This window comes from Panthera leo, chromosome B1 (genome assembly GCF_018350215.1).
Source record: "Panthera leo isolate Ple1 chromosome B1, P.leo_Ple1_pat1.1, whole genome shotgun sequence".
NCBI lineage: Eukaryota > Metazoa > Chordata > Mammalia > Carnivora > Felidae > Panthera > Panthera leo.
Window position 1 is genome coordinate 25,392,663 of NC_056682.1, and position 144,179 is coordinate 25,536,841.

Genomic DNA, 144,179 nt, shown 5'->3' on the forward strand with positions numbered 1-144,179 from the left:
AGGTCATAGGTCTGTCCTTTGAAAGTCTAATCAAAAAGGTCTGAAATCAAGAGAACATTCAGATTGTCAGCATCCTCCTAAAGGGGTACTGATTCAAGGAGTGACAGGTTGTTTTACTTTCCTGAGTTTCACTTTCCTCTTGCTTAAAATGCAAGATTTTCCTGGTATTGGAATTCTTTGTTCCGAAGAATTGCTATACACACCATATACATAACTGATTGTCCTTAGGTAACTTTTCCCAGTACCCTTTCTGCTTCAAAAGGCATTTGTTCCTATTTCTATCAGATCAGTCACCCCACAGAATGCCTGGTCCCATGTCTAGGTTGGGATGTTCTCAGAATCCAGGGCTCACCCCTCTTTGCAACAGCCACAAGCTTGGCATAGTTGCTGAGCGACGTTGCCAAAGCCAGAGGCGCATTTCTGTTATCAGCTTCCAGGAGCATTTGACGCAGGAGGATGACTGCCTCTTTCTGTTGCGCTCATCTCCTGTTGGCCCTTCTGTGACACCACACTATCTTGGTTCTCCTCCTTGGTTTCTGGCTACTTTTTTCCAGTCTCCTTTGCAAAGTCCTCTTTATTCTCCAGCTAAACTCTAATGTTTTTTTTTTTTTTAATTGATTAATTTAGAGAGAGAGAGAGAGGGCAAGTATAGCAGGGGAGGGGCACAGAGAGAGGGGGACAGAGGATCCGAAGCCAGCTTTGCACTGAGAGGCTGACAGCAGACTGATTTGGGGCTCGAACTCACGAACCGCAAGATCATGGCCTGAGCTACGGTTGGATGCTCAACCGACCGAGCCACCCGGGTGCCCCAGCTAAGCTCTAATAGCAGGGTTCTTCACTGCTCCTCATTTGCTCTCCTTCCACGATGCTCTCCTTCCATCTATGGCCAAAACTTTAATTCCTGCCTATTTACCCACTCTTTCTAACCAGCTCACGCGTCTCTGTAGAGCTCCAACTTGTATATCCAGCTGCCTTGTGGTGTGTGTATTCTGTTTGTCCTTCCAGACCCACTCTGTACTCTTGGTGACCCTCCTCTCTGCCCTAGCAGTTTGACTTTTGTGAACGACATCAGAAGGCTCTCTGACTTCCAGCTGGGCTTAGCCAATAGAAGTTTCCAGCAGAAGATTGAAAGGTAGGAGGGTGAGGTCAATAAGTCGATTAGCGCAGCTCCCTCTTTGTGGTTCACCTCAGACCGGCTGTGCCTCTCCCCTGAAGGCCGCAGACACTTTCAGCAGGTCCTCTCCATCCACCTCTAGTGCCCCAGCCTCCTCTCCCAACCAGTCACCACCCCTTTCCCTTGCTTCTTCAGGCCCAGGCATGGGAACGCCTCCCCTCTGTCACTAGCTTCAGGGCACCGCACCGCCTCTTTGCTTTTCCTAAACTCTGCCCACACCTTTGTAAAGAGCCTTTTGATGAAGCTCTCTTCCCCTGGCCCTGGTTTCCTGCCAGGACCCTGACACGCACACGCCTACCCCACATCTCCCCTTGGAATTCTCGCGGTCGTCACAAACAGGACCTGTCCACAACGTAGCTTTTGATTTTCCTCCCCATCTCTCCTTCTCCCCACCGTCTGCCTTCTCTGTGAACGTCAGCACCGGCAGGCCAGGCGCGTGGGGCAGACGCCATGGGGGTGGCACGCGGTCCCCGCAGCTCCTCAGCCGCGCTGTTGTCCATCTTAACTGTCACTACTTCTGTGAAATCAGCTCCCCACGGCCGGCTGCTCCTGACTCTTCAGTTCTCAGCCTGGACGTTATCTTCTGAAAAAAATCTTCCTCGGCACAACCGGTTAAGGGTCTCCCATCCCTTTATTGTCTCTCTCTGTGCCGGTTTGTTTGCTTCTTGGGAAATAATATCACTTCCTAATATCCCTCAGGGAGTGATTATGTATTTCATTTGAGAGCTATAGCTCTTTGGTAGACAAGGATGAGCCTGAGATATAAAAGGTAATGACTGTGGCTCTTAAGGTCACCCGATTTGAGGCTGGTGTTTTTTGAGCTTGATCCAACACAGCACAATAAATTTTTTAAGTTCCAGACCTATGTCCCTGTTAACCTCTTTACAGTTCAGTATCCCCTCAAAGCCTCATGGAATACAAACCACTGGCTTTATGCATCTATTCTACATTGGCAGAAATAAACTACATGACGTCCAGGGTTTCATCAGAGCCCAGTTCTACTGGCTCCAAGTCCAAGGACTTATCCTTGACTGTGCATTTGTTTCAAATAAACTCCACATATAAAAACAACTGTCAAGAGATGTAATCTAGATGCCTAAAATGCCAGATTCATGAGTTAGTGACTTGGCTCAGTCAGTGAGCTGCAAATTCAGAAAACAAAACAAACAAACAAAAATCTAAATGAAAGAACGCATTTCTAAAGCAAATTGCCTTCCTCATGTCAAAATCCTCATACACATGGAGTCAGACAGAAAACAGAAATAGGTCTATGTGTTATGTGAACTAAACTAAAGTATTTGCTTTTTTTCCTCCTGGTGGAACATTGCCTGAACGAAACGCCCATCCTATTTGATATATGGATTCAAAGCTGAGGCACCACGATGGTGTTTAGGGTCTCCAGTGTATTGGTTTTATCTGCTTGAAGCCTTGGGGTTGAATCGAGCAAAAGGAATCATGACCCTGGATGCTGCCTCTGGGCAGGGGTTCAGGAAAATAGAGATGGAGAAAGGATAAAATGAGAGGATAACTGGTCCATTCCATGATTATTATTATTATTATTATTATTATTACTGAGAGAGAGCAAGCAAGGGAGGGGCAGAGAGAGAAGGGGAGAGAGAAGGGGAGAGAGAACCCCAAGCAGGCTCCATGCTCAGCACAAAGCCCAACATGGGGCTCAATCCCAGCACCCTGAGATCATGCCCTGAGCCAAAGTCAAGAGTTGGACTTCAACCAACTGAGCCACCCAGGCACTCCTATTCCTTGAACATTACTGAGTGTTATGGACAAGGCACTGCTTTAGGGTTGTGTGTTGACTGTGGTTTGACTCTCATTCCTCCTCATGGACTCTCTTCCAGTGTCCAGTGACACTGGACATTATTTCCTTCCTCGGCTGGTTAAAAGAAAAAAACAACAAAGAGACCAGGAGTCAAGGATGGAACTCGGGCCTATTTTTCTAGAAGCCCCGTAGCCCCCAGTAACTTCAGAAGCATTTCCTTCACCCATGGGTTCTAAATTCTTAAGCAGCCTATTCACTGTTAGAGGAGGAGCCCTTTTCTTCTGGAGAACTGGTGATTTGGACCCCCTAAGCAGCTTGAGTCCTGCCCCTGGGTGTGGTGAGGCCTGAGAAAAACAGGACACCAAGAAGACAGCTCATGGGATTATAGAACTTTGTTCCGTAGCCCCCACCACCTGCGGTTTGCTTTTCACAGTTCCAGTTACGTGCCATCAACCATGAGCCAGAAGCAGTGACCCTCCTGCTGACATGTCGTCAGAAGGTCAGTAGTAGCCCGACATTAGTTACAGCGCCTACGTCATTCACCGCGCTTCCTCTCATCACATAGGTATTTTATCATCTCACATCATCACAAAAAGAAGGGTGAGTGCTGGACAATAGGCTATTCTGAGACAGACACCAGATTCACATAACTTTCATTACAGTGTATTATTATAATTGTTCTATTTTATCGTCTATTAGTTATCATTGTTAATCCTTATTGCACGGAATTTCTAAATTAAATTTTATCATAGGTATGTATGTATAGTATATGTAGGGTTTGGTTCTATCTGTGGTTTCCAGCATCCACTAGGGGGTCTTAGTATCACCTGAGGATAAGGGGGGAACCACCGTATAGGATTTATTCTATTGCTGCCAATACTGGGGGCAGCCACAATGGTGAGGGAAGGTGTTATCATCTCATTTAAAGCTGTTCAATTTGTGTGAAGGGACCAGAGGTCACACCTTGTCTACATTCTCAAGACTTACATTTGTAACCTTGGCCTAGCAGAATTGGAGGAAGGAAGTCCAACCCCTATATCATTCAGCTGAAGAAGTAGTGGCTCAGGAGCAGGTTTTGTCTGGGACTGCATATCAAAGCAGATCATTTCGTTGAGCACTTACTATGTGCAGATGGTTAATTTTATGAGTCATCTTTGCTAAAATTGTGGGGTCCAGTTTGGCCAAATATCAGTCTGTATTTGCCCAGAAAGGTATCTTTTTAGATGTGGTTAACAGTTAAATTAGCAAACTCTGAGTAAAGCAGATATGTGCCACAATGTGGGTGGGCCTCATCGATGGGTTGAGTTGAAGGCCTTAAGAGGCAAGAGTGAGGTCCCCCCGACAGGGAGGGAATTATGCTTCCAGCCTGCAGCATCAGGTCTTGTTGGCCTTTCCAGCCTGCCAGCCTGCCCTACAGATTCTGAACTTGCCACCTCCCCCAAATTGCGTGAGCAGATCCCTAAAAATAAGTCCCTTTCTCTAGATACATCTTGGTTCCATTTGTCTGCAGAACCCTGACTAAATACATACGAAATGGGAAAGGTGGGGGAGGGCCAGGTGATGAACACCTGGCTTCCAGGCACCTGGGCTCTGCTTCGGGGGCCACCTGACCAGACAAGAAACCAGAGTGGGTGTTCAGTTCATGGCCATGTAATCCATGACATTTTGGGGGAACAAGCACTTGTCTTCTTCACACATTCAGCTTCTAGAGTGAATATTTTATTTTATTTTATTTTTGAAAAATGTTTTACTTTTGAGAGAGAAAGAGACAGCATGAGTGGGGGAGGGGCAGAGAGAGAGGGACACAGAGAATCCGAAACAGGCTCCAGGCTGTCCGCAAAGAGCCCAATGCGGGGCTCGAACTCACAAACCGCAAGATCACGACCTGAGCCAAAGTACGGGACGCTTAGCCAACTGAGCCACTCAGGTGTCCCTGGAGTAGCAATCTTAAAGCACCGTAAGGCAAAACCAAAATTAAATCCACCAAGATGCCTGTGAAGGCACAGTGTTCCTCTTACGGAGGAAATGGCCTCACCAAACTCGGGCCGTGTATTGCTGAAGCCATCCGTCTGCTCTCAGCGCGGTGGCAGGGCCCTGTGTTTCTCAAGTACACACGCCGTGTTCCTGCCACATGCTTGAACTCTACATTCTGGGAATTAAGCTGAGGACAATTTCCTCTTCCCTGACAGCAACCGCCAGAGCCTGCTTGCTTTCGTACACGGTATAAACGCAAAGTGGGTGTTTGCAGGAAAGCTGTCTGAATTCTTTGCCCTTTGGCTGTGCAGAGCCAAACAAAAATAAGCAAAATGTGAAATCTCAGCTTTTAACGAACGTTATCAATGCTTACTACCTTCCTTGGGGGCCTTAGGTGGGAGGTGACAAAGCGGGATACATTTTCATCTAAAAATAAATGAGCTGACATTCCACAATGGAAATTACATTAGTTACGACTTCGGCTCCCTTTATTTCTGCTCTCCGTGAGCTTAGTTATACCGAAGAGTAGAACTTGGAGGAAGATATTTGAACGGTTAAGATTTGGAGCACAAAGACAGCTTGCACTGTGCCCCGGAGTTTCTTTCTGGTAGCAGTCTTCTCCCATGCCTGGTGCTGCTACCGGGTCAGCCAGTGGTGATGGAGTCTGTGGTTCAACAGGTTCCCAGAGGATAAAAGGAGACGCTCAAAGCAAGGGGTCGATCGGACTTCGTGAGACAGAAGGAACATTTCAACAAGCTAAGAGGTGGCTCAGAGGCTTGCAGAAACCAAAGATCTGGAAGTAAGGGGAGAAGCTGGGTATAAAGCTGAGAATCTGGGATGGGCAGGGATCAAGTGGCCAGTTACAATGCGCCCCGGTCTTCCTGCCTCACCCTGCAGTGTATAAATTTACCGTAAAGCACGAGGCTGTCGGGAAAACCGGACAGCTCTTCCTCCGCTTTCCTGTCTTCTCTAGGATTTCCTGCTAGTTGGGCTGCCACCCACCCCGACAGCTACCACGTACCCCCATCCTAGTGCGGTCAATAGGCACGCAAGGCAAATTACTCATGCGTCACTTAGAGTGCGTGCCGGTGGCCTAGAACTGGGGTGGGCAGCTGTGAAAGCCTACTGGCTCCCTGTGACTGACTCCCCCTTTCCTTATTAAAATGTGTTGTTCCCCCTCCAGGGTTCCCCAGGGCCCCAAGGGAAGGCTCACTGTGATTCGTGTGACTTTAAAATGGGAAAAATGGTCCTGTGGTGGAAATGCAGGACCCACTCGGTAAAGTTCATATGGGGGTCTATTTTCAGGAGTTCAAAGGCAGAACAACAATGATGAAGACGTGGTCGTCAGGACATGGCAGCCAGGAAACTTATGTATCTCATTCTTTTTTTTTTTTTAATTTCTTTTTAATGTTTATTGTTTTGAGAGACAGAATGAGACTGGGCGAAGGGCAGAGAGCGAGGGAGACACGTAATCTGGAGCAGGCTCCAGGCTCTGAGCTGTCAGCACAGAGACCAACTGGGGTTCGAACTCACGAACTACGAGATCATGACCTGAGCTGAAGTTGGACGCTTACTGACTGAGCCATTCAGGTGTCCCTGTATCTCATTCTTAAGACACTGGTGAGAAGACGCTGCAGAGTTGCTAAATGTGGCATATATATTTGGCTTTAAACACCTCAGAGCCAACCCCAAAGGGACCGTGTCATAAGTTATGTGGTTGCGGGAGGGTGGGCGCCATGGAAGTACTGTTGCTCTCAGAATAGAGATTAGAGAAACCCTCGTGGTCCCACTACACGCATGCCCACCCCACCCCCGCCCCCAGCTGCCTCTGAGGAGTAGAGGGAACCACCTTTTCTAACACCCTTACAATCCAAGTGTCAACAGTCTGTAAAGGCTGGGGTTATGGGGGTATGGTGACAGACAATAGTCCCTGCCCTCCAGAATTTTACGCTTTACTAAGAAGGGGGAATCTGCTCTGATTTAATGGGTAGAGGAGATTGAATGGATGGCCTTGGATGGGCACTTTGAGGGGAGAGACATTTGTCACATTGTAAGTCGACTTTACACTGTATTTACACAGTACTCTGCACCGAGACCTGTGACCTGTCCGGTATGTCCCTTCTGAAAACCATGAAGTGGTTGGAAAAAAGGACACACAGAAGAGGTAAATTATACCTGTTTTGGGGTTACAGTAATTCATACTTACAGGAAAAGGTGAAACTCAGGAAACAAAATCGCGGCTCTCCTGTGCAGCATGGGGGAAGGGGCACTGACCCAGAGGAGCGGGCTCATGGGGAAGAGAAGGGAAAGGTGGAGCTCCAGGAGAGAAGAGACGCCTCCCCTGGACTAATGAGAGGAGCTTCGGCAGAAGAAAACACCGGAAACGTGCCCTGGAGAGGCAGAGGACACATTCCTTCAGTAGGAACAGTGGGGACACCTTTCTAGGGGAAAGGGGAGAGGAAAACAGGGCAAGAACTGATTCTTGCCATCTGGTAGAACTGATTCTACAGAACTCTTTCAAGTGAGTGGCATAGAATTTCCTCCATCGCAAGGTGCTTTTTGCAACAGGACCTACAAGCCCTTCTTTTGAGTTTTGTGAGATTTCTTTGTTTTTATTTTCATTCGTTTGGTTTTGCCCCCAGATAGCTGGCTTAGGTGAATACGGATACGAAAATTGTTAGTGTGCTCTAGTCGTGGATTTAGAATACCCTGAATCAGAAGTGACGGCCGCGGGTGCCTGGGTGACTCGGTTAAGCATCCACTCTTGATTTCCGTTCAGGTCATGATCTCATGGTTCATGGGTTCAAGCCCTGCCTCAGGCTCTGTGCTGACAGTACGGAGTCTCTTGGGATTCTTTCTCTCTCCCTCTTTCTCTGTTCCTCCCCACCTTGTGCTTACTGTCTCTCAAAATAAATAAATAAACAACCACAACAAAAAGAGGTGAGAGCCAGCCTCTGGATGTCGATGTCGGCTGGGTATCACAACCAGGACAACCAAAATTTCATGTTACAGATAAATCCAGTTCCCTCCTTGGCCCCTTCTCCCACCAGCCTCTAGAAGGAACAAGCAGCAACCAGTAACCTCAGCAATCCTGTACCAGTCGCTGCCTTGCTGTTTCCCCCAGAAGGCTGGTGAGGTACCGTCCTCCCCAGAAAGGATAACATGGCACTCCTTTCAAACACAAAGAACCATGCCTTCTTCCCTCTTCCCTGTCCGAGCTTTCCAGGGGAATTCCAGTTTTACCCCAGCGAGTCTACTGGAAACTTCACCCGTCCTCATTTCTTCTCATGATTACCGTTATTCACACCAGAGCACACACTTGACACCCCTCATTTTGGAGCCATCTCACTACAAGCTCGCCTTTGGTCACGTCAGTCTATTTTTAATCATTATAGGGCTCATGTCTCATGCATTCATTTATTTACAAGTTTATTGTCTATCTTAGAATATTGTCTATCTTAGAATTTACAAGTTTATTGTCTATCTCATTGCCATGAGAGCAATGACTTACTTGTCCTGTTGACTACTGTATTTTTCATGTTTAGAATAGTGTTTGACATGTAATAGATATGCCAAATCATTTATTATTGTTAAAAATAGAGGGTAGAATCAATTACAAAGCAAGAACTTGGGGAACAAAAATATTCTAGTATTAATATGAAAATAGTTTTTACCTCACAGACTCAGAGATACCCCCAATCTATTAAGTGCTGCAACAGAATTTGGAGTAGCCAGAGGTCACTGGGGTTGGAGAGCTGAGGAGAGAGGAACACTAAGGGGTGTCTCTGAGACCCTTTCAGAGAGTCTGTAAGGTAAAAACTATTTTCATATTAATATTAAGATGTTGGCTTTTTCACTGTGGTGACCGTTCTGATGATGCAAAAGCAGTAGAGGGCAAAATGGCCGCCTTCTTGGCACATGGCACCAACTGTCACCACATACACGCAGGAAAACAGATTCCAGTTTCATTTAAGAATGTCCTGGAAGGTTAGTATCCAAAATCTGTAAAGAACTTACCAGACTCAACACCCGAAAGACGAATAATCCACTTAAGAAATGGGCAGAAGACATGAATAGACACTTTTCCAAAGACATCCAGATGGCTAACAGACATATGAAAAGATGCTCAACGTGCTCATCATCAGGGAAATACAAATCAAACCATGATGAGACTCCACCTCACACCTGTCAGAATGGCTAAAATTAACAACACAAGAAACAACAAATGTTGGTGAGGATGCGGAGAAAGTGAAGCCCTCTTGCTCTGTTCGTGGGAAGGCAAAGTGGTGCAGCCACTCTGGAGAACAGGATGGAGGTTTTTCAAAAGACTAAAAATAGAACTACCCTACAATCCAGCAATTTCACTGCTAGGTATTCACCCAAAGGATACAAAACTACAGATTCAAAGGGGTACCTGCACCCCAATGTTTATAGCAGCATTATCAATGATAGCCAAACTACAGAAAGAGCCCAAATGTCTATCGACCGATGAGTGGGTAAAGAAGGTGTGGTATACACACACACACACACACACACACACACACACAATGGTATATTACTCAGCCGTCAAAATGAACGAAATCTTGCCGTTTGCAATGACGTGGATGGAGCTAGAATGTATTATGCTAAGCGAAATAAGTCAATCAGAGAAAGACAAATACTGTATGATTTCACGCATATGTGAAATTTAAGAAACAAAACAGATGAACATAGGGGAAGGGGAGGGGGGAGAAGAGAGGGGAACAAACCACAGGAGACTCTTAATGATAGAGAACAAACTGAGTATTGCTGGAGGGAGGTGGGGGGGGATGGGCTAGATGGGCGATGGGCATTAAGGAGGGCACTTGTTGGGATGAGCAGTGGGTGTTATAAAGAACTGATGAATCACTGAATTCTACTCCTGAAACCAATATTGCACTGTAGGTTAACTAAAATTTAAATGAAAAAAGAAAAAAAAATGTCCTTAAGGGGCTCCTCCTGGCTCATTTGGTGGAGCATGTGACTCTTCATCTCATGGTTGTAGGTCTAGCCCCCTATTGGGTGTAGAGATTACTTGAAAATAAAATCTTTTTTTAAAAAAAGAATGTCCTTGGGGTGCCTGGGTGGCTCAGTCGGTTGAGTGTCCGACTTCGGTTCAGGTCATGATCTCATAGTCTGTGAGTTCCAGCCCCGCGTCGGGCTCTGTGCTGACAGCTCGGAGCCTGGAGCCTGTTTCGGATTCTGTGTCTCCCTCTCTGCCCCTCCCCCACTCATGCTCTGTCTCTCTCTCTCTCTCTCTCTCTCTTTCTCTCTGTCAAAAATAAATAAACATTAAAAAAGTTTTAAAAGAACGTCCTTGATAAATCAGTAAAAATTGTTAATTTTGTTAAATCTTGACCTCTGAGTACATGTGCATTTAATAGTCTCTGTGATAAAATGGAAAATACACATAAGGCATTTCTGCTGAATAATGAAGGGTGTTGGTTTTCTTGAGGAAAAACGCTTGGCAATTGAATAGTGAGCCAAACTAGCCTTTCATTCCCCGTGGAACATTATTCTTTGACACTCTAAAGAATGGAAGACAAACTATAGTTATTTAGACTTGGATATCTGACAGGTATTTTCTCAAAATGAACAAAGTGAGCTTGTCCCCTCCAGTAAAACAACTGACAGTGTCAGTTGCCAATGATAAAATTTTAACTTTCAAGAAAGAATTAGAATTACAGAAAGCCCATGTCCATCACAGTGAGCTTGACAGCTTCCTTATAGAAATTATTCTGATGAGATTGGTGGCAGTATATTAATAATGTGATTTTTTTGCATGTGTAATAAACTATGTTGAAATTGGGAAGATCTACGTAACTCAGTGAGTCAGTATTTTCCAAATGTTACAAAAGCATGCGTGCGTAAAAGAACCACTGAGAGTGCAAAATAGATGAATGGACTTCATGGAAGAGCATTTAAAAAGTTCATTGAAAACGTTCCAGATTCCACATTAAAATTAACTTAAAGAAATTAGCCCTTAGTGAGTTTAGGTGTACTACCAAAGAATGTGCACACCTATCTTTAAAAACTGTTAAAATACTCCTCCCTCATACAGAGGCTGATGTTTCTTCATAGGCTTCTACCAAAACAAGACATTACAAGAGACAATGTAGAAGCAGAGTAGATAGGAGAATCCAGCTGTTTTCTCTTAAGCCAGACATTAAGGAGCTTGGAAAATGTAAATGACATCACTCTCATTAAATATTTTCTGTTTTGGAAAATAGTTATTTGTCGTAATTTACATTAATATGTAATACCTCATTATTGTCACTCTTAAATATTTTTAAAATTTCTCCGTGTTACTTTATAATATGGTACATAGTGATAGCCCACCTTTTATTTTTTTTATTTTTTTTATTTAAAAAAAATTTTTTTTAATGTTTATTTATTTTTGAGACAGAGAGAGACAGAGCATGAACGGGGGAGGGTCACAGAGAGAAGGAGACACAGAATCTGAAACACGCTCCAGGCTCTGAGCTGTCAGCACAGAGCCCGACGCGGGGCTCCAACCCACGAACCGTGAGATCATGACCTGAGCCGAAGTCGGACGCTTAACGACTGAGCCACCCAGGCGCCCCCACCTTTTATTTTTTTTAAGAAAAATTCAGAATCCTCAATTTGTAAAGGGGTCAGTAGGCTTTGAGACCAAAATATTCAGAGAGCCACTGGCCTGGTTAAAACTTGAGAGAATTCAGCAGTGGCTCCAAAGAAAATGAGACGTTTTTCTTCTCTTTGCTGAAGGCCAGGTTCACAGTGTAAGTGACGAAGGGAATTTGAAAATTAAACTGAAGGAAAGAGGCTGATATTTACGGAGGCTCCTCTGTGCCACAGGACATCTTCTCTCATGCCCTCCTCAGAACTGTCCTGTGAGGTAACACTGATTCGGTCCCGTGTTGACAGAAGGAGGCTCAGAAGGGTTGGTTAGGGTACAGCTACTATAAGTGGGGGGCGGAGCCACAGACCTGCCAGCACTTCCCATCACACCAATACATCCGACAATCACCGGAGATGTTTAGGTCCAAAATACCTTCGGCTAAAATATCAGCACAACGGAGGTAAAACATGGCTTTGATGCACCTGAATTATCCCAGTGACCGCCTTGGTGTGCCACCTCCCCGGGGTTGGCGAAGACAATGGCATCACAGAATAGTCACCAGATTTCCTGCAAAACGCTGTAAACCAGATGGGCCTCTCTTGAAACTTCTTGGAGTTGTTCTTCTTCCCAAGGAAAAAGGTTGGGAGTATGTTTTTTGTTGTTTTTGGGGATTTTTTTTTTTTTTTTTTTTTTTTTTTTTTTTTTTTGCCTTCGGTTTTTGTTCTGGCATTCTTTTGTGAGCCTGGAACTGATTACTAAATAGGGTCAAACAGCTTGAGTTGGGGCTTCCTGTGTGAATGTGAACAGTGCTGATTTCCAGCTTTTCGTTTGATATGTTATCTGTGTTGGCCGCGGCCGCCGCTGAAGTTTCAGATGGCTTCCTTCAATTTCCTGTATTGTGAGGACGGTGGATGTGTGCACATGTGCATGCAGGGAGGTGGCGGGAGGGCGCTTCTGCGTGGATTTCCTTGGATTTTGTGCAAGGTTTTCAGTGAGCCGTTAAGAGGGCCACGCGTTTTAGTGGCAAGAGTACTGGTTCGCACAAACGCAGGTCTGGTGCCTGTCTGCCATTCATGATCTGTGTGGTTTCCAGCAAGTTCTTTATTTCTCAGGCCCAGTCCTGCTTCCTTACAAGGCTCCTTCCAGCCTTGAAATTTTGTTAACTCTGAGCTCCACTCCAAGCCACACTGCCTGACTCTCCACACTTTGTTGGTGTGGAAGCATTTGTTTTTCTTCTTTCTGAGAGACGTTCCACGTGTTGTCATCTTTCATTTCCCCGTCTTATCCCTGCATTATAGCCTCTTATATTTAAGTTCTTCTAGAAATGGCCCTCCATCACCAGCTCTCATTATTCAGCTCCCATGTTCTCTGAAATACTATTACAATGGTGGGCCTTTTCTTAGAAGATCCAGAATGTGTTTGCTTCCTGTTTCTGTTACTGGGGATGTCTAGAGCGTGGAGATTGCATTCTGTCAGGATCTTCCCTCGGCCTGAAATACAGGCCAGAGATGCTGGGCTGGCAGCCGCTTCTCCAGCTCTGCTCTATTTTTATCAAATCCAATTAGATTTAAGTATGTGGGATAATGGCACATTTAATTCATCTGCTTTCATGTCTGGGTATGAACATTTAAAATGGAACCAGGACGTTAAACTCCTCTCTTCCACCAGCTTCCGCCTCCCGCGCACGCCGTGGCTTCCCCGGAGTGGGTGTAGCGCCATCTAGTGTTGCGATGGGCTAAGGCTTTGCTGCCCGGTTCCTGCAATGCTTGAAGAAAACCTGTTGAGTGAAAGGCACGCAAGCAGGGATTGAAACAAAATACTGGGAACGCTTGCAGCAGATCACTTAGGACGCCGAAAGTTCAGATTTGCTATTCACCATGCAAATGTACATCAAGTTACAAGAATCCCTGGAACAGTGCAAAGCGGGGATTTGGGGGTGTGTTCACTTCAGATAGGAGTCCTGTTCGGTTTTTAACTTCTTAGGGAGGTTTTTGTGCTCTTCGTGTGGGATCCAAATATTGAGTGTTGGTAATTTATGCTCCTGTGAAAAACATGGGCAAATTGCTTCATTTTTTCTCGGCCTCCGTTTCTCTTTTTGTCATCCGTAAAAGAGAATTTCTAAGAACCTTTACAATCCTTTAAAAAATGTCAACCAGCTACAAATACTACGGTTCCGTGACTTACTCTAGTGACTGCACATGCTTAAGATCCATGACTTTTTCCATCTTCCAAGCGTGTGATGTTAACAGGAAGTGTGGAAATAATACCAATAGCTGGCATTTAGTGAGTACTGCTACATCTCTGGCATTGTTTTCAGCACTTGACACACATTCGCTTTTTTATTTGACCATTCCAAAATTCTGGCTGGCAAAATTCTGCAAGATAAATATGATTCTGCTTGCTTTACCGATAAGGCATCTAAGGCTACCACACCCTGCTCTCCATGTTCACAGACTAGTAAAGAAGATGAAAGAGAAGTGAAAAATATGGTACTCTCATTGTAATCCCTCACACCAGTACTCGTGGCATAGAGCACAGTGCAATTTGCTGTGTTCCGACAGTCCCAAATGTACTCAGGCCATGTAAGAGGAGCTATTTCTCTGTCTTTCACATACTCATGAAGCTGCTGTCATAAGACGATTGTTAGAGAAGTAGTTACGATGTATATTCCAAGGATTCAGGAGAAACTCACATTTGTTAAGCTCTAATATGGTGCCCAGACCTCTTCCCTGTGGGGCAAGCAGTGAGGAGAGGTGGAGAATCCGGTCCTCTAAGGATGGCAGGTGGCAGAGGCCCATCAGGACCGATGCAGGGATGCCACCGCGGCGGGGGCGGGGGCAGACATGATGTAATAATAGCATTCTGTTGCTTTCATTGATGCACTTGAGTATTCCCTTTGAAAGCTCAAGAGCCTTTCCCAACGTGTATTGCATAGGGTGCTAATACACTTGATGTGGAAAACAGAGCTTCCGGGTCAAATACGACGGCAACCACTGGCCTAAATAAAGTTAAATGGGTTTTAGGCTCTCGAGGAGGACTTCTTGAAGCGTTTTTGTATGTCCGTGTGTACTTTTTATGTAATTTATACGTTAAATGTATTTTAATATGTACAACCAAATAACCTCCAATGGCTAGGGATTTAAGGCAGATAATAATTCTTGTCTCTATACCAGGAACCCTGTTGCCTAACTGCTGTTAATTTCTGTGTGTGTAAATTTCTGTGTGTGCTACGTGGTAATAGCATCATTTTGCAACCTGGGCTGCAGTCCCACAGAGCAACCGGAAGCCCAGCAGCTGCTGCCCCCTGGAGGTGGGGTTGCGCTGCCCACCTTGCAAGCTCCTCCCAGCATCCTGCCCTTAGGTGTTTCCTCTCAATGGTTTTGATTAATGATCAACTCCACCCTGGTCTGCTATCCCGATGGACTTTACTATGTTATAGAAATAGTCATGAAATATTAGGACATAAATTGTATGTTTAAGAAGTCTGTTAGGGGCCCCTGGGTGGCTCATTTGGTTGAGCATCAAACTCTTGATTTCAGCTCAGGTCATGATCCCGGGGTCATGGGATCCAGCCCCACATCGGGTTCTGCACTGGGCATGGAGCCCGCTTAAGATTTCTTCTCTTTCCCTCTACCTCTTTCCCCTGTTCACACGCTCTCTCTCCCTCAAAAAATATTAATTAATTAATTAAAAATAAAAGTCTGTCAAGGGGGTGCCTGGCTGGCTCGGTCGGTTGGAGCATGCAACTCTTTATCTCAGGGTTGTGGGTTCAAGCCCCACATTGGGTGTGCAGATTGCTAGAAGAAGAAGAAGAAGAAGAAGAAGAAGAGGAAGAGGAAGAGGAAGAGGAAGAGGAAGAGGAAGAGGAAGAGGAAGAAAGAAGAAAGAAGAAGAGGAAGAAGAAGAAGAAGAAGAAGAAGAAGAAGAAGAAGAAGAAGAAGAAGAAGAAGACGACGTCGTCTGGGGACGCCTGGGTAGCTCAGTTGGTTAAGTATCTGACTCTTGATTTCAGCTCAGGTCATGATCTCACGGTTTGTGAGTTTGAGCCCCATGTCGGGCTCTGCACTGGCAGGGTGAAGCTTGCTTGGGAATTCTCTCTCCCTCTATCTCTGCCCCTCCCCCACTAGTGCACACACACTCTCTCTCCCAAAATAAATAAATAAACTTTAAAAAATTAAAAAAAAAAAGAAGTCTGTTAGGAATAACTAGGGTGCTGAACACTTTTTTGGAAATCCTATATCCTGACTCATGAAATCTTACCATTTTAATAATATCTTTTCTGTGTGCTGGGCACTTTACATATGCTAATTTGACTAACCTTTCTAGCAGCCCTATAACAGAAGGTGTATGCAACATGTATGATTTATAGAAGAGGAATTGAACTGAAGATTGGTTAAGCACCTTTTGTCCCCAGACCACAACTTCCAGAATCTCTTAGCACCTCCTTGCTGTCTCCTTGCATTGGTCTCTGACACCCTGCAGGACCTCTGCTTCTGGGAACTTCAGCTGATCATGACACAGCATTGTTGAGCATTTACTGGCCCACGACTTCCCTCTTTCCACCAGCTCTCCCCTCCTGCCCCCTGCTCACTGCTCTGAGCGTGACGCATGAACAAGCTTCTGTGTCAGACTTTGTAAGATGTTTCTGTATCAAGATAACAAGTGGAAGAAACAAAAAGCAGACTTTTATGTACACTCTGACTTCAATGTGGGAAAAGTGCATAGAAAAGAAGTCTCGAAGGAAAGATGGTGATTAAGTTAGAGCTGCAGGGTAATGGAGGACCTTTTCCTTTTGTGTTAGTTTTCTGAAATATGGTTATATGCATTATTAAATGAGAGAATGACCCTTTTCATACATTTATAAGCATCTCCTCAAAAACTGAAAGACATCTATCAGCTCAGATGGTTACCATAGAATATCATGAAATGTGAAATAATCTTTACAGTAGTTACTATTTATGAATTGATTAATAATTGCTATTTACCTTACAAATACAAGGTTGAATTCCCATAAAAACTTATCAACGAATGGGGCACTTGAGTGGCTCAGTCGGTTGAGCATCTGACTCTTGATTTTGGTTCAGATCATGATCCCAGGGGCATGGGAGTCAGCCCCAGGTTAGGCTCTGTGCTGAGTGTGGAGCCTGTTTAAGATTCTCTCCCTCTCTCTCTCTCTCTCTCTCTCTTTCTCCCTCTCCCTCTGCCCCTCTCACCTGTTCACGCATGCATTCTCTCTCTCTAAAAACAAAAAAAACAAAAAAAAAACTCATCAAAGAAGCTATCATTGTGGTTTTTTAAAGTTTATTTCTTTATTTGGGGTGGGTAGGGGCAGAGAGAGAGGGAGAGAGACTCCCAAGCAGGCCCCACACTCAGCGCAGAGCCCGACATGGGGCTCAAACTCATGAACTGTGAGATCATGACCTGAGCCAAAATCAAGAGGAGGATGCTTAACTGACTCAGCCACCCAGGTGCCCCTAGTATTGTGCTTTTTATGAGGTTGAGGAAACCGAGGTATAAAAAAATCCAGTGATTTTTCCAAGCCCACATTGCTGAAAGTAGAATTTACAATTGCCAGGCTCACAAAACTTCAGAGTGCCCTCTCAGATAGACATATGCCTGCAATGTCCGGACTTCTATGGGCTGTTTTCACACACAAACTCTCTTGGTCATTTTGTCAATATACCATCATCATTCATCTGGTTGAAATGGTTATTACCTAAGATTCCTATTTTCATGGTACCCAGAAATTTTGCTACTGTGTAAAGATCGTATGAAGAGTGGCAAAAACAGACCAGGGTCTTCAGCTTCTGACAGTGAGCCTAAGTCCAGCCTCTGACATTACTTCATTAGCAGGTGGGTTGGCCTGTCTCCAAGATGGCCCCCAGTGAGACCTGCCTCCTGGATTCATGCTCTTGTGTAGTCCCCTCCCATGTCATATCAGAGTTGTCCTGTGAGACCAAATGAACACAGCAGAGGCGATGGGCTGTCACTTCTGAGACTGGGTCATAAAAAACATCATGGCTTCCATCTTTCTCGCTCACTCTTGGATCACTTACTGTGGGAGAAGCTAAGTTCTGTGACAATAGGGCATTTAAACAGTCAATGGAGAGGTCTACATGGTGAGAAGCTGAGGCCTCCAGCCAACAACTACGTCACTCAGTGATCTTAGGAGCAGTTCCTCCAGCCTCCTCGAGCCTCCAGATGACTCAGACCCAGCTGATACCTTGACTGAAACCTCATGAAAGAAACTGACTCAGAACCACCCAGCAAAATGATTTCTGAATTGCTGACCCACCAAAACTGAGATGATAAATTTTCATTGCTTTAAACCAATAAGTTTTGGAATAACTTTCTACATAGTGATGAATAACTAATAGATATTTTGAGGTGTTGGGAGAGATGAGAGTGTTTTGCATATGGGAGAAATATGATGGTTCAAATTATGTCCACAAATATTTAATATTCCTTCAAAAAGGTGGAGCCTCATTCCCGTGTACTTGAGTGTGGGCTGGACTTAGTGACTCACTTCTAATAAATAGACTAAGGCAGAAGTGACAGTGTGTGACTTTAAAGGCCAGATCTTTTTTTTTTAATTTAAAAAAAAATTCTTTTAATGTTTATTTCTTTTTGACAGAGAGAGAGACAGAGCTTGAGCGGGGGAGGGGCAGAGAGAGAGGGAAACACAGAATCTGAAGCAGGCTCCAGGCTCTGAGCTGTCAGCACAGAGCCCCATGCGGGGCTCGAACTCACGGACCGCGAGGTTGTGACCTGAGCTGAAGTCGGACGCTCAACCGACTGAGCCACCCAGGTGCCCCATAAAGGCCAGATCTTAAAAGTCACTGTGCTCTTCCTCTTGGATGGCCTACTCTGGAGAAAGTCGTGAGCAGTTTTATAAAGAGGCCCACATGACACCGAGACCTGCCAACAACGATTTGCGTGAACCTTATGGGAAGTGGCCCCTCCAGCCCCAGTCAGACCTTCAGATGACGGCATCCCCAGCCAGCATCCTGACTGCAACCTCTTGAGAGACCCAGAACCACTCAGCTAAGTCACTCTCAGAAACTAATGCTCAGAAACTGAGTAAGAAAATGTTGCCTTAAGTTACCAAGTTTGCGGGTAATTTGTTCACAATAGATAATCAATATATCACTGATAAAAAAAATTACCTGATAATATTTTCATATTTAGATTAAAAAGTTTTGGATAAATCTAACCAAATTTTCTTCATTCTCAGGTCATAGAAACTTGAAATGCTCTGCAATTATTCTTGCTCCTGTCCTTCCAATATACGCTCAAAAATTCCTTTTGTCCCTATTATCTAATTTTTACAGATTTTCTATGTCTTTGGTAGCTCTCACAGAATTAGAGACAGAAAGAGAGACCCGATAAACATTGGAGAGATGGAAGCAATATTACACAAAGGTAGCCCAGCTGGTATGCATATATACTATATTTCATTACATACATATGCAGTTGAGGTCAAGTACAAGTAATCAATCTCTAAGCATATACAGAAGATACAAAATAGTCTTTAACTTTAGGTTCACGTTAAATATTGCATCCTTGAAATTCACCCTGGCTGTCTGGATTTGAAAGTGGCTCCTGTAACGTATTCAATTCCATTGTGCTCAGCTTCTCCAGGGAGAAGGGCATGGGGGAGGGCCGAGTAGGAGCCCAGGAAGCCTGGGCAGGGGACTGTTTCTTTTCCTGATGGTGGAAGACCTCTCCTCTCTGCCCTGTTCTCTCTTCCAACCCCTGGCCCTTCCTTCCCTTCTCTCTTTTTCCCACGCTTCTTGCCTCTGACTCAGATATTCAGCCCATTAGTTCTATTCCTTGATGCTTTGTGTGCGAGTCTATGGTGTGTGTGTGTGTGTGTGTGTGTGTGTGTGTGTGTGCACGTGCACGCACGTGCCCAGGAAAGAGGCAGGCATGGTAGTGGCAAGGGTGATATCTGCTGCCCAAATAAATAATTGCAATCTTCTGTGATGAGTGTGTTGCCTGTCGACTGTCTAAAAGGCCACCAGAAAAACTTGCTGATTCAACAAAGCCAAGTTGGTTAGATCTCCTGCAAGGAGACATCACCCTGATTGCTTTAGTCATGTCTCAAAAAAGGAAATGAGAGAAAGGTGTTCCTATGGCTCCAGGGCGTGGGCTGGGTGACTTTAAGGTGAGTCTTGCAAGGTGGAATCGATTGGGATTGGGCAGAGTCCTGCCTTCATAGCTTTCTCTGGATGGGTGGGCACAGAGAAGTAAGGGGTTTGAGGCCACTCTTCCTGCACAAGCCGTGAGTTTTGTAAGTAAACTGTTCAGTTGGTTCACAGCCTTTTCTTCTGGGAACTTGTATTTTGCGAAGCAAGCAGCGAGGTGGTTTTTGTTTGATCCTAATACTGTGTAATGCAGGTGCAAGGAATTATTGGTTTCAGCTCTTGGGTGCTACAAAAGTGGTAGCGTGAGGGAGGGAGGGATTCCTTCCTTCCGGGAGAGGGCTGGGCGCAAAGAGGGCGAGGTTGGGAAAGTCTTGGTGGAAGAGGCGCTCCCTGAGCTAAGAATCTAGGGATCCAAGCGTGAGTGTGGATTCCCCAGGGGTGCAAGGAAAGAATCTAGAGTGTTTTGAAAACTTGAACGTTTGTACAAGTCAGCTGGGATCTTGCTGAAACATGCATTCTGCTTCTGTGGCTCTGGGTTCCCAGGTGAGGCTGACGCTGTCCATCTGCGGACACACTTTGAGGAGTTCGGTCCTAGACCCACAGAAGGACGTACAGAACCCTGAGGGCATGAAATGCTGAGGTGCCTTCAGGGAACACCAGCGCCGGGGCATTGGCGTGGGTGTGGGGAGAGTGTAGTGAGGGCTGAGGTGGGAGAGAGCACCCCACAGGGGGCTTTGTGTGCTGGAAAAGGAGTCGGGGGCTTTATAAGCCAGGCTTCCCAACCCCCCTGCACACGAGCCGGGCCCGTGTTAGTGGTTCTGGGTGGGTCTTGTTCACTAGCGTGTTCATTGTTCACTAGTGTGTTCAAAAAGCTGCACAGATGTTTCTCACCTGCAACCAGTCTGGGAAACACTTGTGTAAGCAAAGGAGCACCCCGGGAAGGTCTTTTTTTTTTTTTTTTTTTTTTTTTTGAAAGAGAGAGAGAGAGACAGAGCTTGAGCAGGGGAGGGGCAGAGAGAGGGGGAGACACAGAATCTGAATCAGGCTCCAGGCTCAGAGCTGTCAGCACAGAGCCCGACGCAGGGCTCGAACCCACGAACTTTGAGATCATGACCTGAGCCTGAGTCAGAGGCTTAACCAACTGAGCCACCCGGGCGCCCCGGGAAGGTCCTTGGATCTAAGGACCGGTTTGCATCTAAGCCGGTTTGCATCTAAGGTGACTGATAGCTGTGTGGAGCTGCAGCCGGTGAAACAGCCCAGGAGACCTGAGTTCAACCACAGGGGGGCTTTGGGGATCCCCACGGACTGTTGAGTCCACGTGGACTGAGAGGCTGTGCCTGGGGAAGCGAGATTGCCTGGTTTGGTGAGGTGAGGGGCCAGTTCTGGAAATTTGCCACTGTGGGCTTGACATGTCTCCCAGGAAGTTGGTCTACAGCCCGGTCCCAGTCTCCAGGCTTGTAGGAACACACAGGACGCAGAGGAACTACGGTGGGCACGGCGTGGGGGCGGGGGTGAGGGGAGCATGATGAAAATCGGTGGAGACAGTTTCCAGGTTTACCTAAGCCTGGCCCTGACCTGGCCCTGACCATCTGGCAGTTAGTTCCTCGTTGGATGTGTTAGCAGAAAAATGCCTTTGTACAAATTAGAAATTTGGAACTTGACCTGTTGGTGGTATAAGTGCCTGCTTCCTATCTGTTTCTTTCAACCTTAAGTTTTTTTCCTAACCAATAGAGGACTATGTGTTTCATTTTACAGTTAGAAAGAGAAAGGACAAATGTAATTTCATTACTTGACAGTTAGTCTTGTGGTCCTGTTTGTCCCTCAAAACAATTTCTGTGTCACACATTTGGTCAACGTATTACATTTTGCCCTGTGTAAGTGGCCTTCTTTGATAGCTGTTTCCTTTCCTGACACTTTGAAACTCAGACTCCGTTTATGTCTTATTTGATTTTCCAGGACTGTTATCGTTAACCTGATTTTACAGCTGAAGAAACTGTACAGATGAGATAATGGATGCTCAGGAGGGGTCAAGCAACTTGATCAAGTCAGTCAGCCTTTTTTTTTTTTAATGTTTATTTTTGAGAGAGAGAGAGATGGAGCGTGAGTGGGGGAGGGGCAGAGAGAGAGAGAGAGAGACACGGAATCTGAAGCAGGCTCCAGGCTCCGAGCTGTCAGCACTAGCCCGACACAGGCCTCGAACGCACAAACCATGAGATCGTGACCTGAGCCGAAGTCAGATGCTTGACTGACTGAGCCACCCAGGCCAGTCAGTCTTAACAGCAGCAAGAGAGCCCCCAGGAGAGGGGAGTAACACCAAAGAAAGGAAGCCATTTGCTTCCATTATCTCTTCCTGGTCCAGGCTCACCATGCTGTCTATAGGGGCTCACTTGGTCCCTAAGGACTTTCTCTCCAGGCAGAACGCCATGGGGAACCACACTCACCTTTGGAGAAAGAGGTCCCTTCAAAACCTAAAATCCAAGGTGGTCAGGTCTTGGTTTTTCAACTCCAAAAACTCCTGTCTAGGTAAAAGGCCAAGTTTTTTTTCTCATCCCCACGCTAGACTCCCCAGTCTGGGAGGAAAGGCATAGGTCATTAAAGGCTGCAGAGATCCCCCTGGGCCTCGCACCGCCCCCCCCACCGCCCAGTCACCTCAAGGCTGACCACATTGTCCCTGTGCGGGAGACACTGGATACTGCGAATCCAAGAACCAACAGTAACCCATCACGTATTTATTGAGTGTTTGCCTTATGCCCAGCACTGTTCTTGGTGTGAGAGACAGAGCAGTGGAGAAAAATGACAGACAAAATGCCTGTTCTCTTGGAGCTCTACATCCTGGGGATAAGGGGAGCCGATAACCTATACAAGTAAAATGTCATATTTAAAGATGATAAGGGCCATGGAGAAAAATGAAACATGCAAGGGGAACAGAGTATGTGGGGGGTGGGGGTTTGTGGGGGAGGAACGCGGTGTGCAATTTCCGATAGGTTCATCAAAGGAGACCACTTTGATAACATGACATCTGAGCCAAGGCTGGGAGAAAGTGAGGGAACATTGTTTATACTTCAGGGAAGAGCACTTGCAGTAGAAGGAACAGTAAGTGCACAGTATCTGAGGTACCTGAATCCTGAAATGTTGGACGACAGGACAGAAGGATTAAATCTAGAGCTGAGGGAACAAGGGAAGCTAAGTAAGGGAGAAGATGAGAAGGTAATGGGGCCAGTGCTGTAGGTCCTGGAGGGCCATTATCAATTTTATTTTTTAATTTTATTTATTTTGAGAGAGAGAGAGAGGGAGGGAGAAAATGAGTGGGGGAGGGGCAGAGAGAGAGGGAGAGAGAGAATCCCAAACAGTCTCCGAACTGTCAGTGTGGAGCCTGATGTGGGGCTCAAGCTCACAAACCTTGAGCATGTGGACAGCCACATTTAATGGCCCAGGCCAGGCATATGCCATGGGTGGATGTGGAGTTTGGGGGGGCACTGGGTGGGGAGGTAGACACCTCGCTGCGTCGTGGGGCATAGGCTGCGAGAAAAGCCCTGGAGCCCTCCCGCTGAGTGAGTCCCACCCATTCAGTCCTGTTTTCTTCTCCTGGGGTTGGTCATCTTTGCCAAATTCCACATGTAACAGTTTTCGGTTGTCTGAACCCTGCGCATCTGAACAGTTGATAGTCTGAAGTATTCCAGGGTAGCTTCAGCAGCTGAAGAGCCATCATGAGTTCAGTCCTTTAATTCTAAACATATTTAGTATTCCCCGAAGAATTCTGCCTTCTCTTTTCCAACACAAATAAATATTATCTACTTTCAGGCAAGTACAATTCTCTTCTGTTGTCCCTAAACTGCTTCTAAGTCTGGGATAGTATGTGTTGGAAGATGTAACAGTTGGCTTTGACAGCCTTTTGTTTCCGCACAGGCCGATTTGTCGGGGTCCACTCTCCGGTTCACAGCGTGTTAGTTAGCAGGTGTTTGTTTGAAAGACCCGCTAGTGTCCACTGGGCGGCCTCAGCGGGTTCTGCTGACGGCACAGTTCGGCAGCCGGCTTCCTTCTCCAGAAGAGGGCGCCCGAGAACCACACTCTGACTGCGGAGGCCTCCGAAGCCGTCCTCCGCCGGCCTGGCGGGTTCTGTTTAACCAGGAGGAAACCTAGGAGCCATTTTTTCCTTACTTTCAAGCAGCTGTCTAATCAGATTCTAGTTCATTCTACCTTAGGTCTGCATATCTTCTTCTCATTTCTAAACCTGCTGTCCCAGCTCCTCGCTGTGTCTCCGCTCCCTGCTACAGCTATCAGGCCCCCCTCCCCACCCACACCTCCGCCGGTTTCCAGAGTAATCTTTCCGGAGCGCCTGCTCACAAATCTGGAAAGGCTCTGTAGCATTATAGGTTAAAGTTTAAAACCCTTTTTAAGGGCATTCAGGCCCTTAAAGGGTCTGCAACCTGCTTCTCCAGGCTTCTCTGCCCTTTACCTCCTCTCACAAAAGCCACCTTCCCATGTAGGGAGTATACCAAGGAGGTTTGCACTGACAATCCGAGCTGAGAGCCTTTGGCCCCCAGCTCTGTGACTGACAGGAGCCAGACCTCTTTAGGCCCTAGTTTCGACATCTGTAAAGGGGCTTGGTAATTCCTTCCCCTCATGCTGTTGTTAGGCACTGTAGGCTTCTGCCCTGAGAGGGGCAGACCACATCCTGGCCCTTGTGATATGTGTACTCTGGTAGACAAAGGAAATGCTAAGGAAATAAGTAGGTATGATGAATTCAAAAGAAAGACTACACAAGGCTCTGAGACCATAACTTCTATCTGGTCTGGGTTAGGGCAGGGGCACCAAAGGCCCACTTGAGCAATATACATTTCAGCTGAGGTGGAACCATGATTAAATCGGACCAAATGGAGAGTGGAAGAATATTCCAGAAAGAGAGAACTGTGCACATTGGTCCTGCTTATTTTTAATTTCACAGGACCAGGAACTGTATCTTATTCTCATAAGATCTCTAACAGTATCTAGAATTCCCCTTGCCCAGAGAAATTGTTCAGAAGTTGTTTAACACAAACTACAGAGAAATGAAGAGATTTTGAATCACTATCTTTATTTTTTTAATTAATTAATTAATTAAGAGAGAATCTTAAGCAGACTCCAGGCCCAGAGTGGAGCCTGACACAGGGCTTGATCTGAGCTAAAATCAAGAGTCAAACACTTAACTGGCTGAGTCACCCAGGTGGCCCTAAATCACCATTTTTTAAATGATGGAAAAACAAGAGCTTTCTGTTCCCACGTTTTTAGTACCTTTCTTGGGTGAACAAAGTAGTGAAAAAAGACAAGTTATCCATATATCACCCGGTTTTGAGGACTGAGGCCTCCCAAGATGGCTTGGGTGAGTTTCTTTGGGATGGCTGTGTATCACCATCCCCCCCCACCCCACCCCACAGGAGCCAGAGCTCTGCAGGTGTGGGAATGTGCAAGTCACTTCAGCTCCCCACCCCTCCCCCCGTAATAAAACAGAGGAGTGTGGGATTCGATTAGGACGCCCTAACAATCAGCTTCACACGGAGTCTTCTTATTTCGTCGAAATTTGGGGATCCAACTTCATTTCTTTTGATGAGAATCTTTCAGTTGCCTCTGATGCTGATGACCACCTGCAGCTCACCACCCTCCCTGCGCCCAGGATGGGCACACCGGTCTCACATACCTACGTAGCAGGCCTACGGAAGAGGCCTGGGCATAGGAATCTTTGCCAAGGTTCCCAAATGTGGGGCTAGTGCTCTGGGTTGTGGTACACAGGGGGCCATCCCCTATCATGTCGGGGTAGTGTCGGGGGCCCAGCTCACTGCCCCATCTGGCTCCCTGGGAGTGGGGCCGCTCCAGCCTCCTCTCAATACAGCATCCCCATTGATAAACCCTTGGGGGCTCCGCCCTCTCAAAGGCATGGATGGGCTTGACTTCACGGTCTTGTTCTCCTCCGGCGAGAGCGAACTCTGAACACAGAAGGGATTTCTCTCTGAACCTCAAAATGTCACGCCCTTCATTGTACACTTAACCAAATCCGCTGGCCCCTTTCTTTTCAAGGGAAAGAAAAAGGTAGTAACTGATGGCTAAATATTGGTCATGGGTGATTTCATTTTAGCCCTTGATCAGTTAACACTGAGGACCAAGCACACATCATCGATTTCACCTGTACTCAGACACAGCCATCCCCTTATCCGAGGTTTGGCTTTCCGCAGCTTCATTACCACGGTCAACCTCGGGCCAGAGCGGGCACTCCTGCTTCCTACTCTCGTGCTATGTCACAAAACTTACGTCAGGAACCTCACTTCATCTCACCGTGTTGGCAGTTTTTCATCTCCTGTCGCCACGGGAAGGGTGAGTGCTGGATTTTGATAAATTTTGGGGAGACCACTTTCACATAACTTTGATAAAAGTATATCGCTGGAGTTCTATTTACTATTAGCTATTGTTAATCTTTTACTGTGTTTAATGTATGAATTAAACTTTATCCTAGGTGCATATGTGTAGGAGAAAGCATAGTATACGGAGGGTTCGGTACTATCCGTGGTTTCAGGCATCCACTGAGCGTCTCAGAAAATATTCCTTGCAGATAAGGGGGGAACGTAGTTACAATCTCTCGAGTAAATGAACACCTATTCTTCACACCTGGGAGTCTTAGAGGACGATGAGAGCAGGGACTTAGACCCACAGGATCTAAAAGGAGAGCTTCTCTTGGTGGAAGACAAAGTGAAGTTGAGACATGGCCCTCCACAGCCAGCTGATCCCAGGAACTGAATTCCGTCAGCCAGAGCCAGACCCAGATCCTTCCTCCCCAGAAGGCAGGCCGGGGGTCAGTGGTGGGTGGGAGAGCTCCTTTATACCCGTTTGCAGCAGGCCCTTTAAAATGGCAAATGCGAGGGGCGCCTGGGTGGCTCAGTGGGTTGGGCGTCTGACTTCGGCTCAGGTCATGTTCTTGTAGTTTGTGGTTCGTGGTTTGAGCTCCGCGTCGGGCTCTGTGCTGACAGCTCGGAGCCTGGGTCCTGCTTCTGATTCTGTGTCTCCCTCTCTCCCCTTCCCCCGCTCAGTCTCACTCTCTCTCTCTCAAAAAACATTTAAAAAAAATGTTTTTAATGGCAAATGCAGGGGGCTCCTGAGTGACTCAGTTGGTTAGGCATCCAGCTCTTGATTTCAGCTCAGGTCAAGAAATCGTGGTCGTGAGATTGAGCCCAACGTTGGGCTCTGTGCTGAGTGTGGATCCTGCTTGGCATTCTCTTGCTCCTTCTGCCCTCCCCCACTCGTTCTCCCTTCCTCCCTCTTTCTCTCTCTCCCTCTGTCCTTCCCCCACTCGTTCTCTCTCACTCTTTCTCTCTCTGTCTCAAAAAATAATGCAAATGCAAGTTTGTTCCTAGAGGTTGGGGCTGGGGCTGACATGGAGAACAAAGATACCAGCCAGAAAAGTGACTGGAGTTGGAAAGGTCTTGGTCAACTCCCCGGGGCCCCACCCCCCCTTTTTTTAATTGGAAAAACATAAGGGAAAAAGTTGTGGGTGATTCAAGACCATTTGGGGGCACCTGGGTGGCTCAGTTGGTTAAGCATCCAACTTCGGCTCAGGTCATGATCTCACGGTTCGTGGGTTCAAGTTCCATGTCGAGCTGTATGTTGACAGCTCAGGGACTGGCACCTGCTTTGGATTCTTTGTCTCCCTCTCTCTCTGCCCCTCCCCTGCTTGTGCTCTGTCTCTCTCAAAAATAAACATTAAGAAAATAAATAAAAAGGTTTTTAATTGCTAAAGGTAAATATGGTATGTAATGCTGTAAAATCCCCTATGTGGAAAGGGCTATAGGATGGTGAGCAAGAAAATCAACACAGAGCAGGGAGTTCAGGCAGTGCTTCTGAAAGATCTATGGGGACGCAGAGGACCACAAGGAATGCAAACAGTGTGGCGTGGTGGGGGACATGCAGGTCTGGGTCCTGGCTTGGGCAAATCCCTCCTTGGAGTCGGTGGCAACTAAGGTCCCTGGTGGTTCAAACATCTGGCAATTTTCCACTGGCTGAGGCTGCTCAGGGGTGCGGCTTCGTAGGGACTGTTCTCCGTGCCCTGTCCCTGGGGACTGAGTAGGGAGTGATGTGTACAGTAAAAGCCAGGTAGTAAACTTTATTTCCTTCAGATCTAACCATGGAAAAAACTAAAATCTGACAAATCTGTTAAGGAGATAGCTCTTCATCTGAATTTATGCTTAAATATTTTTTAAAAATGGAAGATGAGAACAAAGATGGACAAAGTGATGGTTTGTAAGGACAATAACTAGCAATTTTTTTGAGGGGCAGGGGGAAGAGCGAGAGAGGGAGACACAGAATCTGGAGCAGGCTCCAGGCTCTGAGCTGTCAGCACAGAGCCCGACACAGGGCTCGAACTCATGAACCTGTGAGATCATGACCTGAGCTGAAGTCGGACGCTTAACCGACTGAGCCACCCAGGCGCCCCATTAGCAATGTTTTAAAACGGAGATATTTCTGCCAAAGAGTACAAGACACATGCCCGAGGTTTCACGGATTCTTGCCAAAAGTTTGGCACAGAGTGTATTTTGTTCTCAGGACTTTATAGGTTTGCCTCTGAGCAGCCACCATGAGGGGCAAACTGATGCTCAGGGAAATGTAGCTTCTTCCATCCTGTCCCAGAGAATGGGAGGTATGGGAGGTGGTCAGGCTTGCGCCCCCGCCCAGCCAGGGCACCATATGCTGCTAGAACGCACCCCCGCCAAGCTGCGTTAGGGCCACAGCAGTGGCGGGCACAGAGCCCTGTTACTTCACAACTGACTCCGAGAAGGAGCTGACAGCCTGCAGGTGGCGTGGGGCAGTGAAGGTGCCGGCCTTCCGAGAAGGTAAAAAATCAAGTTATTTCGATATTGATACCATGTTTCCACACACGCTTTGGGATAGTCTAACACATTTTTATTCATCTTAAAAGATGGTTTTTTAGTCAATGATATTCTTTTACTGACCCTTTCAAGACCATCTCTTATTAAATGGTTCGTGTCGCTTCCTTTGGACAATAATAGAATTCAAATACGAATCTGCCCGATTCTTTTGAAGTATAAGGAGAGGTGGCTAGCTGAGTTGACGGGGGACAAGGCCTGTCCAGTCACACTCAGAGTGGAGATAAAAGGCAAAATTTTGGTCATCTAGTAACAGTTTTTAAAAGTACCCTTACAAATAATTTAAACTGCCTAATATATGTCATAGGCATACAAATTACACCGTTTTAAATAATGATTTCAAAAAAAATTCTAAACATCATTGGTTAATGCAAATAAAAGATCTTCAGATTATTACAACAGTCAAGATATTTTACATCAGTTTGTGCTTGTAAAACTATTGCTAGCTGCTTCTGGGAAAACCTAAATTTTAACTGTAGGAAAAAAAGTTTTTGCACTTTTGATACAAATAGACATGCCAACATCAGAAGAAGCACAGCCATATTTAACAATTATTTTTCAATTTCCCTGAAACCAAAAAAGTCCATTAATGAAATGCATTTCTATGGTAATTGATAATTTAATGTTTCAACAAGTACGAGGACTACTTTTTCTTGGTCACTATTGACAACTAACACTAAATATGTATACACATACATTTACAGAACACATACTTAGAAGAACATCTAAAGAAAATGGGTCAGTTTTCACATGTGTAGTTTTCTCAGACCTCCACTAGAGTGACGCTAGAGAGCCTTCAGAATGGAGTGAGTCCTTCCCTAATGGAGTCCCTCTACCTACGTTACTAGAAAATCTGATGGAAGTGGTATGGTTAGCTCATTACAGAAATGCTGGTCATTCAACCAAATTCCTTGCAGAGTGAGTGTAAATATAAATGTCACTTCTTCAGTGACCCTGGAGACAGGTTAACCGTGGTAACCCACCGTCTTTTCTATGTGGGGGTAGTCTCCAGAGAAAAGCAGTTTCGCGTGGAGAAAATAGATTGTTTCATACGGATTAACTACGAATTAATTGGGTTGAGGTAAGCTTTATTTTTCCCAGCTGCAGTGGAAGAAGAGACAAAATATGTATTTATTTGCCAAATGAGGGATCCAGTTTGACAATCGGTTCTCACAAGTGACCCATCAGATTGGGCATATGGATGGCATGTTAGCCCTAATCCCACCCAGATAGGCCATCAAGGTGCCTAGTCACCTGAGGAAGACTTGCATCCAGAGGGGGACAGAATATGAAAGGATTGACGTTCCTACTAATGCATCCCATATTGGGGGACCCAATTTTTGGGGAATCAAAAATAGGACAAATCAGTATTTTCTCTTCGATCAGCTCTCTTAGGTTTCTGTGTGTGTGTGTGTGTGTGTGTGTGTGTGTGTGTGTGTGTGTGTGTGTGTTTCCATGCCATGCCTGAGTGCTTTCTATCTGCATTGTAATTTCCGTTCTTGGTTGGTGAGAGGTCTTTTCAAATGTCCCTGCTCCAGTTCTGTGGACAATTGATAGGGAGTGTGTACAGTGAAAAACCGGTAATCATAGTTTTGAGTCAAGGCTGGGAAAAGAGGAGGGGAACATTCTGGTTTGGGGTCTGCGGAAGCCGCTGTAACGCCTTTCTGCTCCCATGGTTTTTCCATCTGCTGGATGGGTGTGTGATAACACTTACCTCATATGCCCTTTGAATCGGTGGAGTGAGGCCCATGCCACGCATTTTTCTTTGGAGAAGGATTACAATGATGGCATGTGAAATCCAAGTTTATATCTAGGGGATGTGTTAATTACTTGTCGTCATATAATTTCTAATAAAGAGGTTGTTTAAAGCAGCAGATTGCAGAACAGAAAAAAGTGGGTGCGACCGCAGGAGATCAGGCTGAAAAATAGTTGGCAGTTTACAAACAGCCTGGATACTATCCGAAGGAGTCTGCATTTTTTTTCTGTCGGACACATTATTTTCTTAAATATGCTTCTCAGAATGCTTGTGTTGGAGGATGTTCATGTGCCAAGGGCAAGCTCCGTTAAGTCCACGATTACTTTAGGGTAGGCCTTACATATGCTGATACGCGTGGTGATTCTTTAAGAGGGGGTTTCATATATTAGTTCAACTAAACAGTACAACGTGGTCGTAGGTATACAACAGACACAAAACTGTTCCAGCCTGGCACTTTCAGGTCACTTAATTTTAATGCCCTGCGTATACTCAACACACCTACCTGACCTGCACTGCCTTATATCCCGTGTATCTGGCACAGAGCAGGGTGCAGTCAACAAATAAAAGGAGCCTCCCTGAATAGCCTCCCTTTTCTGACCTATAAATGGAAAAACAGTAATGCAGTGATTGAAGGGTGGGAAGAGTTGAAGAGACGTGATCACAGAGCATTTTGTGACCAAAGACTTTTTTTTTTAATTAAAATCAAATTGAAACAGACTCACAGATGAAAAAAATAAGTGTAAAGGTGGGGGAACTATGTAAGGGATTGCTGTCAAATTATTGTGTAACTGTGAAATCATTGCTTAACTTTGCTGAAGTTCATTTGTAAAGAGGTTAATCACATTTACCTTGAAAGGCTCTTATAATCTGCCTTGACCATGACTGGGCATATATGGTGTTGTGCTTGCGAGCTCAGGCTGGGAGCCAGCCTACCTGCTTTTGAATCTCAACCCTGCCGCTTACTAGATGTATGATACTAACTACGCATGTGATACTAGGCAATTAATTTCTTTATGCTTCAGTTTTCCTTATCTGCAAGATGGAAACCATAAGTATATTTATCTCAGAGGGCTGTGGTGAGGATTACAGATAAAATAATTGTTAGATTTTAGGAAAAGTTAGCTGCTCTTATAGTTATCATTTCATATTTTCTACACGATAGCAGAGAAAAGCTCAGGCCTGCCCTGATTTGTATTTCCTAGGATGCGTCTGCTTGGCCAGTAGTTAGACCTCCATGCCTCCATCCCTTCCAAACTAAGTGCTCACAGCTCCCGACCAAGTTCAACAACTCAAGTAGTCCCTCTGTCCTCCTCCAAACCCATTTATTTTTATTTTGAAAAAAAAAAATCAGTGCTTATTTTTTTGTGTGGCCATTAATAGGCAATGACATTAATGTTCCTGGATGATTTGCATGTGAATTGTTTTCTCTCTGGATTACCTCCAAGTTTTGCCCATTCAATTGATGGTCAGTTAAAATACAGAGGAATTCTTGACTGACATCTAGAATTTGGAAGAAACAGAAGGGAAAACTAGACATAAGAATCATACACCATCCTGCACAGAACAGTGTGATAAGTAAGGAAGACCAGACCAATAAGATAATCTGAGATAGTCGTCGCATGGTTTGGTAGTTACATGACACTCTAGTGACAATTTAAAAAATAATTTACATAGGTCACACGCATGATTCCCACTATAATGATATTTTGATTGCATTCTTTCCCTCATGTTAATGCAGTTTACCCCAAATCATTTGCCTGTTTGCATGTAATCCTTAAATAGGTCAGCGAGGCATCAGTAAGCCAGCAGAGGTGTTGAAGGAAGAACCTTCCGGTAATCTCCCAGACATTTCCGGTTACCTCAGATAGTGGGACTCTGTAGGGCCGTCAGTGAACAGGAAAGAAACTGATACAGTATTAATAATGGCATCCAAGTTTTCATATTACTTCAGGTAGAGCAGCAAAATTTATAATTAAGCAAGTTAAGGCAGACTGAACACTCATAAGTAAACTGTGTATGCTTACACTTGCTTATGACTTGTATTTCCTTTGGAGGACAATCCTTAATGAAGAGCAAGATTTTTAAATGATTATGATATTTACATTAGCTTGGCTCTTCAACAACATATATGTATATATCTCCAAATGCAGAAGTTAGAGTTAAGAGTGCTTTTCACATGAATATACCAAAGAGAGGTTATCAGCCACAGAGTTCAGTATTTGCATACAAGATAATGTCTGGATGCATAGAATTCTTGTGCTCAGCAGATGAAGAACGAAAGATTGCTATTATTAAGTGGCTTCTTATTTACAGTCCTGTCAAAATTATGTGAAACTCTTTCTCAAGAACCATTCTAGAGAATCCTCTTACGTAAAGAAGGGTGTATGCGTAGGTGGTCGCTCACACAGGTTAGCGCAAAGCTTTTTTGGTGCACTCTGATAAACCGGGTTCTGTATAAGTGGCACACTACCACCAGAAAGAGAGGACTTCAAGCAGATTTCTAGCAGAAGCCTGGGATTAAAGATGCATGTGACAACAAGCTTCAGGGAGAGGAAAAATCCACTCATAATAAAAAGGCCATCAAGCCTTCGTTGTAAGAACTTCTCCAACTCTGAGAAGATTTTCTTTCTACCAAGAAAACCGCTTATACTCATGTTTAATGTCCTAATTTAATGGAAGACACGAAATTAATTTATATCCCACTTCTAGGTCTGTTTTCATTGCCCCTCCAATGCAGACTGTGCACTGAACAATACAAATCCCACGTGTCATTTCTACCAGACAACCTCACCAACCCAAAAGGTGATGATGTGGTCTTATTTTAGAGCCAAAAGAGAGTTCTATACATCAGTCATTTTCAGATAAACATTAAAAATAATCCCTTACGCTTCTTTGAAAGTGGCATCGTATTTCAAGATGGAGCACAATCACTGCAGGAAGAAGAACCCAAGACAGATGAAATGTTATACAAAACAAGAATTGGATTTTTGTCCAGGATTACAGAGGTCCATAAATTAAAAAGGCTTCTGTCAAATGTCGACTCCTGATTATATCTGTCTCCTGATCCCCCATGGACTTAAACAGACCCAAGGTTAAATCTGAACAGGCGTAGTGACCATACAACATCTAATCTGTTTGTCTACAGAGTGTCAGAAACGCAGCCTTTCATTCGTAGGACTTAATTCTGCCTAAATCCCTACTATGGCTAATAAAATGTGGCTTGCAGTAAGATAAATGCCCAGATTTTTAAAAATCCAACAACAGATCCTCTGTCAAGGACAAAAACTTGCCCCTTAACCATCTATTTATATTGAGAGCCAAAATAAAACCGCTTCAACCAGATTCTCATTTCCTAAGTATTCCTTCAGTTCATAAGAAAAGCATCATTCTAGATGAAAGCTCCTTAGTCAATCTTGGTCTTATCCTAAGTAGACATTCCTGCTTCGAATAAGGTCAGAAAGATACCACTGGGGTACTTGCAACAACTTCTGATACCTACACATAGCACTCCCTACCTGCTGACGGTGCCTTTAAAAACCTTCTGAGCAACACTGAAAGCCTTGTCATTTACGTATTTGGAAGCAAGTTTGCTTACCATTTAGAAAAGCCCTCATAACAACTTGTCTCTCTCTACCATCTCTGGCTTTTCTGAAGTATGAGGAAGGCCTTGGCAACAAAATAATTTATCACCTCATTCAATTTACATGCATGCCACGGAAAAGGTTTACCTGTTATCTTGCAGACAGGTCTAAAGTATAACCAGAGAAGCAGAAATTACCCCCCTTCATTATAAAAATGCTGTTCTAAAAAGGTATACTTAAAAAGAGAATCTTGTACAGAATTGTCAAATCACTATGTTGTACACCTGAAACTAGTATGTCGTAAGTTGACTCTACTTCAATAGTAATTAAAAAAAAAAAAAAAAAAAGACAACAACCAGAATTGTCTGTTAGAATCTGCGTGTAATACTGAAAAATGATACACGTGTATCTTTATCATAACTTCGCCTTTCAGGGAAAAGAAAATCCTCACCATATTGAAGTTCATTTTATACTGCTGCTTCTTTTATATTAATAATTTATGAATACCCTTTGTCAAATGCTTTACATGCCAGGCTCTGTGTTCATCCAAATATTTAAAAGATGATCAAGTCATCATCTCTACAAAGCAAAGTAAAAATGCATTAAAAATAATAAAGTTGGATGCAAATTCAGGTAACCATACCAAACCCTGTGAAAAGACCATGGTCCATCTTTTGGAGGAACTGTCCAACATGATCTGGTCAATCGCAGTTGTCCTTTTTCTCGGCAATGATACACCAGTTGCCATGATCGTTCCCGGAGCTCAGAACATGCAGCTCCGACACGTTCTCCTTCAGCAGGCCGTAGAGCTCGCCCTCTCGAAACACATGGTAATAGCGCATCAAGGCTCTGGAATCCAAAACGTCGGGCTGTTGTTCTTCGACAGACATTGTGGCATCTGGGTTGGAATCTGTGGAGTCGACTGCAGAAATCCTTCTCAGTATTTTACTAGAAGGGTCGCCTTCTTCTACATCACCTGCATTCACACGATTCGCATTGGTGTTGGTGCTTTCCAGAAAATTCCCATCTCCGTTTCTCCTAACGTCTCTTTGCTGGCCTCCACGCAGATGTTTCTTTGTGGCTGGTGCTCTCAGCCACTCCAACTGTTTTTGCGAAGTCTCCACAAACACATCTTCATCTGAAGTTTGCTCTCTTGTTGACAATGGCTCTTGGCGATCTAAGTCTAAACTGGAGTGTCTGGAAGGCTGGATGGATATAGTGCTATTGGCCCAAGCCTCGGTAGTTTTCAGGGGCCTCACTCTCTCAACTTGCTTCCTCAGAGTTGATTCATCCAAAGACCTAGAGAAAAACCAGGAACGAAAAGACTTTCCGAATGTGTTATAGAATCCATTTTCTTCCTCTCCTTCCTCAGAGATATTTGCACAACAGGCTCTGGCCATCATTGGTTCATAGTCCATGCTGTGGGACCGTTTGGAATGACCTTGCTCTTTGAAACAAACAGAGCAGCTACAGACAGAACAAGGAGGATGGTAGGGATGGCTTCTTTCCGGATGTCCACACTGCTGTTTTCTCCCAGGCTGGCTGGAGTCTGAGAAGAGCTGGGAGCATAAGGCCCTGTTCCACGGGACAAGCACATCTTGCTTCTCAAAGTGCCGGTTCTTTTGTTCCATGGCCCAAACATAAATCATCAGCTGGCCTCCAGGAACTAAGACCCTGGCCATTTCTTTTATTGCTCTGATTCTTCTCTGTTTTGTAGAAAAATGATGGATGACTGAAAAAGAAGAAACGAGACTTCAGTGTGTATACACATACAGAAACTCTCAAATTTATACGCTACTTTTTACATATAATGCAATTTCATACAATGCAATTTCAACACACAATAAAACCTCTTTATTTCCTACAGGGCAGGGCACATGGTGGGTATAGCAAAGCCTTGTTTAAGGGGAGATAGAATTCTTATCTTTGGCTCCTATACTTACTACACAATCTTAGGTAATTATGTAACGTATATGGATTTCAAGTTTGTTCATCTATAATAAGACACTTAAATAATGTGGGGGCGCCTCTGTGGCTCAGTTGGTTAAGCATCCAACTTCAGCTCAGGTCACGATCTCATGGTTCGCGGGTTCAAGCCCGGCGTCCGACTCTGTGCTGACAGCTCAGAGCCCAGACAGAGCCTACTTCAGATTCTGTGTCTCCCTCTCTCTCTCTGCCCCTCCCCTGCTTGTGCTCTGCTCTTTGTCTCTCTCTCTCAAAAATAAATAAACATTAAAAAAATTTGTCTAAATACATAGATAAATTGTAAGTTCCAAATCCTTCCAGTTCCTGAATCCTATGAATTTGTTAAGTAGAAGGATGACCAATGTGAATTAAGGAAATTTTCATGGGAGCACTGTTAGGTAAGTGTTCCCAGTGGAAGACTATGAGATAATTCTTTAACAAATAATTGGTACTTCTTATGCACCAAAAGATTAACACCACTAATCAATGTTAATAAAATTAATACAGCAAATAGAAGTGGAGAAAAATGCTAAAGATTGTCTTCTTACTTAGATAATGCAAAGATAAGCCAGCCTAGCAAAAGTCCAAATGATTGCTTATTATTTTTTTAAATATTAATATAAAGTGGCTGTGGATGTGTTTTTAAAAATCAACATATAGAGGTCATTGTTTTTCTTCCAATCCCTGCAAAGTTAAAGTGGAATTCAAGTAAGACTGTCTTTATCCAATCTAATGATGAAAATATTAGGCGTGTTTTCATCAAACAGTGTGTGGAAAGTGCCAGTCTATGAGTTCTGAGAGGAGTCCAATCCCAGTACTATGTCAAGAGAAAAAATCAGATTGTTTTTCCACATGGAGGGGTAAGGCCTACCCCGTGTCTCAGGAAGGAAGTTAGTCCCAAGGGAGGTCTGGACACTATGCTCAGGTATGAGTAGTAAGACCAGAGATAGAGGATAGGAGGGTTCCTGAAACCCTCACCATGGTCCAGCGGGCAGTGGTGGTGTTAGGCAAATACATCTCTAGTTTACCTGCCACAGAGAGATGGTAAATATCTGAAATGAGATTCTTATATAGAGAAAGCTGTCAAAGGAAGATCAGTCAACAGGCACACGCGGTCTTGTTACCAATCAGGTTTTCGTCCCCACAGTCTCACACAGCACACATGCCCTGGCGTCCACTGTCCTGCCATGCAGAGGCGTGAGAAGCCAGACGTACGATGACGCGAAAATGGGTTGGACGAACAGGACGCCAGCATATTTTATCCTAGATCTGACAGCAACTCACCTTGTGATCTTTGACCAATCACTTGACTTTGCTAGGCCTCAGACTGTTCCTCACTCCAATTCCCAAAGAGCCGCCACTTTTTTTTACTGTTTGTTTATTATTGACAGAGAGAGAGAGAGAACACGAGTAGGGTAGGGGCAGAGAGAGAGAGCCACAGAATCCAAAGCAGGCTGTAGGTTCTGAGTTGTCAGTACAGAGCCCAACGCAGGGCTTGAACTCAGGAACCGTGAAATCATGACTTGAGTCCAAGTTGGACGCCTGTCTGACTGAGCCACCCAGACGCCCCACCAGAGAGCCCTTTTTAATGGTTAATTTGAAAGCTTACATTTCTAGAGGCAGAGTCTTGGTCACTGAGCTAAAAGGAGGCACAGAGGTGAGGACAGAGGTAGGATGATCCTAATGTTCATATCTATGACTATTCATGGCCGTGAATATCTCCCATGACTTGCACCTAATCCACTCCAGAATGTCTATGGGTGTATTTTCTACATATGGTCATCCCTTGTTATCTGCAAATTCCATATTTGCAAATTTTGCTACTTGACAAAATGTATTTGTAGCCCCCAAAACAGCACTCTCAGTGTTTTCCTGGTCATTTCTTGACATGCGTGTGGTGGCACAGAGCTCCCAATGTGCGTGTTTCCATCTAAGGCTGAACAAGGCGACCTCTACTTGCCTGTTTTGGCTTTCTCCCTGTCAACAAGTGTCCTTTGGTGGCCTGTTTAGTGCCATGGTCTTTGCATTTAGTGCTTTTTGTTGGTGATTTCGCTGTTTAAAATGATCCCTGAGCATAGTGCTTAAATGCTGTGTGGGGTTCCTGAGTGTGAGAAGGCTAGGGTACGTCTTGTTAGATGAGCTTCGTTCGGGCTGTTGCCAGGAGTTCAAAATTGAATAAATTGTCTTTAAACGGAAATACATGTAAAATAAGGTTGTGTACAAATCAGTTGACAAAAAATGCAGCGACGAGAGGCTCACAGGAACTTAGTCCTTTATTTCCCCTGGGAGCAATGGCTCCGTATTCGCTAATTAACTGTTCGAGGAGACTTCATAGAATATAATTACTGTGAATAATGACAGTTGACTGCGTTCCTTTTGGGGGCCAAAAAAGAAAAAAAAATTAAAATAGGACCACTTTAATATAGTAATCTCTTTTTAGCAGATTCCTATGTCTTCAACATTTTAGAATTCTGGGCTTCAAAAGAAGTCTTTTTTTAAAGGAAGAAAGTTTTTATACATAATAGTTCCTTAAACATCTGTTATGTTATGATTAACTTTAATAGCATAATATCACCCAGGAAATACCTGAATCTTTTATATTGTTTTATATTTATATTTAACATGTAATACTAAGTAACTTTTAGGCCAATTTTTTTTTGAAAAACTTTACAAATGAAGATTTCTTCATTATATAAAAAATGTATTATATATGCATCTATATTCTATGTAAAAAGATTATAAATGTAACTGAAATGGGATGTGAAGATGCATTTTTATGAATTATAAATGTCAGGAAACTATATTGAGTTTTTTTTATTTTAATTTTTTTTAAATTTACATCCAAATTAGCATATAGTGCAACAATGATTTCAGGAGCAGATTCCTTAGTGCCCCTACCCATTGAGCCCATCCCCCCTCCCACAACCCCTCCAGTAACCCTCAGTTTGTTCTCTGTATTTAAGAGTCTCTTATGTTTTGTCCCCCTCCCTGTTTTTATATTATTTTTGCTTCCCTTCCCTTATGTTCATCTGTTTTGTCTCTTAAAGTCCTCATATGATTGAAGTCACATGACATTTGTCTTTCTCTGACAAATTTCACTTAGCATAATCCCTCCAGTTCCATCCACGTAGTTGCAAATGGCAAGATTTCATTCTTTTTGATTGCTGAGTAATACTCCATTGTGTGTGTGTGTGTGTGTGTGTGTGTGTGTGTGTGTGTGTGTCTGTGTACACACACACACACACACACACACACACACACACACACATATACACACACACATACACCACATCTTCTTTATCCATTCATCCATTGACGGACATTTGGGCTCTTTCCATACTTTGGTTATTGTTGATAGTGCTGGTATAAACATGGGGGTGCATGTGTCCCTTTGAAACAGCACACCTTTATCCCTTGGATAAATACCTAGTAGTGCAATTGCGGGGTGGTAGGGTGGTTCTATTTTTAGTTTTTTGAGGAACCTCCCTACTGTTTTCCAGAATGGCTGCACCAGCTTGCATTCCCAGAGACTATATTGAGTTTTTAAAGGCTAAAAAAAAGAATCCCCTTTTGTTTAAAAAGCATAATCACAACTTAAAGGCAAAAATAGTATTCAATAGGGGCACCTGGGTGGCTCAGTCGGTTAAGTGTCTGACTCTTGATCTCGGCTCAGGTCATGATCTCACAGTTCGTGAGTTCAGGCTTTGTGCTGTGTGCTGACAGCACAGAGACTGTTTAGGATTCTGTCTCTCCCTCTCTGTGCCCCTTCCCTGCTTGCTCTCTCTCTTCCTCTTTCTCTCTCTCTCTCAAAATAAATAAATAAATAAACAAACAAACAAACAAACTTAAAAAAATACTGGTCAATTTATGTATACTATAGCCACATGTTCCTGCTAAGACCCCAGAAAAATAGGTAGGTTGAATTCAAGTACTGGATTCTAGAATTCGATGGGAAGTTACAGAAGATCATCTTTAAAGTCTTGTTAATTCTTGATATTTTATGATATGCTGTCATTTAACTTTTCCAATGTGCAGGTCTCCTTTAACTGAAAGCGTAAAGCAGAGTTTTGCAACCTCAACACTACTGACATTGTGGGCTAGATAATTCTTTGTTGCAGGGGGCCAGCCACTAGATGACAGGAGGTTGTACACACATCCAGTTGAGCCAGCCAAAAATGTCTCCAGACATTGACAAGTGTCCCCCAAGGGTGAAAGGGGCACCATAACCCCATGCCGAGAATGACTGGCATAAAATAAGTAGTCGATTGGCACTGTTGTAATATATTGCTAAATTTTCATAGAATTGTCAAGCTATTCTCAAACTAAGTGGAAAGAGTGTTTCTTTCTCCAAGCTGTCAGAAAAACATGTGGAATGTATAATTAGATACGGTGCTGACCTCTCAAATTATTATTAGGAGTCATGGAAAAAGCATGTCTCTTTATATGTATATTTCTTCATGCTGAGATTAGCAAAAGTGCCAGCATAAAAATTCTAAATAGGGAAGTAAATATGTACGGACATAAGACAGACTATCAAAATTGTTCATAATATAGTTCTAAATGTGAAACCTCACTGAAAACGACCACGTCACATTAATACAGTTACAGTTCCGAAAAATACATGGGTGTGTTTCCACCTAAGGAAGCATTTTTCTTCAGAAGACGGCAACCAGGTATGTTGCATTTCTTCCGCGGACAAAGCAGGAGACTTAAGCTGGAAGCAGAGAAGCACCTAACCACGTACACATGGAGCATTTGCCAGAAGTCGGACAGCCGGGCACTATCCCCGTGCCCGCCACAGTGGCTCATGGCACAGCCTTGAAACTCATGTAAACGAACATTTAGCCTCTGAAACTAATGTAAAGGAACACAACAAAGAACACACTTCTCTGACCTCTCCCCGATTTCTCATTCTTTAGGTGGAATGTCCAACCCAAAAGCTTTCTTTCCACTAAAGATTCAAAACACTTTAATGAGTTTCTTGGTGTAACAAGACTCCCTCCTCATAATGTTTATGCCCAAAATGGACTTGACCGTTTCAACTGCAACTAAGTAGGGCTGGCCTACCGCAGGTTTCCACGGCAACCACCTCCTGCCAGTCCTGACTAGTTTCAAGGCTGTGGCCTCCAGGCCTGCATCCCCTCACTGTGCAAAGATATAGTCCCCATCTGTTGTTGAATAGATTAAGTCCTCATTTCCTTCAGGAGAGAGCAGTCTCCTCGTGAATTTTTATCTCCCAGTTTTTATCTAGTCAGCTTTATATAGGATCACCTTGCTTTGTGTGTTATCTATAGTCAAATAGATTAATTTTAAGTGTATTGGAGCAAATCCTTTGCTTTGCAAAAGATTTTCCTCTTTGCAAAAGAACTTGGTGCAAGGTTCCCTAGCACGTTTCAATGGGACTAAAAGTCTAAGTTTCAGGATTACATGTATTGAGTAAAATGAGCCATATCTGTGTATATTTCAGGCACAGGTCTTTGTTGTTTCTTTTCATTTGTGGACTGTGTGTTTTTATGGGGCACACTTGTTGGGAAAATATCAGGAACATATTCCCTGGAGTATGAACAATCTCTGGCAGTAAGAGAGCCGAGTGATGTAAAACTAATGTAGTCCGGGACCGGGTGGGGCCATCTTCCCCGGTGCCCTCATGCACCAGTGAGTAGCAGATTGGATGACACATCCTGCCAGGTGACATTCAGTGCATGAGTTTTACAGTGTTCTGCTAATAAAGGACACAGTCATGACCTGAAGTAGGTAATAAGACTTCTAAAGTTCTACTTCGCATTGGGAGAGCCTGGCTCCATTTCAGTATAACAGTATGAGATATTTCGATGACTAAAATTCCTCTAATACTTTCTCACTCATAAGTAAAAGAAATTGGAATGAGTCATCAGAACACAGTACCAGTTTGAAGGTTTAACTAGTGAAAACAATCCTATGTAGCACCTTATGTACATTTGGGATTAGTCAAATGATCCAGTTGAAATATTTTTAAAAATTAGATGAAATGAATCACACTGACGTTTCTACAAAGAATGAATGTTGAGTTGTGAGAATGGCCTCCACCATTCATGTAATGTTATTGTCCTGGTGAAGAGGGAATGTGTGACCAGGCTGCCTTACCTCCTATGGAGATGATGGCATCGAAGCCCTGGTCCCTAAAGGGGAGATGAAGGTTGTCACATACCATGACTTCACATCCTCTACTCCGGGCAATCTCTACCAATGGCCCGCAGTAGTCACAGCCCAGGGTATACACCTGGCTGTTCACTTTAAGATACTTTCCAGTCCCACAACCTGTAAGAAAAAAACCTGTGTTACATACTGTCCTCCCGGAAAGTGGAACATGGTCAGTTTGTCTTCCGACAAGGAATAGAAACAACTTTGTATTAACTAACCGAGACAGACTACAACATGGTTTGAAGATTCACAAAAGCCAAAGAAAGATCTTCAGAGGGCACTTACATATGTTCATCCATAACAGAAGATGGAAAAGGATAGGGAAAAAGAAATAACATTTATTGAACATTTAATGAGGTAACGTCCATAGGGATTGGCCCACTAGCACAACCAAAAACTGTTAGCTGGCTCATGACAGTGGCTGAGTTTCCTAGTACCCTAGGAATGGTGCCCAGGCCTTTACAAAACTACCTTCACATACATATTTCATTATGCAGAAGTCCGTACGTGATGGCATTTATTCTCATGTTATCTCTCCAGACATTCTTAACATTTACTGGCTGCATAAAACAAACTACTGCCAACCGTTTTCATTGGATATAAACAAAACAATCTATACCATAACACACGTTTTTCAAAAATTTGGAATTTGAATTTGAATGAAAAGGTTATTTCGAGAAATTTTTATCCAATCTATTGTCAGTTCTTGGTTTTAAATGATCTCTGTTGACTCAGCATACAAGCTTTAGAGCTATTTTTTTCTTCTTAAACAGACCACTTATGACATTCATTTGGCAGAGACCCAAGTAATTCAATATTTACACAACCCAAAGATCTAGATCAATCAGATCTGATACTACAATGAAGAGGGAAGTAACAGGAGTGAGTAACCATCTTGAAACAAGACCTTCTGGGGTCTGATACCTAGTATTAGATTGTAACACGGACATAGCAGTGAATTCCTTTTTCAGAAATATTTAAAGATATCATGGGAGCTGATATCCCTGAAAAAATATCTACCACTCTTCAAGCATGATTAGTTTGCTGCTTCCAAAATGGCAGGCCATTCAAAATTATGTGAGACACCAAAAGTATAATTAAAGTTCATCGATGATGCCATCTGAGACGGTGGCAAGTACGTGAATAAAAACAAGACTTCCAATGTCTCATTTTAATGTGATTGGGGTCTTAGAAATATTTTAGATGTCATAGCCACTGTTCCTAAGAATACTTATGAGGAAAAGTAACCAATATTTGAGGGGAGTTATGAGGAAAATAGGATTCACAAAGTACTTTAAAATTGCAATCCTGAATATTTCAAAGATGATGGTCCTGGCTGAAGGAAAATAATCTGGCAAATGTGTTTGCTTTTTTATTTTTAATTGGCTCAGAGGATACATTTAGAAAAATGAAAGAGAAAATTACCTTCGACTGATAAGAACAGGTTCATGACAAACTGGTGGTTATCAGATGGGATGGGTGAAACAGGTGAAGGGGATTAAGAGTAACACTTATCGTCAGGAACGCTGAGTAACGTATAGAACTGTTGAATCGCTGTGTTGTTTTTGTTTTGGGGGTTATTTTGAGGTTATTTTTATTGAATCACGACATTGTACACATGAAACTAATATAACATTGTACACTAATTCAGGAATTAAAAAGTAAAAACAGAAAGAACAGGTTCATGGACCATTAGAACTAGAGGGAGGTGTTCAGAGGGCGTCTGGCAATACTGAGGCAACCCAGTCCTTGTCAAATCTCAGCATCACCATCTAGGGCCCATGGCACCCTCAATTTATCCCATTTTCATTTCTGATGGCATTCATTTTGAAGCATAGTGGTGGATCTCGCAGACATGATGCAATTATTTATTTTCCAACTGCCTACCCTGAGACGATAGAGAGGGGAAGATTTTATCCTAATGAGGAAATCAGAACTCCTGCCAAGCCTAGTGACCCCATTATCTTAAATGTGCAAGAAGTATATCAAACATTTTTGATACGGCAGCAAGCTCCAGTACACAAGTCATGCTGCTTTACAGAATCTCATTAAATGATAACCTTTCACAGTATTGAAGAGAGCTAACAAAGTGCGTGCTTACATTCGTCTCTATTTTCTATTCTGTACCACACTCAAAGAAGAAAACATAATTGCCTCAATTCAACGAAATGTTTTGGTGCATGGTGGGCGAGTGTTTGCTAGAAATAACTAATTTGAATGTTTCCTCTCGAGTTTGCAGGAACAACTACATTTTTTTAAATTAAGAGTTTTTGCTAAGACCTTTATCTGAAACAGAATTCTCTTTTCCCATAGGAAAGACAAGAGTAAAGCCTACTTATTTCCCATTTTATATACATTTCTTGAAAGCAGAGATGAAGGGATACGTTTTATTCTGTAGGCATGGTGCTTGCCATGGAGCAAGAGTTCTAAATTTTTATTGACTCCGTGAAGGAATGGTAAATAGGGAATGACTTAGTAAATTAAATCTTACTACAGAGACTGGGAATAAATACATAGAGTTAAGAGGCAAAGGGAATCTTAATTATTGAAAAGGAAATTTTTGTTATGTACACAAAAATACCATTTTTAATACTATTAGGACAGATGGTTGTCTCTGATGTCAGGTAAAAAGGTAACCTTGCTGAAAAAGAATCTGGCTCTGGTCTTCTTCCTGTTTTCCAAACTAATCTAAACAAAGATCTCAAACCCCAGAACACCCTCCATGAACCATCTAATGTCCTTAAGCGACTAGCCCATTTGAGGTAGCCATATTGTCATGATTGAAGAGATCATAGTATTTCCTGAGAGTACTTTGGATTTCTGCTGTCTTTGAATCTTCGAAGTTCTTTTCACTTAGGCTGTAATTTCTGCTCACTTGATTCCTGTTACTGGCCCAGACGACTTAGTTTCCATCAGGAACTCTTGGTGATGGAATGATGGGGAACGGGGTGATGTGGTGAATAAAATCTAAGTCGACTAAAAGTTGCACCACTTAAATAGTGAAAACAGCCTAGAAAATTGTAGGCAACTGGAACCTGATTATGGCCAGATGTTGATTATTTATGCAAAGTTTTACTAGTAATTAACTATGGATTGCTAATCTAGTAACCAGTCAAGTTAACCAATATAACAAACCATTGATTTTAGCCAAGTGGAAAACCTGGGAAAGAAAAAAAAAAATGTCTTTTTGGAGATAGTCGTGTTAGCTTACTTTCTTCTCTTCTACTCTCCTTGGGCTTTTGTCTTTCTTTTTCATTTACTTCTTAACTTCACTCTTATTTTAAAACCTATCCCCTTGTGTAATCAAAACAGTACCATTGATTTATTGAATAGTAAAAATGTAAAAGCACAAAATTTGAAAGATACAAATGGGTAAACAAATATTTACTGGATATTATTATGAATTTTCACAGGGGCACCCAAGGAATATTATTTGTACCATAATTTGTAGTAGCAAAATATGGCAAACACCATATATCTGTCAGTACGGTGCTATTTATCAGAGAATGGTGTGCAGCTTTAATACTGGGCAGCTCTGTAAGTACAAACATGGAATGATCTCCACCAGATATTAAAGGAAACACAAGTTAGGTGTCTAACAGTTTGTAGAACATACCACCATTTGCATAATCAAAGAAGGAAACCCACCCATATATACACCTGTATGCACAAATATGCTTATACTTAAGTGAACTCTCTCGAGATTATACAAGAAGCCAACTGCTTCTGGCATGGGTTACTTGGTGCCACAGGACTGGGACGGGATGCTCTTTTCACTGTACGCCCCTTTGTACCTTTGTTACGGAGCCATGTAAGTGGATTACCTATCAAAAAAATTTTCAGCAATTGGGATTCCTCCTTTTTTTCATCGTTTGTTCATATTTCCTCACTATTTCTTTTGAATTGTTCACCATATTCTTTTGTGCTGACTTTGAAGAATGCTCTGTAGGTGAAGCAAATGATCCAGTATTTTTATTAGATAAGTTACAGATATTTTTACTCAGTTGTCTGTTTTTTTTTAACTTATATATTTGTCTAGATATTTGCCTTGTAGAACTTTTAAATTTTTATATGGTCAAAGATATCGATGTAGTCCATTTTTATTACTCACAGGTTCTGTATTTGCATGTTCACGTGCTGGATAAAATTTATTTGTTACCCCCAAATCAATACTCAAGCACCTACACGGTGGTTACCAATAAGCCGGCGTATAGAACAAAAATTTTGGAAAAATTTGAGTTGTCTAAGGGGCCCATTACCCATGTCTTATTTTGGTTCTCACCCTACCAACAAGGGTCCTTTATGTGGTCTATTTAGTGGCACTTTTTTTTTTTTTTTTTTTTTTTTTTTTTTTTTGCATTTTTGTGCTTTGCGCAATGATTTCATTGTTTAAAATGGCCTCTGAGCATAGGGCTCAAGTGGTGTGTAGGGTTCCTAAGCCCAAGAAGGCTATCACGAGCCTTATGGACAAAATATACATATTAAGTAAACTTTGTTCAGGCTTGAGTTATAGTGTGTTGGCCTTGAGTTCAATGTTAATGAATCTATACTATATAGTAAATAATGTGTCTTCAAATAGATATACACATGAAACAAGGTTAGGTATTGATCAGTTGACAAAAATGTGACAGGAACCCTAATCCTACATTTCTTTTAGGGACCATAATTCAGTATGCACGAATTCAGTGTTCATGGCAGTTTTATAAACTTGACATAGGGACTGTGAATAATAACAACTGTATTTTCTTTTATGATTTCTGACTTGGTGTTACATTTTCTTTTATGATTTATTTTCTTTTATGATTTCTGACTTGGTGTTACAGAGGGGCTTTGTCCTAGGTGGATATTAAAAAAAAAAAATCTAATTGTCAGTCATCTAGTCCTTTAATGATTTCATTTTCTTATACCCAAATCTTTGGAATTTTTGGTGTAAGATATGAGAATGTAGCATGTGATGACACTGTTATCCCAAAGTCACTTATTAAATGGTTCCTTTTGTCCTATTTTAATATTCTGGCATTTTGCTAACATTGTGGTTGGTAAGAGTTCCAAACTCGAGGTATCTTCTGAAACCACATTTAATTAAAAAAAAAAAATGACATGCTAGATTTTTTAGAGACTCTCCATTTCTACGTGATATGCACCCCTTCCCCAAATTCCACACTGCTTATACCATCCTTAACATGCTAAAAGTCCTGGGCACTGGGACTAATACTAATATCTCTTGCTAATATTTAGAATAAATATTTACAGTAAATGGCAAATCAGATGGAATTTACAACTACAGAAATTTATGACTTCTGGGCACAGTCTGCATGCAGTTGCTGGAAACAGTTTTAGATGGACATGCCTCAAATAGAAACCCTACCGTGTCTTAAACTTAGTCTTAGATCTACTGGGTTGTGGTTTACCACTGATTCAGAAAGACACTGAGCCAAAGTCTTCCAGGCAAATCAGTGATTATGAAGGTATGACCTAATTAAAGATATGCTCCAATAATGAAAGACCTACAGAATAGTTAAGGGAAAGGATCTATGAGATTAATAAGAGGTTATAGGACTTCTTTTGTAGTCCCACAATTCTGGCTCTTCTGTAGAAGGCATGAGAGCCGCTCAAGGTGAGCCACCAAAACGTTATTTACAAATGTGAGTCGCTCTACATTTCAAACGGTCAGTTTCACCCGCAGTCATTTGTCATGATTTATTCATTCAATGTCAGGTCGATTTCGAGGGAGGATGTATGCAGAGGTTCTTGAAAAGGTCACCATTGTATAAATGTAGCTTTCAGGAAGTTTCCTAACTTTCTGACTTGATGAATTTCTGCTATAAAGTGAATACTCTAGGTCCTGGCAGGCCAAGGACACAATTTTCGACTTCTGGGTAGAACAAAAATGTAAAATGAATCTGAAAAGGAAAGGCACAATAGAATATATTTCAGACTATGTGGCACAACCCCGGGGTTACCTATGTCAGCGATGAGGCTGCCCGGCTTCTGCTCCTGGAGGAACTGGCGGACTCGAGGCCAGGCTTTGCTCTGCAGGTCATTGAAGTAAGGTGCGGTGCCCTCATACACATCATGTACATGCTGCTTTTCCAGCTGGGCAGCTTCATGATCCATCCTGGGAATGGGGCCGCCCCCAAGAAATGCCGGTCAGAGTACACAGCAGAAGGAGCTGAAGGAGGATGCAGATTTTCTAAGATTAGGAACCTACAACTGCCAAGGTCATACTGTCCTTATACTTTTTTTTTTAACTGAAAATAACAAAATCTGCACTGTAACCCCACCATAATTGTCCAAAGACTAGCAAATGCATAGTTTTTACCTGCATATCTTCAGAAAATAATGGTTTGGAAATGAGCCAGTCAGTGTGAGTTCCTGTACAAGATCAATTCTTAATTCTGGAAGCATATACAAAAGGTTCACCAAATGGTTCACCCTGGATAAAATCATTCTATTTAATGCTACAGAAGTTTTAAAATTTTATAACAGCTCATCACTCCAATCCAATCACAAAGCCCTATTGATTCGACCTTTTTAACGTCTTTGGATGCTAACCATTTCTCAATCTCCCTACTGATCCAGCTTTAGAAAAGGTGCTTGCCTCTTGTCTGAATTACTTTCATAGCCGTAAACAGATTTTGGGGGGACAGATTTTGGTTGCCCCTCAATCCCTTTCCTTCACTTATGGAAGGAACTATCCACAACTGTTTTCCTAAAACAGAAATCTAATAATGTTGTTTTCCACCTTAGATTTCTTCAAAGGCATTTTATAGCTTGTCCAGTCAAGTTCAGGTGTCTTAGTAGGGCATACAAGGCTCTTTCTGATCTGGCCTCAACTTATCTCTTGAAGCTATTTCTCACCGCCCTTCCCTAGCATCAGATGAGGCTGTATTGCTCAGTGCCCCATGGTTTCTCAGACGCGACACACTCTCTCTCATCCAGGGGCCTGAACGGATACTTATGCTTTGCTTGGCTAACTTCTGTTCATTCTTGACACGAGCATCACCTCTTGCAGAAAGCCTTCTCTGACCTCTCATGCAGGATCAGGAAATCAGAAAGGAGTGAGAAAAATGAAAGAGCAGTCTTAGAGGCCCCTGCTGGGTTAGGTTTAATCTTTGAATTATTCTCTTGTGGCATGTGAGTGAAGAGTATCCCAGGGAAGTGGCCAGGGGCTCAGCTTGTAGCTTTTTACCAATCAATATGAAAGTATTTTCAATCATTTAAGAACCCATTTGGCCCCACTGGTGCGTATCAGCTAGTTTGCTCCTGCCCCTTTTACTCCCGTGCATCCCGTGCACGCTGCCACCGACACAGAGGGCTATAATCATTGATTGGATACTTGCCTCTAGCACTGGCTGGAAGATGCTAGAGTTCAAGGGCTCGCCTTATTTAATGCCGAATCTGCCAGAGTTTGCACATGGCAGATGCTCAATAACGAACAAACACAAGCAGAACTGACTAATCCTGAGTCCAGAGGGTGGCACTGGGTTTGGTAGAAAAGGGAGTGACCCTGGGGAGTGTGGGAAGAGATACACTCACAAACTTGAAGATGAAAGAGTGACAAGAGAGGGGTACAGTCTCTAGACAGCAGACAGCCTGTGTGTCCCGCTCCCCACCCTCCCTCCCCCTCACCAGTCCCACCCTGGAAAGTAGAAAGCGCTTGAGCAAGATGGTATCTGATTAGTTATTGCAAAGTACCTCCCTTCTTACCCTCCTTTGCATTTAAGAAATCTCTTGTGGAGAGGGGTGCCTGGGCGGCTCAGTCGGTTAAGCATCCGACTCTTGATTTCAGCTCAGGTCATTGATCTCACAGTTCGTGAGTTTGAGCCCTGCATAGGGCTCTGCACCGAGATAGCAGAGACTGCTTGGGATTCTCTCTCTGCCCCTCCCTACTTGTCTCTCTCTCTTTCTCAAAATAAACATTAAAAAAAAGAAAGAAAGAAATATCTTGTGGAGAGATACTTTGAGACAACATAAATATCCTGTTTCTCATACTCTCATCCACTAGTTGTAGCATCCTATCCATTGGTGATGCTTGCCCCAAACAGTTATTACTATAATTATCACCAAATGATGATATTTCAATTCCATCATCCATTCTATGGCAAGGAAGAGCTTTTCAGGATTGACTCCTAAGAAAGCAAATGAGCAGTAGACTATCCTTAATTACTACGGGCTGCCCACAGCCCCTGCAGAAAATCTGGCAAACTCCTAACAGAGTACAAATCTCATTTGTGAGGTCTGACAAAACTTCCACCCAAACTGAAACAGCTTATATTGCACCCTCAACTGGAATTTACAAAGTAAACATATGGCCGGCTATAACTGCCTACACACCAGAAAAACCCAAACACTGAGCGCTTTTCTTTTTAATCAACATCTCAGTAGACTTACGTCTGCTTAAATTTTTTTTTTCCCTCAAGGAATCAGATCCGGCAATACAATTTGGAGGAACCCTAAAACAAATAAATTTTACTTTCTTTTACTTGCACATGGTAATTGGCAATCAACATAAACATAATTATCTTCAATCTGGCTCTACCTGCAAGATCAGAATTTGTAGTATCTGAACAGTACCCCTTGGAGACCTTTCACTAAGTCCTCTTCCAAACTGCCTCTGGCCTCTACCGTAAACAAGGAGCTCTTTTAAAGTGTGTGAACAATATAAGTCCACTTTGTTATTGTATTTTACAGTTAAGAATATATACTGCAGAATGATTAGCTGTGAAACTGATTTGTGGAGCTGGGGCTATCCAAGGTGACATTTTTAACACTGGATTTAAATTTCCTGCAATATTTTCCATATGAATTTTATGCATATAAGCAAATTCCTTGTGGATTAGATCATGTGATTAAGCTAGGGAGGTTGGTACTATAAAATACGAGTGGGGTTCAGGGTGAAGCTAGGGAGATAGGGTTAGGTTTAGCCAGGCTTTTTAACCTGTGGGCTGTCAAATTCTAGGCCCTTGTAGCTAGCTGATGCCTTGTTGGTGAGTCATGAGAGAAGGGAAAATAATTTGAAAGGTAAGGAGAAGTCAGATGTAGTAATGCACTGAAAATTCAAAGCACTAATTTGGATTTTGTTTTAAGTGCAATGGAAAGTAGAAAATAGTTTTAAGTTGGTAGATGGGTTGGGGGAGGTAGGTAACATGTTTGGATTTACAATTTTTAAAATTTTTTTTAATTTTTAATTTTTTTTTTTTCTAGAGAGTGCACACATGTAAGGGAGGGGCAGAGGGAGGGAGGGAGGGAGGGAGGGAGAGAAAGAAAGAAAGAATCTTAAGCAGGCTCCATGCCCAGTACAGAGACTGACTCTGGGCTTCCTCCAATGACGGTGAGATCATGACCTTAGCCAAAATCAAGAGTCCAAGGCTTAACCAACTGAGCCACCTCGGCACCCCTGGTTTTATAATTTTAAAAGATCCCTCTAGGCATATCTTTTAGAGTAGCTATTATTTTATTTGTCACAACCCCCTTTCTTCCGATAATTGGTATCTTGTCCTCCCTGGATGAGCAGGGGACCTAGGCCTGGCCAATCACGGTATCTCTATCGGGACACAATCATTGGTTCAAGGCGATGCAAGGTGAGCCAATCAGAGTCCTTCCTTGAGATAGCTCCGTGTGGAGCTAAAGAACAAGTGGCCCCACCTCTGGCATCACAGACCTATAAAAATGTGAAGGTCGGGCTGCCAGTGGCTAACTTTCCCCACATAGCAAAGATCTGTCTTTAGGTAATAGAGAATGAAGTGAGGCAAAGTGAATAGACGAGAGACCAATGCGGTGGGAAAAAGAATCATGGCAAGCATAAAATCCTGGTTCTGTTCCCGGAAACTTTGGTTCCTGCAGTCCTGGGGGCTACTCCTCCTACCCAACTCAGGGTCCGTCTGTTCCCCTTTGTGCTTACTCTTGTTGAGTTTCTGACCTGGCCAGCACAAGAGTCCTCTCTCGTTCAGCATTACTTCTACCAAGAGCTTTCTTTTTCTGTTCTACTTCTAGTTTGTAGTCCTTAGAAAATGGAAGAGAGGAGAGAAAGTGATAGGAAACTAACAAAAGAGGTCAGTGCCTTGATGTATTTCCCATGGAGAGAGGTACAAAGAGAAGGACAGCAGCAATTCTTCTAGCCACCGGGTCATCATTAAGAAGTCACAAATGTTTAGATGTCCTGTTCTGGGCATGTGATCAGGATAGCACTTCCCCACTCAACTTCCTTCAGGCAAAGCCATGTGTCTTGTTTTGACCATTAAATATCAGAAAAGATGTGGACTACACCTGGGGAGAAGCTTTATGAGCTGGCCTATAGCTCCAGTACCCTTTGCCGTGTCTCTGCAAAATCATGGAAATAGCATGATGTAGGACACCCCCCCCCCCGCCCCCACCCCGAGCGATTTCTCTTGATGGACAGACAGGATGTATGTTTTAAGCCAAAAAAGGGGGGAATAAACAGCTCATCATAAATGCCGAATAGGTAATGATAAAACAGACTATCAATCCTATGTTATTAAAAGGGACCTTGTGACTATGTGAGTCTATCCTACTTTTTTCTTCATACACGTTAACATTTTCCTCTTTACTATAGATATAACAAAATTGGGAGAAAACAGGATATAGTACTATATCCCACTTTTTAAAACTTAATTTAATATTGTGAGCCAAGAAGTGACTTTTGCCTGTGGTTTTCTCCAAACTTCTCAAATAAATGTAATTTCCTTCATCCCTAAATCGATGTGTTTCATAGTCTACCAAGTATTACAATGACTTAAGTAACTCTACCAGATTCTGAACTACTAAAGAAACAACATTAAATATACATCTTTGCCTAGCACTAGATTTAAGTATAACAGGTCTAACCACATTTAATGAGTAAATGGAAAATGAAACTCCAGCCAAATAAACTATATCTTTTTTTAATTTTTTTAATTTTATTTTTAACAGTTTAGGTACAACTGACATATGACTAACTGCACATATTTAACGTGTGCAATTTGGTAAGTTTTAGATGGACATACTTTGGGCACCATGAGACAATTATGATAATGAATATAGCCATCACCCACACAGTTTCCTTGCGCCCCTCTGTAAGCCATCCCTCCCACCTTTTAGTTTTTCTTAATGCCATGTTTCTGGGTAAAGAAACAGGGATGAATGGGTGCACACCGAGACATATGTCCAATACCCACAATTCCAAGCGCAACCTTGAGATTTGATGTGAGCACCAAAAGATGAAATACTTCTAGCGATTGTTGTCAAACTATACACCTACCACACAAATGTATAAACAGTAAAAATATTCAGAGGAGTTGAAAAGGCTTCACGAGAAAAGATTTTCCTAGCCTCTCATCAAGGAGATGAGACATTGCACTTGACCTACAGAGAACACAGGGAACTCTGAGAGACCTTGTCTCATCCCCAGGAGTGGCTCCTTGTCCCTAGGGAGGATTCACTATAGCTGCGTATCGTCAGAACAGTGTCTATGGTAACCATTCCTGGAAAGTCAGCTCAGAGACTGAGCTAATAGCCTCTAAACTCATGGCCCAATCACCAGAAGGGATTTGTCTTTTGTTTGTGACGGGAACTTCTGTTACATTTTTATCCTGAGTTTCCTTCTGCACCGTTATTTTCTCTGCAGTGTTCCATGTTTTGGCTCAATGGAAAACACACGTGGTTTTTTTTTTTTTCTTATTTAATTCCATCTCAAAATACCTACTGACTATATTTCTGAATTAAAGCCTCTTGCTATGAGGTAAAACAATATGGCTTTTAGAAGAAGAGAGAGAACATCTATAGAATCTTGAGGTAGGTTAAGATTTCTTGAACAGGTCCTTGAAAGCACTAACCATAAAAGGGAAAATAAATAAGTTAGACTGTATTAAAACTAATACATTAGTAGGAGAGTGAAAATTCAACCCACAGGATGTGAGAAGATAGTCACAGTACATACATCTGACGAAGGACTTGTATCCAGAATACAAAGAATTCTTCCACATCATTAATCAAGAGACCGATAAATCAATATAAACATGGGCAACCCTCCCCCCCACCCAGAACTTCACAGTGGGCAGCAGATGGGCAGGAAACACATGAAAAGGTTCTCATCTTCATTCATAACAGGCAGTTGCAGAATAAAACCACAGTGTGACACTTACATGAGAGAATGGCTAATATGAAGAAAAATGAGAATATGAAGTGTTGGTGAGAACATGGGGCTGCCAGAATTAGAATATGGTTCTAGTTAAAGTGTAAACTGTGTCAGCCTGTTTGGAAGATTATTTGGCAAGTGACAACCAAAGCCAAACCTATGCATATCCTGTGGCTCAGAGATTCTACTCTTTATGTATGTGTATACATATCCAAAAGAAATGCACACACATGTTCACCAAGAGACAGAATTTCCACATAGCACTCTTCAAAACAGCGCAAACATGGAAACTATCTGTATGCCTAATATCAGTAGAATGATCAAATAAATTGTAATGGATTCATGAAATGAAATATTGTAGAGCAACAAGAATGAAAAGTCTGTGACTATATGCAATGAGATGGATCAGTCTCATAAATGTAATGTTAAAAGAGAAAGACACAAAGAGTATCAAGTGTAGGACTCCATTTATGGAAAGTACAAAACCAGGTAAAACAAATCTTTGCCATTAGAAGTGGGATAATGGTTACCAGGAGGTGTAGTAATTGCAAAGGAGCATGGGAGAACTGTCCTGGGGTGCGGATAATATTCTATTTCTTGATCTGGGTTCTGGTTACACAAGTGTGCTTATTTTGTGTACACTTACATGTACTTTTCTCTATATTTCAATTTAAGAAAACCCTTTCACTTTCAGACAGTTGTCTTACTATGTACTTTAAAGCATTTTAAAACTCAAAGCTGAGCAGAGTATTCTTTCTCAGCTGTGTCCTGCCACTCCCAGGATGAATGAATGCCACTCAGTTAGTGCCTTCTTGGGGACACCTAGAAACTGGAGATCACTAGGTTCAAAGATGAGTGGGGATTTTATTTCAAGGCAGTATCCCCATGAAATTAGATTATGTAATAGTATGTACAAAAAACTGCGGAGCGCGTTTTTAGCTCAGAAGAAATTTAACTGAGGATTTCTTTTCTCTTTTTTCTTGGAATAAAATTATAAAACTTTATTGAAGAACATAAAAAAGACCTAATGAAACAGATAAACCCAGTGCTTGCGATGTGAACCCAAGCACTATGACCTCAACAACCCACACAATAATTCTGATTCACAAACACCTTGCTGGCAACCCTTATGGAGACGGTATAGGGAAATTAACTGAGGATTTCTTAATAATTTAAGATGATGTCTGATGTCAGATTATCCAGTAACCAGTGAAAAAAAAGTATATTTGCTCTTAGAAAGGATGTGATATTACGGCAGCAGGTCAGTGACCCCACTGGTCCACTCAAGAAAAGAAACTCATTTTACCAACATTAGATTCGTGTGTTTACTAGATACTGAATAGCTTTCTCTAAACATTCGATGTGAAATTAAGGATGAATTATGTTAGCTACAGCCTCCAAGTCACAACTAATTGATATATGAGGATTAGGGATCTCAATAAATGGATGGGAACAGTAATTATGTAAAGAATCCAGGAAGGATGCTGCCTTATCCTCAGCTTGTAACAGTGTGTGGGTCCTATTCTTACCTACCATCATTCTCTAATTACCTCGTTCTGTTGTGACTGTTAGTCATTAGCACACTTCTCAGCTACTTCAGTACTTTGTTAGAAATGTTTGGACAAACTGAAACTCCCTGATTTATTACTCCTATGTCAATCAGCTGGAATGTTTAGCCAGTTGTTTATGTGGCTGTCTGTGAGTACACTTATTGGAAAAACCTGCTGAGCTTATTGGAGAATAAAATCTTTCTGAACGATTTCATAATATTTATAAGCCTTGGAACCAAGGAAACAGCAATTTGGAGCCCGATACTTGGACAGTTAATCTCCTGAACAACGCATACGTAACAGAAGAAACAGGGTTCTCCCCCAAAAACAAAGAAAGGAGCCAGAAATATGTGCCAATACAGTTTTTCTTTTTAAAGGAGAAACACGGAATGACAAGGAAAAGGAGAAAGGCACTAGGGGAAGAGAAAAAGAGAAGAAAAAGGAAGACAAATATATATCAAATGATGACTGTGTGCTTCCTATATGTTAACACAAAAGAATCAAGACATGGAAAGGAGGAAAAGTAGACAAAGATCTAAGAGTCCAATTTTATAGGGATAAAAATAAGAAAGAAGAGGGGTGCCTGGGTGGCTCAGTCGGTTAAGCGTCTGACTTTGGCTCAGGTCAAGATCTCTCAGTTGGTGAGTTCAGGCCCCGCATGGGGCTTTGTGCTGACAGCTCAGAGCCTGGAGCCTGCTTCAGATTCTGTGTCTCCTTCTCTCTGCCCCTTTCCTGCTCATGTTCTGTCTCGCTCTCTCTCAGAAAATGAATAAACGTTAAAAAAAAAAATAAAAACAAAAATAGGAAAGAAGAGATAGAATATGGAATTTTATGTTTTTATTAATTTTATATCTGTTTCAATTAGGGCTCAGAACAAAGTTAATACATTCTAATATTTATTGTTCATAGAATGTATTACCATTAATCATAGAAGTTAGACTCTGACAACTTGTAACTGAGATTTGCTTGGACCCTTTTTTTAAAAAATTAACGTTCAAAATAATGCCAAAGAAGCTTAAAAACCCTTGCTCTAGAAGTCTGGAATTGTATTACGTTGGCGTTTAATAGATTATGTTCATTTCCAGTGTAACTGGAAATTGTTAAAAAGGAAATCGTGAGCCCTGCTTGTATGTAAAGTAACACTTCCTCAAATGAGTGCACTAGAAGTGGGGATCGCCACCCTAGAACTCAGTTAAAGTGCACTTACAAGAAGCATCAATTCAAAGATCACCCAAAGCTGGGCACGGCACTATGTTTCTTAAGGCCCTGTTTCTAATACCGCTAGGGCATAAAAATCAAATCGCTTCAGGCCACTTGATGTGTTTGAAGAATGGACTGCTACCAAAGGACAAAAAAGGAGAGTGGGAGGGAGAAAGGACACTAATGTGTGGACCCTAAAGCATGAAGGGATTGCTGGAGGTGATTTTCTGGTTAATACTTGTTTATTTGTCTGTCTGTTTTTTAATAGTAAAACTTCAGTTTGGAAGAGCTGAGGGTCTGCCAAAGGTAGTTGTGGAAAAATAATATTGGGAATCTGAGATTCTGCAAAAGAGTTGATTTCTCCCCAAGCCTGAAGCCATGAACTTATGACCATTATTTGAAATCCCAGAACTTTTAGAAGGTTAAATACTTTTTTTTTTAATGTTTCATTTATTTTTGAGAGACAGAGTAGTAGCAGGGGAGGGGCAGAGAGAGAGGGAGACACAGAATCTGAAGCAGGCTCCAGGCTCTGAGCTGTCAGCACAGAGCGCCACACAGGGCTCGAACCCACAAACCGCGAGATCGTGACCTGAGCCGAAGTCAGACGCTCAACTGACTGAGCCACCCAGGCGCCCCTAGAGGTTAAATACTTTTAAAAACTTCTGCTTATCCTTTCTTCCTTTGAGAAACTGCCCCTCTCTCAGATTCCAAGTGATGCTGGGGTCCGCTGGTCACATACACCAGGGGTGGACATGTGATGCGATCTAGGACAGTCCTTCTCTCTCCCCTGGGAAACTGATAAGAGGTAGTCGGAGCCCAATCACTTAGGGCACAAGCCTAAAGGAAAGATCCTCGGGGTTTCTTCCAAGGGCTGCCTTTCCTGAGGTTTGGTTTGCAGCTCTTTCTTCTATCAGCTACTCAGTACACTCCCAACAAATCCGTCCTTCGTGCCTGAGGGAGAGTTTGTTTTGACGTTTGCTGCCAACGGACTTCGTTACGGACTTGAACGTGTCTTTGCGACCACAACATGCACCTCGGGGTGCCACAGTGGAGGAGATGCACCGTGGTCACCGGTGTTCCGACAGGACTTGCCACAAACAGATGCAGAGACCCTTGTCGGAACCCTGGGGCACTGGGGACACTGGGATGGCAGCGTCCTGTGGGAACCATGCTAGCCTAAGGGAAGATCACGGGTGCAGTAGTCCCGCCATCTTTTCCGTCTCCTGCCTTTCTGTTTTGTTCTGCCACAACCTAGTATATGAGTTGCTGTTACAACTTTCCGGTCTCTCTGTCCCCCTTGCCTTCCACCCCCCTCATCTCAGGCATCCATAACACTGGGAGTTGCACCCCTCGTCCTCATTAACTTGCTGGAGACACTGTGTGCTCTTGTAGTAAGAGGTGGCTGCAGGGACCACCCAGCATATGTGTTACTCCTGGCTTCATGGCTGCAGCTTGTCGTTTTCCCTCCATGAACCCAAGAAAAGCAGTTTAGAATCTCTGTTTCCTGCCAATGCTGGATAATTTTCTAATCATGGCCATTTAATAATATCCCCTCCCTGTTGAAAACCTTTCAGGGGCCTCTGCTCTCTGTAGGAAAAATCTTGCACTCCTTAGTCTGGCATTCAAAGCCCTCCATGACCAGGTGCCAGTCTGTGTTCCCAGGTCTTATATCTTGGTGCTACCGTATCTCAAATTCTCGGATTCTACCCAAAGACCTCTACTCGCCCTTCCCTGAGTGGGTCTTAAAAGAGCTCCTCGTTCAGGTCTTTGCTAAAGCCAACAGACTGTTCTCTGTCATCTGAAATGCTCTATCACCTTCCCCTTCCAAAATCTTACCTGGCCTTCAATGTCTAGCAAGCTTTTTCCGCCTCCATAAAGACTTCATGGAGAGCCATAGGTATAAACCAGCTCCCCCACTCTTTCTGTGTTCTGCATATTTATTATCTCTGTCACTCTTAGGACATTTCTCCTGATACCATCTTGAACCCTCAGCTTTGTATATGTGCCCAACTAGATTCGAAGCTCTTGGAGGGCAGGAACTAGAACATGACCTCTTGTGTATATCACAGAGTGCTTGGGATAATGCTCAACACAGAGCAGACACTCAACATTAACCATAGAATCAATGTATCATTAAGCTCTTTCCTTCGCTCCTTCTGCAAGACAACAATACTTTACTCCAGACAAACAGGTGCTCGAGTCTTTGATCGGAAATCATAAATGCCCTGCAGGGGGCAACAGGCACTGGGAGGAAACAGGGCTAAGACGGAGCTTTCCCAGTTGTGTTTTGTATTTCAGGATTTCCTGTCCTGGTAGACCCTTGTTTTACAGACCTACCGTAGGCATGCAGAAGTCACATTTTTGTAACTAAAAGCAAGCATAAGCATTTAAATTGTTCACCTATTTCTAAATCCCACAGAAGACGCAATATTAAAAAAGAGAACACAACACTGCTTTAACTTTCAAAGACCTACTCAAACTGCAATTCTAATACAACAACACAAGTTGGGTCAGGACAGTTCAAAGACTTGATTATAAAAAAATACTTGAGTTTTTGTGGTTTGTTTTTTTTAACCTTTTAATCCACAATCCTTAAAACTTAACATCTACATATTACCTCCAAGTACAGCTTGCAAACTTTTCTATGATAAAAATGATCATTTAATAACGCTCTTTACGAGAAAAGCATTTTCCTCTCTAAAAAGATACTAAATATATTCTTGCAATTTTAACTTACCCTGTACAACTATTTTCAAACTGGTTTTTATTGCCTAGTGCAAAAATAAACTCCAGCTTCCTTTATATCACATCATCATAAATTTAAAAGTAGAGACACGGGGCCTAATTAGGTTTGCATACAGCCCTACACCCTCATGTTATTTGAATTGCAATAACAAAAGCTACTAACCTGAGTCATCTTGTGATGACAGGAAACTTACTTCTTGTCTTTGTGAATCATGGTAGTTTCTACCCTCAGAGAGTGACGATTTTTGCTCATGACTTTCTCGGTGTGTGATGTAAAGGAAAAGTAGTAGGAGGGAAATCAAACAGTGAGGTCCTTCACGCGATGAAGCAATTCTGCATGAGTCGTTCAAGTGAACACAAGCCCTATTAGGAAAAACACAAATACTGAATGTCATTTTACGTAACAAAAATATTGAACCAGCCACAGCCCAGGGTGACCTCTTGACCTCCACATAAACTACCCAGGGAAGACGGGATTAGAAAGAACTGTTCATACATGGAGTATGCCAGAACTGTAAGAGCAGTTTCTGAATTAATTCCTAAGCTCTCTATAAAATATACAGTACTGTCTCCCCAAATTACATTGAATGATTTCATCTGGTTCCTAGAAAAATTACCAGCCTGGAGAGTCAACTCTGAATCCCATGGCTTAATGAAATGGATACTATTTCAGACAGTATTACTAAATTGCATTAAATCATTCCAGTACTGTTTGCTCAGTATTTGTTCAGAATACCAGCTACTTCCGCATCACTTTAAGAATTACTCCTATTCTTCGTTGTTCCCATTTATTTTTCTTTTTTCATAGCACATAGTACAGTGGGTCTGTCATGAAACCCATCAGAAGACTTAGTTACTTAAAAAAAAAAAAAAAAAAAAAAGGACCTTGTATGCCAAAAAGCATTTTGCAATGTATAAGTCTTGGGGTATAAAATAAGGTCTGGAGAGATGCCTGGTGTGGCAGAAAAGCCAATTCTGTAATACCTCGGGCCGGATTCCTTATCTGTAAATGAAGCAAATGGACCTTAATGTAGCTCACAGTTCTCCACCATTTTCCCTAGTCTTCGTATTCTTTGTGTGAATACCTCACTACCACACGCTGCACCTCTTATATACAGTGATTCTCAGGATGGTGGGGGGTGGAGCATGCATGTGGCTTCCCCCAACCTCCCCCTGCTCTCCACTCCACCCCAATCTTGGTCCAGATCTAATTATCACTGATCGGGATGTGCTCTGGAAAGCTTCTGGGTCTTCAGAATATGCCTATACATTTAAGCCACAGTCATCTCTCAGTCATATCAGGTATATGCTCTGTGCCACCGAGAACCACAAAGCCTGACTTTTAGGAAGAACATTTAAGAAGGGTCTTGAAAGAGCTATTAATCAAAGGATCTCATCTTTCCTCATGCGGTTTTAAAGCCTACCTTTATCCTAAAGGAAATGACGTTTGTTTACCGAGCCCTCATGCCGGTCCCCAAAATAAGTGCTCTCTGCTAGGATTCACCCTTCCATGTCCTGACCTAAACACTCCATTGTCATTGGCCAACTTGGCTGGCTATGCCTTTCCTTCAGGCATTAGTGCCTAAATGAATTAACCCTCTCAGATACACCACTGAAGATGGGTCAGTAAAAGTAGCTAACGAAAGGAATTGTAGACAGTGCAGAAGGCATCTGTTAACTACTTGGGTGGGAGCAGGGGTGGGGAAGATTTCTCTATGCCCAAATCATCCTTCCAACACCTATACATATAACTGACTTTCCTCACGTTTACTAAATTATGATCCAAATCTGCTTCTGTTAAAAATGTGTGAATCATTTTATCTTCTCCAAGAAGTTGCTGGGCAAAGACAAAAGAGGGTAGTATATTCCGTTTAAAATGTTGAATTCAGATGAGTCCTTTAACTATATTAGCCATCTATCTCTAGAGTAGTTAGTATTAAAAAATGTATATCTTCTCCTTTTTTCCTGAATAAATAGGAAACTATCTTCTAGGGCAAAGGTTTGTAACTCAAACCTTCTGAAATTTTGCAGTTAGCCATGTGTGCTCTTCCCTGGGGAAATGGGTCAGCACCTCAAAATTATGGCTTAAGGGCCAAGTCAGTTTTGAGATACATAAAAATTCATTCTTTTACACATTCACTCAGCAAATATTAGTTAAGTTTCTTGTACATATAAGGCACTAGGGATAGAGATAAAACAATCTGTCCATTCAGGAACCCAAAATTTAACATGAGAAACAACACAAAGAAATAGAAAACGAAACTGTGGTAGAAACTTGACTTTAGGAATGGATATATCCTGAGAGCTTCTGAATCCCCAAACGTATGCTGTACCTTATTTAATCCTAATAGTCTTATGATATATATAATTAACCCCACTACAAATTACTAAACATCATAGCCCTTTAGGTCACTTAAAATTCTTCAAAACCACAAACGCCTTGGTCCCATATCTGGTGTAATGAATATTATGATCCAGGTACTATAGGAGCACATAGGACAGGTAACTCGTCCAGCCTGGAGCAGGGGCAGACAGTGAGGGTTCCCTTGAAAGACTGGCATCAGAGCAGGAGTTCAGAAGAGAGAGGGTAAGTCAGATAAAGGGGGAGTGGGTGATTCTAGGCATACAAAACAGCATATGCAAAAAAGAAACAAGACCTATTACACTCTCTTTGATGAACTTCAAGTAAATTAATAATAGCAAGACACGTACACACACGCATTCATAATTTACTATCATCCAGGCTGTTTTAAGCATATAACCTACGTTAACTTTTAGAATCTACCCAATAAGGAAGATGGCGGCGTAGGAGGACGCTGGGCTCACCGTGTCCTGCTGGTCACTTAGATTCTACCTACACCTGCCTAAATAACCCAGAAAACCGCCAGAAGACTAGCAGAACGGAGTCTCCGGAGCCAGGCGCAGATGAGAGGCCCACGGAAGAGGGTAGGAAGAGCAGAAAGGCGGTGCGCGCTCCACGGACTGGCGGGAGGGAGCCGGGGCAGAGGGGCGGCCTGCCGGCCAAGCAGAGTCCCCGAGTCCAGCTGACAAAAGCGGAGGGGCCGGACGGAGTGTGTTTGGACAGCAAGCGGGACTTAACATCTGGAAGGTTGTAAGTTAACAGCTCTGCTCGGAGAGAGGGAAGGCTGGAAGACGACGGGAGGGAGAGTTGTTGAGCCCCGGACAACAGAGCTCGGCTTGGCGGGGAACAAAGGCGCTCGCCAGCGCCATCTCCCTCGCCCATCCCCCAGCCCAAATCCCAAAGGGAACCAGTTCCTGCCAGGGAACTTGCTTGCTCTGTGCAAACACCCAACGCTGTGCTTCTGTGGAGCCACCCCTCCGGCGGCGGGTCTGACTCCCTCCCGCCGCCACAGGGCCCCTCCTGAAGTGGATCACCTAAGGAGAAGTGAGCTAAGCCTGCTCCCCCCCTCCCCCCACCGTGCACCTTGCCGATCCACCCCAGCTAATACGCCAGACCCTAGCACCACAAGCCTGGCAGTGTGCAAGTAGCCCAGACGGGCCACGCCACCCCACAGTGAATCCTGCCCCTAGGAGAGGGGAAGAGAAGGCACACACCAGTCTGACTGTGGCCCCAGCGGTGGGCTGGGGGCAGACATCAGGTCTGACTGCGGCCCCGCCCACCAACGCAAGTTATTCAAGACAGCACAGGGGAAGTGCCCCACAGTCCCGCACCACTCCAGGGACTATCCAAAATGACCAAAGGGAAGAATTCCCCTCAAAAGAATCTCCAGGAAATAACAACAGCTAATGAACTGATCAAAAAGGATTTAAACAATACAACAGAAAGTGAATTTAGAATAATAGTCATAAAATCAATCGCTGGGCTTGAAAACAGTATAGAGAACAGCACAGAATCTATTGCTACAGAGATCAAGGGACTAAGGAATAGTCAGGAGGAGCTAAAAAATGCTATAAACGAGCTGCAAAATAAAATGGAAACGACCACAGCTCAGATTGAAGAGGCAGAGGAGAGAATAGGTGAACTAGAAGATAAAATTATGGAAAAAGAGGAAGCTGAGAAAAAGATTAAAAAATCCAGGAGTATGAGGGGAAAATTAGAGAACTAAGAGATGCACTAAAGAGAAATAACCTACGCATAATTGGTATTCCAGAGGAGGAAGAGAGAGGGAAAGGTGCTGAAGGTGTACTTGAAGAAATCATAGCTGAGAACTTCCCTGAACTGGGGAAGGAAAAAGGCATTGAAATCCAAGAGGCACAGAGAACTCCCTTCAGACGTAACTTGAATCGATCTTCTGCACGACATATCATAGTGAAACTGGCAAAATACAAGGACAAAGAGAAAATTCTGAAAGCAGCGAGGGATAAATGTGCCCTAACATATAAAGGGAGACCTATAAGACTCGTGACTGATCTCTCTTCTGAAACTTGGCAGGCCAGAAAGGAATGGCAGGAGATCTTCCATGTGATGAACAGAAAAAATATGCAGCCGAGAATCCTTTATCCAGCAAGTCTGTCATTTAGAATAGAAGGAGAGATAAAGGTCTTCCCAAACAAACAAAAACTGAAGGAATTTGTCACCACTAAACCAGCCCTACAAGAGATCCTAAGGGGGATCCTGTGAGACAAAGTACCAGAGACATCGCTACAAGCATAAAACATACAGACATCACAATGAGGCTAAACCCATATCTTTCAATAATACTGAATGTAAATGGACTAAATGCGCCAACCAAAAGACATAGGGTATCAGAATGGATCAGAACAAGACCCATCTATTTGCTGTCTACAAGAGACTCATTTTAGACCTGAGGACACCTTCATATTGAGAGTGAGGGGATGGAGAACTATTTATCATGCTACTGGAAGCCAAAAGAAGGCTGGAGTAGCCATACTTATATCAGAGAAACTAGACTTTACATTAAAGGCTGTAACAAGAGATGAAGAAGGGCATTATATACTAATTACAGGTCTATCCATCAGGAAGAGCTAACAATTATAAATGTCTATGCACTGAATACAGAAGCCCCAAAATATATAAAAAAATTATTCACAAGCATAAGCAAACTTATTGATAAGAATGTGGTAATTGCAGGGGACTTTAACACTCCACTTACAGAAATGGATAGATCATCTAGACACACGGTCAATAAAGAAACAAGGGCTCTGAATGATACATTGGATCAGACGGACTTGACAGATATATTTAGAACTCTGCATCCCAAAGCAATAGAATATACTTTCTTCTCGAGTGCACATGGAACATTCTCCAAGATAGATCACATACTGGGTCACAGAACAGCCCTTCATAAGTATAAAAGAATTGAAATCATACCATGCATACTTTCAGACCACAATGCTATGAAGCTTGAAATCAACCACAGGAAAAAGTCTGGAAAACCTCCAAAAGCATAGAGGTTAAAGAACACCCTACTAAAGAATGAATAGGTCAACCAGGCAATTAGAGAAGAAATTAAAACATATATGGAAACAAACGAAAATGAAAATACAACAATCCAAACGCTTTGGGATGCAGCGAAGGCAGTCCTGAGAGGAAAATACATTGCAATCCAGGCCTATCTCAAGAAACAAGAAAAATCCCAAATACAAAATCTAACAGCACACCTAAAGGAAATAGAACAGCAAAGAGAGCCTAAACCCAGCAGAAGAAGAGAAATAATAAAGATCAGAGCAGAAATAAACAATATAGAATCTAAAAAAACTGTAGAGCAGATCAACAAAACCAAGAGTTGGTTTTTTGAAAAAATAAACAAAATTGACAAACCTCTAGCCAGGCTTCTCAAAAAGAAAAGGGAGATGACCCAAATAGATAAAATCATGAATGAAAATGGAATGATTACAACCAATCCCTCAGAGATACAAACAATTATCAGGGAATACTATTAAAAATTATATGCCAACAAACTGGACAACCTGGAAGAAATGGACAAATTCCTAAACACACACACACTTCCAAAACTCAATCAGGAGAAAATAGAAAGCTTGAACAGACCCATAACCAGTGAAGAAATTGAATCAGTTATCAAAAATCTCCCAACAAATAAGAGTCCAGGACCAGATGGCTTGCCAGGGGAGTTCTACCAGATGTTTAAAGCAGAGATAATACCTATCCTTCTCAAGCTATTCCAAGAAATAGAAAGGGAAGGAAAACTTCCAGACTCATTCTATGAAGCCAGTATTTGATTCCTAAACCAGACAGAGACCCAGTAAAAAAGAACTACAGGCCAATATCCCTGATGAATATGGATGCAAAAATTCTCAACAAGATACTAGCAAATCGAATTCAACAGCATATAAAAAGAATTATTCACCATGATCAAGTGGGATTCATTCCTGGGATGCAGGGCTGGTTCAACATTCATAAATCAGTCAACGTGATACATCACATTAATAAAAGAAAAGAGAAGAACCATATGATCCTGTCAATCGATGCAGAAAAGGCATTTGACAAAATTCAGCACCCTTTCTTAATAAAAACCCTTCAGAAAGTCGAGATAGAAGGAACATACTTAAACATCATAAAAGCCATTTATGAAAAGCCCACAGCTAACATCATCCTCAATGGGGAAAAACTGAGAGCTTTCCCCCTGAGGTCATGAACACGACAGGGATGTCCACTCTCACCGCTGTTGTTTAACATAGTGTTGGAAGTGCTAGCATCAGCAATCAGACAACAAAAGGAAATCAAAGGCATCAAATTTGGCAAAGATGAAGTCAAGCTTTCACTTTTTGCAGATGACATGATACTATACATGGAAAATCCGATAGACTCCACCAAAAGTCTGCTAGAACTGATACATGAATTCAGCAAAGTTGCAGGATACAAAATCAATGTACAGAAATCAGTTGCATTCTTATACACTAATAATGAAGCAACAGAAAGACAAAGGAACTGATCCCATTCACAATTGCGCCAAGAAGCATAAAATACCTAGGGATAAATCTAACCAAAGATGTAAGAGATCTGTATGCTGAAAACTATAGAAAGCTTATGAAGGAAATTGAAGAAGATATATAAAGAAATGGAAAAACATTCTGTGCTCATGGATTGGAAGAATAAATATTGTCAAAATGTCAATACTACCCAAAGCTATCTACACATTCAATGCAATCCCAATCAAAATTGCACCAGCATTCTTCTCGAAACTAGAACAAGCAATTCTAAAATTCATATGGAACCACAAAAGGCCCCGAATAGCCAAAGTAATTTTGAAGAAGAAGACCAAAGCAGGAGGCATCACAATCCCAGACCTTAGCCTCTACTACAAAGCTGTCATCATCAAGACAGCATGGTATTGGCACAAAAACAGACACATAGACCAATGGAATAGAATAGAAACCCCAGAACTAGACCCACAAATGTATGGCCAACTAATCTTTAACAAAGCAGGAAAGAACATCCAATGGAAAAAAGACAGTCTCTTTAACAAATGGTGCTGGGAGAACTGGACAGCAACATGTAGAAGATTGAAACTAGACCACTTTCTCACACCATTCACAAAAATAAACTCAAAATGGATAAAGGACCTGAATGTGAGACAGGAAACCATCAAAACCCTAGAGGAGAAAGCAGGAAAAGACCACTCTGACCTCAGCCGTAGCAATCTCTTACTTGACTCATCCCCAAAGGCAAGGGAATTAAAAGCAAAAATGAACTACTGGGACCTTATGAAGATAAAAAGCTTCTGCACAGCAAAGGAAACAACCAACAAAACTAAAAGGCAACCAACGGAATGGGAAAAGATATTTGCAAATGACATATCGGACAAAGGGCTAGTATCCAAAATCTATAGAGCTCACCAAACTCCACACCCGAAAAACAAATAATCCAGTGAAGAAATGGGCAGAAAACATGAATAGACACTTCTCTAAGGAAGACATCCAGATGGCCAACAGGCGCATGGAAAGATGCTCAACGTTGCTCCTCATCAGGGAAATACAAATCAAAACCACACTCAGATATCACCTCACGCCAGTCAGAGTGGCCAAAATGAACAAATCAGGAGACTACAGATGATGGAGAGGATGTGGAGAAACGGGAACCCTCTTGCACTGTTGGTGGGAATGCAAATTGGTGCAGCCACTCTGGAAAACAGTGTGGAGGTTCCTCAGAAAATTAAAAATAGACCTACCCTATGACCCAGCAATAGCACTGCTAGGAATTTACCCAAGGGATAAAGGAGTACTGATGCATAGGGGCACTTGTACCCCAATGTTTATAGCAGCACTCTCAACAATAGCCAAATTATGGAAAGAGCCTAGATGTCCATCAACTGATGAATGGATAAAGAAATTGTGGTTTATATACACAATGGAGTACTACGTGGCAATGAGAAAGAATGAAATACGGCCCTTTGTAGCAACATGGATGGAACTGGAGAGTGTGATGCTAAGTGAAATAAGCCATACAGAGAAAGACAGATACCATATGTTTTCACTCTTATGTGGATCCTGAGAAACTTAACAGAAGCCCATGGGGGAGGGGAAGGAAAAAAAAAAAGAGGTTAGAGTGGGAGAGAGCCAAAGCCTAAGAGACTCTTAAAAACTGAGAACAAACTGAGGGTTGATGGGGTGGGAGGGAGGGGAGGGTGGGTGATGGGTATTGAGGAGGGCACATTTTGGGATGATCACTGGGTGTTGTATGGAAACCAATTTGACAATAAATTTCATATATTGAAAAAATAAATATAAATAAATAAAAATAAAAAAATTGTGAAGGGGCATCTGGGTGCCTTAGTCAGTTAAAAAAAAAAAAAAAAGAATCTACCCAATAACTATATGAAACAGGAACTAGTATGTCCCCCATTTTACAGTAAGAAAACCAAGGCACAGAGAATATTAGTGACTTTCCAAAGTTACGGTGCCAGTAAGTGGCAGAGCCGGGATCTCAACCTAGAAAGTTAGATTCCAGAGTTCACAGTCTTAATTCTCCATCTTGGGGAAAGGAGAAAGGACAGGAGGGGCTGGAAGAGTATGTAGCAGTCAGATCTCATAGGTCTTAGTTTAGCATTCTAGGGAGTCTGGATTTTGTCCTGAACATAATGAGGAACCATTTAAGTATTTCAACAAGAGAAACGACAAAATTTGATTGGAATTTGGAAGTCTCCTTCGGAAATCTCAAGTAATGATCAGAAAGGTACTCAGTGGACTTGAGAAAAGAGTGGAAGACATTGGTGAGACCCTTCACACAGAGATTAAGAATAACACAGCAGAGAACGGGTTCAATAAACAAAACAAGAAACAGGCTTGATGGAATGAATGGCAGGCTGGAAGAAGAAGAGGAACAAATTAATGATCTGGAAGACAGGGTAATGGAAAGTAATCAAGCTGAACAAAAGAAAAAAGAATTATGCAAAACGAGAATAGACTTAGGGAATTCAGTGACTCCATCAAATGTAATAACATTCCTATTATAGGGATCCCAGAAGAAAAAGAGAAAGAGGGAGACAATGTATTTGAAAACATCATAGGTGAAAACTTCGCTCATCTGGGGAAGGAAACAGACATCCAGATCCAAAGGCACAGAGAACCCCCCCCACCAAAAATCAAGAAAAGCAGATACACATTAAGACACATTGTAATTAAAAAGGTAAAATGTAGTGATAAAGAAAAAAAAATAAAAGCAACAATACAAAATAAGACATTTACAAGGGAAAACTAGCAGTTTTTTTCAGCAGAAACCTGGCAGGCCAGAAGGAAGTGGCATGATATAGTCAAAGTGCGGAATAGTAAAAACCTGCAGCCAAGTATCTATCTAAAAAGGCTATCACTCAGAATAGAAGGAGAGATAAAGAGTTTCCCAGACAAACAAGAACTAAAGGAGTTCATGACTACTAAAGCAACCTTATCAGAAATATTAAAGGGGACTCTCAGTGGAAAGGGAAGACCAAAACTGACATATCAAAGGAAGAAAAGCAAAAGCAATGAAAATGTATATTTTTGTAAAAAATCAGTCAAGGAACCAGCAAAAGATGTAAAATATGAAACCATATACCTAAAACCTGGAGAGGAGACGAGTAAAGAATGGATTCAAACAACCATCAACTTGATGCAGACTGCTACATGCCAAAGAGGTTATATAGAAATTTAATGGTAACCACAAATCAAAAATCAGCAACAGCTATGCAAAGAATAAAGACAAATCACTAAAGAAAACCAGCAAACCATGAAAAAAGGGGAAGAAAGGATCAGAGAAAAACTTCAGAAATAACGACAAAACAAGTAATAAAATAATAACCTTGAATGGAAATGGACTAAATGCTCCAATCCAAAGACACAGGGCGAAAGAATGGATAAAAAATGAGACCTATCTATATGCCTCCTACAGACAACTCATTTTAGACCTAAAGACACCTGCAGATTGAAAGTGAGGGGGTGGAGAAACGTTTATCATACAAATGGATGTCCAAAGAAAACCAGAGTAGCAATACCTATATCAGACAAAATCGATTTTAAAGACTGAAACAAGAGACAAAGGACACTATACAATAATAAAGGGGACAATCCAACAAGAAGATATAACAATTGTAAATATTCATCCAACATGGGACCATCCAGATATATAAAGCAGCTAATAACACACAAGGAAGTAATCAATGGTAATGCAATAATAGTAGGGGACTTTAACACCCCCATTTATATTAATGGATCATCAAAACAGAAAATCAATAAAGAAACAGTGACTTTGAATGATACATTGGAACAGATGAATGTAATAGATATATTCAGAACATTCCATTCTAAAACAGCAGAATACACATTCATTTCAAGGGCACACGAAACATTCTCCAGAATAGTTTACATGGCAGGCCACAAAACAGTCTCAACAAATCCAAGAAGACTGAAGTAAAACCATGTATATTTTACAGCCACAACACTATGAAACTAGAAATCAACCACAAGAGAGTCTGGAAAGTACCCAAATACATGGAGGCTAAATAATATGCTACTAAACAATGAATTTGAATACACTGATTACCAACAAGGAGATTGAATCAGTAATCAAAAAACTTCAAATGAACAAAAGTCCAGGACCAAACAGTTTCACAGGCCAACTCTACCAAACATTTAAAGAAAAGTTAATACCTATTCTTCTTAAACTATTCCAAAAAGAGAAGAGAAAGGAAAACTTCCAGATTCATTCTATGAGGCCAGCATTACCCTAATACCAAAGCCAGATAAAGACACCAGGAAAAAAGAGATTTACAGGCCAATATCTTTGATGAACATAGACACAAAAGTCCTCAGCAAAATACTGGCAAACCATATCCAACAATACATTTTAAAAAGGCATTCACGACCAAGTGGGATTTATTCCTGGTATGCAAGGGCATTTCAATATTTGCAAATCAATCAACATGAGACATCACGTCAATAAGAGAAAAGATAAAAAGCCATATGATCATTTCAATAGATGCGGAAAAAAAAAACATTTCAAAAAGTACAGCATCCATTCATGATAAAAGCACTCAACAAAGTAGTTTTAGAGGGAACATATCTCAATATAAGCAACCGAACCTTACACTTAAAGCATCTGGGAAAAGAACAACAAGCAACCCAAAGCCAGCAGAAGGAAGGAAACAATAAAGATTAGGGCACAAATAAATAATATAGAACATAAAAACAAAACAAAAAAACACAGAGTAGAATAGATAAATGAAACCAGGAGCTGGTTCGTTGAAGAGATAAACTAAATTCATAAACCTCTAGCCAGACTCATCAAAAAACAGAGAAAATATTCAAAGAAGTAAAATTACAAATGAAATAGAAATAACAACCAACACCACAAAAATACAATTGTAAGAGGACATAATAAAGGCCGCATATGAAAAACCCACAGCAAACATCATCCTCAAAGGGAAAAACTGATAACTTTCCCCCTAGGTCAGGAACAAGACAAGGATGTCCATTCTCCCCACTGTTATTCAACATAGTACAGGAGAGAGTCCTAGCCACAGCAATCAGACAAGAAAAAGAAATAAAAGGCATCCAAATTGGTAAAGAAGTCAAACCTCCAGTATTTGCAGATGACATGACACTCTATATAGAAAACCCTAAAGACTACACCGAAAAACCTACCAAAGTTGATAAGTGAATTCAGTGAAGTCTCACGATACAAAATCAATGTGCAGAAATCTGTCGAATTTCTATACATTAATAATGAAGCAGCAGAAAGAAATTAAGAAAACAGTCCCACTTACATTGCATCAAAAGCAATAAAATACCTAGGAACAAACAGGTGAAAGACCTGTACTCTGAAAACTATAAAACACTGATGAAAGAAATTGAAGACGACACAAAGAGATGGAAAGACATTCCATGCTCGTGGATTGGAAGAACAAATATTGTTAAAATGTCTTTCTACAGATTTAATGCATTCTCTATCAAAATACCAATAGCATTTTGCACAGAGCTAAAACAAACAATCTTAAAATTTGTGTCGAACCACAAAAGACCCTGAACGGCCAGAGTAATTTTGAAAAAGAAAAGCACAGATGGAGGTATCACAACTCCAGACTTCAAGCTCTATTACAAAGCTGTAGCAATCAAAACTGTATAGCACTGGCACAAAATAGACAAATAGTGAAGAGAATATCCAGAAATAAACCCACAGTTCTATGGCCAATTAGTCTTCAACAAAGGTGGAAAGAACATCCAATGGAAAAAGTCTCTTCAACAAATGGTGGTGGGAAAACTGGACAGCTACATGCAAACTAATATAACTGGAGCACTTTCTTACACCATACACAAAATTAAAGTTAAAATGATTAAGGACTGAAATGTGAGACCTGAGACCATAAAACTCTGGGAAGAGAGCACGGGCAGTAATTTCTCTGATATCAGCCATAGCAAGATTTTTCTAGATATATCCCCTGAGGCAAGGGAAACAAAAGTAAAAATAAACTATTGGGACTTTGTCAAAATCAAACAGCTTCTGCTCAGCAAAGGAAATGATCAACAAAACTAAAAGGCAGCCTACTGATGGGAGAAGATATTTGCAAATGACATATTGGATAAAGGGTTAGTATCCAAAATATATAAAGAACTTATGCATTCCCACACCCTAACCCTACTGACCCTAGCCCTAACCCCACCTCCAAAAACAATCCAATTTAAAAATGGGCTGAAGACCTGAACAGACACTTCTCCAAAGAAGACATACACATCACCAACAGACACATGAAAAGATGCTGAATGCCCACTCATCATCAGGAAAATGCAAATCAAAACTATAATGAGCTACCACTTCATACCTGTCAGAATGGCTAAAATTAACAAAACAAGAAACAACATGTGTAGAGGAAAGGCTAGCCATGGGCTGCTGTTAGAGCTCCACCATAATTAAATTTAATTCAAGAAATACTGACTGAGCCCCGACTAGGCAACAGTTGCTTTGGTAGCTATGAGAAGAGCAGAAGATGGGTGGTCCCTCCTCTCAAGGAACTATAGGCTAACACGAGAGTAACACAGAACAGCTGCATGATAACAGTACGAGGCAGGCACATGCTTTACTGATAGAAAAATATAGACAGCAAGCGGTGTTAGCTTTCATGATTTGTACTGACACTTTGAGTATTATCCCCTCTCTATAATAAGGCAACTGAAACAGGATGCTGTTTTCATGAATATTCCCTACCCAACGCAGAACCCCTTAATGATACACCAGAGAGATTACAGTAGAAATGGTAGGAAAGGGAACAACAGGCATTTCTAATTAAAATCTCATGAGCAGAATAAAGTCAGGGCTTCCAAATAACACAATGTGTAGCATTAGGAGAATATGACCCTCTCTGTAAGCCCAACAGGGTCCAAAGGTTACCCCAGAGTAAATGTATGTTGAAAGAATGTGGACATGAGGGAAGTATATCTAAGAAGGGGAAAGAGGGCAAATATTCCCAAAGAATACTTTGTTTTCCTTGAAAATTTTCAAAGATTACATGTCTAAGTTGACTTCATTTAGGAGCAAGATACTATCTCCAGCATCTCAGTGAAGGAAGGGAAGGTGATATCTGGATGAGGAGCATGAGTATGCGAGGGAGAGAGGTGGTCACAGGAGGAGAATACAAAGTAGGAAATAAGAACTCACAGCACAATATTGATGATGAGATCCATTGTCGAAGATTGCTCGTCTACAGGCAATGAACGACTAGGCCAGATTCATTGAACTCCATTACAGTTCATTTTGATTTTGTAGATTAGAGACTGCCAGAAAATCAAGTGTGAGCTTCAAGAAAAAAGGAAAACACAGCACCCTGCTTATGCCAGGCATTTGCTGCTGCTGGTGGTTTGACAAAACCAGCTCTAGTCTGTGTTCAGATAAAGGTAATATAGGATCTCCAGAATGGCAGCTTGCAAGAGGATTGTTCCAGAGTTACGGAAGGCAACATCAGCGGAGAAGTGGAACATGACCCATCTTCCTTCCTCTAAGGAAAGGTTTCAGAAGGTCAGGTGATGAGAAATCCCACACTCCTCTTGCTGTCAAATGACTGTGCAAGAAGGAGTTTGACATGAGGACCACAGTATCAATATAAAAGAAGACAACATCCGAGGACTTTCTAAGAACAGAATTAAGGGGATAAATGTGAGGACAATTATATAGTCTTAAATATGTTTATCATATAATTGATTCAAAAGAGGTATGCATGAGGTTGTTCTGAAAAGAAATCTGATTATTTGAGGTTCAGGAAGAGAGTTACATGCATAGGAAGTATAGTAAGATCTGTAATGTCAAACATCTTATCCTGTAGATTGAACCTGCATCTCTCCTCTCATGTGCCTCCCACCTTCTTCTCCATTGCCTCAGCTTGGAGTTCCCACTCTTGTGGATTTCACAGACAACCCCCCCCCTCAAAAAAAAAACCCACAAAAACTCAGAAGGGCATCTGGAGAACAAGAGGGACCAGTTGGTTCTTTTCTCGAAGACTAGGACACATACACACACACACATTTTTAAAGGCTATTATTTACTGTCACCATAATTGCACAGAAGAATGGATAATTTACCCCCCCCCCCAAAGCTGGGAAGCCATAATTTCGAACTAAAGAAGTCCTTTAAAATTGAATAAACTTTAGTTTCGTGAGAAACTGGCTGAACGTCCTTTAATTTTTTCATTCTGCTACTACAGATTGATCGCAAACCAACACTGGAATAAAGAACTGAGTTTTGGGGATCAGATTAACACAACGGTTTCCAAACCCACCAGACCCTCAGCCTTCACAGCTCTGTGCTCTGAAATTCAACCTCAACAGCACGATCATGGTCATGTCTCACTCCTCTTCAGACTGGAAGAGAGAGTCCAAATACCTCAGCATGTCCCAAAGCCTTCTGCGATCTGACCCCAGCCCACTACCCTGCTTTTCCCCCCATGATGTTCCACTCAAAGTAGCCAGTCAGCAAACTGTTACCATGAGATAGACTTCGTACCAGAACGTAGATCAATGATTGTTTCTTTCATTGAGAAACTTGCTACGATAAAGGTTAAGGGAATCGGTTCAGTGACTTAGCTTATTTGTAGTCAAGGACAAACTCCTTATCCAGTGCCACTGCTCTACCTTTAGGACCTAAGAGTCTCTGAATGCTTTAGACCTTTGATGTCTTCATGCTTTTTGTGCATCTGTTCCCTCTGCCTAGATAAACCTTGCTCCCATAGACTTCCTGAAAGACATGATTAACTTTGAAGGGTCAGCTTGTGCCATATTCTCTACAAAGCCTTTCCTGTTCCCCAGCTGGATTGACCTCCCCATGCTCCCTTGTACCTCCCCTTATTACATAGATACACATCAGTACTGGCCCCATGGTGGCCATTGTTTGGTCCATTCTGGGTGCCTCACATGGTGTTAATGAAACAAATACATGGTATTTCACACAAGAATTTTCTGGACCAAAAAATTTACCTTACAATGAAAGAAGTAAAGTAATAAATGATGCCCCATCACTGATCTTACCCAATCACCTAGAAATCCTTGGCTATTCTAATGGGAGGATGGCCTAAGAAAGACTCATTTAAGGTACAAGTGGAAAACAACATCTTCTGACCTTGAGATGTGGCTTTGTATATATTATTCTGAACTATGTGATATGTGGCACTCTTTTTCCTCTGGGTCTTCGGTCCAGGAAACGTGAGGTAGGAGTGGAGTGAAAATGTAGAGCAATGCCAGTAATAATTCAATCTAATCAATTTTTAAATTTTTTCTCTCCGTTATGCCTCTGGGTTTGCGGGTTTAGAGGTTTTCACACACAAGGGATTACCGTGGCAGGGGAGCCTCGTGTGGCAGAACTCTGCATCTGTGGCAGTAGGTCCCGGTCACTGGTCACGCTGACAATTGGACCTCACGGTCTTGAGTTCTGGAGCTGCGCTAAGGTGTACTTACTTTCCAAGTCTGGTTCTCTTTCTAGGACGTTCATATGCTTTCAGTAAATTCCTAATCAGTGCCAGAGCCAGTTTCTATTGCTTACAGTTAGGAACCATGGGTCACATGGAACTGGAAAAACCTGGCACTCACTAGTTTATGTGTTTGTTTCCTCCAACTTGACTTTCAGCTCTGTATGACCATACCTGACGTATCTCTTCATCCATAATATCTCTTAACACATAATACTGTATCCGGCAGATCTGGTGGTGGCAGAAAATTGCCAACTAAAGGAATGAATGAGCTCCCAAAACAGCTAGAAGCATCAGTTAAAAAGTGTTTTGTTTGATTCACAACTTTTTTCTTCTAAATTTTTTTTAACATTTATTTATTATTGAAAGACAGAGAGAGACAGAGCGTGAGCAGCGGAGGGGCAGAGAGAGAGGGAGACACAGAATCTGAAACAGGCTCCAGGCTCTGAGCTGTCAGCACAGAGCCCGACACGGGGCTCGAACGCACAAACTGCGAGATCATGACCTGAGCCGAAGTCGGACGCTTAACAGACTGAGCCACCCAGGAGCCCCTGATTCACAACTTTTAAAAAGAAAGAGGCAAATAGTAAGTTATAAATTAAAAAAAAAATCTTGTTATTATTTTTAGTTGTGATGAAATCATGTAAAATTTATCATCTTCACCATTTACAAGTGTACATTTCAGTAGTGTTAGTACATTCACATTGTTCTGCAACAGATCTCCAAAACATTTCATCTTACAAAACTGAAAGTCTCTACCCATTAAATAACTACCCTTTTCCCCTACCCCAATCCCTAGCAACCACCATTCCTTCTAAGAATTTGACTACTTAGATACCTAATATAAGTAGGCTCATACAGTATCTGTCTTGTTTTTTTTTTTTTTTAATGTTTACTTATTTTTGAAGGAGACAGAGACAGAGCATGAGTGTGAGAGGGGCAAAGAGAGAGGGAGACACAGAATGCAAAGCAGGCTCCAGGCTCTGAGCTGTCAGCACAGAGCCCGATGCGGGGCTCAAACTCACGAGCTGTGAGATCATGACCTGGGCTGAAGTCAGACGTTTAACCAACTGAGCCACCCAGGCACCCCTGTCTGGTAACTGGTTTGTTTCACTTGGCATGATGATCTCAAGGTTCATCCATGGATTTCCTTCCTTTTTAAGGCTGAATAATATTTCAGTGCATGTACATGCCACAATGTTTATCCACTCATCCCTTAATGGACATTTGAGTGACTTCCACCTTTTGGCTATTGTGAATAATTCTGCTAGAACATGGGTGTACAAAAGCTCCTCAAGATTCTGCTTTCCATCCTTTTGGATAAATACCCAGAAATGGGTTGCTGGGTCACAGGGTAGTTCTATTTTTGATTTTTTGAGGATCCTCCATACTATTTTCCATTGTGTCTACACCATTTTACATTCCTACTGATGGTGTGCATGGGTTCTACATCCTCCCAACAAGTTATTTTCTGTTCTTTTTTAAAAAAAAAAATAGTATCTAATTGGTGTAGAGTGATACCTCATTTTTATTTGCATCTCTCTTAATAATTCGTGATGTTGACCATCTTTCACATGCACGTTGACCATTTTTATATCCTCTCTGGAGAAATGTCTTTTCAAATCTCTTGCCCATTTTCAAAGTCAGGCAATTGAGGTTTTTTTTTTTTCTTTCTTCCTTGTTGAGTTGTAGGAGTTCTTTATATATTCTGGCTATACACCTCTTAGATATGTGCTTTCCAATAATATCTCCCATCCTACCGGTTGCCCTGTCACTCTGTTGATTGTGTCTTTGGACGCAGAAAGGATTGTGTCTTAAATCTGACGTAGTCCCAAATGAGTTCTAAATTTTAGACTGGGGAATACATATATTCGACAGTGATATGTTCAACAAAATACTTGCTATCCATACGAAGTAACTTGTTTGGGTGTGCATGTGTAACATTCCGATTTCCATGGGCTCACGGAAGTACAGCTGCTAACCTACTTGCATTTGTTCTAATAAACTCCTTCTTCCTGGAAGAGAGATAAGGGATGAGCTGTCCATACTTGCCTATAAAGCAAACCCATCAGCTGTATGCTGACAGCTCAATGGTTCCTTCCTGCAGGTCTCTCCCCTTGCTTCCCAACCATCAATTTTCCCTCTGCTATTGTATCTTTCCCATCGGTATAAAAATATGCTTCAATATCTCTTAACTTAAAAAAAAAAAAAAACCCTTCCAGGCATGACCACAGATCATTGCCTAGTTTAAGCCCTAATTTCGCTGCTTCCTTTTATGGCAAAGTTCTTCAAAAACACTGTGTCTGTCTGTTGGCTTCCCTCTTATTGCACAATTTTCTGCCATCGTGCTGATCATAAAACAACTGTCAATCCTAGACCACGATACTAGAACCAGCAAGTGGAGTGGTCAGGGGGGCTACTTTCAGGGAAAAAAAAAAGCTTTGCTGCTGTTGTCCCCCTTTTATGCAAGAAAGAGGTTAAATGCTTTTGTTTTACCAATAATGCAGTGGCATCAAAGTGCCATTCACTTTCCACTGACCCCAAGTCATTGCTTTGACTACAGAGCAGACAGCACTGCGGACGGCAACACTCTGCTTTGTTACGGCCACAGCCTTTGCCGCCACCTGAAACATTTACTTGCAGAACTGTCGGGTGGGACAAGGGGGATTTGCAGGTGACTTGATGTCCCTGGAGACCCATTCTGTGGCACTCATACTTCTGCTGCTCTCGTTCTCCAAGACTCTTTGTTCTCAAACAGCCTTACTTCTGAAACGAAGACTCCTCGTCCAGTAGAAAATCACGGTCCACACTTCATTCCAATCTGAAGCTTCTCATGGCTGGCTCGGACCTGCTGTCGTCATGAGGCCAGTGGCAGGAAAGATGGAGCGTGGCGGCCTCTGTTTTGGAGCTCCTCTGTTACTCCCAGGTCCAGCTGGCTTCACACCTTTAGTGCTGTGGTGGCATCTCCTGGCAAGAAGATGTCGGGGAGCCAGAAAAGTCCCTTTCTGACAGGGACTGGTGTGAGCTGGTGTCTGTGATCTCCTGGCATGGTGGGAACTAACGGCTGCTTCTCTATTTCCTGGAGCATTTGATGGCCTCCATGGAACACTTCCTTGGTTCTTTGCAGACCCTCGTTGCTGCAGACCTCAGACCTGCAGTTTCCCGACACGAGTGCACCGTCCCACTGGCAGCTTACGAGGGCCCCTCGGCAGCCGGTCACCTGCTCTACATCTCCTGCGTTTTCACCTGCCGTCTTGTTGCCCCTCTGGATGAGATCGTGTGCAGCCGGTGGGCCAATGCCATCTGTCTTGTGTGGCCCACATCTGGTCCAAGGAAAACACCTTTTTAAAAAAATTTTTGAACTGTTTGTTGAATTAAAATGTTTAATGTTTATTTTTGAGAGAGAGAGAAAGAGAGAGAGAGAGAGAGCACACAACCAGGGGAGGAGCAGAGACAGAGAGGGAGACACAGAATCTGAAGCAGGCTCCAGGCTCTGAGCTGTCAGCACAGAGCCTGATGCCGGGCTCCAACTCACAAACCAAGAGATCATGACCAGAGCTGAAGTCCCACCCTTTAGCCACTGAGCCACTGAGGCACCCCTAAGGCAAACACCTGTGATCCACCCTCAGGGAGAGCGCTGGTACTTCCCAAACAGTCCCCCTTGGCCTGCTGCCACAGGCTGCTTCTACCAACCTTTCTATTGCTCAGGCTTACGCTCCACCCCAGACGCCGTGGCCCCGCCAAGAGATCTGTGTCCCGACTGCTCAGGGGCCTTTGCAGGACCTCTTGAGGTGTCAGCACTAGCTGGCCAGGGCCCCCTTCTCGGAAGTCTTGGCCCCGACTCCGGGCCCCTCTGAGTTCCTACCCAGGTCTGGCCCCAGGTCCAGGGCCCTCCTCCAAGCTGCCGGGTTCTGAAAAGCCCATTCCCTTCTCTTTGTTCCCCCAACACTCGGTGGCAACTGCAGGTCCTCTTGCTGTCCTACCTCATTTGTCCCCACTGTGCATGTAAAGCTCTCTAATCTCTCTTTAACCAGCTCCCTGTATCAAATTCCCTCTGTTCACGTAAGTAGTGCGGCCTCCATTTTTCCAACCTGACACCAGTACTTCTCTATTCTGGCATTAGTGAAAACAAGAACATTCCATTTCCACACCCTGCTGGAGTTGTTGCTTGCCTGCCTCCCCCAACTAGTTGGTAAACACCATGGAATCCAGTGTTTTTGGTTCACTGATGGATACACACAGCACTCTGCACAATGGCCAGGCGTATGGCAGGTGCCCAATCATCTTGGTTGGATAAATGAACAGGAAGTATTTCATTTAAACATAAAACACAAAATAAATCTGATCATGAAAATAGGCTTATAATATATAAATTTTATAACTACCTGCCAATAGATTCAGGGGAAAATAAAGAGTTGACTTTTATAAAATTCTCCGCAATATCCATTTCCTCCTTCTTTCCCACCCCATTTTCTTGTTTAGTAATTTTGTAAGTGGGGGTTTCTCCAATTTTTTTTCTTGTACGTTAGGGCATATAATCCATGAGATAGTCATTCGGTGTGATATTGTGATTTATAATAAGAAACGTGGCTCAGTCGGTTAAGCGTCCGACTTCGGCTCAGGTCATGATCTCACGGCTCCTGAGTTCGAGCTTCCATCAGGCTCTGTGCTGACAGCTCAGAGCCTAGTGCCTGCCTCAGATTCTGTGTCCCTCTCTTGCTCTGGCCTTCCCCCGCTCCTGCTCTGTCTCTCTCTCTCTCAGAAATAAATGTTAAAAAAATTTAAAAAAAAACATATACTTGGTCTTTGACTACTGTTCCTGACACACAGCTCCTAAAACCATTGTAATTTCCTATATAAGAGCCCTGGGGACATCTTTTGTTGTAATATTTAGTTTTTTTCCCTAGATATTCCTGCAGTGGCTCCAGAGCTTAAAGGTGAAATGGGTATCTTTTGTTATTGATAAATACCAAACCCCTTTCAACCACACCTGAGTTTATGTTAACGAGGTAACCTTTGCAAAGCCCCTAAGGAAGGGCTGCTTGCCAGGGGAGGAGAGGGTTGGAACTACAGGCCCATCCCCCAGACCTCCAGAGAAGAGAGAGGGAACGGAGGTTAAGTTCAAACATCAGTGGCCATCCATGTCACTGCAAAGGGCAAGACTGCATTCTTTTTGAGGGCTTAGTAATTTGCATTGTACATACGCCACATCTTCTTTATCCATTCATCAGTCACTGGACACTTGGGCTCTTTCCATAATTTGAGTTATTGTTGATAGTGCTACTGTAAACATTGAGGTGCATGTGCCCCTTCAAATCAGTATTTTTGTATCCTTTGGATAAATATCTAGCAGGGTGACTCCTGGGCCATTGTGTGTTCTATCTTTAACTCTCCGAGGAACCTCCACGCTCTTTTACAGAGTGGATGCACCAGTTTGCATTCCCACCAGTAGCATAAGAGGGCTCCCCTTTCTTTGCACCCTTGGCACCATCTGTTGTTTCCTGACTTGTTAATTGTAGCCATTCTGACAGGTGTGAGGTGGTATCTCATTGTTGTTTTGATGTGTATTTCCCTGATGAGTGATGTTGAGTATCTTTTCATGTGTTTGTTGGCCATTTGTACGTCTTCTTTGGAAAAGTGTCTGTGTCTTCTGTCCATTTCTTTTTTTTTTCAATAATTTTTTTAATGTTTATCTATTTTTAGGAGAGAGAGAGAGAGACAGTGTGAGCAGGGGAAGGACAGAGAGGGAGACACAGAATCCAAAGCAGGCTCCAGGCTCCTACCTGTCAGCACAAAGTGGGGCTCGAACCCACAAACTGTGAGATCATGACCTGAGCTAAAGTCAGACACTTAACTGACTAAGCCACCCAGATGTCCGTCTTCTGCCCATTTCTTAACTGGATTATTTATTTTTGGGTGTTGTGTTTGGTAAGTGCTTTACAGATTTTGGATACTAGCCCTTTATCCGATATGTCATTTCCAAATATCTTCTCCCATTCTGTAGGTTGCCTTTTAGTTTTGTTGTTTTCTTTCCTGTGTAGAAGCTTTTCATCTGATGAAATCCCAATAGTTCATTTTTGCTTTTGTTTCCCTTGCCTCCAGAGACGTGTCTAGAAAGAAGTTGCTATGGCCGAGGTCAAAGAGGTTGCTGCCTGTGTTCTCCTCTATGCTTTTGTTGGTTTCCTGTCTAGAGTGTATTTATGCTAAGTGACATAAGTCAGCCAGAGAAAGACAAATATCATAATGATTTCACTCATATATGGAATTTAAGAAACAAAACAGATGAACATAGGGGAAGGGAAGGAAAAATAAGATAACAAAGAGGGAGGCAAACCGTGAGACTCTTAACTATAGAGAATAAACTGAGGGCTGCTGGAGGGGCACTGGGTGGGGGGATGGGCTAGGTGCATGATGGGCATTAAGGAGGGCACTTGTTGGGATGAGTACTGGGTGTTGTACGTAAGTGATGAATCACTAAATTCTACTCCGGAAACTAATACTACACTATAAGTTAACTAACTTGAATTTAAATAAAACCTTAGAAAGAAAAAAAATACCAATGGCCAATGATTTCATCAATCGTGCCTTCAAAAAAACCTGAAGGATACAGTTCAGAGAGCTTCCATGTTGGTTGACAAGTGTCAGGAGGGCATGCACCTCAATCTCCGAGGGGACAGAAGTTTGGCGCCTTAATGAGGTCTGGGCCATGCCCTCAGTCTCTCTTCTATCTGGCTCTTCCTGAGTTATATCTTTTAAAATAAACCAGTAATCTAGTAGATAAAGTGTCTTCCTGAGTTCTATGAGCTACTCCAGCAAGAAGGGGTTGTGGGAACACCTCACGTATAGCCTGTCAGAAGCACAGGTGACAAGCTGGACCTGTAATTGGCACCTGACGTGGGGGACAGGGGATCTTGTGGGACTGAACCCTTAACGTGTGGGATCTGAGGCTATCTCCAGGTAGATGTTTTTGCAACTGAGCTAAATTGTAGGGCACCCAGCTGCTGTCACAGAATCACATCTGGCGAGGAGAAGTGAAATGGTGAAGTCATTGTACTCAGAGTAGAGAAGACTCCCAGGAGCGTGTTTTTCCTTTACATTCATTCAGTCAATAAAATATGCAGCTCGAAAACTGGAACATCGATACATTAAACCTCACAAATAAAACTTCAGAAGTAGAACTCAGGGCATTTTGGTGTGATGGAAAATACTGTACTGCGAGAATACCCAAGGCCCAGGTCTGTCACTTCAGCGCGACCTTGGGCAAGTCGCTTAGCTTCTCCAGGAATGTGTTACTTTGTCTTAGGTATAAAGTGCCCTTCCTCGTCTAAGACTGACTGCCATATAGAAACGTACTTTAACATCCCCAAAGTGCAACATAACTTTCAAGCACTGACATTCTATGCCAGACTCGAATTTCTTCTTATGTCCCCAGACCTCAGAGTAGAGAACAGGTAGAGATTTGGGTAGTGAACTAGGAGCTAGAGTAGCTCTCTAGGACAAATCAATCAGAAATTTCTAAAGGATTAATGTTTGCCTGTGAGAGGAAAATTCCACAGAGCAAGCCAGTGGCTTTCTAGATTAAAGGAACCGAAATCAGGAAGGTCTGTCCACTCTGTTCCTCTTCCCAGCCTCATCTTCTGCAGGCCTTTATAGTCTTTTAGTGTGTATGTCTTTTGTGTTTGGGGTGACATCTCATTTAAAATAGAAATTCATTAGGGGTGCCTGAGTGGCTCAGTGGGTTAAGCGTCTGACTCTTGGTTTTGGCTCAGGTCATGATCTCACGGTTTGTGGGTTCGTACCCCACATCGAGCCCCGCGTCAGGCTCTGTGCTGGCAGTGGGGAGCCTGCTTGGGATTCTCTCTCTCTCCGCCCCTCCCCTCCTCACTGTCTCTCTCTCCCCCTTTCTCTCAAAATAAATAAACTTAAAAAAATAAAATAGAAACTCATCTTTATTATTGTCTTTTTTGAGAAGCTGTATTACACGCAAGGTCCTTCAGCCTATACAATGACTTGTAACAATGCTTCAAAACAAATTTAAGATTTGTTAGCAGCTTAGTCCCCGTTACTACACTCATATTGAAAATCACTCTATGGAATTAAGACAGTGTTCTGAAAATGTATTTAATACTCTTCTGGCATTCTGAGTGGATTCGTGATTCTAATACTTTGAGAGTGACAGCTTCCCACTTAATTAACAAGAAAAGCGGAAAACTCAGGAGGCCTTGTCTTCCCCAGAATTTACCAACGGTAAAGGGCAGCTTTCTGTAGAAAGGAATACACTTAGGTGTAGTGCATTAGTGAAGAAAAGTTCAATATAATCAAAATCGGTCAAATGTTAACATTTTAATGTCAGTTCTATCACAAGAAAAACCTCTAGGGCGAGCACATCGTCACTGTCCTTGTCCCTATACCTTCACTGTGGTCTGATGAGCTTCAGGCTGTGTGCACATGGTAGGGGAAAGCAGGAGTCAGCACAAGACTTTGATGCCTTAGGGTCCTGAGGCAAAGACGGAGCTGTGACAGTGCCTGGTCCCATTATGGAATCCATTTGTTCCTGAGCCTTTGGGTGGTTTTTTACATATGCTTTTGCCCAACATACCAGTATTAAGTTTAACTCAGCAAAGATTTCCGGGCACCACACATATCTCTTTAGATGACCATTTCAGAGAGAAAACAAATACAGGAAATGATTTACTCAGAACCCTAGAGTGAAGCAGTTTTTTTTTTTTTTTAACATGAAACCCATAGAACATTCCTGCTTCTTGATCCGATTTTTCATGTACCTTAAGTTTATTTTCATGCTATCTAGAATTTTATTACGGACACCTCCCATACCTCAGGACTATTAACCACTGGTGTCTGTACTGAGGAGGAATGCTACGTGATCCTAAAATGCGTTTTGTTGTATGAGGATTATATTCACATAATGCAAAAATCGAAAGAGACACTGTAAAAGGTAAACAAGGTAATGAACATGTTGTGAACTCAATTTCTCGCTCCCGTGATCTGGAGAAAGGAGGCCTTGAGTCCTCCAGCAGGCACCTTCCCACTGTGCCCAACTCCTGAACAAACAGGCTAAACCCATCTCGGAGAGGATGATTCATCCCCCTGAAGCCAGAGTGGTGGAAGGGATTAGCATGCGCCATCCATCTCCTGTGTTAGGCTGAGAAGTCCTGTGCTAAATAAATACGGACTGAACTCCAATGTAGACCAATTAAAAGAAAAGGTTGTTTTTAATGTTTATTTACTTTTGAGAGAAAGAGAAAGACAGAGGCATGAGTGGGGGAGGGACAGAGAGAGGGAGACACAGAATCCGAAGCAGGCTCCAGGCTCCGGGTTATCAGCACAGAGCCCCATGCGGGTCTCGAACTCACAGACCACGAGATCATGACCTGAGCTGAAGTCGGAGGCTTAACCGACTGAGCCACCCAGGCACCCCCAATGTAGATCAATTTTAATAAAAACCTATATCACATAATTTAACATTAGAAATAGCTGAGGTTCAGGTGCCCGGGTGGCTCAGTCGGTTGAACATCCGACTCTTGATTTCAGCTCCTGTCATGATTCCAGGGTCACAGGATCGCTGAGCTTGGAACCTGCTTAAGATTCTCTCTCTCCCTCTGCCCCTCTCTCCCTGTAAAATTTAAAAAAATGAAAACTAGCGGAGGTTGACAAAGATATTATTTTAATCGCCTTTATGTAAGGCGATTTCGCCTTACATAACCTTACTAACATATACCACCTATTTTTATTGTCTTTCTAAATATCCTATAAATAACATTTTTTAATTGGTCACATAGAGGCTGAGTATGAGAACTTTGCTCTCTGGGGCTTAGGAGAGTGTCTGCATCTACATTAAATAGGATTAGGTTTTGAGTACTTCTTGACCGTTTCTGGATAAGCCAATTTGGTGACATCTGTACTGACTGACCGCTCTTCCGCCTTCTTGGTTCTGAGTCGTGACCTGGATGCTGGCAGAGGCTGGCAGCACGGGTGACCTCCTGCTGAGTCCCTGGGGCCTGGCCCTCTGATCGGCAGGCTTTTGCTTTGTAACCAGAGCTCCCTGACACTCTCCTTGCTGTGCCTTTGCTTCAAGGATAGTTTTGTTTCTTTTACACTGAGCTCCTAATAGCTCTGATCCTGGAGTTCCCTGTATTGTCGGCAGCGACCCACCCCTGCTTCATGCATATGAAAAGTGATGTGGTGGTAGGGTTTGAATGTTTACACCACGCACAGAGGCTCTCCGTTCTAAGTGCCGCAATTATGAAAGATGCACAGAAATAGGAGACATGCCAGCTGAAAGAATGGTCTAATTTGCAGGCAGCTTGCATTGTGTTTTGTAAGAATATGTTTGACATTTTAAGCTTTGCTGTGGCAGTAAATTGTACCTCTCCTAGCAGCAGGAGTTATTAAGTCTGTGCCCAGAATAAACCAGACTGTTCTGGAAAGTTTCATTTTTTTCCAATTTTCATCCCCCATTTTATAACCGTGTTTGTCTCTTCGGAGATAGCCTATAAGGATACAGTCTATTATTTCTCATTTAGAATTAGAAATACCACTTTTTTAACCTTCGCAGGGTTTTATCATAATCTCCTTAAAAAGTCAGTATGAGTTCTGATTCTAAATTTTAAAAAATTAAGAGTAAATACGACAAAAGATTTAACCTGAAACTCCTGTGGTGGATGGAGTTATCTCCATCTTAGTGCTGGCTATATAGCATGGCCTAAATGTTTGTGTCTCTCCCAAAATTCATATGTCGAAGCTCTAAGTCCCAATGTGGCTGTGTTTGAAGCTGGGGCTTATACATCAGGAGGTAACTAAGATTAAATGAAGTCATAAGGGTGGGGCCCTAATCCAATAGGATTAATGTCCTTACATCTTTATAAGAAAACAGAGCAGAGGGGTACCTGGCTGGCTCAGTCAGTAGAGCATATGACTCTCAATCTTGGGGTCAAGAGTTCAAGCCCTATGTTGGGTGTGGAGCCTACTTAAAAAAAAAAAAAAATCCAAGAAAATACACTGAAGAACTCTTCCTTGATGTGCACATAGAGGAAAGGTCATGTGAGGACAAGCAAGAAGGTGGCCATCCACAAGCCAGGAAGAGGGCTCCTACCAGAAACCAGACCGGCTGGGACCTCAATCTGGGACTTCCAGTCTCCGGAACTGTGAGAAATAGGTATCTATTGTTGAGGCCACCCAGTCTGTGGTGTTCTCTTATGGTAGCCCATCCTAAGACACCTTCTATTTTGTCATAGGCACAATTATTTTGCCAAGAAAGCTGATGAGACACCATCAGCTGTAACACGCACCCCCAGTTCCCATGACGTTGAAACCCGAAAGGTTAAAAAAAGGTGAATTAACAATATTTTACAAAGGTAGTTTTTAAAAAGCACAAACGGTGAAGGTGACAGTAATGAGTAGAGGTTTTTAGTTCTGTTTGTTTTTAGAGAGTGTGCTGTGCACAAGCAGGAGGAGCGGGGGAGGAGCAGAAGGCGAGGGGGAATCCCAAGCAGGCCTCATGCTCGGTGCAGAGCCCCATGCAGGGCTTGATCTCAAGACCCGGGGATCCTGACCTGAGCTGAAATCGGGAGTCGGACGCTTAACCGACTGAGCCACTCAGACGCCCGACTGGAGTTTTTTAATGTAGCTTTTCCTCACAAAAAGGCCAATAGTCTGCTTCAGTCACCTGATCTTTGTTTTATGGCCTCCTAAATTGTTAGAAAAGGAGATGGTGCAGAGCTCATGCACAAGAAAGTGAGGGCCCCAAATGGGCAAGTAGATCTAAAACCAAAGCTTAAAGTTTTATTGTTTACATTGGGAACCTAACTCAGTTTCCCCGGAAAAACCTCAGCTATTGACAAAACATCGCCTTATCAGGCTAACTCTGCTCCTACCTTGCTGAGAAAATGCACATTTCTTCAGTTTCCCTCCTTGCCACCCCAAGTCTTGTCCATCCCGCGCCCCCCAGAATTACCGGCTGCCTCTCAAAGGCCAGCATCTCTCTGTTGAGCTCCTCTTTCCTGGCCGTCAGCCAACCCTCTGTCTCTCTGCAGCCTCTCCCCCAGTGGCCTCCTGTCCTCGCCCACACAGCCACCGTCTCCTCTCCTGAACCAGGAACAGAAAACCACACACCAAGACAAGCCACGCCCAGCCCTGCATCTGCCTGCCAGCGTTAGACGCCCCTTCTCCTCCTTTCCAAGAGGGGTCCGCGAGCCTTGCCTACTTCCTTGGCCTTCCTTCGCCTGTCAACCCGCCGCGGCCTCCCTGCCCTGGAACACCACTCCATCTCAACAGTCTCTCGGGTTTTCCTGCCACAGGCTTCCATCACCAGGTTTTACAGCAGCATCACAGGTCTCAGAACAGCTGTGGTTGAACTGCACAGGATGATCATTCCGCTGGCACCCCCGGGACTGACCGTTAGCACACGGACCAGAATGTACTCTTTCTGAAGCCGCTGGTCATCCAGCAGGCAGGAAGCCTGGCACAGCTAATGTGCTGCCCCAGTGAAGGGCACCGACCCTGAGCAAGACCTGGGAGGCGGGCAGGCAGGGTATAAAGGCCAACAGGGAATAGCATCGTGCTGAGGTGGGGTCGAGGAAAACGTCAGCTGCGTGTGGAAAGAGGTTTAGGCTCTATGTCATCGTAGGCGAAAACTAATGCCATTAGGGTCACTTATAAATACTTGAGAGTCAACTGTTTAAGGAAAAAAAAAACCTATGTGAGTTTTTTAAGGACGCTTAACTGACTGAGCCACCCAGGCGCCCTTGTGTTTCTCAAGGACGAAGGACTAGAATCCACATGTACTGATTCTCCAAGCCCAGCGGCCCAGCTTACCACACTGTAGTCTAGTTTAAATAAACAGATCCAGGAAAACAGGCTTTGTCCGGAGTAGTTGGTGCACAAAGTATTCAATAACCTGCATAAATGCTTTAGTGATTACTGTTTACCTATGATCAAAATTTCCACGTCAAAATAGAACAGAGTTTTCCTCCACTGCTTTATTGTTCAAGTATTCTTCGATGTCCTGTTTTAGTGGATGAATCATAATACACAGAGCACTGGGAATCATTGAGAACACCAAACTGTGTGCTTGAAAGTTTACAAGCTCACCGCTGAGTCAAGAGGGCATACCCTGCCTGCAGCACAGAGAGCCAGTATTACGTTGATCTGCCTTCAGCTCTACCAGTGGTGCGATTTCTAGTGGCTTCTGCTTTTCAAAGATTCACTATCACTGTAAGGTGATATGCGCCCCATAAAACCATCAGTTTTACGCAAGGATATATCATCTTCGTAAGAACAAAAAGCTTTCGTATGCACGCACTGCCAGTACATTTCAAGAGGCCCAAATTTGCATGAGTGGAACAAATTATCAGACAAAAGTTCACAGATTACTTTGGCTAAAAAAAATATCTTTAAAAATATCCAGCTCGACCTTCTGCTCGCTGGTTTCTATATGCTGCATACATCTGGGTGTGCGTGGGTATCTATATAGCTTTTTTAAGGTGTATGGTCTAGCCCACTTTGCCATAGTTCTGTAGGAACTATAGCATGCCTCACTACAAAAGCAAGAAGAGCTCGGTCTGCATTTCTGCCAACTTGATGCAAGGCCTTAAGAGCTTCCTGTGGAAGAGAGCCAGCATGGAGAATCCAGTCAATGTCTGCAGTGGGGAAAATTAATGGCAGACAGTTGGAGGGACTAGGTGATTGGCTGTGCAGCTTCAGGACCAGCATTTTCTCTGGTTTCAGGTCCATCGATGGATCCTGTGAGCGCGGACCCAAGTCTTTTTTAAATTAAAAACAATTTTTAACATTTATTTATTTTTGAGAGAGAAAGAGAGAGCAGAGGAGGGGCGGGGGGTGGGGGGTGGTGGTGGAGAGCATCCCCAGCAGGCTCCATGCTGTCAGCACAGAGCCCAATGCAGGGCTTGAAACCACAAACTGTGAGATCACGACTTGAGCCGAAATCAAGAGTCGGATGCTTAACCAGCTGAGCCAGCCAGGCGCCGCACCCCCCACCCCGCCTCCACCGACCCAAGTCTTTAACCACTATGGAAAGGAAGTAGTTTGTTCAGAAGTCTCATTGCGTGCATCCTCCTCACCTGCTGAGAGCCTGGGTGAACAGTTCGCACTTCAGGTTCAGTGTAGCTGATTAGCTGTTTCAGCTGGGAACAAATGACAGAACTCTCATTTGTTCATTTCAATGACTTGGAGCTATGTTCCCTACACTTGACATGCCATCACCTGGACCCCTGAAGATAACAGTTTCAGCATCTTCTATTCTAGCAGCAGGCAAAGCGTGCATTACTTTTTTAAGACGTAGTTTATGCGATTCCTAATTTAACATCTTGCATTGCTGTGAAGCATCAGTTAAAACTGACGAACCAATATCGATACATTATTATTAACAAATGCCCATAGTTTATATCAGGGTTCACTCTTTGTATTGTACTGTTCTGTGGGTTTTGCTGAATACAAAATGTCACGTGTCCATAATTATAGTACCACTCAGAATAGTTTCACTGCCCTAAAAATCCCCTGTGCTCCATTATTGATCTCCTCTCCCCCCTCAAAAAATCCCTGGCAATCACTGGCCTTTTTATTGTCTCAGTCCAGAATCACACACTATTCTTTCCAGAACGTCATACAGTTGGAATTATATCGTATCTAGCCTTTTCAGATGATTTCTTTTACTTAGCAATATTTATTTAAGGTTCCACCATGTCTTTCCATGGCTTAAAAGATACTTTTATCTTTGGATATCATTCTATCATATGGCTATACCACTGTTGATCTATTCACCTGCTGAAGGATGTGTTGGTTATTTGCAGTTTAAAAGTGTTTATATTGTAAACGTCCGTGTGCAGGTTTTCGTGTGGACTTGCCTGTTAATATTTCAGTCCCCACTGATACAGCTGCGGTCTGGTGAGAACAGACTTGTGGGCACTGTTCATTCTGGAAAGCTGTAAGATATTCACTTTGGGTCCATTTTTCTCAAAGCTCCTTAATACCTATTGGGCTCTCAGCTACCATTTCTGAGAGATTGGCAGATTAACCTCTGCAGATGTATTTTCTGAAGCTTGGTTATTACTAATGACCAAAAGTTTATCAAGTTCCTTCAAGGTGTTACAAATGAATTCGTTTTTTTATTGACTCCAGAGAGGGCTGACATATGCCACAGAGACTTAGAGAGGGAGAGGTGGCAATCCCTTATTCGTTCCAGACATGTCAACATTACTTTCCAGGACTATAAATCCCTAGTGGAAATAAAGGTGCTTAAATTTTCAGGTAAAAAGTTATACTTTGGGGGCGCCTGGGTGGCTCAGTCAGTTAAGTGTCTGACTTCAGCTCAGGTCATGATTTCACGGTTCATGGGTTCGAGCCCCGTGTCGGGCTCTGTGCTGACAGATCAGAGCCTGGAGCCTGTTTCAGATTCTGTGTCTCCCTCTCTCTCTGCCCCTCCTCTGTCACACACCGTCTCTGTCTCTCTCAAAAATAAACAAACATTAAAGAAAATTGTTTTTAGTTATAAAAAGGGATTATCTAAGCTGAGATCAGATGTACCAATGTTCTTGACATTGACTTTCTGATATCTACTTCTACAGCCAAAAGAACATTTTTCTCAGTATCTGGAAGGCCCACAGTCCTGTAGCCTGTCTCCTTTCATCTCAGCTTCCAAATCAACAGATGGCGGTTGGTTGGTTCTGCTGCCTGTTTCCAGGAAGTTCATTCCCCTGTGTTACAAAGATGTTCTTGGTCACATGGAGCCTTCTGTTGTTCAGTCTCCTGCTGCTGATTTCCTGGTTCTTTGTGCTGCTGAAGGCCATTGACTTGACTCAGATTCTGATGTTCTAGATGCCAGCCCTTTTCACTTGCAAAATCCATGATCAATGCATATGGTAGTGAAGACAGAAAAACTAGCTTTCTTCCTTGTGTGGAGATGGAATTTGAGCCTGTGCATGCTTTTTTTTCAGCAGGCAGTTTCTTTAGATTATCTGCAGCCGCTGATTTTTCTGCTGAGTTCTATAGAGGCATAGCGGGACTCCAGTCTGACAGAAGGATGAACAGAGAGAGCCTGTCAAGGAAAAGAATGCTCTTTTTCCCTCCATTTTTAATTTCCTCATTTACAACTCAATACTGTGAATGGAAAAGAAGGGACAGCAAGGGCTCACAGAGATCTTTGCACAGGCTCAGGAGAGCATAATTCACAATCGCCAAACTCAAGTGTTCGCCTACGAATGAATGGATAGACAAAATGTGGAAATACGTACCCTTGGAAAAATATTCCTCATTAAAATGAAAGGAAACCCTCATACATGCTACAACACGGATAAGACCTGAGGACGTTACGCTAAGTGAAATAAGCTCGCTACACGAGGATAGGTAGTTTATTACTCCACTAATGTCAGGTACCTGGAGTAGCCAAATTCACAGACAGGAAGTAGAATGGTGGTTGCCAGGAGCGAAGGGGAGAGGTGAGCGGGGACTTACTGCTTAATAGGTACAGTTTCAGCGCTGCACAATGATCACGATGATAAAAATTCTAGAGACAAATGATGATACTTGCACAACAATATGAATATACTTAATGCCACTGAACTGTACATTTCAAAATGGTTTAAATGGAAAGTATTATGTTATGTATATATTTACCACAATCTTTAAGAAATCAATATTGCAATTAATGCAATAATATTATACAACAAGCGTCTTAATCTTGGGTGACCATGAATCCTGGTTTGCTGGCCTAAGTCCCCATTTCTGCTTCTTTGCCCAGGGCGATCGTTAATAGTACCCCTTTCACCCTTAACAGTGTCCCAGATTGAACAAGAAGTCATATAGTCCCCCTAGATCTGTTTCAAAATCGCATAAATCATCGCATGGCCATTCTCATTTGCAAATATCTGAACATTCAGAATGCACCTGCATTTTCTCAAATTACTCTGTAAATTCAATGGCCTACAGAATGTTAGGGGTTCTGATCTTTGTTTTTTTGTAACTTAAAACAACACCCATTTATTAGCTGACAGTTCTGTAGAGCAGAAGTTTGGAACAACAGGCCTGAGTTTTCTGCTCAGGATATGACAAAGCAGAAATCAAGATATCGGCCAGGGTGAGCTGTCATCCAGAGGTTCTGGGGGAAAATCTACTTCCAAGCCCATTTTTGGAATGGAATTCAAATTCTTGTGGTCGTAGGACAGAAGTCCCTGATAGGACTGAGGTCCCCCTTTCCTTGCTGCCACCCTTAACATTTTTTAAAGATTATAGATTACTTTCTTTTTTTATTTATTTTTAATTTTTATTTCTAATAGATTTTGCCCCCCCTCTTTTTTTTTTTTTTTTTTTTTTTTTTTTTTTTGCAAGAGAGAGAGAGAGGGCACAAGTGAGCAAGGGGCAGAAAGAGAGAGAGATAATCCCAGGAGGGGCAGAGGGAGAGAAAGAGGGAAAGAGAAAGAGAGAGAAGCCGTGCTCACGAGAAGCAGGGCTTGAGCTCACCCAGTGTGGAACTCGAACTCAGGAACTGTGAGATCATGACCTGCGCGGAAGTCAGATGCTTAATGACTGAGCCTCCTAGGCGCTATGTAGATTACTCTCTGAACCCCTGACTAAAGTACCAAAAGCAGTCCTCTTCCTTCACAAAATCATAATTTCTTTAAACCAAAACCCTCTAACTTTTGACAAGCTCCTTTCAATTTCTGCAGGTTCAAGGGAGCAGACAAAAGGCCCAGTCCGAGACAGTTGCCTCTTTTGGCTGCCGTTCTGTTGTTTTGCTGTTGTTAAAGATAGCAGCAGACAGTCTTTGAAGTCAGAGATATGTCTGTTTCAATTAACTCTGCTTTTCACCTTACGACCAGAAAATACCCCACTTTTTCTTTGAGAAAGCCACAGTTCTCCATCCTCACCATAAGAGCACCATTTTACCTGCCAAAACCCTTTCTGACTGTCTCCCCCAGAGCGAGTGTCAGTCTCTCAAAGGAAGAGTTGCACATCTGTAGCACCCAGCACCAATCATGGTACAAAGGACGTTCTTAATAGATACATCTTGAGACAGTGAGTAAACAGATCACTCAATGATGTTCAAATACTCGTCTTGCTTGATCGTCCTCAAATTCTGCTTTAAAAAATACACCAAAAAACCATGCCTTCTCTACCCACCTCCTGCTTCAATTTGGCCCATTGATGATCCAAGCAGAGAGTGAGTTCAGGTTTGGATGTTCTACTTTATAATACACTTAGAAAATCAAAAGATCATTTTGATTTTTTTTATTTATTTTTGAGAGAGAGAGAGAGAGAGAGCGTGAGCACACGTGAGCAAGCGGGGGAGGGGCGGCAGAGAGGAGACAGAATCCAAAGCAGGTTCCAGGCTCTGAGCTGTCAGCACAGAGCCTGATTCGAGGTTCGAACTCAACAACCGCGAGATCATGACCTGAGCTGAAGTCAGAGGTTCAACCAACTGAGCCACCCAGGTGGCCAGATCATTTTGACTTTTAAAAAAAAATTTTTTTAATGTTTATTTATTCTTGAGACAATGCGAGGGACAGAGTGCAAGCGGCAGAGGGGTAGACAGAGGGAGACACAGAATCGGAAGCAGGCTCCAGGCTCTGAGCTGTCAGCACAGAGCCCGACGCGGGGCTCAGACTCACGAACCGTGAGATCATGACCTGAGCCAAAGTCAGACACTTAACCAACTGAGCCACTCAGGTGCCCCTGATTTTCAGTCCATAAAAGGAGTTGTGTCCTACAACTTAACCTGCCACTACGCTCCATATAGCTGAAGACAAGAACTCATCCCCCTTATAACCCAGGGGGAGGGAAATCCAGATTTTTCTCTTGAATGTTTGCTCAAATAGGAAGGAAAGAGAAAAACTGTGGGAAGCGGGAAGTGGAGATCATAATGTGTTACTGTAACATAGATTAATACTACTTACTTTCCCTTATAATTAATCAAGCAATAGTGTAATATTAGATACAAACACTTCCCTCCTGAGAATACACTGTGTGTGGGGCTTAGGTGGGGGCTCAGGAGGGAGGACAGTGGATTTGTCTTGAAGCTGCATTTACAGAGCAAAAGCCCTGTGTTTATTTTCATAGGTTTAGTTTTGGTGGCTTGGGTGGGATGGCTAAACTCGGTGTCACCACTGGACTTGAAAGAATGTATTCACATTAGAGTGTGGTTTACCCCAGGCAGCATTTGTAATTCTGCATTTAAATGCTTTCACCACCTACCAGATATCTGAATGGAGTGTTGCCTTTTGAGACATAAAAATCAATTAAAAATAGATATGATAGACTGACAAACTCACTAAGTTACCCTATTTGTTTTTGCTACTCTGCTTTCATTTTCTAACTCCAAATATCAGAGGCAAATATAAAATGACTGCATTCAGTAATCAAGATTAAGTCTTAGATACACCAATGGAATTTCTGACTGCCGATAAACGATCATTTATGGCTTAGTAATAGTAGAGAGTCCATCATATTTACTTTAATGGTTTGCAAAAACAGAATCTGACAAGTAGCAGGGTATGAAATACGTTATTACAGTCAATACTCTTATTTAATTTCCAATTAACAGGTTATTTCTATCTTTATGATCCTTAAAAAAAAGCACATTAAAGTTATAGAGGAAAGAAAGATTTAGTAGAAACATAGAGACACAGATAACTCATCTAATGAAAGAGCCAGCCTGCCAGGAGCTATAATTTCTGTTATCACGCCCTGAATTCTTCCTTTGTATTGCTATGCATTAAACATAGCCTATCTGTGACTTTGGTGGGGAGGACTTTTTTAGAAATCAATTCTCCTGGTATTTGACTTTGATTACTAAACCAGAACAAAGGAATATTATTTCGTATTCAGATAGAACCACATGCAGAGGCAGGCACTTGGTAATTTTTAGTTATTTATTTGCTTGATGCTTTTTCCAGCAATTTCAACTATAATGACTATCATATCCATCTGTTTGAAATGGAAATTGGTTAGCAACCAGATCCTTTTTGGATTCTTACAATATATCATCTACCTGCTTTGAATGAAATATGCTAGCTCAGGCTCTGATGAAATATGTTTTAGATATGTAAGACGTGATGGGGTGTCACTTAGCTTTCATTCCAGTCTCCTTCAAGTATGCCTTCCTCAATTGTGGAGGCTGGAAAGGTGTAAACTACATTTCCCAGAGTTCCTTGCAGCTAGGGTTCTGGGCACAGATCAGGTTCTGCCCATGGGATGAGCTGGATGAGAAGGGAGGGAGAGGGTATATATAAAAAAAATATGTTTGCTAGCTTGTTTTTGTCATTAGTAGCTGTGTTCAGTCACTGGCTTCCTGTGTGGAATTGCACTTTGTAAGCAGCTAATCTGATCACTTGTGCCTTGGACTGTCAATAGCTCCAGTGGTGGCTCTGATTCCCAACCTTCATCCCTTGGCAATGACAGCAGCAGCCCTGGGGGGGGGGGGGGGGGGGGGGCAGTTCCGCTGTGCTGTCTGGGTGTCACCCTTAGAGCTCAGCCTGGATCCTCTTCTCCCCTTTCAGCTGCAACCTCTTCTTCCAACCTTGTCAACACCTAACTCCCGTACAAAAACCGTTTTGCTTACAGTAACTAGGATAGTTTCTATTATCTGCAGCCTCCCTCAACAGGGAAGAAGGGAGAGATGAGGGAATTCAGTGCACAAGACATTAGTTCTGATGCCTGGGAAGAACTGCCAAAGGGAAAAAGTTTGTGCCCATCTGACACATACGGTTATACATTAAGAACAGGGAGGAGATCAAGGGCCATACCATCCAGATCTACCCAAGTGAGGGCCAACACTGCAGGGCCTGAGGTTAAAGCCAAAGCATAGTTATGAGGGCTGAGAAATAATTCTAGGGACCCCTGGAGAGAGAAGAAAAAAACATTAAGGAAAAAAAAAATGACAGGGGAAAGAGGAAGGAAAAAGAAGGGAAATGAGAACAGGGAATAGCAGGGAATAAAAGCACGCCTATGGCGAAGAGAAGCCTATGCCAGATTGTTCCCTGACCTTGCCTGGATGGTGCTGGAGAGCGGTCCGCCAAGGATGCATGCTGCTTCCTGCCCCTGCTCTGCAGGCCTAGCTCACAGCTTCTCAGAGCTGGGCTCAGGCTTCTCACATACACACTCAGGAGGCCTTTCCCTGGGTGAAAGACACGTGACTCTGTCCCTATAGCTCTTGAATAGACATATAAATTCAAACTGGGTAAATATGTATAACCCATAAATTTTTGTGTATATATGCATAGAGAGAGAGAATAGCTGGAAATACACAAAATGGAAATACACAAATAAATTTGTATATAGGACACAGATGTGTGTGTAGGATAGATGGAAATCTACAAGATGTGTATATTAAACAAAAATCTGTTAGATTTTTCAAGAGAAAATTAATCCCAGTGGTTTTCAAGTCAGGCAATTAGTAATGCAAAGAGCTGACAAACTAGTCAATCATGGTATATATCGGCTTAGGCTCTGATCAGCTTCAAAAAAATGATTGTAAATATCTTTTGTATAATGCATTAGAGTAGTCTGAGAGCCTAAGATGCTTGCTTACACAAAACAAGAGTTCTGAGACCATAATCCTTAGCATAAAAGACGAGAAAATGTGTGTCAGAGCCCAGGCCTGCTGTTCCAGCCTCATTCACAACATTGTCCCTTCCTCATAGATACCTGGCTCTCCTTGGCCCACCCCTACAGTATACATGCGCATGCACAGTCTTCGCAGGCGCTGTTCCTTGCGTATTAAATGCTCTTCCTTCCTCAAGGACCTTCCTTCACAACCCCACCACCACCGCCTTAAGCAAGCACTCCTGACATCCCTCCCTTCACAAGTCAAATTCCCTGTTTCTGCCCTTGACATTTTTCCTGCCTAGCACGAGCACCAGTGTAATTACAGGTTTACGTATGTATGCCAGCAGACAGGTGTTCCCTGAAAAGTTAGGTCTGTTTTTCTTGCTATGGTATTCTGAAGGCTCAGCATAGTGCCTTAGGTGCCTAGACAGTGCTGAACAAGTGAAAAGCTAAACGAATGCTATGGCTGTTTCGCCCCCAAAGTCCAAATGCTCCATTGTAAACTATGTAACTGTCCATGCGAAAACTAGAAACTATTATCATTTTACGAGGCCCATACTTTTTTTTTTTTAACATTTATTTATTTTTGAGACAGAGAGAGACAGAGCATGAACGGGGGAGGGTCAGAGAGAGGGAGACACAGAATCTGAAACAGGCTCCAGGCTCTGAGCTGTCAGCACGGAGCCTGACGCGGGACTCAAACTCACGGACCGCGAGATCATGACCTGAGCCGAAGTCGGCTGCTTAACCGACTGAGCCACCCAGGCGCCCCAGGAGGGCCATACTTCTAATGGCATTAACAGAAACTAGCCAATTTAATGTTTAAATTCTATTTTAGAATTCCAACTGGTCATCTCTCCCTCCCCGTACTGTCTCATCATTTCTAAACACCACCGCAGGTAACGTCTTTAACCCTAGATAAGCCAAAGGCCTGCGTAAGGTAGAAGATATGCAGGCTTGACAGGGTGAGCCTCTAGCTCCCAAAAGACTAACTACTAGGAGCTTAGCATATACTAGTGTATACTGTGAGAGCATACAGAATACACCAGGACAGGAGAATGACCCGTTCGCCTGCACGTTCGGTTCTCCTGTCTGTTACGCAGCAATCCCTCCATAGCCCCCCAGAGATGACATTTAGGGCAACACATTTCTCCTCCTAATACGACTGCTCACAGCGTGCTAACCGCACACTCGATATTACAAATTACTCCATGCGCTTCTCCCCACCACCTCGGGAAGGCTCATTATCGCCATTTCACAGGTGAGGAAATGGCCCCGAGATGGGATTCATTCCAGGTATTCCAGTGCACGCTCTGAATTCCTTCTCTTGAGTGGTTAGAAGTTTGCCTGATTGGGAAGTGAGTAGCCAGAGAGAAAGCCGTCGACTCCTCTTGGATACCTCTTAGGTAGGGGTTCTACGCGACGTACTCTCTTACGACATCAAGAGAAGAAAATCACAAAAGCTGAAGGACATTCAATTGGCCGTGAGGCACCACCACACTTGCAGACCTTCCAGGGACCAAGCTATACCACAATTAGGCTCCATTTTTATTTCCTTCGGTGTGGTCTTAAATAAATCCCTGGCATCTTAACACTTCCATACCCGTCTTCTCAGAGCACCTTCTCACTTTCCCTACAGGTAGAAACATAAGATTGCACAGACAAGTGCTGACAGCCTCATACCAACAATGCATTATACCCAGGGCTAAATGACAATGAGAGCTTGACTCAATTCCTATCTAAAATACGAATCAGAACATCACCATGCAGTAAAGAAAGATTTAGTTGCATTTTTTTCTCCTGTATATCGCCAAGCTTGACTGGTCCTTTGTAAAGGATAGAGTGATAGAACCTTCATCATGTGTTTCAAATTTTGGATACTAGTTTTCTAAAGGTGCATATGAATTATTTATAGTGACATGCATATAAGTAGTCACATATCTACCCGCCAGAAATACCTTCTTTAGAGTCCTCTTAATCTCCAGCAAGATTTGGCTTTAGAAAATACACATAAACAGAGACTTAAGATTTATTTGGGAAGCACCTCTGCCCCTCCATTTTAAAACAGAATTAACCATGCATACATAGTATTTTCAGTTTCACATCCTGCTGGTAAGTAAAATTTTTGTTAAAACCTTGACTACCTTGGTGATTTAGCTACAGCAACACACACACACACACACACACACACACACACGGACAAATAATTTCCAGAGAACGTCATACAATAATTAAACCTTTCTAGAAATGGGCTTTCTTTTGAATGACAAGAAGAGCCTATAGGGAGCTCCAGTTTCAAATCTGACCAAATGCATTCACAAAGCAGTTGTCTCTGGAGTGGTCTCCTTAGTGGGGAAACACTTTCCAACTTGTCAAGGTCTCCTTTAAAAGAAGTTATGTGCAATCCGTGGCCATCAGGGAGTTGCTTTCATTCTCTGCAAACAACCCTCTCCTCTGAGGTCCTCCCAAGATCCCTCACCAACACTGGAGAGTCCTTTACACTGCATGTTCAGTCAGGCATCAAGGACAGAAAAATCCACAATCTAAACTTCAAACGGAATTAACCATTCATTAGACAGTAACGTCAAGGATTCCATAGTTAATGAGCCACACGAATAGTATTACATTCAACAGCTGAAAGGAGGAGTTAAATGTCAATCATTTGCCTGTAATATTGCTAATAACCTTAACCTCAAAACGATATAGATCTCTTCTAGCTCTCTGCCCACAGGAAACGTTCAATGTACATTTAAATCCATGCATACCAACTGATATAAAGCTTTGCACGTAGATATTTACAGCCTTACCCTCTTTCTACATAAAGCGTTTCTATCCTCATGATATTTACCACAAAGAACCCAGGTAATACCACGAGATACACCTAGAGCAATATTACACAAATCCTAGCATCCCGTTTTGAAATTCCTTCTTAAACTGTGTTTTTTGTTGTCAGCTTTGACTACGTCCATAAGTTCTTTCACATCACCTAAAAAATATTCTGACCAACTTTCTGGGTTTAAGTTATTAGCTCACTGCCTCCTGCTAGTTAAAAATCAATTCCCAAGTGGTAGCTTCTAAAGGGAGAGATACACGTGTACTCCGTGAAAACAGAAATCTATTTTCACCTTTAAGACACTAAACATGTCCCCTGCAGCTCTGAGTTCTGACTTATCCGATGTTAACATCTGAAGCACATCCCGCAATCCCCTGCCGCATGGCAGGCTCGCCTGTTTTGATCACGTCTAAGTTTTCAAGGTAAACAGGTCACTCTCGGCGGCCGGAACGACAGAGGAAGAGAGCACGAACTCACCTAGGCGGTCAGACCCCGGACACGGGGGGCCCGAGCGCGCGAAGCGACCTGTCGCGCCCCCGACTCCCCGCGTGCTGGGGGAGGGCGGGCGCAGGGCGGGCAGAACTAGGGTGGGAAAGAGGCTCGCCGCCGCTCCCCTCTGCGGACCATTGTCAGCGCCACGGTCGCCGGCGCTTTCTGCACGGTATGGGGGCGGGAGACTCTACCGAAGCGAATAGTTGCAACGCTCTCCCGGAGCCGGGGAGAAAAAGCTGCTTTTGCATCAGAGCCGGGGGCCGTACCAGGTGTAACTTCCACCCCTTGACCTATTTTAGAGTGTGAGAGCGAAAGCGGTAGGGAAAAATAGACGGAGCGCGCGCGGGGGGGAGGGGGGTTCCGGGACGCGCGTGCCCGAGTGGGAGCGCGCGCCCGCCCTGCCGGGGCTTCCAAAGAGAAGTTACGGCGAGGGCCCCGAGGCCTCCCGGGCCGCGGCTCGGCGGCGGAGCTCGGGGCTGGCCCCCCCCCCGCGAGCTCCTCCCGCCGCCGCCCGGGTCCAGGCTTCGCGCGCCCTCCTCCGCGCGCGCGCCCTGCGCGGGAAGCTCCGTTCCCGGGGCTCGGGGGCTTTCGGGCGGGCTCCGCGACAGTAGCTGGGCGACCGCCCGCGGCCCGGGCGCGCGGTTCCCCGCCCCCGTCACCGTCCCCGCCTCCCCGACCCGCCCTCACCTCTCCGGAGGCGGCGCTTGGGCTCCGGCGGCGCCTCCAGGCCGGGAGGACTGACGGCCTCGGAGGGGCGGCGGAGCGGAGCCGGGGGAGTGTCGCCTCCCAACCCAGTGCCCTGGGGACGCCCCGCCCGAACGTTCCCGGGAAGTGAGGCTCTGCCGCTCCCGCCCGGCCCGGGGATGGGGGTGACCTTCCTGCCTCCTTCCCAGGCTCTGCGCATCAGCTTTTCCCGGCGTGGCCGGTCCTACGTGGGAGAGGACGCCAAGGGGAGTACACCTGGCCGGCCCGGAGCACAGCAACGCGGTACCTGGGGGTGACAACAACGTGACGCTTTAGCGCGTCTTTTCTCCTTTGATTTTTGCAACCACCTACTTCAACGGAGATGTGCCTGTTGGGTTTCTGGGATAACCGAAGTCCGAGGTGCCAATGCTTAGAGTCTCCAGATCTTGTCATTGAAACGGGATGCTTAACCTGTTCAAAGAGTTTTGCAAAACTAACCCCATCAAAATAGCATCTATCAGAAGGAGGGATGGAATTTAGGTTAGAAGTTTGTGTCTAAAACTGGACACGTCTGCCCCATGCACACCCTCTTGCTTCTGTAACAATAGGATTTATCTACTTTCTCCCAACTCCTTGGTGTGATCATCTTCAACCCCTATTAGTAAACAACTCACTAGTCGTCAGAAGCCTGTGCATTACAAAAAAAAAAAAAAAAAAATTCTCGGGGTGGGGGGGCGCTACTCTAGGGCTCCCATAGACACTGGTGTATTTAAGGTACTACTAAGAGGGTGGGTGGAGATCAGCATACATAGTTTGTGATTCTGAAATAATTTGCCAGTGCAGCACTATATTGGGGTAGGGGAGGGAACCTTTACTTGGGTATTACCATGCTCAGGAGAATCAAATCGACATTTCCTTTTTCTGTAGAAGTTTCCCTTTTGCATTTAAAAGGGGGAAAAATCATGAGCCTGATTTCACATGTTTTTCTTGAGCTGGATCCCAGCCCACTGAAGTGCCACTGGTGATTTTTATTTCTATTCCATGGAGATGCGACCGCAGTATGTCCTTGAGTGCAAGATACATATATTTGACACTGTGATGTCCCGTGCCATCTTCTAGCGGTGCACTAGGGGACAAGGCACACCTAAATGAGTATAGTGACTTAAACATAACAGGTACCTAGTAAATACCTGTCCAGTGAATGGGGTCTCAACAGTGTGTGATAAATACAAAAGTGGGCTGTTTCCAATTCTGCGGGAAAGCATGAGGGATATCAGTTAAAAGTGACGCGGTCAGGGAAGGCGCCCTGGAGGTGGTGACAGGTGCAGGATTTTGCTATGGAGAATCGGCTAAGGGATGAAAGTAAGAAAGTCTGTTTACTATGTTTCTGAGATCTGGCAGGACAAGAGGTTCTTAACATTTTGTAGGTATTAGGCTCATCTAAGAATCTGAGAGAAGTTTTGGAACGCTCCTATATAAAAAACAAATGTAAAAATGTTTGCCTATATTTTTCTGGGATTTCACAGACTGGCTAAGGCAAATCTACAGAATCCCTAGAGTTCTGTGGACTTGACTTACCATTTCCTTATTCGGCGGCAGGGAGAAAAATAAGGAGATTATTCTACTTGAGGCCATCATAAGAGGCATTTCCGTGGCCACCACCAGAATTTGGGCAATGACCAAGGGAATAGAAAAGAAATTGTGCCGTAGAGGAATCTCTCAGCAAAAAGATAAAATAAAATATGTCTGTCAAGCATGGCTGATGCAGGGCGGGTACATGGAGGGGAATGACAGGCAGGGTATTGAATTATCATCTCCGTACATGTGATGTTTGACATTATTCGTGAACAAAGGTAAGTAATCTTTGCTCTCAAGTAGACATAACCAATTCTATGATATTTCTTTTTATTTTAATTTTTTAAGTTTATTTATGAGAGAGAGAGAGTCAGCATGAGTGGGGGAGGGGCAGAGACAGAGAGAGAGAGAGAAAGAGAGAGAGAGAGAGAGAGAGAGAGAGAGAGACAGAATCTGAAGCAGGCTCCAGGCTCTGAGTTGTCAGCACAGAGCCTGACACGGGACTCGAGCTCACAAACCATGAGATCGTGACCTGAGCCAAAGTCGGATGCTTCACTGACTGAGCCACCCAGGCACCCCTATGATATTTCTTAATTTGGCTGGTTAAAATAGAAATTTGATATTAAAATTTCTTTTTCTTTCTCTTTATTTCTTTCTTTCTTTCTTTCTTTTCTTTCTTTCTTTCTTTCTTTCTTTCTTTCTTTCTTTCTTTCTTTCTTTCTTTCTTGAGAATCTTAAGTAGCCTCCATGCTGATTGATGCAGGGCTCGATCTCATGACCTGAGCCAAAATCAAGAGTCAGATGCTGAACTGACCAAGCCACCCAAGTTCCCCTGTATTAAAAAAAATTTTTTTAAAGAAATAATACAAGTCTGGCAGTGATGCCACACAGAAGATTCCAGTAGTCCCGCTTTACCCACGTTTTCACTTTCTGTGGTCTCAGTTACCTGGCTGTCAATCGCAGTCCGGAAGCAGACGTTCCTTATGATATATCAGAACATTAGTCGTCAACAGTCACCTAATGCTACGTCACAACACTGCAGTCACTCACCTCACTTCCTCCCCTCTCCAGGGCATTTTATCATCTCATATCTTCATAAGAAGAAGGGTGAATGCAGAACAATAAAATAGCTTGAGAGAGACAGAGACCACTTTCCCATACCTACTATTACAGTATATTTGTGGAATAATTCCATTTTATTATTAGTTATCGTTGTGAACCTCTTACTGTGCCTACCTTATAAATTGAACTTTATCAGAGATATGTGTGATAAGAAAAAACATAGTATACATAGTGTTCTGTCCTGTCCCCGGTTTCAGGCATCCACTGGGAGTCTTGGATGGTGTCCCTTGTTGACAACTGTTTTATTAAAAAGTAGAGTCTAGGGGTGCCTGGGTGGCTCAGTCGGTTAAGCGTCCAACTTCAGCTCAGGTCATGATCTCGTGGTCCGTGAGTTCGAGCCCCGCGTCGGGCTCTGGGCTGATGGCTCAGAGCCTGGAGCCTGCTTCCAATTCTGTGTCTCCCTCTCTCTCTGCCCCTCCCCCGTTCATGCTCTGTCTCTCTCTGTCTCAAAAATAAATAAACATTAAAAAAAAATTTTTTAAAAGTAGAGTCTATATAGAAACAATAGGTCTTCTCTTACAGTTAATTATGAAGTAAGTGTTGGTGATGGCCTCAACAGAAGTTAGATCACTGTGGAACATGTAACAAGTGTTCTCCTGTTTCTTTATAAATTTACACTTCATTTTGTATTGCTTAGTTAACTAAATTCCTTTATTATTATATATATTTGTGTATCATATACACTGTATGTAAAATAAATATGTGAATACATCATACATAATACCCGTAAATATATAAAATATGTTATATTGAAAACGTAACACGAATATATAACTATATATAATATTGTCTATATTATATATTATTGTGTAACACGTTATGTTACTTTGTATTATTGTTATGTTGCTTAGTCAACTCAGTTCCTTAGTTTGTGAACTCTGGGTCTGGCACGTGCCTCTTGAGCAGATGGGAGTCCACGTTTGTCTGAGTATCTGCTCTGTGCCTTCGGAGAAAGGCAGTGACGGTGGTTCCTCACACAGAGGTACGATATTTGCCATCACGTGACTCACCCAACAAAGGGTTCGTGTCCGCCTAACAGAGCTGTCTGGTTTGTCCTGTGGCCCACGAGGCGGTGGCTGGAAGCATGCTGCCAGATAGAGATATGCAGTACGGAGGCTGAGACCTGATGAGATCCTTTCCTAAGTGGCTTAAAGGCGAGGCTTGGATTCGAATCTGGGCAGCGAGTGCTCTAGAGCCTGTGTCTTAACCTGTCTGCTCTCTGCCCCGAGAGAGGCAAAGACCGAGTTAAACTGGGCCACATACACATGGCCAAGTCACAATGTAGGAGTGATGGGTGGCTTGACGGCTGAGAACTCACCCTACTATCCTACCTGGAGCTCTGTTTCCTCGTTAACCTTCCAGGACCTTGGGCTTCCTTACTTTGTCATGTAGCTTCGTGTTAAGTCTTATCAAAGTAGATAACTGGCTTTTCTTTGTAACCTGAATGAACACAGCATACTGGTGGTCTGTAACACCCGCCATGACAGGAAACAGACATAACTATCCCGTCCATCCGTGGCTCTGTTTTTTTAGTGGTCTCCTTTCCTCCTGATAAAATCAGAAGATTCCTTCTTAGAGATGTTATCCGAAATCAACTGTCTACAAATCGAATCACCTTTTTTACCAGCAATTTTTTTTAGTGAAGTGAATCTTTTCCCACAAAAAATAGCATTTCTTTTCTCTGAACCATCATGAAAATTATATCCAGAATTTAGCAGTTGTTATTTTTAACCATTTATTTAGTGGAAATATGGGGGAAAATACAAATCAATATTTACTAAAACCAAATTATTTCACATCCCTTCTGCTTGAGATTCAATACCAGCTCTCCTTGGCCTTTTAAATACCACACATCCCATAGAATAGGCCAGAGTGCCCCTCACGGCCTGGCCCCAAGCTACCTTTCTGGGCTCAAGGAAAATCATGAGATTTCTCCAGCTTATACAGCCCTAAATTCCAGGCCTCTAATTAAAGTTATGGCATTTATGTAGAAATTCATAGGGGCGCCTGGGTGGCTCAGTCGGTTGAGCGGCCGACTTCGGCTCAGGTCATGATCTCGCGGTCCGTGAGTTCGAGCCCCGCATCGGGCTCTGTGCTGACAGCTCGGAGCCTGGAGCCTGTTTCAGATTCTGTGTCTCCTTCTCTCTGACCCTCCCCCATTCATGCTCTGTCTCTCTCTGTCCCAAAAATAAATTAAAAAACTTAAAAAAAAAATTAAAAAAAAAAAGAAATTCATAGAAGCTGTTTTCCTAGAGCTTGTGACCATTTATTCAGTTTGTCCTCCTTGCCTATCATAGTTCTTAGCATTTAGTTAGAGCTCAGTGCATACATTTGAATTAATTAATTTGCATGTATTGCGATAAGCCTCGGATTGTGCTGAATGATACTTAGAAAACTATTTCATTCGTTTCAACTTTGGCTGTCTACTACATAAAACGCCCCTGGTCAGTACTGGCTTTAACCACTTGGGTGCTTATTTGTTATTACCACAATAGAGACAGACTTTAAAAAAAAAAAACATTGCTGTGTTTTTGTTTCTCCTCCTTTCAAAGTCATTCCGTATTTTTGAGCGATCCTAACTAGTTTAGAAAGATAACATCTTGGTGCATAAGAAAATCGGACCTCTCAACAAATGGAATGGTAAACTGAGGTGAAGTTACCTACAGATTATAGGAAGAAATTGATAGGTGCTCCCAGAATGATCTCTGTAGGAGACCAGAGCTAAAATAGTCTGACAACAGGGATAAGAAAGGCTCAAGCTTTGTCACCTCATTGGTTTCAAAGCCTTCCCCATAATAAACCAGTCAGACTGGCCTGGGGATCAAGGAGCTCACGGCTGTTGATAATATAAATCAGCACATCCTAGGAAGAGCTGTCCTTGGCATCTGGGGCATGCATGGGCTGGGGTCCGGGACACCATCCACCTAAGTCCTAAACCCTTCTCCCGCCGCCGTGGTGCTCACAGAGGCTAGAACTGCTCTGCCTTTTTCTAAGGAACTGGCATTCTCCAGACCTATGAAGGCTTCAAGGCCTCTTTGGGGTAAACTGAATTTCCCAGCATGAAGGAATCAATGGTTTCTTATCTGATAGGGTTCTATGGGCTTTCTGTCTTCCTGAATTACAGAAAAAATAGCCCTGCCAAAAATTGCAATACTTCTCAAGCACCCGTCCTTGGTTCTCTGCTTTTCTCTCTCCGTAATCTTTCCCTGGACGGCTTCATCCAACTTTATAACTGCAAGCAGAATTTCTGTGTAGATGGATAAAAAAAAAAATCTGTGTCTCTGAGTTGGTCCTCTCCTAAAATTCTGGATCCTCGTTGCTAGCATTTTGCTTGCCCTCTCTGACCTCAGTACATTTGAATCGGAGATCCGATGCCCCGTTGAACTAATCCAGCTACTCTCTGCTTTCTTCTATGAATCCCTAGCACACCTGGCACATCCTTAAACTATTTGCTTCTTATCCCTCCGGGGCCCACCAGCTGCCCGTTGTATCTTTGTAATACTTTTACTTATCTACTCCTCTCCCTGCCTACTGTTTCTACCCATGTTTATGTCCCATTACTTCTCACCTGGATGATTATAATAATTGTGCAATCTGGCCTCCTGACTTCCAAGGCCATCTCTTTCCCCAAACTTTTTAGCTTTTATCTGGAATTCATCAATCTGTCCTGAGAATTTTTTTTTAAATCTAAATCCTATTTTTCTTTCTCTATATCCTATTTGAGACACATATCACTAACTTTTACAAAAACGATTCGTTCATTTCTTTATTCAACACGTATTTACCGAACCGTTATTATGTGGCAGATAGTGTGCTAGGAAAACACTGGTGAGCAAAACGGATAAAATGAAACAGCTCTCCTCGTGGAACCTGTGGTCTAGTGGGATCTCTGCCATTAATCGAATTATTACAGACAGTACAGATAGAATGTGTCGTTCGCAACTGAAACGTGTATCTGGAAGGAAGATTACAGAATGTCATCAAAACTCATGCGTCCCGCCTTTCCCTAAAGGGAACACAGGGCTAGGATTCATCCTGTGCCCTCAAGAGTCTGGCCCCGAGTCACGACTGTGGAGGTGTTTAATAAGTTTTTGTTGAAGGAACGGATACATCTGCTTCTTTCTGATGTGTGAGTGTGTGACGCTTTCTGTATTGCACAGTATTGGATAAAATACACAGCAGGTATGTCCTCAGATGCTGATCTCAGCACACGGCCACTTAAGCTGTTTGCTTTCGCTTCCATAACCACAAATCCATGGGTCATCTAGCTCCAGATGGACCTTCTCCTTGCCTGCATCACAACATTTAGATTCTTGTTATTCTAGCAAGAGCGTTATCAAGAACAGTCTTTACTGTTCTTATTCTCACTAGTAATATGCTGTGCTTACCAGCACAAAGCCCACTGTTCCTTACAGTTCATAATGTTTGCCAAAGATGGAAAACAACGCTGTGTCTTTTGCCCCAAGGGGCAACAGTGTCATCCTTCGCTATCGTTTGTGTCGTTTCCTGCTTCCTCTCCACCTCTGGGGCAATTTGGGTGTTGCTTCTGTGTGCTTCTTCTCCTAACTTCTGCCCTGTTGCTCTTTCATGAGCTTTTATTTGTCATCTTGTGATTTTCGGAGTCAGCTTTTAGCTGGAACAGTGAGTGACACATGTCTCCTGGTATATTCCCTCCCCCCACCTCTCTCCCCCACCCCCACCATGCTGTTATATAATTCTTTTGCAAGAAGCACTCTCAGATACAGAATCTCAGGTATGATTTTTTGTGTGTCTATGTGTTGTTTGTTTTTGGCTTAGAGTGGGCAGGGAATGGGAGAGAGGAACTTATTAGTCATGGTAGACAAAGAAAGACTGTAAAAAATAAATTCCAATAACAGAGAATGTGCTACATTTAAAAAAAATGGAATATCTATCATGCAGGGAAAATATGGAATTATGATTTTGAAGACAATGCTGTCACCTGGAAATTCAACGTAATGTTAAGTGGAAAGGCATTTTGGTCGCTATTTTGTAAATATTATATTTACATCTTTGTATGGGGAAAATGCCAAAATGTTAATAGTGGTTTCCTCTGGGTGGTGAAACTCTTATTTTTACACTCTCCTATACATTTTTTGAAGAGCAAAGGATTGTATGTAGTTTGGGGGCGAAACATATTCCTATTTGCAGCCACGACGGAGCCTATTTGCAGTCCTCATGGATTTTATTGTCACTGCATCCCTGCCATTACCGATCAAGCGTGTGAGAAGCAGGATCGACATGCGGAAAGCTGTCTTGTTCCTTTTCTTTAATATTATTTTAAATTCTCAAGGGCAGTAGTGAGAGAAAGTCCAGTTGTTTTTTTTTTTCTACGTTTTTTTTTTTTTTTTTTTTTTTTTTTTTTATTTTTGGGACAGAGAGAGACAGAGCATGAACAGGGGAGGGGCAGAGAGAGAGGGAGACACAGAATCGGAAACAGGCTCCAGGCTCCGAGCCATCAGCCCAGAGCCTGACGCGGGGCTCGAACTCACGGACCGCGAGATCGTGACCTGGCTGAAGTCGGATGCTTAACCGACTGCGCCACCCAGGCGCCCCAAGTCCAGTTGTTTTAAATATAGATTTCCCAATTACCACAGCATTCACTTACCAACAAGCTATTCGCAGCTACGTCACAGACACAGCCATATGTGCCCCATATTGTATTGTAGCTAACTTACTTGTCGTGTTCCATCCTGTTTGTGAGGTAAAACGAAATGTCAGCTCTCTGGCTAAGTGTTTTGATTGCATCTACCTATTGGTAACGGTAATCTTGAGTTTATATGAAAGTCAGTTCTGGGAAAAATGGAGTAGATCTGTGTGTATGTGTGCAAATGTGTGCACTTGTGTGTGTGCGTGTGTGTGTATGTGTAGTTCCTGGAGATTTAATAGTCTGGGGAAAATGAAAGGTGAATTTTTATGCGGTTATTTTTATTTTTCTTTGATGATATTGTTGGAACTTTTAGGGGTACAACTTGTTTTTAAGTTTATTTATTGTGAGAGAGAGAGTGAGCAGGAGAGGGAAAGGGAGAAAAGGGGAGAGAGAGAATCCCAAGCAGGCTCCACACCATCAGCAGGGAGCTTGGTGTGAGCTCAAACCCATAAACTGTGAGACCGTGACCTGAGCCAAAACCAAGAGTCAGACGCTCAACTGACTGAGCCACCCAGGTGCCCCTGAGGGTATAGCTTCTGGAAAAAAAAAAAAAAAAAGTTTAAGATTAGGTACGAATATATGTCACCAGAAGTTAACTTGCTGTAAAATAGTTTCCGAAAACTATGCAATAAGAACATTTTGTTAGAAAACCATTTGCAGTTGTCAAAGTACAATTATTATTTTCTGAGAACAAGACAATACTACTCTACCACAATCCTAGTGAAAACCAGAGTTCTTACCTGCAAAGTGAGAGAGTTCAGTTGTAAGATCCCTGAGGGTCCCACACAGTTCTTAAAACAGAAAGCATTTTTGTTTGTTTCTAGAAAATTTTAAGTTAAGAAGGGATTTGGTGTCTTCTTTATCTTATTCATTTATGATCAAGTCAGTTCTAGGAAAAATGGGGAAGGAGATTGGGTAGGAGAAGGCTGAGTAGGAGGTTTCTATTTTCCAAGCTGGATTTCAGAGGTTTGGAAGGGGAGTTAACAGTTGGTCATAGCTTCTATTTAACTTATGTGAAGAATTTGGGAAGGACTTGCTATAGGAAAGAGGAAAGAGACGTATTCTGAGAGGATCCAGAGGGCAAACTTGGGGCCAGCCAAAGTGAGTCATAGGGGAGAACATTTAGACTCAAGAAGAGGAAGGTATTTCTGAAGTTTGAACTGCTGGAAAGCAGGCACCCTTCAAGAGGTACAATTCTTTGTCACTGGACAGGCAGACAAGGAGGCCAGCCCACTTATGGCTGATGTTTGAAGAGGGAATCCATACATCAGATAGCACGCCATGCTTCAAAGATACCTCAGAGTCCTTTCCAGAGCTGAGATTCTTTGATGTGCTGTTGACAAAGGGTGTGGAGACATGGCAGAACACGAAGTCTGTTCAGGTGTGCGGACAAAGAGTGAGGCTGGTGTTTACAACACAGCCTTTGCAAATCTTCTTTCTCTTTCCTTCTCTTTCATCTTCTCTGTTACAGGAAAGACCCTGGCTTTGTGTGGGAACGGCAGTCAAGCCAAGGTACAAAATAACATGGGAAGGGGTGTGCAATGATTGGTTTCAGCCCATTATTAGGAACATGGCTGAGACCAGAGCGGGAGTATGCTTTAGAGACGGTGGGGCACCTGTGCACAGGTCATCAGGGGAAACTGCGTTCTGAGTTAAGCAGAAGGCTGCTCATACCGCTGACCTGGAATTTGTACTTCCTTTTTCTCACTTAACATGAAAGAAGAAAGGAAATAAAATAAGCAAATAAAGATCATCAGTAGGAAGGTGATCAAAAGCATTAAAAAAATCCAACTGAACAATTAAAACAACCACAAAAGGCCAAATAAGGATATTTGGGTTGGGATATTCTGTTTTGTTTTGTCTAAAAGCGAAAATAAATTGCCATCACCCAACAAGAATCAGAAACCAGGCGAAAATGCCTTTCTGAGGGGAAGATTGCAGGTGAAATGGACCAGAGGTTAAGTCACTGCCAAGGGGCAGACAGGTGTGAAAGTCCTCTGCCCATGCATTTTCTATTATTGCAGGAGAAAACTCATTCATCATTTTGGACAGTGGCTCTTTCATCCCCAGGGCAAAAGCTTTTCTGCACTATTCTGGCCGCACATAGACAAATGTAATGTAATATAGGTAGACTTTCCTCATGAGCTCAGTTTTATCTGATCAGAAATCAAATCAGTATAGCCTGAAGAGAACAACGTAAGAGGAATGTCAAACACAATTTCCTGTATCCAAACTGAATACACGTTAAGAGAATTTTCTTTACACAAGAGTTAAATTGACTGAAGAAACAAATGTTCATTCACAAGAGAAAGCCATCTTATGTGGAATAAAAATGAAATTTTTTTTCAAAATTTCATTTTATACCCGTATTCATAAATTATATGTATAATGTTGGTATATCAAAGCTCCAGCTTTGAAGAAAATCTGAAATAGCTTGGAGTTCTAGAGTTCTATATCTCTGATTGTCATGTTCAGCTGTTAGTGAAATTTTATGTTAGAATTATTTAGGGGCACATGGGGGGCTCAGTTGGTGAGTAAGCACCTGACTTCGGCCCAGGTCATGATCTCATGGTTTGTGAGTTCGAGCCCTGCATTGGGCTGTCTGCTGTCGGCACAGAGCCGGCTTTAGACCCTCTGTCCTCCTCTCTCTCTGCTCCTCTCCCTCGTGTGCATGCTCTCTGTCTCTCAAAAATAAATAAACATAAAAAAAATTATTTGGAATTTTTCCAGCATGTATTGATTCAGGACCCCGATGCATGTAAGAGAAAGAAGGGAAACAACAAGGATTGAAATGATATTTTAGCTCTTTACTATTGAGCTATTACTAAGAGAGGAAAACAAAATCTAAAAGCAAACAAAACAAGACAAAATTATTTGCTTCTTAGTGAATTAATTTTTAATGTTGCTGGGCAATTATTCTAACACAAGAGTAAAGCAGAGTTTCCTTAGGGAGGTCTTCTTGTCTTTATGAGAAAATAACATAAAAGAATCACATCATGTTAATAAAGCAATTATGTGTGCATACAAAGTTTAAAAACTGTAAGGGATTTTTGAGACAATAGAGAGTGTGTGAAGGAAACAAATGTTTATTCTAAAAATATCTGATAATTTAGAATTACATGAAAAACAAAACAAAACAAAATCCATAACTGCACCAATTAAAGACATCATTGTTAACGTTTTAGGGCATTTCCTTCCTGCGTGTCCCTGTCTGTCCAATATTTTGAAAATCAAAATTAGGTTGATATTATATCTATTTTTGCTTTATATTGTATCGTTGTGCAACATATCCATGCTGTTCAGTAATCTCCAGAAACACTGATCTTAGCATCATCATCATAGATCCTTTTTAAAAGATGTATCATGAGCCAGCTGGTAGACAAAATACGATGATGCATTAACACAGGTAATCCACAGGAGAGCCCAGGGCAACATTATTATACTTACTGATACTGTCCTTCTTTTGTTTGTTTACAAACAAGGAAACTGAGGTAAGGGAGGTTGAGTGACTCACCCAAAGCCAATGAGTGATATGGCTGTGCCTTGAAACGATTTGGTTCTAACTCTAACGCCAATACTGTTAGTGATTATGATACACCACCTCTACGTGAGAAATGTAAATGATGCAAATAAATTGGCAAAACCTTTTTTTAAACCTCGTCAAGCAATCAAATAACATCCTTCAGAGAAGCCTTGCTGAATAAATCACCGTGACAGCTACATCAACCGCATCTTCCCTTGGAGAACAGATAATTACTCTCTGGACAACATCTTCCATTTGCTTTTTCAAAGCTCTGAGTTTTATTTTTGTTTGTGTGTGTGTGTGTGTGTGTGTGTGTGTGTGTGTGTGTGTGTGAGAGAGAGAGAGAGAGAGAGAGAGAGAGAGAGAGAGAGAGAGAAGGGAGAGGGGAGAGAGGGGAGAAGGGGGGAGAGGAGAGAGGGGAGAAGGGGGGAGAGAGAGAGAGAGAGAGAGAGAGAGCGAGAATATCCCTAGCAGGCTCCCAGCTGAGTGTGGAGCCCAATGCAGGGCTCCAACCCACGACTCACAACCCTGGGATCATGACCTGAGCCAAAAGAGTCAGATGCTTAGCCCACTGAGTCATCCAGGTGGCCCACAAAGCTTTGAGTTTTAAAAGGGCAATACATTTGTCTTGTGTTTGGGGAAGACTATAAGACTACCTTAAATTATATATGGAAACCCAGAGAATACAATACAATTTTTTTATAGTAATATTACATGAATTGTAAACTAAAGTGTTCATAAAGTGCTGCTCTGTGTTTTGGTACTTACCATTCCTTACACTGTGTTATTTTTCTTATTATATGTAAGTGCTGATCTCCGCCTGAGTTGTCAACCTCTTCAGTAAATTATATCATTTCTTGCATTTCAGAATCTAACACTTTATCTTGCAAAATATTCAACATTTATTTGCAATACACGTGATTGTATTCTGTTCAGTGTTTCGGTTCTTAAATACTAAATATTTAAATGCTACACAGTAGTCCCCTTATATGAATTAGCCTTTATAGATAATCTTGAGATTATCTAGCAGAGATAATGCTAAGTGTTCAGGACAGGTCCATTTACCCCCTTGGCACATGGGGAAACTGCACAGCCCAGCCTCCTTTTCTATTAAGTGGGACGATGTCTGTGTGACTTAATCCTGGCCAAAAGAATGTGGAAAGAAGTGATGTATGCCTTTCTAGTGTTAGTCCTTACTCCCTACGTCCTCCTCTAGATATGATCTCTCTCTCTTTCTCTCTCTCTCTCTCTCACAGGTGCACACACATACACACATGCAGAATTCATATGGAAAACAACTCCTAGAATCATAGGTCCATGAATCTCCATGTGAATACTAAACCGGACTGTGATGTGAGCTCTTGAAATCTGGGGGTTGTTTGTTACAGCATCTAATATCCCATCGTGTTATCATGTCCCGAGTTTCTGTTATGCACTACGCCAGTATATACTAATGTATTTCTCTTCCCTTTGCTTCTACTCTTTCTTCAACCTGGTGTTCCCTCCTTCCACATCTTTACCTATTAAAATGCTACATATGACTCAGCACCAATATCCCGTTTGAAGTTTTGTTTCATATGAGAGGCAGAATAATCTTGCTCAACTGTCACACAGCTTCGTTGCCTTACTGTAAGTTCTTAGCTGAGTGTTGGTCACCACTATATCCCCAGTGCTTTGTCCAGTGGTTGGCATTTATTATCACCCAATAATACTTGTCAACTAATGGATGGATGGATGGATGGATGCATGGATGGATGGATGGACAGATGAGTGCATTTCATTTCTCCCACAGGTTTGGTAAATTCTTTGTGTGTAGATCATGGTTCATTTATCTTTATACTTCCCGGTCACAGACAGAGAACTTGGCACATGGGAGGCACTCAAAAAGTTTGTGGAATAGCTAAAGTGCCATTGACAATGATAGAGGTACATTTTTTTTTCTTAGAGTACGCGTTCATCAGAGTTTTATAGTTCTTCAAATATTTAATAACTTTCACAGATGGGAAATTTATCACTAAATTTGACCCAGATTCCCCCAATCGCAATTTCAAGTCTTCCACGAGTCTCGGTTACCCTACACTCGCAGCACTTTTGAGCAGGAAGAAGTTCACTTCTCATAAGCTACTTCTGTCTGATTGATGCATTTACAGAAGAGATCGTAATGATTCAATTGCTCTAAGTCAATACTGCTGCAAGATTTCAGGAAAGACAGGGTTTCTTTAGAGTCTTCTATCATATATTCCTTTTCCTGTGTGGTTTCTATGATTGATCACAGATTCGTGCTCGTATGGAGGTGGAAAATGGAGATGTAATTGTTGGGCAGAAATTAGGAAGGTGGTAGTAGGCGATGCTGACTCCATTACCAAAGGCTCAGCAATGACTCCTACAAACAGAAAAGAAAATATAAAGCATTTTGCAACTATGAAATCAAGAAATAGGTATCTCATGAGTAAGTAAGGTGGAAATCTATATTTCTTGCCAAATATTATACAAGGGCAGCTAACTGAGCTTTTACATTATAATGGCGCAGCTAATACCCAAGTGTGTTTTGGTAAAACTTCAAATAATAAGTACAGGAACAGAAAGGCCCTTGCCACAGCCTCCTTCTCAGCGTATACACTCTTCTTCCCAGAAGTGACCTTTGGCGAGAGTGTATGTCATCCCGCTAGGCTTCTGTGCCATCACCAACACGCATTCGTCTATGCAGATGTGGTGTGTGGGATGGGGAGCAGCTCTTCCCTAAATGTCCGACTGGATGGATCAGTCTGCCACTTGCTTTACTTGTTCTCCCACTGTGTCTTGAAAACTCCTGGAAATTCGTGTGCATAGCTTCACCTGTTCTTTTTAACTGCTGCTGTGACATCCACTGTGAGATTTACCACATTTCATTTAACCACGTCTTTGTTGGTAGAGATTTACATGACTTCTGAATTTGTCATTATGCACAGTCATAATGGCAATCATTGCATTTGACCATCTGTGCGCACGTATGAGTTTTCCTGCAGGGTGAAATGTGAGAAGTGGAATATCTGTATCAAAGGATATTTATAGTACATTTACGATTTTGATGAATGTTCTTCAGGGCCCTTCCGCAAAAACCCCACCTATTTATTGTCCCAACAGTGTATGAGGGTACCCCCTTGTCAATGCTGGACACTGAAAATCTTTGTTGGGGCACCTGGGTGGCTCAGTCGGTTAAGCATCCGACTTCGGCTCCGGTCATGATCTCGCGGTTCGCGAGTTCGAGCCCCGCATCCAGCGCTGTGCTGACAGCTTGGAGCCTGCAGCCTGCTTCGGATTCTGTGTCTCCCTCTCTCTCTCTCTCTCTGCTCCTCCCCTGCTCGTGCTCTGTCTGTCTCTCTCTCTCTCAAAAATAAAATAAACATTAAAAACAATTTTAACAAAAAAATCTTTGTAATTTTTTCTGCCAACTCTGTAGATTAAAAAAAATACCTCCTTGTTCCTTTATTTTGCATTTCTCTAATTGGTAAGAAGGTTGGACAACTTTTGCCATCTATAGTTCTTTTGTGAGTTACCTATTCTCGGATTTCATACTTGGATTTTTTTTTTCTTATTGATTCGCAAGAGAATTTTATGCATTCTAGATAATCCTTTGTTTGCTCTAAATGTTGCAAATATTTTCTCCCAGTCAGTTACAAGTCTTTTTAATCTTGTTTGTGTATTTTTTGTCACACAACTGCTTTACAGTTTTAGGTAGTCAAAACTGTCCATCTTCTGAGCTTCTGGGATTTGTATTTTGCTTGTAAAATCTTTCTCCTTCCCAAGATTATAAAAATCCTTGCCTGTGTTTTCTTACAATGCCTTTGTTGTAGTTACCGTTGTCGCTGCTGTTACGGTGTGAGATAAGGATCGTGGTCGACACAGTGAAATGCCTCACTGAATGACCATCCCACCCTCCTTCCAGACTTCCATATAACTGGGGTTTGGGGATGTGAGTCTGGTTCTACCAACAGGAGGCACTTACAACTGTATTTGAACTGAGTTGTTTAGAGAGAGAGAAAAAAAGTGCATGGGCGTTCTTGTGCAGGCTCGAATCATGGCAGAGGCAGCGACTTCTGGAATCAGCAGCTATGGTGGCTGCCTCTAATTGGGCAGACGGATGCCTGTTTTGGCAGCTTGCGAGATGGCAAAGGGGTGTGGTTCCGAAGCAACAGCTGTGGTACAACTTTCTGGTTTTGCAGCTTCCTCTTGTAGTTCATGCGTCAATTCCTTGGCTGTTTAGTTCCGTGGTGTGGTTTTGGTAGTCATTCCTGGAGATGCAGCCTGCGATCTTTTTCTTCGTTTATGCGCTGTAGCATTTTGTGAACTCCACATCCTCCTTGTTTCAATTCCTTTTATCATAAGCTAGTTTGAGAAAACTTGATTGCCCAGAACTCAGAGTCTTAACCAAAGCGAGATCTAACTTTCTGCTTTTCTCCCAAATCTTCCTGACATTTGAGCACACTTTTCTCCTTTTGTTTGAAATGTCTCTGTCTTAATGAGTTTCCATGATTACATTTTAAGGGGTAATTTCTGCAGGTTTCTTTTCTGTTCCATTCATCTTTCTACTCTGTACCAACTACACAGTTAAAATTGCTATAGTGTTATATTAGGTTTTAACAAAATTGGGGTGTCCCTTTTCATTGGTATACTTTTCAAAGGTTTCTTGGTTGTGCATGCACCTTTTCTTTTCCAAATGAACTTCAAAATTAACTGGTTGAGTTGCATAAAATAAATCATTAGTGTTGTGATTTCATTGCCATTAAATTTATATATCAACTTAATAAAATGCTTTAAAACAGTGGTTTTCAAACTTTTTGTTCTCTGGGGTCCCTTTATTCTCTTAAAAATTAAAGGACTTCATGGGGTGCCAGGGTGGCTCAGTCGGTTGAGCCTCCGACTTCGGCTCAGGTCATGATCTCACGGCTTGTGAGTTCAAACCCCCCGTCGGGCTCTGTGCTGACAGCTCGGAGCCTAGAGCCTGCTTCAGATTCTGTGCCTCCCTCTCTCTCTGCCCCAACCCACTCACATTCTGTCTCTGTCTCTCTCAAAAATAAACATTAAAAAATTAAAAAAAAAAAACCAACTAAAGGACTTCAGAGAGTTTTTGTTCCTCTGGGATTTGTCTATCAATATTTACTGTGTTAGAAATGAAAAAAATTAGAAATATTCATTAATTCATTAAAAATAACCATAAGACACATTATGTTTTAACATAGATTACAGGCTTATTGTGAAAATAACTAGATTTTTTTGATACGACTCCTGGGGGCTCCCCTCTGCTTGATAGATGGAATGCTGCCTGATTCATAAATTGTTTAATAAAGCCAGTTACATCTCCAAATTTACTCAGCTGAATTTTGTTTTTGTAACAATGCATAAGTATATGTTTTGAGCAATGACAGTTGAAATAAGGAATTAAAAGTCTCCTTAATCCACTTGTGATTATATAAAAATAATGCAGGAAGCAAACCTTGTGCTTTCTCACTAGCCTACAGGAAGGCGTGCTACCACACTGCCTAATCTCCCCCCAGTTGGTGCTGCTGGGCAAGTAAAATGGAGCTTGAGGCAGACAACAACAGATTCCCAGCCTAAAAAAGAGGGAAAAAAGTCCTCTTACATAAAATTTTTAAAAACGAAATAAAACTACATTTTCCAAAACAAACAAAACAAGACAAAAAACAGTGAGAAGAGTGGCATTCTTTTACATTTTTAAAATGTAACGTTATGTTTTTGGAAATCTCTTTACTGCCTGGCTTCATAAAAGAGAGTTGGATTCCTGTATCTGCTTCTGCATCCAATCTGTTGCGATATGCTGTTTTGATTGAAGTATATGAAAAAACCACTTGGCCTTACATGGATATGTAGTTGAGAAAGGAAAGTGTTGAATAACATTTTCAGATAAGTGCGGATATTTTTCCTTTGATACGACACTACAACTTGATATGTAGCAGTTTTATGAGGTTAGGAAAAATGTGGAATCTGAAACATTATCAATGAAATTTTTGTAGTCTAATTCATTAAAATCCATTCATCTGCCTTGGACTCTTAGTACATTTTTACCCATACATTTTGCAACTTGATGTATTGGACATTTGGCAAGTATTATGGAGCTATGGTGACCTTCCAAATATTAACACATTCCATTAAGCAAAATCTTAAAATTCCATTCATTAATATCACCACTGATTTCGTCAGAAAAGCCATCAAGTATTGGAAAGCTGACAAGGTCACTATAGTGAATATACGTTCTCCAAAATTCTAGTTTTCATGTAAAAGCTTAAATTTTATCATGAGCAATAAACACTGTCAGTTATTTTGTTTGGAGCAATAGATCTTCATTCCATTTCCAAGAAAGTGCTTGCCGAACACCCAAGTCTGAATAACCACAATTTTCCATAATTTGTTCTTTCAGGTAAAAATGGTTCTCCATGAACAAAGTAGATGAGTTATTTTTTAAAAATCCATCTTTGAGTTAATAGAGCATTTTGGGGTTCAAAATCGAAGATAAGGAATTGTAGATCTGAACTGCATGTACTTCATTACTGATACCCACATGTCTTCGCGCTCACGTTTCGGGGATTATCTTGATGGACTGAACCATCAGTTTATTTGACAAATATATATTGAGCACCCGCCGTGTACCAGGCACTGTTGTTCTTGGTCCCAAGGATAACAAAACAAAGCTGTGAAGCTTACATTTCAATGAGGTGGGCAGATTTAAACAGATAAATATAATCCAAATAGTACAAGAGCTAGGAGAAAAACTGAAGCACAGTGCAGACATAGAAAACAACAGGGGTGTGACAGAGGGGCTAGGGTGAGGTGGGAGACATGTGGATGGAGGGGGAGGGGCGGTGCTATTCAACAGGGTACTCAGAGGAGGCTGCCTTGGCCTTTGGCCAAGAGATCCGTGTGAAGTAGGGCAATAAGCAAGAGAAGTCTCTAAGAGATATTCTCTGGGCACGGTGAACAGCAGGTGATCTAGAAGCAGGCATGTTCTAGTATGTTCGATAGATGTGAGGCCAGAGTGGCTGCAGGAGAAAGAGCAAGGAAGAGCTTGGAGGGAGAGCCTGCCGCCAGATCGAATCGTATAAGGACTTGGGATCCTATCCAAGCATGATGGCAAACCATTTGTGAGGGTATTGAGCAGGGGAGTGGCAAGGTGAGGTTTGTGTGTAACAAAATTACTCTGGCTTTTGAGTGGTGCAGTAGGGGAGTGTAATGGGTCCTGGGATCTGGTGCTCAATATCTATCCCAGCCTCCTTCTAGAGAACCCCACCCTCCCATCCTGCAGAGACTAGAGTGCTAAAAACCACATCCCCTGTGATAGACGTTCTGCCGATCGGGTGCATTTGCATGAGATTTAGTCAGGTAAAGGCCCTGAGTCATTTGGTTTTCCTATTTTCTGCTGGCAGGCATCATTGCCGGGAGAAGCGGCCTCTCCTGATCATGGCAGCTTTTTGTTTGTGGCAAAGCAGCATGGTTTGGGATGCGTGTGCTTGCCTGTTGAGTGATTGGAGGAGTGGCGGCGGCTCCCTTGGAGGCCTGGTTCTACAGTGGATCACCAAAGTTTTTATTGGGAGCTCAAACTGGCATTTGTTTCTTCGGTCTTCCCACTGATTCTGCCATTAAAGTGGCTTCTAGTAAGTTTCTTTTCTGCTACACTAACCAGATTCCGGTCTCACCCCAGTAGAGGGAGCCAAGGTAGAGACTGGAAAGGGAATTAGGAGGCCACTTGTTCTTGCCAGCGAGATGACGGTGGGATGTCACAAGTGAGGCTGGTGAGAGGTGTTTGAATTCAGAATATATCTTACAAGTGGAGCTCACAGGATTTTGATGGATCGGATGCTCAGTGAGAGAGATTGAGGATTGTTAAGAGTGACTACAAGGCTTCTGGACCTGGGCAACTGAATTAACTGTGGTACCATTTTCTAGGATTCCAGTTTGGAATTCTCTAGGTTTCTCCAAACCTTGGAGGTGGGACAGATTTGAAGGGAAAAAAAATCTAGAGTTAATTCTGGGCAAGTGTGAGATGCCTGTTAGATATTCACATGGATCTATAGTATAGACAGGTGAACACAAGAGACCAAAGTTTATGGGAAACTGGAATATATAAATTTGGGAGTCATCAGTATGCAAACACTGTGGATGGGATTCCTATAGAGGGAGTGTGGAGAGGAGAGAAGAGAAGAAAAGGGGAGGGGAAGGGAGTGTGCAGCAAAACTGAGCTCTAGGCAGTCGGAAGAGGAAGGTGATCAACAAAGAGACAGAGCAAAACAACAGTGAGGCAGGCAGCGTCCGTGCTCTCCAGGAACACGCCTGTAACTGAGCAAAGTCGAGTTTGTTACTTGATGCGGCAAAGGGAAACACACCCTTTAGGGAACCACGGACGTCTCAATAAGAGTGTCAGAATGACTCCGTTGTAAGATCTGGGTTTGTGTCAGATGATTATGGGGAGCGATGCAGGGCTCTTTGGTTTAGACTAGATGCTGTCAGGAAGGGAGAACAATTCTATGATTGGGTTTCTGAACAAGTCTCTGGAGAAGAAGAGAAGACTAGAGCCAGGGTCAGGCTATAATTGATCCCAAAGCAGAGGTCCCTTGAATTAGCCAGGAGAGAGGGATGTTTGTGACTCTGTAGGTTTGGACAGTGTTCACAGGTAGGACCGTGTTAAGATAGCATCAGGAAGCAGTTGTTTGTTTGTTTGTTGTTGTTTGTGGAGGTTTTTTGTTTGCTTGTGTTTGTTTGTTTTATGCCTAATGATCACACAGTGGCCTTGTATGAGGTTGATGTTCTGTGAAAGTGTCCATATTTGAGAGAAGAACCAAGGCTCAGCTGTGAATGCAGGGCGAGCTCCTAAACAGCACCAATGCCTGACCATCGTCGGCAACAGGCTGGCTCCTGGTTTCAGAGGGAAACCAGGAGAGTGTGGTGTATCAACAAAGCCAAGAGATCAAGCTGATTCAAGAAGGGAGGACTGACCAACTCCTTAAAACACTGCCGAGAGTTCTGGTTAGATGGAACTGAGAAGTTCCTGTTGGGCTTGGCAATATTGAGTTTTTTGGAGACTTTGACAAAAATGTGGAAAGTTCATTGGATTAAAACCTAAAAAAAAAAAAAAATCTGAGTCCTAGTTTCAGCTATTATTTTTAAACTAGCCATTTGACCTTGGACAAATCAATTCACTTTTCTGAATCTCAGCTCTCTGTTCGTAGGATGAAGAGGTCGACCTTGATGGTCCCCAAATCCCTGGGGAAGACAGTGTGGGATAGAGTCTTGACTGTAGAACAGTGGTTCTCAAACCCGGGCACGAATCAGAATCACTTGGGGAGCTTGTTAAAATACAGGTTGCTGGGGCCCACCCCCAGAGTTGTGATTCAATAAGTCTGAGGTGGGGTCCTGAGAGTTTGCGTTTCTAGCAAGTTCCCACATGAGGCTGCTGCTGCTGGGGCTGGCCCAGGGACCACTAGTGAACCACTGGCATTGACAAAAGAGAAAAGGACTCTGTGATCATACAGATCTGATATCAAATCCTGGCTCCACACCCTACATCTGATATCTTGAAGAAGTCACTAAAACTCTTGGAATCTCAATTGCCCCAACTCTGTGAATTTCCAAAGTCACTGCTCCCCACCCCTTGGCCTTGGAAGCCTCTGTTCCCACTCCATGCCCTCTTTGAGGCAAGATTTAACATTTGTCCACAAAGCAAATTCAATGTCAATTTTATTAAAATAGGTTTTTTTTAAAGGGCAGTGTGTAGAAATGGAGGAAATGATTTACAATGCACTCATTTAGCAAGTAAGTTACCATCTTAAAATCCTATAAACATTTCCTTTCCATCCTGATATCTCTCCTCAGTGGCCAGCCTCTCGGTTTCCTCCCCTTCCTCCTTGGATGGTCTCCCATGCAGCCTTTTCTTTTCCTTCTCCTCTACTCTTCTTATCCTTTCCATCTTTGTTTGTTTGTTTTTGAGAGAGGAGGGTGCAAGTGAGCAAGGGGCAGAGAGAGAGAGAGAAGCAGGGCTCACTCGCTGCGGGACTCGAACTCAGAAACCGTGAGATCATTACCTGAGCCAAAGGCAGATGCTTAACTGACTGAGCCACCCAGGAGCCTCATCTCTGTTTTTCTTAAGCGGAGCATTTTTGTTCTAGCGTTTTCACTTTATACTATAGTATTTCCATCTCCTCACAAGATGAGCCAACTTCGGACTCTCAGGTGACCAGAATTTATGCTAAGTAACACTTGAGGGGTTTAAAAGGACATACGCATTTGGCTTGCATCCTATAATAAGTAAGCCTGTCTACCTTTGTGGGTGTTTGGAGGTGTAAACGAGGTAGGAAATGTCATGTGCCTAGCTTCGTGCCTGACGTATAGTGTAAAAATCACTTGTCGCTCTTCCCTACAGCCAGATCTCAGTTTTTGTGATTTATGGTTTTCTTTTTTTAATGTTTTAAGAACAGTCTTAGCAAATATCTAACTCACTGTTGGGTAGCACTCCCAAATAAGCAGTCTTTCTCATCCTGGTGTCCTTTGCCCTCTCGACACGGTTGATAAGGACTCACAAGTGGGTTCTGATTACTTATACCGGTTGCCTCGGGAGCCACGCATCAGGGAACGTGGGGACGGATCAAAGTACAGTAAAGATGATCTGAAAGGCTCTTTGGGCATATTTTCATTTCCATCTCACTGTCCTTACCACTCAGTTCCTACCCAGTAGCTAAAAGATTGAAAAGCTTAAACTTAATGTTCTAGCTTAAATTCAATGTTCCAAGAGCCTTCCAATCTGACAGCAGTAAAATATTTAAGTCTATTCGTCTTTTGGTTTCAGGAATTTCACGAAGATGCTTTTGTCAGATGATTTCCAGCAAGGACATATTAAAATGCATATATCTTATCTGTCTGTGAAGACCTTGAACTTAGAAACAGTTTGTTGGAGGGACTCAGCAGGAGGGGTCAGATGCTTCTTTTAAGCCCTCACCAGCCATCTCTTTGTTTATGACATATTAAGCACTTACTTGCCAACAGAGATGGGAGGTAACTATTGATTCAAGGTATTGACAGTACTTGGCAGGACTCAGTATATGTAACCCGGACACCGAAATGGATTTTTAAATGAACCTTGCTACTCAAGCTTGTATTCAGCCCCCAGATCGGGGAAAATACTCCATTAACAGTCAGATGCTGAGACAATATTTACAAGCTGCACCTACCTATGAGGGTGCCAATATGGAATTTCTGGCTTGCTCAGTTGTATTCTGCCACCATGCTGCATATATCTCTGCCCGCCCTCAATTACCCCAAATTACCCTCCTTGAATTTCAGATCTTCTTCTCCCACATTCCCTTTGGAGATGAAGGCCTCTGCTTTTTTCATTTTTCTAGCCTCTGGAATGCACAGCATAGTGCCTTACACCTGGTAGAAAGAACTTAGCAAATATTTAAGCATAAAGAAGAAATCAAATACTCATGAGATTTAAAATTTGGAGTCCACGGAAGTTGTTTTGAAATAAGATTCTTGCACTTAGGTCTGAATATCTCAGGAAGCAAGCTGAAGCTGTTTGTGGAGGAATACTCAAACCATGCTTTCCACACCCCCCCTCACCCCCCCAGATCTTCTGTCTTCTCACAGGAAACAGAATATCCTCAGAGACTGCCTTAATAAATTGAAATATGGTCCTACATGCAGGGTTACATAGCCCAGTTCGTAAACATCGCCTTTTCAAATTTAGCACGTTCCTCCCTTGAATCCAGGGTCCACAGATTTTGCATCAAGGGACATCATCTGTTGGCATTTGCTTACTAAGGAAACTCGTAGTCCAGACAACGTGTCCCTTGGGCCATCGACCAAACTCCGTATATATAGACAGGCCCACAAGGATGCATCTGTGTGTGATCATAGAATCACACGTGGGATAGTCAAGGGACATAAAACTTCTAGGACATTACACTGCAATCCACTTTCACTAAAGGGCTGGATTGCGTGAGGCATAATTTTAGCTACATCAATCAATAGTTATGATGGCTAAGAAATCCTCTTATCTGAGTTCTTTCTTTTTCTTGATTTCCTCCCTCAGCCTAGTGTTTTAAAAGAGGGGAGAAATTTCTTCTTTCCTGACTATATTTCCAAGTTAAATTTTACAGTGAGCGTATAATATTTTGTCTTGGTTTGGTTTGGGAATTGATTAATTGATTGATTATTCCTTCCTTCCTTCCCTCCCTCCCTCTCTCCCTCCTTCCTTCCTTCCCTCCTTCCCTCTCTCCCTCCTTCCTTCCTTCCCTCCTTCCTCCCTTCTTCCTTCCTTCCTTCCTAAATCTGTAAAAAGGAACAAATAAGACTGTATTACTGTGCTGTGCCAGGAGCTGTATACATTCAGCTGGGTCATATCTCTCATTATTTTGATGCAGTTTTTTTCATTAGCAAATGACATAATAGTCCTGGTTGATTCCTCTGCCCAAGATTTCTATTAAGTTAATAGAAGAGATTAAATCAAGGTAATTGAAAAGATTTGTAATCCCTTTAATGCAATCCTTCATCTCTAAATCTAATTACAGTGACAAGCCTGGGGTCTGACTCATCTTCCTTCTCAGATAGGGAAGTTGTGTCCTGGGCGGGACCCATGTCTGAAATAACATTAGTGCTTTCAGGCTTTGACTTCAGTGAAATAGACTCAGTGAGAGCAGATCCGCTGCCTACGGGTATGCAGGTACAGTAACCACTGCAGAGATCACAGAGGACGTTTGGGGGAACCTTTCCCTCCCTTCCCCCATACTCTTTGTAAACGGATAGGCAGATACACGTTGGTAAAGAGAGTCCCAGCTGATGCATGAAAAATTCCCACACAAATGACCAGCCCACCCAAGCAAGAAGGAACATCACGGAACGGATGATGTGAGTTTGAGAGGGATGGGGCTAGATTCCTCAGGGGAAGAATGTGGAAAAGCGTCAGGCAAGGGAGCCTCCCTCCACTGGAGGGCCTCGTGTCCACAACTTTTTAAAATATTTTTTCATTTCTATCCCTTGGAAATCATTTTGTACCGGGAGGCAACTAGATGTGGGAGTCTATAGTCATCACACGTCAGTGGGACTTACTCTACTCATTGTAATTTCTCAATGTACCGGAGCACTGGAGGCAGGGAGGGGTTGTGGCAGGTCGGATAAATGCATGATATTTCTCATCTTTCATAGAGATATCAAATTGTTCATCTAGGGAGCAAATCAGTAAGTTATGAAATTATGTGAAATTATGAAGTTAACCCACCAGAAACACTGTCAACGAGAAGCTGGCAAAGGTGGGTACCACAGGGCAATGGGACTAGGTGGGGGGGTGGGGGGGTGGGATCTAACTTCCCATTTTAGAAGCTTCTGAATAATAGCTTGAATAAATTGCAGGACACATGCACCATGAAATAGTATGTGGCCATTGGAAAGGGTGAGGTAAGGAAGACCTGTCTGTTCTGATGAGGAACGATTCCACGACATAGGGCTGATGACAAGAATAGTCCCAGTACGATGTAGATAATATGATCTTATTCACGCAGGGAAAAAAAAGGCCTGTACATATACAGACAACCTTCTTTCTCGGTGGTCTTTGCCTGCCATTTCTCCAAGTGTGATTATTACTTGTGCTCCTCCCACGTTCGAAAGTGTCCCAGTTTGGGCAATAAATTCTGTGGTGACCTGCCCCGTCCGTTTGTGCAAGCGTAGAGAGCCGTGTGTGAGGGTCCACTCCACGCTGCGCATCGGAGAAGGCAGAGGGGCAAACTTTTCTTCTTTCCTGATGGTACTTCCAAGTTAAATTTTACAGTGAGAATGCAATGTTTTCTCTTGGTTTGGTTTGGGACTTTATTTATTTATTTATTTATGTTTGTTTATTTTTGAGAGAGAGAAAGGAAGGGGAGGGAGGGGCAGAGGAAGGGGGCGGGAGAGAGAGAATCTTAAGCAGGCTCGCTGTCAGCACAGAGCCTAACGCGGGGCTCGAACTCACGAACCAGGAGATCGTGACCTGAACCAAAATCAAGAGTCAAATGCTTAACTGAGCCACCCAGGCACCCCTGGTTTGGGGATTTTTTTAGAGTGGGATTTGCAAATAATTCAAAAATGCATCCTCCTCATAAAAATTCAAATAATTCGTATAAAACAAAGTTGATCATCTCTCCTAAGCCAGCTTCTGCTCCTGAGGTGGAATCAATACTCTCAATAAGCAGATGCTGTTTAAGCAAATGGGATCAATCTGCCTTTGAAGCTTGACTTTTACATCTTAAAGAACTATGTCTGTACACATATTCTTTTGCTTTTTTTTTTTTAAGTTTATTTATTTATTTTGAGAGAGACAGAGAGAGGACATGTGGGGAGAGGAAGAGAGAGAGAGAGGGAGAGGGAGAAGCCCAAGCAGGCTCCACACTGCCGTCCCAGAGCCTGATGCGGGGCCTGAACCCGTGAACCCGGGAGATCATGACCTGAGCCAAAACCAAGAGCCAAGGCTTAACTGACTGAGCCACCCAGGCGCCCCCGTCTTTTGCCTTTTAACTGTTGTATAGCATTCAATAGTGCTGTGAGCTTAAGTTTCTCCCCTACTCCCCCCAAATTGGTATGTGGAATTCCTTAGCTCCGGGGCCTCAGAATATCACTGTATTTGGAGATAGGGCCTTTAAAGAGGTAACTGAATTGAAATGAGGTCATTAGGGTGGGCGTGCCTATAGGCCGAAGAACACAGGGGAGAGACACATGGTGGAGACAGCCATCTTCAGGCCAAGGAAAGAGGCTTGAGAAGTTGCCCAAGCTGACATCTTGATCTTGGACTTCCTGCCTCCAGAACTATGAGAAAAATGTCTGTTGTTTAAGCCGTGCAGCACCCAGGGGTATGTACTTACACAGCCTGAGCAAACTATTACACAAACTAACAAAGTACCATTGTTTATCTAACTACTGCCTTGTTGGATATTTAAGAGGTTTTTTTTTTCTTTCCTTTTTTTTTTTTGGCTATTACAAATAATGCTGCAGTGAGACTTCTCATACACTGTTTTATGTGCACAGGTGTAAAGCTTTCTCTTTGTGCACATGTGTGAGAATTTCTCTTTGAGACGTGCCAGGAGCGGAATTGCTGGGTTGAAAGAATATTTGTCTTTGAACATTTTTTTAAACCCTGCTAAATGGCCCAAGAATGTCTGTAATAATTTTACTATGAGAAATACTAGAAGAGAGAATTTATTTCTTCGCATTCTCAGCCATGTATGATATTACCCATTTTTAAAACTTGTCAAACAAAGTTGGAGGCAAAGAGTTTCAAGTTTGGAATATATTATATAAATTTTCCCTAAATGTTTGAGGATTATTGTGTGTGTGTGTGTGTGTGTGTGTGTGTGTGTGTGTGTGTGTGTTTACATAGTTAGTGAGTTTTGTATTTTTTAAAATTCATAGCCTGTCTGCAAGGATTGTCAGGGAGGGTTGGGTGTATCGCAGGGTTCCGAATGCCTGTAGCAGGACTTCTGGACATGGGGACAGATGATACTGTGCATTCCTTGGTGCATGTGGGAGACAGGAAGTGGCTGACCGGCCTGGATGCTCTTCCTGCTGTTCCCCAACCATTACCTTGACATTTGCACCAAGGCCACCTCCAGCTCTCCCATCAACCACCTCAAGGTGCATTTCAATCCAACTTCTACTGCAGTGCTCTCTTACTCATATTTCACGCTGTGATCTTTCAAACATCCCATCTCTTTTTAGGGATTTTTCAAAATTTCTGTTCATTTAGAGCAAACCGACTTATTTCCTGGGCATGTTAAAAAAAAAAAAAAAAAAAAAACGTGCACGCATATGCACACTTAATGTCGTCTCTAGGGTCTTAGAGGTGGAAAGACAGGTTGTTCCATCAGCCATCTTACCCTAACCTGCTGGTAAAGTGCAACCCTATTAGGAGTGAATTTGAGATGGATAGAAGATAGATACTGATTTAAATAATTTCAGTCACATTCGCCTCAATGAATATCTGCATAAAAATGAGAGTAAGCTAGAAATTGAAAGCCACGTGGCTTCCAGAATGAACCCCTGGAAGTGCTCAGTGTGGGTTGAATATTTAGGGTGGGTGTCTTTGGGTATAATAAGGCCGCTGAATGTAAGCCAATCACTTCGTCTGATGCTTAACTTAAGAAACAACAATCTGTTCCAATGAGGGAGCAATCATTGTGCAGGACTTACCTAATAACCATAGGCTGGTCTTGAATGGGGTATCTTCCTACAGAATTCTCAGGGGGAATTTTGACTACGGGGTATGTTACCTTACGTGTTAACTTTAGTACCCACTGCTAACAGAAAGGTGTAGGTCCGTTGTATTAACAACGATCATTGAAGATTTCTAAAAATAATAAAGTGTTTTAGAAGAGCATCTAGTTGAGATGGACTGGAAGAAAATCTTCACTTGAGGGGCAGTCCGTGTAAAGAAATGAGAGAGTAAGTGATTTTGGAGCGTGGAAACGATGGGGTGGAAAGCGGTGGCAGGAAGAGAAGCTGGCTGACCTCAGGGAAGCAGGAGGCAGTGTTCCCACCCAGAGCCTCACGGGAGCACCATAGAACATGACCTGGCGTAACCCATGGCCCAGGAACTGATCAAATAGGACTTTTGGGCTATCACAATCTTTGAAATCGTATTTATTGAGAAGTATACTCTAGGTTCTGACAACAATCTTTATTTAGTTGGAGTATTGGCTAATTATTTGTGTTTTTGTTTCCAGATTCCTGCCAACAATTTAATATTGATTTTTGCCATCTGTTACTTAGTGTGTGTCTCAGATTTGTTTCAATGAAATAATTGCTAAAAATGAACTTATCCAAATCTTAGAGAAAAATGTTGAACAGGGCAGAACAAAGATAAGAACTTCGTGGTGCTTTACAAGAGGGCCCTTCATCCCCTGTAGTTTATAATCCTTACAGTTGTGGAGATGAAAGGCAGAATACCTAATGCAACATTCATATTAATGAGAAACAGAGACCTGAGAAGTGGGTTCAAGGACATACAATTTGTTTTTCATGTATTCAAGATGTATGTGCGTATGTATGTGAGTGGTGTTTAATCTATTATGTGAGCTCACTGTTACTGGAAGAGCCCAGATCCTTCCCTGACTCCGAGACGAGTGCTCTTTTTCACTGTCCTTTTGACAATGAATCATGAATCATCACTGTTTGAGTACAGGTATTTATGCAGCTCTTAGAGCCCCTACGTTACTTTCATCTATCTGCAAGGATATCACGGAATATTCTATAACATACTTTGTTGGCATTAAGATAAATTCAACCATAGCGTTCTCCTAAGAAGGAGATGACTTTATGGGTTTAACTTGGCATTGTTTGTACTTTAATTAACTTGTTTGTTCGTTCCATCCATAGTCCTATCCCATGGTCCTTCTTTTTTTTTTTTTTTTTTAATTTTTTTTTTTTTTCAACGTTTTTTATTTACTTTTGGGACAGAGAGAGACAGACAGAGCATGAACGGGGGAGGGGCAGAGAGAGAGGGAGACACAGAATCGGAAACAGGCTCCAGGCTCCGAGCCATCAGCCCAGAGCCCGACGCGGGGCTCGGACTCACAGACCGCGAGATCGTGACCTGGCTGAAGTCGGACGCTTAACCGACTGCGCCACCCAGGCGCCCCTCCCATGGTCCTTCTATTCACCCAATTTAGGACCCCTCATCCATTGTGATGACTCCCTAATGGACATTATCAGCCCCTACATCTCTGCAAAGTTTCAACCTTTTTCTTCCCATATATACCACAGAACTCAAACAACATATTGAAAACCACTTTTTATTCTGAACTTCTACTATGTTTGAGGTAAGCACACTTACCTTAATATTCTGGGCTGAAAACCTGAAAGATTCCAATTTCCTACTTCACCTATTTGTTCATCAAGTTATACTGATTTTATCTCTAGCTTAGGGGCTCATTTTATCTTGTTTTGATAACCACAATAGCCTCTTACCCTATTTCCATGTGTCCACACCTGTGGTGTTTAGTGTGTTTTTTTTCTACACACTCATATCTCCAATCTCTAGAGTGTTCTTTCAATAACACCAATTCAGTTTTTACCAAACTCAGTGGCCATGGAACATTAATTTGCAGTATCCTAAAAGATTTTTGATGAAAAAAGTTGCTTGTTGTAGTAGGCAGAACTCTAAAGCAGATCCTCAAGTTTCCTGGCCCCTAATTATTCATCAAATACCAATCTACTTACTGCTGTGAAGAGATTTTGCAGATGTAATCAAAGTCCCACTTTAAGATAGGCAAATTGTCCTGGTGGGTCTGACCTAAGCACATGAACCCATGGTCAGAGAAGAGAAGAGAGAGATGTGCTTTGGCTGGGCTAAAAGAAAGCAAGAATCCGTTCTGTGAACTGTCTGAGGGGGAAAGGAATACCATGTGGGATGGACCTGAAAGGGACCCCTAGGAGCTCCAAGCAAGTCCCGCTCAACAACCAGCAAGGAAATGGAGACCTCAGTTTTTCAAGGGCAAAGAACTGAATTCTCCCATCAATGAGCTTGGTGGTGGATTTTGCCCCTACCCCTGAGTCTCCAGATGAGAATTTATCTTGGGCAACACTCCGGTTTCAACCCTGTGATAACCTGAGGCAGAGAATGGAATAATTACACATCAGCCTTCTGATCTGCAGAACTGTGAGCTAGTAAATGGGTTTTGCTTTAAGTTGCTAAGCATGTGGTCATTTTTACACAACAATAGAAAACTAATGTACGTATTCAATTATATTTTGGAAATACTGAACCAAACGAAGTTAACAAGTTTCTTCATTTCAAGAATTCTCAAGTGTATATAACACTCATTGGAGTTCTTGTGAATCTCCAAGAAGGAAATGCCTTATGATATGTTTCCTAAACCAGAGACATTGGCGAGGAACACTGTTCTACAAACACCAGTTTGGGAAGTTTCTTGTATAATCTTTGTACTTCCTTACTTTACAACCTGTGATTACTTGCTATCATTCACCAGATAATGTTCAAATATCTTTTTTTTTTTTTTTTTTTTTTATGAGTGGGGGAGAGGCCAAGGGAAAGGAAGAGAGAGAATATGAAGTCAATGCAGGGCTTGATCCCACGACCCTGGGATCATGACCTGAGCAGAAATCAAGGGCTCCATGCTCAACTGACTGAGTTACCCAGGTGCCCTAATAATGTTCAGACATCTTCATTTGACTTTGGGGAACTGGCACCCTGTGATCCCAGCCTATATGTCCAATATTGTCCTCTGTAATTTTCCTCCATCCAACTTGGCTCATTCTTGTAGACCAAGTGATATTAGTTCAGGCATCTTTGACTTTGCCCGAGTCTCATTTTTTGAGACACACTCAGATATCTCTTCTGTGACGAGACCCTGTACTACAAACAGACATGCTTGCTATGCTCTTTGAACTCTGATTACACTTTGTTTATAGAGCCCTTAGGTCCCACGTCACTTTATGTGATAACCACTGTTCGCCTCTTCCTATGGAATCGTGAGCTACGTGAGGAAAGGGACTATCTTTATTCATCACATGATCTTTTATGACAGAAGTGAACCTCAGGCTTAATTTTCGGAGCTCTCTGGCTGTATTACTGTTTTCTTTATAAAAACTGGGGCAACATTAGCCTGTCTCAAAACTTCTACATTTTCCCCCTTGGATTAAAGTTTCAATTTTTTTTTAAGTTTTTTTTATTGTGACCAGTCAGGAGAAGCAAAGAAAGTAGAGAAATGGCAGGTGGAGTACTGAAGCAATCATAAAGCATAAAAATGAGGGCAGGGGCCACGTGCGAAGCAAATTTTCTAAAACTGCAAATCTACCGACTTTTGTTCCTCCCAGAAATCTCTCCTACTTGAATAGTGTTCTCTTTTTCATACACCAACACTGCTGCCTCTTTTCCTTTGGTTTCACTTTTTACAGGGGCCACTCGTGACTTTTATTCATTTTATTTATTTATTTTTTAAAGTTTATTTATCCCAAAAAAGTCAGAGACAGTGCGAGTGGGGGAGGAGCAAAGAGAGAAAGAGCATCCCAAGCACAGTCCGCGCTAGCGCGGAGCCCGACCTGGGCCGCGAATTTACGAAACCGTGAGATCGTGACCTGAGCCGAGACAAAGAGTCAGACCCTCAACCGACCGAGCCTCCCAGGTGCCCCAACTTTTACTTCATTTTAAACTGAACCTGTCCTCACTGCCTGTTCCACACGTAGCCACCAACTACGATTGTTTCACATATTCTAAGAATCAGTACCCCCCGCCCCGCCCCCGTCTCCTCAGTGGAGTCCAGTAAACAGTGGGGTTTTTTTGTTTGTTTTAAATTTTGTTCTAAGTTTTTCTGCACCAGCAGCACAGAGCCTGATGAGGGGCTCAGACTCAGGCACCAGAAGATCATGCCCTGAGCTGAGATCAAGAGTCAGATGCTTAACTGACTGTGCCACCCAGATGCCCCAGTAAACAGTGTGAAAGCAATGTCAAACAAACTAAAACGGCACACTGTTAAGATCGTCCTCTTCCAGCTCTGTTTTTCTACTTTGTGGACTTATTTTAAACACTTCTAACTAAAGTAGAAACTGATGGTGCTTCACAAGTGTCCCTCCTCTCTTTGCCCTCCATCCACTGCTTCTTCCTTTGGATTAACCATACAGCTGGGTTGGGTGTGGGTTTGCCAATTAGAATCTGGAGCAAAGTGAAGCAAATCACTTGACGTCCTGGCCCATGAAAGATCCCACCCGACCCCTTTCATGGCGTTCCTCGTCTGCCACATTGACCCTGCACACCCCGTACACCAGATGGCACCATTCCCAAGTGGAAGACAGCCAACTGATTCACCTCACTTTGTGTGAAAGTGCCATTAAAGCCACTAGAGTTTCAGGGTTTAATTGTTCACGTGACACAGCCAAGCCGTTACCTAGCTTAGTCTGTTAAACATTTAAAACTTGAAAATCCATACAGATTCACTGGCTGCAAATATGTAACTGAAAAATAAAAGATGAATTGGGAAGAAGTCATTCAAGAAACTCTGAATTTTTTTCAAGCGAAGCTTTGTTGTTAAAATCTAAATGTTAACACAAATGCTATAGACGCACAGATTATAATTAAAGGAATCGGAAGGAAATACAGTTCCCACGCACAGATATAATTTTATCCAAGAACTGGGTTGTACCCCTTCCAGTATTCTTTCAGAACTCTTAATTATAGAGATTACTAGCTCAAGGAACAGGAGGTTAAACATCTGCTTCCTAAAATGAAGCCAAAAAGCTCGAAACAAATAGGCTGAATCATACTGAAAGTAAAGAATGAGAGGCTAAAATTAAATATCTCTACCAGAAGCTATACTTCTATTGAAATGTTATGCCCAGAATTCGTGATCCCCAAAGACCACTAGGGAGCCGAGTCCGATGCAAAAGCAAAAGAACCTTTATTCGAGCTAGCTCGAGCTCAATCCCCTACCTGCACCGACGCAGCGGTGAGATACCAGGGAGAGAGAGCGAGTTTCAAAAGCACAAAGGTTTTATAGGGGTCTAGGGGCAGTTGGTGAGGTAATGGCTGTGGCCTCAGCCGATTGGCTGGGGAAGGGTCGTGGCCTCAGCCGATTGGTTGGGGAAGGGTCGGAGTCCTGTTACGCAGGTCGCTGGGCGTGTTTTGATCAGAAAGTTTGAACGGGTGAGCGGGAGGTTACTCAAGGGGAGGAGGCGCAGTCTGAGGTTTCTGTGAATTTCCCGGAAAAGGGGTCATGTCGGGGACATAGTCACTCAAGGTGGAGAACACAGAACAAGATGGACTCGGCCGGCGTAGGCCCGCCCTTTCATTCCCCCCTTGTCATGTAACTTACGGACCCAATCATGGGTCCGGCTGCATTTATGGTGACAAGGGGAACAGAGTTTAGAAGTTTACGCCAAGTTCTGGGAAGCATGTGTCCCTGGGGTGGCTCTGGGAGGTCTAATTAAGTATTGTCCCTGAGCTGGTATCTATGATCTGCCAGGTGATGTTTTGGGGGGTGTGGGGACTCCCGGTAGCATGAGCAATGACAAGCAGAGTTAACAGAGTTACCAATATTAGGTGGGTCGAATGTGCTGTAGCTTGAGCTTGAGCTTGAGCGGGTTGTGTTGGTCCCGACTGATGGCCCATCGCGTGACGAAGTCCTTCCGGATCGAGGAGGGGTCCGCTGGCTGAACGTGGGTGTGATGGACCCAGGTCGCGATGCCGTCTACTTTGAGAGCGGTGGGGGTTGTCAGCACTACAATGTAGGGTCCCTTCCAGCGCGGCTCGAGAGTCTCTCGGTGGTGCCTCTTGACATAGACCCAGTCTCCCGGCTTGTACTGATGAGGTGTCGGGGTCGGGCCAGCCTCGTAGATGGCACGGAGGCGCGGCCAAATGTCCTCGTGCGCCCTCTGGAGCCCTCTCAAGGAAAGAAAAAGTTCTTGATCTTTAAACTCTGCAAGAAGTTCAGCTCGAAGGCTGGGAATAACAGGGGGTGGCCTGCCAAACATGATCTCGTAGGGAGTAAAACCCAGAGTGTAAGGAGTGTTTCTAACCCGGTAAAGGGCGTACGGTAGGAGAGTCACCCAGTCCCCGCCAGTCTCCATGGTTAATTTGGTAAGGGTCTCTTTTAGGGTTCTATTCATTCTTTCTACCTGTCCTGAGCTCTGGGGCCTATAAGCACAATGTAATTTCCAGTTTGCCCCCACCGCCTTGGCTACTGCCTGTGTTACCTGAGAGATAAAAGCTGGTCCATTGTCTGATCCTACCATGGCAGGAAAACCATACCTGGGTAAGATGTCTTCTAGTAGCTTCTTAGCCACCGTCTGAGCCGTTTCATGCTTGGTTGGGTATGCCTCCACCCAGCCAGAGAAGGTGTCTGTAAATACTAAAAGATATTTATAACCATACTTTCCTGGTTTGACTTCAGTGAAGTCGACTTCCCATTGGGCTCCCGGTCTGGTGCCTCTGAGCCTGGTTCCTTTTTTATTTGATGTGGCTTTCGCGTTGGTGAGTTGGCAGGTCTTGCAGGCAGATACAACTTGCTCTATTTTGGTGTCCTGTTGGTGAATCTTGATTCCGGCATGTCGGATTAAGTCTTTTAATTTTTGGGCCCCCATGTGAGTAGACCGATGCATGTGCTCTAATATTGAGACTCCGAGCCGGTCTGGCAGCACGAGCTCCTTGTTAGGTGTATACCACCATCCCTTTATCTCCTGGGCCATGGGGAGTTTCTTGATCCGCTGTAACTCCTCCTGGGAGTATTTGGGCTGGTCTGGTAAAACTGGGTCTCCCGGGTCTGGTAGTTGTATGGTCATGGTGGGGACTGGAGTAAGGGCTACTGCCTTGGCTGCCTGGTCAGCCTTTCGATTACCTCTAGCTACTGGGTTATCAGCTTTTTGGTGCCCTTGGCAGTGGATAATGGCTAGCTTGGCAGGAAGCCATAAGGCCGTAAGCAGGTTAAGTATCTCCTGCTTATTTTTTATAGTCCGTCCTTCTGCCGTCAGTAACCCCCTCTCCTGATAAATTGCCCCATGAATATGAGCTGTGGCAAATGCATAACGGCTGTCTGTGTAGATGTTAAGCCGTTTTCCAGCTCCCAGCATCAGCGCCTTGGTGAGGGCTATGAGCTCCGCTCGCTGGGCTGACGTTCCGGAGGGTAGAGCCTCCGCCCATACGGTGTCCATTTCGGTGACCACCGCTGCACCCGCATACCTGTGTCCATCTCGCACAAAGCTGCTGCCATCAGTGAACCAAGTAGCCTCGGCATCGGGGAGGGGCTGGTCGGTCAGGTCCATCCGGAATCCATGTACTTGTTCCAGGATTCCCGCACAGTCATGTAGTGGAGCACCTAGGTCAGGGTCGGGCAGCAGGGTTGCAGGATTGAGGGCTGCACTGGGGTGGAACCGCACTCGTGGAGGGTTGAGTAGGAGGCTCTGGTAATGAGTCACACGTGTATTGCTCATCCATCTATCAGGAGGCTGTTTCAGGACCCCTTCAATGGCGTGTGGGGTTGTGATCCAGATCTCCTGTCCTAGGGTCAGTTTGTCTGCATCCTTGACTAGGAGTGCTGTCGCCGCAATAATTCTTAGGCATGGCGGCCAGCCGGCAGCCACTGGGTCTAGTTTCTTAGACAGGTAAGCCACTGGGCGGTTCCAGGGGCCTAAGGCTTGAGTTAGAACCCCTTTTGCTATTCCCTTATGTTCGTCTACAAAGAGGTGGAAGGGTTTCATAATGTCTGGTAGGCCCAGGGCTGGGGCACTTAGGAGGGCCTTTTTTAACTGATTAAAGGCAATTTCTTCTTTTTCAGTCCATTTAAATGTTTTCCCCTCTTTGGTAGCTTCATATAGGGGCCTGGCGATCTCAGCAAAACCTGGAACCCAGAGGCGGCAGTAGCCGGCTGATCCTAGGAATTCCCTCACTTCTCTTCGGGAGGTGGGAGTAGGGATCTTTAGGACAGTTTCTTTTCTGGCATCTGATAACCGCCGCTGTCCGCCCTCCAGGATATATCCCAGGTAACTTACCCTCTCCCTGCATATCTGAGCCTTCTTCGCGGATGCCCGGTACCCTAAAGCCCCCAGGGTAGCCAGCAGGTCCTGGGTCCCTCGCTCACAGTCTTTGGCCGTGTCAGCAGCAATCAGGATGTCATCTACATACTGTAGGAGGGTGAGGCCAGGGTGCTCCCTTCTGTACTCACCCAGGTCCTCGTGTAGTGCCTCGTCGAAGATGGTGGGTGAATTTTTGAATCCCTGAGGTAGCCGTGTCCAGGTGAGTTGCCCACTGTAGCCCTCCTCCGGATCATGCCACTCGAAGGCGAACAGGGGTTGGCTCTGGGGTGCCAGCGGCAGACTGAAGAAGGCGTCCTTTAAATCTAGTACAGTATACCAGACCCTGGAGGGCGCCAAGGAGCTCAAGAGAGTATATGGGTTGGGAACAGTTGGGTGTATGTCCGCAACCCTCTTATTTACTTCCCGGAGGTCTTGTACCGGTCGGTAGTCATTTGTGTGAGGCTTTTTGACCGGCAGTAAGGGGGTGTTCCAGGCAGACTGGCAAGGAACTAGTACCCCTAGGCTTCGTAGTCTCCGGATGTGTGGCTGGATCCCCTTCCGGGCCTCCTGTGACATGGGGTATTGTTTGATCCTTACCGGACTCTCTCCTGGCTTGAGCTCTACCAGGACTAGGGTCCTATGAGCGGCTAGTCCCATCCCCCCCCCAGTCTCTGCCCAAACCGAGGGGAATTCTTGTAGCCATCTGTCTATATTATCCTCTCTCGGGAGCGCCTCCTGGTGGAGGAGGTATTCATCCTCCAGTTTCATGGTCAGGACCTGGATGGGGTGGCCCTTGCCATCGGTGACCTGAGGCCCCCCTTGTCTGAAAGTTATCTGAGCTCCAATCTTGGTCAGTAAGTCCCGTCCTAACAGCGGGTAGGGGCATTCTGGTATTACCATAAAGGAGTGGGATACCCGGCCCGTTCCCAAATCTACTGTTCTTCGGGTAGTCCATGAATACTGGCTCATACCAGTTGCCCCTTGTACCCAGGACTTCTTGCTGGCTAGTTTTCCTTGTGGGGTGCGGAGGACCGAATGTTGTGCTCCGGTGTCGACAAGGAAGTCAACAGGGGTCCCCTCCACTTTAAGAGTTACCCTGGGTTCGGGGAGAGGGTCCGAACCCCGACTCCCCTAATCACTTAGTTCATCTAGCTCTAGGACTTTTACTCGATCAGTCTTGCTTCCTTTCCCGCCGGCCCTTTTCAGACAATCTCGGGCCCAATGCCCTATCTCCTTGCAGTATGCGCACTGATCCTTCTGCAGCCTCTGCTTCCCCCCCTTGGTGGTTCTTTTACCTTTTCTTGCGTCGTCTGCCAGCTGCCAGAGACGGCGGTCTCGTTCCTCAGGGGAGTCAGCAGTGGTAGCTAGTAGTATTCTCGCCAGGTCTCGAGTCTGCTTACTGCTGGCAGCCGCCATGGCGCGAGCCTGCTTGTCCTCAGGAAGCTCCCGGTTATTATATACCTTTTCGGCTACCACCAGTAAGTCCTGCAGACTTTTTTCTCCTAGTCTATCTATTTTCTGTAATTTTCTCCTAATGTCTATGGCCGATTGGTTTACAAAGGCCATGATAACAGCTGCCTTGCTTTCCGGAGCCTCTGGATCCATGGGGGTATAGGTACGGAATGCCTCCATGATCCGTTCTAAAAAGGCAGCCGGAGATTCATCTTTTCCCTGTTGTACATTTCCTACCTTGGCCAAATTGGTTGGCTTTCTAGCAGCCATTCGGAGACCCCCCATTAGAGTCTGGCGGTAGACCCGGAGCCTCTCCTTACCTTCTGCCGTGTTGAAATCCCACTGGGGCCGAGTTAAGGGGAAGGAGGCATCTATCTGAGCCTGGTTGGTGGTGGGATTCCCGTCTGTGCCCGGAACTAGTTTTCGGGCCTCGTTGACGATTCTTTCTCTTTCTTCAGTCGTGAACAGGACCTGCAAAAGCTGCTGGCAATCGTCCCACGTGGGCTGATGGGTAAAAAGAACAGAGTCTAATAAATCAATAAGCCCTGCCGGTTTCTCGGAAAACTTAGGATTCTGAGCTTTCCAATTGTAGAGGTCACTAGTGGCGAAAGGCCAATAGTGATGGGGCTGGTTCCCCTCCGCGTCTGGGGGTCCGGTGGCTCGCAGGGGCAGAATAGTGGAGTCGGCGGCAGAGGCGGATTGCTCCCTCTGAGCCCTTTGTCTGGTGAAGGGCGGGCTTCCCACTGGAGCGTTTCCGCCTCCCGCTCTCGGAACAGCGTCTGCCTCCCCCGGAGGGGGAGGATGGTGTTCTTCCGGCATCCTAGAGGGGTTATACGAGGGAGGAAAAATTAATTCTTCTTCAGTACCCCACTGTAAGACAGGGTAGAGGGGTGCTGAAGGCTGGATAAGACTTTTCTTCTTCTTTGTCCCCTGCAAAGCAAGAATGGGTTTTGGCTCCGGAGGGAGCGGGGCTAGGAAGGGCTTAAGACAAGAGGGTGGGTCTTCTACAAGGTCCTGCCAAGTGATAATGTAAGAGAGCTGATCAAGATGGCCCGTCTTAGGCTGAGAGATGATACTCCTGACTCGGTGGATGGTAGGGAGGTCGAAGGTCCCCTCTGGTGGCCATCCGACATTGAAAGTTGGCCACTCGCTAGAACAAAAAAACTGCCACCGACCCTTTCGGACTTCCACACTGAGGTTGTTAGCTCTTCCCCTCACATCCTTAAAGTGATCAATCATAATACTTAGAGGAGTAGTCTGAGTCTGTCCCATAACGTCCGTCCAGTAAGTCCACAGAACAAAACAGAGAAACACAAAAACAGACAAACAGAGGGCCCCTAGAAAATCTTCCAACTCCATGGAAGCAAAACTGAAAGCTAGCTTAGACATTTGAGGGGATTCCACGTCCCTCCAAAACCGATGAGGGGATTCCACGTCCCTCCAAAGACGACGGCCTCACGCCGACCAGCGGGAGCGACCCGCCTCGTCTCAGACCTTTGAGGGGATTCCACGTCCCTCCAGAAGGGAGAATCGGAACGTCTTCCGAAACTCCCGGCCCGTGGTCCTCCAGTGCGTCCACTTAGACCGCGTCGGGCACTACCAGAACTCCAGAAGTGAGCTCACACAGAAAAGACAGAACAAACAAACAGACACTAACCGTGGCCAGTCAGGCTCTCCGGGTCGGGGGTCCCTCAGGGGTCTTGGGGATCCCGGACGAGCCCCCAAATGTTATGCCCAGAATTCGTGATCCCCAAAGACCACTAGGGAGCCGAGTCCGATGCAAAAGCAAAAGAACCTTTATTCGAGCTAGCTCGAGCTCAATCCCCTACCTGCACCGACGCAGCGGTGAGATACCAGGGAGAGAGAGCGAGTTTCAAAAGCACAAAGGTTTTATAGGGGTCTAGGGGCAGTTGGTGAGGTAATGGCTGTGGCCTCAGCCGATTGGCTGGGGAAGGGTCGTGGCCTCAGCCGATTGGTTGGGGAAGGGTCGGAGTCCTGTTACGCAGGTCGCTGGGCGTGTTTTGATCAGAAAGTTTGAACGGGTGAGCGGGAGGTTACTCAAGGGGAGGAGGCGCAGTCTGAGGTTTCTGTGAATTTCCCGGAAAAGGGGTCATGTCGGGGACATAGTCACTCAAGGTGGAGAACACAGAACAAGATGGACTCGGCCGGCGTAGGCCCGCCCTTTCAGAAACAGTCCTGTATTAAGGAGTCAATGGAAGGGCCACAGTTAGGTAGTGAGGGCACCAAGACAGAAGTCTTCTCATCTAGCTGCCATTTTAGTTGGGAATTGAGACCCAGAGAGGTGAACTGTGCTAGAGACATCAGAGTATCCGTAGCTGATGCTTTCACCATCCCCAGCAGAACACAGATTAGTGGCATTTGGGAGGGACTAGGAAACAAGCAGGATGGCTCTGTGCCCATCTCTGGAATGGAGAGGAGATGGATAGATGAGAATCCGTCGGGCCTCTGGTGGTGTCCATTGTTTAGTCCTTTGTCATAAAAACACGGGACTTTAAGATTCATTCATTCTTCAGGGCGAACTGAATCTGCACCTTCCTATTTCTTTGTATAGGAAACGTATTTATTAGAGTTTTACTTTAGATCTTATTTTATTTAATTATTGGATATTTTTCAATGACCGAAATTTTACATGGTTGTATGACAGGTCTGTTCTGTGTTTTTTGGTGTGTGATGATCGGTCAGGTGTGGTCGAAAGCGGGGCCACAGGATAAAACAAATAAAAACAAAGTTTATTATTCTCACAGGTCCTAGAAAGAGGAAGAACAACACCTATAGCAGGGCCCCATGGGGAAGCCTCCTGGGAGGCAGGAGACAGAAAGCAGGAACAAAAGGAAAATCAAAGTCAAAGCCTATATTGGGCATTCCTCAGGAAAGGCAAGGCAGGGCAGGGGAAACAAGTTAGGACTGATTCGTTTGAATACTTTTGGAGGGCTCTAATACTATAGGGATGCTCCCTAGATGCCTGGCCTGAGGTAATTAAGGCCAAGGAATATCGCCTCCTGGACGGCCTGGACCAGATACAGGAAGTGTGGCTCTGGGTTGATTAGTTTTCACATCAAAGGCTCACTTCCTGCTGAGCCTCTTACTATCTCAGAGACTGGCTAGCCCAGGGAGGGGCAATCTCTCCCCCACCAGAAAGGTTTTTTAGCATATCAAAGCATAAGACACAGAAAATTTTAAAATCTAAACAATACAAAGTCAAACAATACAGAAGTATAAAAATGAAACGGTAACAATCTCACCCATCCCCACCCCAAGCCCCTGATATGCTCCCACCTTATCTGAAGTAAAGTTAGCACTTGGGTGTGCATCCTCTCACATTTTTCTCTATATAAGCGTATCCAAACAAACATGCTGACTCAAATGTAGGATTTTTTTTTTTAATAAACATGGATTCACACCCTATACTTCTCTCTGCCACTTATGCTCTCACTTAACTCTCTATTCCACATTAATACTTGCAGCTGTAACTCATTACTTTTAATCGATGCCTAATAGTTTATAGGATAGATATTCGAACTTGTTCATCTATTCTTTTCCTCAGGCCTATAGATAATTTTCAGTTGTTTTTCTAAAATAACTGCCCAGATGCTTTAATAAATAACCTTGTCCAGGGAAGGGATTAAGATGGCGGCGCAGCATGGAGACCCTGAGCTTGTCTCTTCCCTGAAACGCAGCTAGATCAGCGCCACACCATTTTGAACACTTAGGAAACTGATCTGAAGATTAGCGCAACAATCTGCATAACTGGAGTCACAGAATTCAACAGGTTCCTGGTGTGGAGAGAGAAAAGCTGCAGAGGGTAGGGAGTTTTTTGGGGGAGAGAGGACAGAGAAAGAGAAAGGGGGACAGTGCAGCGTATCGGGATTGTGCAAAAAAAGCACTCCCCCGAAAGTAGCTGGCGAGAATAAAAGAATGAAAACACTCGCAGAGGACTGAACAAGAAACCTGTTCCCCGAAACCATTGAAGGGAAGACAGGAGAAGGGAGAGGTTTCAATACCACCAGGATTCTTTAAACAGTGGAGCACAGAGTTTGAAGTATCAGCCCAGGGCCTGGCAGTGCTCTGGTGAGGAAGCAGGACAGATCCCCAGGAGCAGGCAGCGGGGTCTGAGGAGTCCCCGTGCCACAGAGGGAGAAGCAGTTCCCCTGCTTGGAAGGCATTTGGTAGAGGCCATAAGGCCTCCCCCCAGGCAAAATTCCCAGCAGACCCTGGAGAATAGCCATGTTTGCTGGTATGAGTGAAAGACGCCAGAGTGTGGTGAAACCTGGTGCTGGCTGTGTGTTGTGATTTGCCATAATCTCTGAATCATCGCACGAATGCTTTCTTGGGCAAGCGGGCACCTGGCCGTTGTTCCTTGAGACTCTCCCCCTGAGAGTCGGGGGTCCAAGCCGTGGGGCTCTCTGAAGTGTGGGGTTTTGAGACACAACCCCATCTGAACAGCTTGGACATGGGCAGGGTAGAGGCAGGGAGCGGGTGGAGGCCTGAGACAAAGGAAGGGTGCTCAATCGAGGGTCAGTGAGAGCACGAAGTTGCTATGCCGGAGACTAGGGAGCTGGGTGAAGCCATTTCCACCTATCCGTAATAGTAGGAGACTTTCAACACACCATTTA

General features: G+C 43.3%; 2 protein-coding genes and 1 long non-coding RNA gene across 3 annotated transcripts; all 3 read right to left on the minus strand.

Annotated features, from left to right (window-relative positions):
- Positions 1 to 11,519: 11,519 nt before the first annotated feature.
- Positions 11,520 to 14,366, minus strand: LOC122217439. Its single transcript, XR_006201489.1, has 2 exons — positions 14,237 to 14,366; positions 11,520 to 13,585 (listed from the first exon to the last, which is right to left on the minus strand). It is a non-coding gene; the product is annotated as an uncharacterized LOC122217439 (long non-coding RNA).
- A 20,123-nt stretch (positions 14,367 to 34,489) lies between these two features.
- Positions 34,490 to 101,343, minus strand: TRMT9B (tRNA methyltransferase 9B (putative)). The gene is made up of 5 exons (XM_042934408.1): positions 100,979 to 101,343; positions 59,874 to 60,073; positions 48,043 to 48,251; positions 42,023 to 42,196; positions 34,490 to 35,666 (listed from the first exon to the last, which is right to left on the minus strand). Exons 3-5 carry the CDS (start codon positions 48,194 to 48,196, stop codon positions 34,636 to 34,638), a joined length of 1,359 nt encoding a protein of 452 aa, XP_042790342.1. The 5' UTR covers positions 48,197 to 48,251; positions 59,874 to 60,073; positions 100,979 to 101,343; the 3' UTR covers positions 34,490 to 34,635.
- Positions 101,344 to 135,735: 34,392 nt separating this feature from the next.
- Positions 135,736 to 140,817, minus strand: LOC122216861 (the record flags this gene model as incomplete). The annotated part of the gene is given in 1 exon segment (XM_042933840.1): positions 135,736 to 140,817. A coding segment is annotated over 1 exon segment (5,082 nt), but the record flags the coding sequence as incomplete, so codon positions are not given.
- Positions 140,818 to 144,179: the final 3,362 nt, after the last annotated feature.

Bases quoted from the DNA above. Each gene is read 5' to 3' on its own strand.
- TRMT9B (XM_042934408.1), bottom strand. From the start codon at position 48,196: ATGGATCATGAAGCTGCCCAGCTGGAAAAGCAGCATGTACATGATGTG. The intron at 42,197-48,042 runs GTAACCCCGGGG...TTTTTCTTACAG, and splicing joins CAGCCTCATCGCTGACATAG to GTTGTGGGACTGGAAAGTAT. The intron at 35,667-42,022 runs GTAAGGCAGCCT...CTTCTTTTTCAG, and splicing joins TGCCATCATCTCCATAGGAG to TCATCCATCATTTTTCTACA.